The 144,179-nt window shown below is 39.5% G+C and overlaps 3 protein-coding genes across 6 annotated transcripts; 2 read left to right on the forward strand and 1 right to left on the reverse strand.

The window, feature by feature from the left end:
* The first annotated feature begins 8,627 nt into the window (after positions 1 to 8,627).
* RPS14 (ribosomal protein S14) lies at positions 8,628 to 15,107 on the forward strand. Of its 2 annotated transcripts, none has more exons than XM_070937220.1 (5): positions 8,628 to 8,713; positions 10,703 to 10,853; positions 11,304 to 11,465; positions 13,851 to 13,927; positions 14,998 to 15,107. In XM_070937220.1, the coding sequence occupies exons 2-5, from the start codon at positions 10,705 to 10,707 to the stop codon at positions 15,063 to 15,065; spliced, it is 456 nt and encodes a 151-aa protein (XP_070793321.1). In that variant the 5' UTR covers positions 8,628 to 8,713; positions 10,703 to 10,704; the 3' UTR covers positions 15,066 to 15,107. The 2 variants fall into 2 exon arrangements, with proteins under 2 accessions (XP_070793321.1, XP_070793322.1); XM_070937221.1 differs by lacking the exon at positions 8,628 to 8,713 and adding an exon at positions 8,770 to 8,840.
* Positions 15,108 to 20,479: 5,372 nt separating this feature from the next.
* Positions 20,480 to 40,065, forward strand: CD74 (CD74 molecule). The gene is made up of 10 exons (XM_070933872.1): positions 20,480 to 20,629; positions 24,426 to 24,601; positions 25,354 to 25,421; positions 25,879 to 25,941; positions 27,878 to 27,973; positions 28,634 to 28,703; positions 33,300 to 33,488; positions 37,166 to 37,228; positions 37,318 to 37,377; positions 38,827 to 40,065. The coding sequence occupies exons 1-9, from the start codon at positions 20,574 to 20,576 to the stop codon at positions 37,362 to 37,364; spliced, it is 828 nt and encodes a 275-aa protein (XP_070789973.1). The 5' UTR covers positions 20,480 to 20,573; the 3' UTR covers positions 37,365 to 37,377; positions 38,827 to 40,065.
* A 3,201-nt stretch (positions 40,066 to 43,266) lies between these two features.
* TCOF1 (treacle ribosome biogenesis factor 1) lies at positions 43,267 to 98,875 on the reverse strand. Of its 3 annotated transcripts, XR_011599998.1 has the most exons (20): positions 98,619 to 98,875; positions 92,957 to 93,012; positions 91,980 to 92,113; positions 88,011 to 88,129; positions 85,837 to 85,894; positions 84,439 to 84,521; positions 82,663 to 82,881; positions 81,749 to 81,955; positions 81,023 to 81,229; positions 78,706 to 78,886; positions 74,787 to 74,935; positions 68,885 to 69,103; positions 68,111 to 68,414; positions 66,695 to 66,777; positions 56,570 to 56,759; positions 55,167 to 55,625; positions 48,529 to 48,599; positions 47,160 to 47,226; positions 45,557 to 45,587; positions 43,267 to 43,795 (listed from the first exon to the last, which is right to left on the reverse strand). XR_011599998.1 is itself a non-coding variant. In XM_070937223.1 (19 exons), the coding sequence occupies exons 1-18, from the start codon at positions 98,727 to 98,729 to the stop codon at positions 45,561 to 45,563; spliced, it is 2,877 nt and encodes a 958-aa protein (XP_070793324.1). In that variant the 5' UTR covers positions 98,730 to 98,875; the 3' UTR covers positions 43,267 to 43,795; positions 45,557 to 45,560. The 3 variants fall into 3 exon arrangements, 2 of the variants coding, with proteins under 2 accessions (XP_070793324.1, XP_070793325.1); XM_070937223.1 differs by lacking the exon at positions 47,160 to 47,226; XM_070937224.1 differs by lacking the exons at positions 43,267 to 43,795; positions 45,557 to 45,587 and having other exon boundaries at positions 47,160 to 47,221.
* Between the last annotated feature and the right edge of the window lie 45,304 nt (positions 98,876 to 144,179).

The raw sequence follows: 144,179 nt of genomic DNA on the forward strand, positions 1-144,179 counted from the left end.
TAGTAAGATACTGATCCAAAGCATTAATACCTGTATTTGCCCAAGCCTCAAACAAAAGTTACCTAAAATTTTCAAATTGAGATTATCCCAAAGTGTAAGTTTATCAAGTAAATAAGAAATAACATTATTTCCACCCAACTGAGGACCCAGTTTGTGGGAGCAATAAGCTGACTTTGTATAAATATACAAAAGTATGAAGGCTATTGCTTAATGCATTGTAAGCCGCCCTGAATCTCTGGAGAAGGGCGGCATATAAATCAAATTAAAAAAAACAAAACAAAACCTCATTTCATATATACCTTGCAGGAAATGCAATTAAAATGTTGCTGAAAATAAGTCGAATCCCTTCCATTGTATAAAAGGGATGAAAAATAGCATTTTAATTGTATTCCATAAGGAAACTGAAGTCCAAATGTACACCCAATGATAGATGGGAAAGATGCTAGTCATCACTGATCAATGACTTCCTCAGCACCATTTTCTTTAGAAACCACTTAATACTAATTACCATCAATTCTCAACACCAATCATGAGATTCATCCAAACTCAATTTTTTTTCAAACACTGAATCTAGATCCAATTTTTCTTTAACCAAAGACCTCTCAGGACAATAAGAGGTTCTTAAGTTGTCTTGGATAAAATCTGCAAATATAGAATTGACTGCATTGGAAGTACAGAGATTTTTGTAGTGGTATCCTCAGGAAGACATAAAATAATAGTCCCCATTCTGTCAAATCTGTGCTATTCACTGCAGTAATTGTTACGTCTCTACAAGAAAGATGTGGATTAAAATCACCACCAATTAATTCCTTAAGTGAAAACATTTCAGGGTATTATTACATACATTAAAATCCCTAAGTACAACTTCATTTTTTTTTTGACAACCAATATTTTACTTCATGGTAGATTATAGTTGTGTTATGGGATTGTCTTCTAGGGGTGTCATTTGATATTAATTGCATGACAATCTTAACTTTCTTTTTACGACAAATTGCTTTAATTCAAAGATGTGCACCAGTGGGGAAGATTAACTGTAAAGACTGCTGCCTAAGAGATTTCTAAGTGTTATTAGCTCAGTCTGTTTTGCTGGCATCTCATTTTAAAATATGTTATTATTTCAGACCATGTTAGCTGAAATGTTTTGTTTGCTACAAAGCTAGCAATATTACAAAGGAAATGAAAGAGATCACATGCCAATTTGCTGTGCCAATGACTGGGTTGGGCTTGACTGGAGAAGGATCTATTGACAGGATGGGGTGGGGATGGGAGAGATATTCAGGTAGGCCTTGATTAGTGTGGTTAATGAATCCCATTAAAGTGTTGCATTATTTGAATGTTCACTATTCAAAGTGATATTTCTATGGAAAAGATTATTGGTTCTAGCTCGGCAATAGACAATGAAAAATTGCAAGTATTTTTTATGTGTATTAATGAAATACTAAGGTAAACATTATAGAGAATATTGCTTATATATTTAAATTTATAGTGAACAAAATCACAGAGTAATTACAGAAAGTAATATAAAAAGAAAAAAATCTATAATTGAGGCATTCCCACATCTTGTCATTTTTTAGTGTTGCTATGACCATATTTATGTTGTTCAATTACATCAAATTTTTGCTCTAATGCAATAAGAAGCCTCTCCTTTTTTCTTAAACTTATACTGTTTTCTCCTGACGGAATCTTCCTTTTCTCCTATTTTGTGGACACAAATATTATCAGTGTCTAAAGCCCCAACTATAACGGTGCATGCTATAGCCTGAATTACTCACAAGCTATGCATCACATTAAATGCAACCTGATATCAATTTATAATTTGCACTAAATTAAATATTGCCCTATTTAAATTCATCATGACCTACCTAAATCACTTTCTTTTGTAGAGGATACTGTATATACACTGCTCAAAAAAATAAAGGGAACACAAGCAGAAGACATCCGAGATCTGAATGAATGAAATAGCCTTATTAAATACTTTGTTTATTACATACAGTAGTTTTGTGTTCCCTTTAGAATAACGTATTTAATAAGGCTATTTCATTCATTCAGAACTCGGATGTCTTCTGCTTGTGTTCCCTTTATTTTTTTGAGCAGTATATTTATCTTAGGCCTGTACAAAGATTAGGGATACCTAAGAATTGTGTGAACTTGCTTACCTAAGTGTGAGCTGCTCATTGAGTTAAAAGAGTTAGGCAGGAATTGAAAAGACTGCTTTCTTTTCTTTTAACCATTAAACCCAAATAGAAATTCTGTTGAACTTTGCAAACATACTATATGTGATATCTACTTGTTGCCTATACTGCTTCTGCCAGGACAAGTTTAACATGGTTAACATGCAGTTACAAAAATGAAAAACAAGCTGCAATGTGACCTAATTTGAAATTAGGGGTAGTTGGTGCTCTTTGAGCTTGCTACTTTTCTTACAGATGTTTCATTACCCAAATTAGGTAAGAACATGAGTGCTACATTACCAGTATGTTATTTAGTTTGTGTAATGAAATATCTGCAAGAAAACAAGCAAGCTCAGAGAACACCAACGACCCCTTTTTTCAACGCTGAGCTACAAATATTCTCCTTTATTGACTAATTTGAAATGAAGCATCCCAAATTCTGCGAACACTTAATCCTAGCACTGAGACATTACTCAGTTATGGTTTCTCAGCGTTTCTGTTGTGAACAGCTTAACCTATAAACATTTAGCAATCACAATTGGGACTAGCAATTTGGTCTTTAAGCAAAGCAGTCATAAGTGAAACTACAACTGAGCTTACAATCTTACTTCAGTTTTCCTTTATTTTACAGGTTGTAAATGAGAGGATGGGTTGTAAGGTTATTTTTTCATCACCACTGTAACTGTGAATGGATGCTAAATGAGGCAGTCACTACATGAGGATTAACTTCCCAGCTGGATGCCCATTAGATTTAATAATTAAACAACTATATATGTTCTTTTGTACTGTGAAATAAGTTTTTTTTAAACATAGCAAGAAAGCAGCAATTATAACAAGCCATGATGATGTAAAATGACAAAATACATATCCTAGGATTATTATGTAAATTACATGATTGTATCATAATGTCTGGCATTGACTGTACAAGTCAGTTCATATGAAGCATAACATTCCCCATTGGGTGTGTTTACCATTTTAAAATACAAATGACTGCATAAGGGCTATATCATTTATTCAATGATAATAAATATCATTTATTCAATTCTGTTATGTCTAATATCCAAACTAGCTTTGAACCTCCTGAGGAATCAGGATCCAGCACTGAGGATCATTGCAGTGCACTAATTTTTAATATGAGAGCAACATTTAGAATTAACCCTATACCAAGTAAAACAGTGTCTTCAAACTTCTTAAATAAATAGCAAAAATTAACCTTTTAAAATTTTAAAAATTAAATTAATTAATTACTAAGTCTGCATTACTATTAATCTTCTCATCATTCCTATCACCCATCTCCTCCCACTTATGACTGTGTGACTGTAACCTTGTTGCTGGTATCCTTACGATTTATATTGATATTGTTTCCTGATTGCTTATTTTTTCCCTATGACTATCATTAAGTGTTGTACTTTATGATTCTTGACGAATGTATCTTTTCTTTTATGTACACCAAGAGCGTATGCACCAAGACAAATTCCTTGTGTGGCCAACCACACTTGGCCAATAAAGAATTCTATTCTATTCTAACCAAGTTCAACAAAAGCAAACCTGTGACTCTCTGTGGCTGACGGCTGACAGAGCACACTGACACACAAACCCTTTTCCTTTCAGCATTTTTGATCACTCGTGAGTTTTCAGCAGGCTTCTAGAATGACAGAAAAAAATCAGTTGTATAAAATGTGACTACTTAATCATCAATGAAACAGGATGAAAAAATAATACTCCTAGCAACAAACCTCCAATGCAATTAGATGAGTTAGAGCTTTTTATATCTCTTTGGTACCATCTCAATGTTCTCTGGACTTTTGTAGTGCAGATATGATAGCCCTATAAAGAGGCCCTGTTCAGCTTCATGAAGCTATTATTATTATTATTATTTTTATATGATTTCACTCTATCCTATGTAAATCCATCCAGGCCTGTGAAACAAGAATAAAAATAAATCTTTTTTTTTTTAAAGAAAGCCCAGACTGACCAGTTATAGTTGAAAAACCCTTTTGAAATATTTGTCTCTTATAACTAAGGCATGGAAATAAAGATTTGTTCTAGATGACTGAGAGACAGCAGAACCATCCTCTTGTAAACTCATTAAGTGCACTACCTTGAAAAATAAATGAGACGTAAAATGTTCTCTGAATACTTGACATGGAAAAGGATACTAAAAGGAATGCCCAGGACTGCATAGTTCTGCTACAACATGTTTACTTCTTGGCCAAAACCCCAGATTGTTCTGTTTCTTACATTTGGGGCCATTCAGTGAACTATGTGGTATGCACTTTTAAGGGGGGGTAGAAATGATTGATTAATTATTCTGCCTGTCATGACAGTGCTATAGACATACTTAATAAGATTTCCATTGACTTCTCCTGAGATACAATTTAAGACTTTTATTTTCAATAATTTTTTTTAGCCTGCTCATATAGCCAATCTCTATGTGTGATGGAAGAAAAGAGCAAAAACAGCATCATTCATGCTCCAGTCTACAGAATTGAAGTGCATTCAAAAGTCAAATTCAGCTTTCAAATGCCCATTTCATAAAGAATAGTTTTTGAAATTTTATGAATACTTTTGAAATTTTATTAAACTATGCAATTTATCTAGAAAAGCTAAATGTCAATTCATATATTGGACACATTTCTTTATGTGCACTATTTAATCCTGATGCCCTCACAGTCTCTCATATACCAGAGGCATTAAAGTGTTGAAATAAATAGAGGCATTGAAATAAATAAATCTTTCATTTATTTATCTATTTATTTCATCCATGTCACTTCAATTGTACCAGTACAACTCTAATCAGCCTACAGCAGGGGTATCAAACTCAATTTCATTGACGGCCGCATCAGGGTTGTGTTTGACCTTGGAGGCCGGGGCGGGCATGGCCAGCTTGACATCACTCGTGTCAGGTGGCCCCAACACTCTGCCAATGAAAAGGGGCTTCTGAACTTTGTTTTCGGCTGTGACGGCCTCCTGCAACCCTCTGCCAGTAAAAACGGAGTTTGGGAGGGCCACATGCGCCCTTCCTGAGCTCCGTTTTTGCTGGCAGAGGCACCACAGGCCGGTCCTTCACTGTTTCCAGGGTGGCCCCATGGGCCAGATCTAAGCACCCTACAGGCTGGATCTAGCCCCCGGGCCTTGAGTTTGACAACCCTGACCTACAGCATAATATATATTTTTAAAAGTCCAAATGTATTAGACATGTGTATGTTAAATATATATACTATCAATATAGATTTAACTACAATGGTAGCATCATAAAACCATAAAATAACACAAATTGCTGGGTTCATCTGAATCTGAGCATGTCTCACTTAAATACCCAAATGCTCATCTAAAAAGCCATACTTTAAGATTTTCTGAGTATAAGAGATGATATGGGGGTAGAGTATTCAACAGGAGAAAGGAAGTAGGGTATTCAACAGGAGAAAGAATATTAACACACCTCGGAGCTGGCAGAGACTTTCCGTAAACACTCTGCCCAGGCACACTGAGCAGGCAGTCACGAAACCGTGGTCCTAAGTCACATGACATTTTAGAGGTCCTCACCAGGACTTTGAATTACACTTGGAGACAAACTCCCTGCAATCTGCTTTTTTTTTTTTTTGCACGTGTTTTCCGCCGTGCCCTCAAGACCCTGATGTTCCAACAGGCGGGGCTAAACATACGAACATGTGAATAATTTTTTAAATGTTATCTAATTCTGGGTTTTATTTAATTGACCAAACTAAGTAATAATTTTAATTAGCAATTTTATGATGTTTGTGTGTCTATATTTTTCTTGACTATACACCGCCTTGAGTCCTACAGGAGAAAGGCGGTATAGAAATATAATAAATAAATAAATAAATACATAAATAAATAAATAAATAAATAAATAAATAAATAAATAAATAAATAAATAAATGTTGTTAGCCTGATTAATATGCAGCCTAATGCATTGTGTACCAACTCTAGTTTCCAGGAGGCCTTTGCAGGTGGCCCATCTAGAATGCATTACAGTATTGAAACTCATTTGGTGATAAGAAAGTATAGCCAGTGCCTTCTGCTTCAACAATAGCAATAGCACTTAGATTTATATACCGCTTCATAGTGCTTTACAGACCTCTCTAATTGGTTTACAGAGTCAGCATCTTGGCCCCAACAATCTGGGTCCTCATTTTACCCACCTCAAAAGGATGGAAGGCTGGAGTGAGCAGTGAGTTAGCCCTTCAGTTCTGCATTCTAATCACTGTGCCACCAAGAATGGTTGCACCTGACACATTGCAGAAAAGACAAAGGCCGCCTAGTCTCAATTTCCACTTGCTGTTCCAGTAATCCAGGATTACCTCGGTTCCTGGGGAAGCACATCCCTAGCTATAGGCAAAGTTGAGGCAGTACCTTGCTAGAACCAAGTTTTAACCTATTTCTCCCCTATAGCCCAGAATATTGTGTTGTGACCTCCACTATATCTCCCAAACAACCTGTCAAAATGATGTATAATGTATTCATATTTAGTCCCAAACTGGATAAATGCCTCCAACAGATTCAAGTACCTGTAGTCCTCAATTTACAACCATTCAGTGACCATTCAAAGTTACAACAGCACTAAAAAAGGTTACTTATGACTGTTTTTCACACTAATGATGATGCAGCATCCCCATAGTCATATGACCCAAATTCAGATGCTTGGCAACTGGTCCATACTTATGATTGCAGTGCTCCAGTCATGTGATCACCTTTTGCGATCTTCTGACAAGCAAAGTCAGTGGGGAGGACAGATTCACTTAATAAATGTGTTACTAACTTAACAACTACAGTGATTCATTTAACAAATGAGACAAGAAAGGTCGCAAAATAGGGTAAAATTCCCTTAACAACTGTCTAACTAACTAAAACAATTCTGAGTACTTAAGTTGCAGAATGATCCGTTTTAAAAAAAGTAAAACATTCACCACATAGTTGTCTTGAATGCAGATTATGATCTTAATCCAGTTATCAGTGAATAGTAACAGACATTTATTATATTTGAAGTGAAGAGTAACAATAGGTCAAATGAGAAACAAAGATTCTTTCCTTTATCTGTCACCATTTTATCCTGGTGGTCAAAAACAATGCAAAGATGTGATGCAGTCTCCAACTACTGTATGTATTTGTGTAGGAGAGGGAGAGGATTTTGCAGAACTCTGAAATGTTTTAGCCATGTGAACATGGCTTTGTTCTGCTTAAAAAGTTAGTTTAAAACATATTTTTGTCAAATTTATGTCTACATTTAGTGATTTTCCTGTTTCCTGTTGTTATATTGTATGTTTCTCTTCCAATTCTTTTCTAAATATTTTTCTAATCTCATCCAAAATTTTGCTTTCTCATAACTGATGTTCAATTTTAAAATATAACTATCCCTAGATATTCATATCAGAGTATTAATGTCCAGTGCAAAGCCATAATGTAGTAATAGCAATAGCACTTAGATTAATAATCTTACTTTCTACTAATAATGATGATGATGATGATAATAATAATGTTAGACCACCAAATCCAGGTTGCAAAAACCCGTTTCTTTGCTGACATACAGTATTTATTCATATTTTTGCTACTTGTAAAGGTTATCTCAAATGATGAAATTTTATCAGAATCCTTAAAAAGCGGTTCTACAACCATAACGTAAAAAGTTATGGTTGTAAAACCATAACTACATTTTACAATCTTTATGACTGACACCACAAAAATGTTAACACGTTAAAGCGACTGAACATTTTTTAATGTTTCTTTGTAACGTTTCTTGGTGTAAACGTCAAATTTATGAATTTCATGTGCCAGGCCAGTGTTTTTCAACTTTCAAGGTGTATGGACTTCAACTCCCAGAATTCCCCAGCCATCAAGCTGCTAGGGGGAACTCTGGGTGTTGAAGTGCACACATCTTAAAAGTTGTCAAAGTTGAGAAACATTGAGCTAGGGCTAGGCAGAGAACCGAAGGCATTTAATTCGCCTGGTATCTTCTGAACTGTCAGGGTAAATCGCCAGAAGAGATGCTTCTTTTAAAATGAGGGTCAGTCACTCCAAATAGACCTCTTAACTTTATATACCCCACATCAATTCGTGGTGACAGAATTCTCCCACGTTGTCTCATGGAGCGCCTGCTTGACGGATGCAGGGCAGAGAAGCCTGTACAGCAAAGGGCCGTTTCTATTGGTTCATCCCATCCTCGCGTGCGGGCGCAACCCGATTATTCAAATCCTCTCTCTTTTGGACCGGCTGACGTCACAAGTCTCCCGCCCAACGTCTGGCGGGAAAAGCTTCCGCCCGGTCAACGGAATGCAAGTTTTATTTTCCTCTTCAGCAAGGAAGAAATTTTTAGACTCCGGTCGCCGTTTCCGCACAACAAACGCTCCCCTAGCCGCGTGCTCATTTACTCCCACGAAGCCGCGTCTCTCTTCATGGGAGTGACCTTCCCTCAGCCGGTAGCGCCTCTCGGGTAGTATTTCCGGGTGGTAGAGCGTGACCTCTGCCCTCGTGACGTTGCCCTCTCCTTTCCGGTGCTGGCTGCCGCCTGCAGAGACGCTCGAGTAAGTGGCTGGTGCGGCCCTTTTTCTATCCAGTTCCATCCTCGCGGATCCGGCCCTCTCCGCTCCCCTCGGTGCTGTCAGTCGGCTACTCACCCCTAACTGCGTGGGGAAGGCAACGGAGGGCGAGGTTGGGGGCCTTTGTTTCTGCACAGGGATCCGTTGTTTTAAGGAGGCCCGGGCGATGGGTGGTTGGGGTGGTTGGACAGGCCTCTTGAAACCCCATATCACCCGGTCTCTGGGATAGGTGGTGTTTTTTGTTTTTTTTTTTAAAGGTTTGGGCCTCATCAGCAAGCTTTCCCCCAACTTCGCGAATGTTCTCTCTAAGCGGTGTATCTTTTCCCTCGGGAGACAAACCGTCTTTACTTTCATCATCCATAAAAGAGCTGAGGCTGAAAAGTGTGGCCAAAACCATCTATTTAAACATGTTTATGTGGCTGTTTTTTTATGCGCTAGCTGTTCTCCCTCCTTTTGAGGGTAGAGGAGTTTTGAGCAGGGAAGATGGTTGTATTGACTAAAACTCCAGGAATATTACGTCCAGTAACTGGATGTAATATCTCTAAGCCTGTACCACGTGGGTTTAATACTGGAACTGTGTTTTGCTTTGCAAAAAGGTGTGGAATTCAAGTCTGCCTGGTAGGCTATTTCATTTAAGTTCACCCTGATTTATTTAAAAATGCCATGTACCTTAACTACATTTGTAATGCATTTGAAGCAAAAGTGGCAATATAAGTCTTTTTGAAAGCAATGAGATTTAAGTAAATCTTAATTATAGCAGTATATTATAACTATATTGTATAGTTATTGTAAAGGTAATGGTCCAAGTCGCATCTTAAATTTTTGATCTTGTTTGATATGGAAAGTTCTCATCCAAATTCGTGTTTATCAGAAAATTAGGAAAATTACCAGAAATCCTATGAACAGGGAACATAATTTACAAAACAGTAAATATTGAAATTGCTAGATTTTCCATGAGATTGCTGTCTGGGTATCCATACACTCCTGCATATCTATACATGTTTGCATATATAATTTCTTCTTCTTTACTTTAATTATTCAGTGGGTAATTAGATGGAGCAACCATTGGTGTTGTAAGTTCTCCCTAATCACAATGGAGCTCTTTTGTTCTTCAGTATTTTTTTTCACTGAACACTATTTGACTATTGTCCTCATGTGAGAACATAGCTTCCAAAATTAGTAAACCTTTAATTTTCAGTTGCATAATTAATACAAAGGTAGCATAATTCATAAGTAAAATACTAAATATTGAACTGATGGTACAGAAATGCCCAGATCATTGTTCTAACTTTGTAGGTATATAACTTGTAGGTAACAACAGGAGGGAAGTGGGGAACGTTAACATTTAAATACTCATACGTTGAAGAAGCTATAATTGAATGATGTGATAACCTGAAAGTCTCCCATCATCTGTTGCTTCCTTTTTAAAGCCACCAACAAGTTGCTTGAAGTGTGACATAAAAGAGCCAACTATATATATTTCTTCTGAAATGGATGTCTCTTATTGTGGGGATAAATAAGTTGTGGATTGCTTATGTGTTGAGGATAACATTTTGGGACCTCTTTTGGATAATTTGCATGTATTTAAGGGGAAAGTGGATCCCTTAAGCACAAACTTAAGTATTTAAACTTCATATCAGTGGTGGACCATTTTCCCAAAAGGTTTAATGATGTTGCCTTGCCCATGCTGATACCACAGTACTCATGCCCCATGCAGTTCTTGGGACAGAAAACATATTCCCAGTTCAGGAAAGAGTGTCTGCTACTTTCCTGGAGATCAGAGTGGGAAATAATCCCCACTGTAGCTATGTATAAGGCTCTGATTAGAAGTTGTGAATCAGCTTTATTATATATGATTGGGGAAGGGGGTTCTTGCCTCAACTTGGTATTTAGATTTTTATAGTTTGTCTACTTCAAAAGAAAGTAATAATAATCTATTTCTGTCTATTCCATAATTTGTTGTTTTTTATACAGAAATGGCTCCCCGTAAGGGTAAGGAAAAGAAGGAAGAGCAGGTTATAAGTTTGGGACCACAGGTTGCTGAAGGAGAAAATGTGTTTGGAGTTTGCCACATCTTTGCTTCCTTCAATGATACATTTGTCCATGTAACTGACCTGTCTGGCAAGTGAGTATCTCTACTTGTGAAAGGATGATAATATTTACAAGATTGTAATAGATGATCTTGGCAATAGATGTCAAGACTTATTTATGTCAAAAGGCCTATAATATTCACCCAGCCTGAACTTAAAGGAAACACTGTCTACTTGGGCATTTACATACTTAGCATTGTAACTTTCGTGGAGCAGAGTATTATGTTTTATTACCATAGCTGAACCCCAGGTGAAGTATCTACTCTTGGAACCTTTTTGTATAGAAACACTATTGTTTCTGTTAAGAGATGTAATGGTATTACAATCAAGCAGAAACTTTAACCCTAACTCTGGGAATTGTTTTATTCATACTGTATTTTAAAGACAAATTTGCAAAGAAATTATGTTTAACTATATGCTTTTTGTCTCTGGTGAAGGAAAGGCTGGGATTAAGTTCATCTATAAGGCATTTCTTATTTTCTCAGGGAAACTATCTGCCGAGTAACTGGTGGCATGAAAGTGAAGGCCGACAGGGATGAGTCTTCTCCTTATGCTGCTATGCTGGCTGCTCAAGATGTAGCACAAAGATGCAAGGAACTGGGAATCACTGCCCTTCATATCAAACTGCGGGCTACGGGTGGAAATAGGTAAGGGGGGAGCCAGTGCTTCATTTATCTCTCTCTCGTGCAAATATTTTCACATGTACTACTATCTAAAGATAGTTTTCTATTTAAGATACATTAATAATTTAGTTTATTCAGCATGAAATGGAGCTTAGTTATGTAGCATGGGGCTGTCTGTTCTGCAATATTGGGACTGTTGACTGAGTCAACAGCGGGTCATGAGGAGCTGCTGCAGGACAGAAATGGAAAGTATTATTCTGTGGAATCATTTGGAGATGTAGCTGTAGCTGTTGGAAGAATGTTCTATTAATCTGAATGCAAATATTTATCTAATATAGTGGATATTTATGGATATTTGGCTGATTTGATGTTATGGTATTGTTTATACTCTATTCTTGTTTGTTTGTTTTTTTTTAAACGAGTTTTACTAGTTTTACTGCAGTGGAATAGGGTTTTCTGTAGTTTTGAGTTTACTATTTTGGCTTGAGCCATGCCATTCTTGGCTCCTTTGGGCAGCCAGGCATCATGTGAGCAGCTGGTTCAATGTTTCTGTGAGGAAAATAGCGTAGTCTTCAACCTTCTCTTTTTAGGGAAAGTTGAAAAGGTGGTAGGAATATCCTAGAGGAAATGGATTATCTAGATCCTTTTCAGTCAGGATTCAACCTTGCCTATGAGACAGTAATGGTGTTGGTTGTTCTGATGGATTGCCTTTTTTGGAATCTTGGGGAAGGGACTGGTCCTATTAGATCTCTCAGACAAACTTGGCCATGGTACCCTTCTTGGAAATGCAAGGATTGGGACATTACCGGTAATTCTGCTTCTACCGGAATGAGTAATTAGAGTTGATGCTTGTGGGTGACAAGTGCTCAAGCCCTTGGGAATTCAGCATTTTATCCCATGTTTATTGGAACCATTAGTAGAGATCATCCACAAATGAATGGTGAGACATCATCATTGGGTATACATTGCTACCTTGATCCAGGCTAGAAATACTGAGTTAGTTCAAGATCTAGTATACAGATGCCAATAAATATCTGGACATCCCAATTACAGTTATCCAAGTGGTTGCTGTGAGTGAAAACACACTTCTCCAAAGGAGGTGTGACTTGTCCATTTAGATTCTCACTCCTGCTCAAGCAACAGATAGAAAATGTGGTCAATGGGATGGATTTGCTCAGCTTCAGTTCTGCTCAGTTCAGCCAGTTACAGCCTTACTTGCAGTAGGATGCTCTGACATTTGTGCTTTGATCAACACAAGGCTGAATTACTGCAGTTTACTCCTTGGGGGGCTTCTTTTGAAGACAATCTAGGAACTGCAGCTGCTACAAAATTGACGCCTATTGTAGGACACCAGTGCCAATGTAGAATAATACTTCAAGGTTATTGAACTGATAGCGAGTAGGCTTCTTGGCCCAATTCAAAGTTGTCATTACTTTAGACAGTGTAGCATTGAGAAAAAGGTAGTATCTTACAAAAATTGAATATGTCCAGTCCATTTCAGTCCACTCATCAAAAGAAGGTCTGTTAAGTGTCCCCACTCTGATGCACACAGAAAGGAATATAGGCCTTTTCTGTAGCATCCACTTTATATTATTTTCTTCTCTCAAGAAATATGGTTAGCCTTAATTTCTTCGCTTTTCAGAAGCAAATGAAAACGGTTCTGTCTCTTTGGTCCAAGCTAATTGTGAGCACTTCTCTGATAGGAATATAATTGCAATAGGTTTTTGTTGTTGTTATGTACAGATAGGCCTTGTTTAGTGACTGCCTCATTTAGCAGCCATTTGCAGTTACAGTGGTAATGAAAAAGTAACCTTATAACCTGTCCTCCCATTTACGATCTTCACATGTCTGTTAGCAAAGGAAAACTGAAACAAGATAAACGGTTTCACTTGGCAACTGTTTTCAAGTTGCTGATCCCAGTTGTGATCACTAAATGAGGACTGCCTATAACTTCTCTTGCCATGTCACCCAATTGAGATTGGAGTGGATTAGAAATTCTAATAATTAGAACTGGTTTGGCAAAAACAAGCAAAAGAGGGCAGGCATTTTACTAAACTGAATACAAAAGGCACTTGCATTTAAAGACATTCTAAATACGTGTTCTGAATAACTTTTCAGTTATTTCTTTCTTTTGATTTTATTTTAGCTTTACAATTTATAGCAGCTCTTTTGGCAAAAAAGAGCCATGCTATATCAAACCAACCATCTATCTAGCGTGGCACTCTGCTACTAAGAGTAATTAACTAGAAAGCTTGAAGTCATGCTGTTTATTTATATCCTCACTGTTATAAACCAACAAAAAAAAATTGCTACACTGATGCTGCCCAATACTATTCCATGCCTCCAAATGAAATAAATCCTAAATACAAGTTTCAGTTTTTATTAATGTATGTTTTACTTTCTTTGCAGAACAAAAACTCCTGGACCTGGAGCTCAGTCAGCTCTCCGGGCTTTGGCTCGGTCTGGCATGAAGATTGGGCGCATTGGTAGGTTTTCTGTTGAAGGACATTTTCAACTATGTGCCTCCTGCAATCATTTTCATAGGGAATATAGCTGTTTCTTTATCCTATTACTTTATTTCAACAAACCATTTATTTTGCATTAGATGGTTTGAAAAAGTTCTTGCTAGATAAAATTATTTGATCTATACTGAAACGAGACATTAGAAAAAGATGATCCGGGTAATTAGGGCCTTCAGTTAGAGAGAATTGAGTTACAGTTGAGTTGCAGCTGGTTCTTTCAGAGAACAGCATTACAAATTGTCCCAGCATAGTACAGCCACAGTATCAAGGCCAAAACGTGTTTGGTTTAAGCACAAGCCAAAACGTGGCATTTTGGGAGGTGGGATTGGGGAGAGGAGAGGTGATGGGGAAAAGCTAAAAATATGTTGGAATGGGGGAAAGAAAAATACATTGGAAGATTGGGGGTGGGAGTTAGACAAAGAGGATATGTTGCACTTGAAGCAAGAATTCTGGTGGCAGCAAAGGGGAGAAACCCATAAGAAGACTCTGGAAAATTCAGGGGATTACTGGAAGTGCTGGTTGGATATACTGTTCTAGAAACAAGGACTTCATATGCTGGGAAGACTTGAGAGAGTAGTTTGGAACTGAAGCCATGCAGAACAGAGAAAAAGAATAACTCTAAACTTTGTTTCAGCCCAAACCTGGAACAATCAAAATATTCCAAGCTTCAGTTCTCTCAATCTGCAACTCACTCAAAAAAGTTCAACAGAAGCGTTGAAACAGAATGTGTCTCCTTCACATTAAAAATAAAATAAATGCTTTCTTTTGTGCATAGACATAGCTTTTCCTAGTAGCTGTTTCTTAAAGCCTGTGCAGACTTGCCTTTTCTTGGACTTTCACATCCTGAAATTTCAGAAACTTAAATTGGGAAGTATAATATGTCTCGCGAAACTTTGTGATCTTAGTGTTGCGTTCTGAATGCTTCCCTCTTCTCTTTTAAAGTATTATTTTCCATGTTACTCTGATTTTTTTGAGGACTTGTATAAACAAAGAGTGAAAATAATAACCAAAAGTAAAAAATTTTCTCTCCACAGAGGATGTTACCCCCATTCCTTCAGACAGCACTCGCAGAAAGGGCGGTCGCCGTGGTCGTCGTCTGTAAAATAGGGGCTGTTGTATTTCATCATTAAAGCTTTCCAATATATCTCTCTTCTCATTTGTTTTTCTCTTCTATAAATTTAGTCACCACTGCTGTTCTGCGAAGTGTATCTTTGACTTGCCTTTTAAGTCTTTTCTCAATAATTATTGACATGAAAAACATCCTCCCTGTCTGGACAGGGTTTTTTTCTTTCTTTTGCCTCCTAATAACTCCCACAGGCACTTTAGTGTTTTCCTTTTCACTTAAAAGTTGTTTTACTATGAAGCTGCTTAGTGCAAAATTAAACCCTAAAGCAATAAAGCAGCATTGCGAAGGAAGACTCAGTTAAGTAGAGTTTGGAGGTAATGCATAATCTTGGTAGTTAAAAGTAGAGGCAGAGAATGGCTACATTCTTTGTATAGATTGAGCTCTTTGTTTTCTTGGATGACTGATTCCCCAAATGAGCTCAGCCTCCAATCTGAAAGACTGCTATACAAAATTGGCCAGTGTGCATTGAATTTCTAAAGTTCTCTCAGAAAAGGCATTTTGGAAAGCAGCAGATAGCCTCAAATCTTTTGATCCTCATTCCTGACAAAATTTTAATTTTGGTGGGAAAACAGCATATATATGATTGGGCAACAATATTCAAAGACCACCCAGAAATATCCTTGACTCTATGCAATGGAATTGACTGACATGTAAGAAGGCATGGTGTTAACAGAAATAGTCTTGGTTTAAATTTGGAGGGAAAAACCAACCATAGAATTTCTGTGCAAGAAGCATTTGCCCATCTTGGTGGTCCATGTTGTGACCCAATTCTATAATTACAGTACCCTGTATAAATAAACATAGTTCGCTTGTTAATGCCAAACTCCTTAATTTAGGCTATTATATACTACCATTAAAAAAAATGTCGCTGTCCGTGAGAAACTTGTCTTTTTTCTTTTTTTAACCTGACCATCAGGCCTGGTGCTCTTGGATCATCTCTACAGCAGGATTATTGAATCGATACTAGATTTTTGTGTGACACTTCAGATATGTAAATTCTAAGATAGTTAAAGTTTATAGTATTGGGATATAAATTATAACCTAGTCCAACGGAGATAACCAGAATGGAAACTGACCTGAACTTTTATTTTCCAATATTTAGTCCATTGCTGATATTGGTAGGCAAATCTTTCCCAACTTTAGCTCTATTGAAGATAATAGCTCCAGTCTACATCTGGAATCAAGTTTTGAAAATGGCACAATTTTGAAGCTTTAAGTGTTGTGTTGCCTCTTGTTTTGGAGCCCACTGACATTAAGTATACTTAAAAGACAGCTTCCCCTTTTGAAAATAGTTTAGAGAAGCAATCTCATGATTTCTTCGTAGTCTCATTCTGTGAAAATGGCTTCTTGGAAAAAAATTTCCTCTTTTCTGTGCATGCTTGTTAATGTAGAAGTGACTCATTTGAAAACGAATCCATGAAATTGCTAGTAAAAACCAAAATATAAAGACAGGATGGCCAGGTAGATGGTAAGAAATCAGTCATTTCACAATGTAATGTTACTAAGCCAACATTCATTCACAACAGAATGCTATTATGTAAAGCTTTTGAGAATATAGCACATTGCAAAGTATGCTACCGTGGGTTTGTTCTAAAATGTTCTGTAGTTCCTCTATCAATGAATTCTCCTTTTAACATCTCCAAAACCAGTTGATCTGTTTCCTAACTGAAACAAAAAAAACACAATGTTTATTGAGAGGCTGAGTTTCACCTCAATAGGGGGTTGGTATTGGCTATTACCACTATTGCTAATAAAATTCTATTTTAATATTAACCTAATCATCAGAATGTAGTGAAAAGAAGGCTGTATTTCCTATCTCTTGGGGGTAGCAAGACATACCTCATGGTCCATACCAGTGGTGGGTTTCAAAATTTTTTACTACCGGTTCTGTGGGAGTGGCTTGGGTGTGGCAGGGGAAGGATACTGCAAAATCCCCATTTCTTCCCAATCAGCTGGGACTTGAGAGGCAGAGAATAGATGGGAGCGGGGCCAGTCAGAATTTTTACTACTGGTTCTCTGAACTATTCAAAATTTCCGCTGCCGGTTCTCCAAAACTGGTCAGAACCTGCTGAAACCCATCTCTGGTCCATACTCTCCAATATATTTCTCTTTAATAAGGTGTTTAATATTCTCTTTAATAAGACATTTTCCCCTTAATATAATCACTAGGTGGCAGTACTATCTAACCATGGCTCTCTGAAAAAAGCTGGGTTGGACCTAGTTGGTATTTGGCCAACTAGAGGCCATCAATGAATCCCAACCCTGTACAATAGACTGGGAAGAAGAAGACGATAAAACCACTTCTCTGTTGTTAATGAGAAAACTACATCCATATCAATCAAATCGTTTTATTAAGAGTCATAGCCCAACATAAGGCGCGTGGGATATAAACAATATATTTTTTAAAAAAGCTAAAAAGTATTAAATCAGTAGGAGCCAAGGTGGCCCTAACCAGCAGCTCCTGAAAAGACCTCCCAACCTCTCACTCCTCTGGCTCAATCCTTTGACCTAAAAATGCCACCCAGAGGCAAGAAGAGAACCAGAAGCAGCCTCAATAATGATACCAGGACCCATAAATCTAAACTATGAGTATTTTCTTGGAGCACCAGGAAATATATTTGATTTTGAGACGTGCCTTTTTAAGGTCTGAATGAAAAACACCCACATTTGTGAAGTTTTATCTTCTGAACTGTGAAAAGTTACTCTTAATAAGACCCATTTTGCTCAGAAGCAGCCCATCAGTTCAGGGGTTGCTCAGAAGCAGCCCCTAAAGAACCCCAGGTCTTCAAAACTGTTGAGCATTGGTGGAAAATCTGGCCACAAAGGACTGAGTAACTTGCTGTGATATATGATAGCCACAGAACGTGTGCACTAAACCATGGGAGCATGTACCCATCTCCTTTGCCCTGTCTTCACCAGAGATCAGCTGATTTTTCTGATACTTTTAGTATGGGAATATTCCTGGTCTGGTTTAATCTCTCAATCGAACTTGCTGATCAGGGAAATGATTACCTGATCAGGTATTAAAGAAAGCATATAAGTTAAACTATGCCTACTGGCTGGTTGGGAAAAATAGTCAAAGGACTATATTTATTTAAATCATGATTTGAATATTTGAACTGCTCCTGAGGATTAGGACTCCTCTCAAGTAGATCTTAGATTAAAAAGGGCTTCAAAGGAAAGAAGATGAGTGGAAAGCACAATTGATCAGCAATGTCTACTCATGATGCTGGATTTTATCTTGTGCTGTGATACTATAGATTAGGAAACTGTCCAGATTCTCAGATCATCTGTTGTATTTTAATCTGTTACAAATTCTAGCCTAAATTTAAATTTCTGCCTAACATAAGCCACTGGATAAAATGACTGCATTAAAACTGGGCCTCTGATCTAGCTCAAAAACTTATGTTAAAATGAACGAAATAACAGCCATATTGCTATTTGTTTTAGCACTGCTAAGGTGCCTATAAGAACTGTTGGGTACATAATTCCAATGTTTCTTACTCTCAAATTGAGAAATACTGCATTATCCCTATCCAGAAAACCGTTATGCAGAATGGAGGAGCTATCACCTAACATCCTACTTCCCATCTCTATTCCTCTGCCATTATGTATAAAAAAGGGTTATAACTGGAATAACCAAAAATGACTCCTTTTTGGATGTTTTTGCTAATTGATTAATGTATTGATTCAGTGTCTCTGAAATATTCTTTGGAGTGGACCTTTTCATAGATAATGTTATAGATCAGGAGTCCCCAACCTTTTGGACCTCAGGGACCACTAATTTCATAATTTTAAATCCCGTGGACCACTAATATGATCTGCCTAATGACCAGCTGGGTGGGCATGGCTAGGTGGTCATGTGACTGGGTGGGTGTGGCCAACTTGATGTCACTCTTGTTGAAGGGCGCCTTGCCAGCCTCTACTCGCCCCTTCCAGCCACTCCTCGCCTGCCCGCCCGGGCTCCTTATAGCCCCAACAGGAAGCAGTTGTTGGAGCTAAGCAGCCACCAAGAGAAAGAGAAAGAGTTGGCAAAACAGCTCAGTTCAAATTGGATCTGACCGAGAAGGAGGCTCAGCAGAAGCACCTCATGGAGGACTAGGAGCATAGGCTTTCCAAGCAGAGGGAAGACCTGCAGGAGTGCAAGGCCAGGTACCGGCACCTGGAGGCTCAGCTGGCTGAGATGGTCAGCCAGTTCCAGGCCATGATGCAGTCCCACTGGAAAAAGGCCCTCTGGCTCTTTGCCACCAGTGGCGCTTCCCTCCAGCCTTCACCCAAAGCCCTGCACCAGGAGGCTGAAGCAGACCCCAAGTTGGAATTTCTGCCCCCCCTTTGACCCACACAAAAAGTCTCCAAAGGGGGAGACTCTCTGCAGCAACACACGTATCTGTCCCAGGGGCCTTAATTTGAAGACCCCAATTTAGTGCAATATAAGAAATGCAAATAATTTTTCTACAGACCACCAAAATTTTCTCCGTACCACTGGTTAGTGACCACTGTTAATAGATAATGTAAATTCTTGCCTGTTAATGTCTGTTTTCCTGCTTTTTCCTGCCCTTTAATTGTTTGTACCAGTTAATGTTTTGATATTTCCTGATACTTAATAAATAATAAAATGATACAGGTACCAAGACAGATCTTGAACGGAGTGGTGTATTCTTGCTCTGATCTGAATATAAGAATTGACTAGGAATTTGTTGGGTGCAAACTAAACTGGAAATTGCCCTCAATCATTTCCCAGCAAGAACTAGTTGAGGATAAGACTTTCCAAAATTCAGAATTCTACATCCTGTTCTGGGGTTGAAGTTTCTGTGAGAATTTTACCTATGAAACATTTCTCATTGAGGGGTGGAATGAACTAGATGCTAGCTCTCTGTCAGTTGGCACTTATTAAAACACATGCAAAAGTACTCTCAGGAAGAGACACCATTTTGAGTATGGAGAGAGTCAAAATAATTGGAATAGGGAAGCAACATCAACGTGAACAAAAGCTGTGCGAATTGAACATGAACTACAATCTATTCCAACTATTATTTGACCTGAATTTAAAGGAATGTCTATGTATCTGTACGGAGTTCCTAACACCTCACAATCCTTTGTTCCCAGTAGCATTTTATTCTTTAGTGAAGTAGCTACCAAATCATTAACTATGATAAAGACTGGTTTGAGAAAGCTACTGCACGCTAACAGTTGGATGGAACAAGGAACAGCCACAGGTTACCTGCCAACAGATGATGTCATTTGAGTACCCAATGACATCTCTTAGAAATTAAATCTAGAATAAAAATGCCCAATTAGATTCCTTTATGATAATAATGTGGGCAGAATATTGAAGGGTATTTCCAGCTACCTAGGTCTTTCTACTTTCACTTCCCTCATTTGCCTTTCAAGAAACACTTGAAAAGCCCAGCAAACTTTTAAAAATCCCCATTTCCCAGCCATCAACCACATTGCCAGAACTCAGCTCCTGAGGCAGTAAAGACCATGGAGGACGACCATATTCTTCTCCCACCAACTGGTTCTACAAGACAACAAGCAAGGTATTTGTTGCTACCACTCATTTTATTTCCTTCGGCTGAGTTTTGAGTTTCCAGTATTGCACCCTCTATCATATTGAAAAATAGGGGACATTTGATGTAGCTGAGAAATGTGGTAATTGGAGGGGGGGTGTCTTTCTGCAAACCTCCCAATGTGTCTAGAAACATCTATGCGGATATAAGAAGGAATTAAGACAAGCATTTAAGTAGACCCTCAGTGCATTGGCCAAAGGCTAGTGGCAGTTTTCCATGCATGATGCCCTCCACCTGGGTTGGTTTACAATTTCCAGTATCCCATCCTATATGCTGGTGGTTGCGCTAAATGGGAGGTAGCCTGTTCCAACTGGAGGGAATCTGGTGGCAAAAGCCACAGGCTGGGTTATATGGATTTTCAAAACGGAAGAACAGAAAACATGGGAAGCACTGAAACTGTAGCATTATGAAAAGGTACATAGAAACAAGCCCATTTTGTGTCCATGGGGTTGTGTGAATAAACATGGGTGAGATTATATTGCTTAGATTATTCTTGTTTTTGTCTTCAGCTATGATTTATTGAATAACCTATAATTGGCTTTTATACTCCTGTCACGTCGTAAACTATGTTTTATAAATCACAATATAGTTCACGCTATATGCTAACCCAACCATATTTAGGCTTAGGATAATTCAATTCAATTCAGTTCTTAGCACAAGATTATAAACCTTGTTTAAGGGTAGTCATATTTCTAACCTTGAATCTTTTCATGCTGGGCTTGCTTCATTAGCACAATCACTTTAGGGCAATCTTTCAATCTCATCAAAAAGTTTAGACACTGCTTCGTGCTTAAGAAAACCAGTCAGGTTATAAGGAAGCCACAATATGTGTTATCAGTTTAACAATATATTAAGTTATGCGCTAAAACCAATTAAGTACTGGAGCTATTTTTAAATCACTGGCAAAGAATTATCCATTTTCTCCGGTATATCACCATTTTCAATTTTGTTTTACAATGGTACTTTGGAAATATAACTCAGTTCTCTCTCCCTCTCCTTTTCCTTCCTTTCTAAGCAGTAAAAAATGTTCACTTATTTTTTAAAGTGCAAAAGTACAAGAGAAGTAGTCAAGGGTTGATTTGTTATACTCTACGTTGTGCTAGCAAACATTTCTTCGTTTTCACTTTCAGCTTCTATTTTGCAAGCAACAAATCCATATTAATGAATTAGATAAAGGTCTCTTGGGAATTTCCCAGTTTTGTTTTTGGACAGGAAGTTATTTTGTGAGCTATAGAAGGGGTAAGATACAGGTTGGGGAAAATAGGGATTTTCTATAATTTGGTAGGGGACTTTTTTTTAATTGGCCATGTATGGTTTTCTTTTAAATTTGAAGCCTATTCCACTCTATCCATTTTGGTCTGTGTTATATATATATATATATATATATAAAGCACACTTTTATCTTGCACTGTTTGTTTAGGAGGGTGGTGGTAGAGTATATACTTAATTGCCTCTATGCTATGCTAGGTTTGGCAACTTCCAAAGGTGGGGGGAGGGAGGGATTTCCATGAGGGAAATTAATCCTTTGGTATAAGGGGAAAAAAATACAGGTAGTCCTTGACTTACAACCACAATTGAGCCCAAAATTTCTGTTGTTAAGTGAGCCATTTGTTAAATGAATTTTCCCCATTTTACGACCTTTGTTGCTACAATTGTTAAGTGAATCCCTGCTGTTGTTAAATTAGTTAAATTGCTTGTCACAAGGTCGCAAAAGAGGATCACCTGATAGAACAAAACAGAACAAAACTTTATTGTCACTTTAAATGTAAATTGAGGACGCAGTTTGTGGGGGCAATAAGCTGACTTTGTATAAATATACAAAAGTATGAAGGCTATTGCTTAACGCATTGTAAGCCGCCCTGAGTCTCCGGAGAAGGACGGCATATAAATCAAATTAAAAAAAAAAAAGTACACTAATCAGTATACATTAAATTGAAATTTTGTTGCATTCAGCTCTCAAAAGATAACCATTATACATATACACACACATATATGAGACAGAGAAACATCACAGTCTAGTTCGAATGTGTACATATACATGGCAGGGAAAAAAGGAATCCTGTGAATTTATAAAATGGATGGCATAAGGAACAAAGCTGTTATAGAATCTATAGAAGTAGTCCTGCTAGAAATACTTCGGAACCTCTTCCCAAAGGGGAACAACAGAAACAGACCATGAAGTGGGTGTGTGGGGTCTCTAACAATGCTTTACCCTCTAAGCACATAGTGCTTATAAGCAGTATCCAGAATAACAGGAAGCGAGCTTCCTATACTGTCCTTAACACTCTCTAATATGGACTTTCTATCTGAGGCACTGCAGCCACCAAACCAAACAGTGATGCAGTTTGTTAAAACACTCTCAATCGTGCCTCTGTAAAAAGTGGCCAGGACAGAAGAAGAAAGATGTTTTTTCCTCATCCAAAGCAGGAAATGCAAACACTGGTTTGCACGCTTCACTAAGGATGATGTATGAAGAGATCAAGTCAGATTGTTAGTTAACTCCACCCTCTGATACATAATACTATTGACCACCTCCACAGCTGCAGCCTTGATACAGAGTGGAGTAATAACTATGCCAGCTCTTTCTAAAAATCAACAATGATCACCTTGTTTTATTAACATTCAAAATCAAATTATTTTTATTATACCAATCCACCAGAGCCTTCACCTCCTCCCTATAAGAATCTACATTGTCATTCCTGGATAAGACCCACCACTGCCGTGTCATCCACATATTCAGTGGTGGGTTTCAAACATTTTTACTACCGGTTCTGTGGGCGTGGCTTGGTGGGTGTGGCATGGCATGGCTTGGTGGGCGTGGCTTAGTGGGCATGGCAGGGGAAGGATACTATAAAATCTCCATTCCCACCCCACTCCAGAGGAAGGATACTGTAAAATCTCCATTCCGTCCCCAATCCAGGGGAAGGTTACTGCAAAATCCCCATTTCCTCCCAATCAGCTGGGACTTGGGAGGCAGAGAATAGATGGGGGCAGGGCCAGTCAGAATTTTTACTACCGGTTCTCCAAACTACTCAAAATTTCCGCTACCAGTTCTCCAGAACTAGTTAGAACCTGCTGAAACCCACCTCTGCGCATATTTCACAATATGATTCCTAGCAGATTTTGCACAGCAGTTGTGGATCATCAAGGTGAACGGTAGCGGATTCAAGACACAGCCCTGTGGGGAACCCGTACTCGAGATGGGGTTGGAGACTTTTCTTCCAAATCGCACAAACTGGGGCCTAATCAATAGGGAAATCAAATATCCTATGCTTGTCACAAGGTCGCAAAAGGGGATCACATGATCCCAGGACACTGCAACCATCATAAATATGAGTCAGCTGTCAAGCTCCTGAATTTTGATCACTTGACCATAGGGATACTGCAATGGTGGTAAGCGTGAAAAACGGTCATCAGTCACTTTTTGTAACTTTGACCGGTCACTAAATGAACTGCTGTAAGTCAAGGACTACCTGTAATGACTTCATTTGCTCTTACTACATAGTTCTTTTTAATTTTAACAAAGTCGCAAGGGGGTGGATCACAGAGTCTTCTTGCTATCTCAACTAACTCGGTAATTACTGCAACAAGCAGAGGTCTGCATTATAAATAGAAGAACTGTCTAAGCAACGTGTATCTCTAGCAGAATCCTGCAGATGTGCATTCATCATGCAGATGTTTTGGTGCAGGACCTCAGGTTAGAGAGGGAAGGACAGACATTAGGATGGCTGGGTGAGTACTGACACAAACCTCTTATATTTGGCAGAAATTCTTGCAGCAAGGGGACTGCCTACACTGTCTTTTCTCTCCTGGGGGTCTTGCTCCTCGCTGGCCAGGCTGTGACTGTCTACTTTGTGTATCAGCATGACAACCAGATCACCAAACTGACCAAGAACACCCAGCAACTGAAACTGGACTCCCTGACCGGCAGCATCTCTAAAAGTTAGTCAGCTACCCACCCCCTTCCTTTCACTTTCAGCTGCAGAGCGCAAAGATGATGGATGGCCCTTAGACAAGGTTTACTTGTGACATTTTGTTTGCAGTTGCACAGGCTCATCGTGATCTCTTTATTTAATCCTGCTTGGAAATTACTTTTTGAAAGTAATTTGTGGTTGAGTATGAAGGACAGAGGGACATGGTGGCTCAGTGGCTAAGAAGCTGAGCCTGTCGATTAAAAGGTCAGCAGTTCAGCGCCACGTAACGGAGTGAGCTCCCGTTACTTGTCCCAGCTTCTGCCAACCTAGCAGTTCGAAAGCACGTAAAAATTGCAAGTAAAAAAAATAGGGACCGCCTTTGGTGGGAAGGTAACAGTGTTCCGTGAGCCTTTGGTGTTTAGTCATGCCAGCCACATGACCACGGAGATGTCTTCAGACAGCGCTGGCTCTTCTGCTTTGAAACGGAGATGAGCACCGGCCCCTAGAGTCGGGAACGACTAGCACATATGTGCGAGGGGAACCTTTACCTTTACCTATGAAGGACAAGGTTTCTGACTAAAAGAAAGCTAGCCAAAATTTCTATTGGGCACCCTCACACATGCACAAAGGTAAACATGCCCTTGTCTTGCTTCAGAGATTTGTCTGGATTATAACCAAATGTCCCTGGTTTGACACAACTATAAGGGTAGAAAGCACTTGTGAATGCTCTTATGTTTATCCCTTTCTGTATGTATTTTACAACTCTCTTTCTTCCCACAGATGTCCAAAGATCAGGCCCAAAGATGGCAATAGCTAATGTGATGCCTTTGGCCCTGAGCGAACCAAAGGTAAATAGGACAGATGGTGAAGGCCCCTGCTCCCTTCCATGACTTATTGTTGTCTATCTATGTTGGATTCCCAATAGTTCCTCTTGAACGATTTCAGTGGGCAGTTCTGCAACTTCTGAAAAACTGGCTAGTTTTAAAAGTTCACCTTTCACAGCACTGCAACGAAGGTTAATGTAGCACTCTCAAGGCAACACATTTATTTTTGCACAAACTTTCACGTATCATGGTTACACACAATTTAGAATTGTTTAGAAGTTTACCCACAAGTATATTTAGAATTGATACACACAAAGTGAGGTGACCATTATGTTTAAATTATCTCAGTCCCTCCCTCCTTCCCTTATGACCACAAGAATAGGCAACCCTTCCTGCCACTGCCTTCTATAATTCCAGAGACATGGGAACTCCTTCTAATGTTCTCCTTTCCTGGTATAAATCCCTATTTTCTTTTCTACAGTTTCTGCAGATGGAAAACAAACTGACTAATAGCACCGAGGATCAAGTCAAACGCCTGCTCTTGGTAAGCGGTCTCGCCTTGTTACTTTTGTGTTTGTGACAAAGCATTGTGTCCCGATTGTGGATGCTCCAGCAAATCTGCATTCAGTGTGATGCTCTCTCTTAAGGCTGTGGCTCCTCCTTGAGCCTACCTTCCATCCAACATTAGGCAGGGGAGAATTTGCCGTTCTACCTTGTTATCAGTTCTGAGTCTTCACTACTTTTATAAATCTCATTAATCTACTTTGCTTTTCAAGCAGCGAAGTTGACCGATGAATATTTTTTCCGGACATGAGAATCAGCAACGATCCTTGACTGCAGATACATACAATCTGTGGAAGAACTGAAACTCAAAGAAAAATGGGAGCGGGAAGGGCCTTCTTTAGTGAATTTTACAGAACCTAGCAGTAGTTTCTGCCAAGATTTAAGGAAGCTGCCGATGAAAGCACAGCATATCAAGCTGGAACTTTTGGTACACCAGTTTGCACTGGATAAGTTGATTAGCAGTTTTTTTTTTCTTTCTTCAAGCAACAAAGCACAAACTGTAATTCTGTGCCGGTTTTTCACAGTCAGGCGTGTAACTGCTTTGGACCCTGGCCAGAGAGTTCCTCTTGCTAAGCGCTCTCACTTTAACTGTGCAAAGAGAGCTGTCTTTTTTATTTCAAATTCCTTTTTTGCTTGATCTGTGTGCTTTAGCACCACTCCCCAGCCTAGGTATTCACATGTATTCAATGTCAATTGTGCTAGATGAGTGAAATTGATATTTTCAAAACCTCTTTGGCCTATATCTGCTTTTCTCGTGATGAGAATTACATTCAGATTTGGAATCCCAGTGAGACAGATTGTCAACGCTATTAAGTAGACCAGACTAGGAAATAAACTCTCCAGTAGCTTTAGCCTTCCTTTAGCTAGGAAGGTTAAATGTACTCTGAGGTTGGATGTAATAACAGTCTTTTGCCACACTCTCATTGTGCTATACCTTCTCTCTCTTCCTATAAATCAATGAATCAGGGAGGTATCTGCCTAAGCCACTTCTTAATGTCATCTGTTCCTGGACTTAAAAAAATGTTTCAGATTCTTTGGTCTAGGTAGCAGCTGCATGCAGAGGTGGGTTTCAGCAGGTTCTGACCAGTTCAGGAGAACCGGTAGCAGAAATTTTGAGTAGTTCAGAGAACCGGTAAATACCACCTCTGACTGGCTGCGTCCCTATCTATTCTCTGCCTCCTGAGTCCCAGCTGATCGGGGGGAAATGGGAATTTTGCAGTAACCTTCCCCTGGAATGGGGAGGGAATGGAGATTTTACAGGATCCTTCCCCTGCCACTCCTACCAAACCATGCCATGCCATGTCATGCCCATCAAGCCACTCCCACAGAACCGGTAGTAAAAAAATTTGAAACCCACCACTGGCTGCCTGTCTCCATCAAGGTCCACTTCCTTGAATTTAGAGAATTTAGGAAGGGAATTGGAGGGAGGAAAACTATGGTTTAGGGATGTCGGCATCTCCTTTTCTATTTTAAAATACCATTCAGAAGAATGAAGTGGTGGTCCAGTTCAAACGTACAGAACTGTCTCGCAGTCCTGTCTAGATGATCTTACATATTAGGGACTTTCTTAAACTGCTGAAACCAAGTTGCTCATAATGTGTAAGCTAAGCCTAGTCTTCAACCTGGTTCATACAACATAAAAAGTCATCACACATGTTGCTTCATTTGGGTTAAACATTGTGGCATGAAACTGACACCAGTTGTTTCAATATGCCATAGTTAAACAAATTGTAGTTTGGCATAACATGTGGATTCGTGCATAATCCTAAACCACGTATTAAACATAGCTGCAAAGGCTTAGCCACATCATAAGCCGAAATGAAATGAAAAGAACAATCAGCATATGAACCTGACCCTGATGCTCTTGAACAACAGCCCTTCTCTTATCTGTACTGTAAATATGTCTCTTTCTTTAGCGAGAAAACCCAACCAGAACTTTTCCTCAATTAAAAAGCAACTTCCTGGAAAATATGGGACACCTGAAGATCCGCATGGCTTACAATGACTGGAAGGTAAATCTCTGTCATTCCTAGAGTCTTGTTCCTCCTCCTTGGATGCCCTTGATTTTCTTTCCTGAACCCTCATCTCTCTTCTGTGATTCTCTCATTTTCTTACCAAGATCCTGGACTGCCTTATTCTGATTTCCACTATCTATAGGAGAGTCAGGTATAGTCCTACCAGAAATCCTCTGCTTTTCTACCTTCCTCTCTACTTACATAAGAAACATCTGCATCTTCCTATGGAGCAGAGGTGATATTCAGCAGGTTCTGACCAGTTCTGGAGAACCGGTAGCGGAAATTTTGAGTAGTTTGGAGAACCGGCAGATACCACCTCTGACTGGCCCCGCCCCCATCTAATCTCTGCCTCCTGAGTCCCAGCTGATCGGGAGGAAATGGGGATTTTGCAGTAACCTTCTCCAGGAGTGGGGAGGGAATGGAGATTTTACAGTATCCTTCCCCTGCCATGCCCACCAAGCCATGCCATGCCCACCAAGCCACGCACACTAGAACTGGTAGTAAAAAAAATTGAATCCCACCACTGCTATGGATCTTCAACAGCCTTCTTTAGGAGATACGGATTATTCTCCAAGAGGTTACCAAGGAAGGGCAAAACAATAGTGGTCTTAATTTAATATAATTAACCTTCAGTAACGATATCTGGTCTGTTTGCAGGAGTTTGAAACCTGGATGCACAAGTGGCTGATCTTCCAAATGGCCCAAAAACAGAATACCGAAGAAAAAGGTATGTAATGCTAGACTTGTAGGAAACAAACAACTTGTAAGCATGAAATTCTTGGAAGCAAAGGATGAATCCATTCAACTCAGAGCAGATCAAAGTGCCATGTCCTACTTGTGCCTACCGTCCTAAAGAGGTGTAGGAAATGAGTAGGAACAGCAACAATATTCTAGAATATTCCAAGTGTCGTGATGTTATCAAGCTTTGTGAGGAAAGTTAAATACTGAGGCATATGCAGAAGGATCAGGGTAGAATAGGGTTTGTCTCCCCCAGTCCCATTTTATGTAGCTTTGCTTATTTCACAGTTTAGCATCAGTACTGTACAGTACAGGTAGTCCTTGACTTACAACCATTCATTTAGTGACCATTTGAAGTTATAATAGCACTGAGGAAAGTGACTTATGACCGGTTTTCACCGTTACAACCGTTGCAACATCCTCATGGTCACGTGATCAAAATTTGGGCCCTTGGCAACTAGCCTGTGTTTATGACAATTGCACTGTCCTGGGGTCATGTGATCCCCATTTGTAACCTTCTCAGCTGGCTTCTAACAAGCAAAGTCAATGGGAAAAGCCAGACTTGCTTAACAACCACATGGTTCACTTAATAACTGAAGTGATTCACTTAACTGTGGCAAAAAGGTTCTAAAACGAGGCACAGCTCACTTAACAACTGCCTTGCTTAGCAACAGAAATTATGGGCTCAGCTGTGGTTGTAAGTTGAGGACTACCCATACATAGCATTATAGTAATGAAGAAAGCCAATTGCAGGAAGATGCCTTTGGTTGAAGTGCATCCAATCAGCAATAGCAATAGCACTTAGACTTATATATCGCTTTACAGTGCTTTACAGCCTTCTCTAAGCGGTTTATAAAGTCAGCATATTTCCCCCAACAATCTGGGTCCTCATTTTACCCACCTTGGAAGGATGGAAGGCTGAGTCAACCTTGAGCCTGGTGAGATTTGAACTGCCAAATTGCAGGCAGCCGGCAGCGAGCAGAAGTAGCTTGCAGTACTGCACTCTAACCGCTGCACCACCGTGGTTTAGCAATATTGAATGATGAGGTCAAAGAAATGTACAGCGTGGGCACATCAGGGCACATTGTAATGTACACATATGTATGATCAGGGTTCATAAGGGAAGAACGGGGGGGCATGCGATGGCTCACTGATTAAAGACGCTGAGCTTATCAGCTGGAAAGCTGACAGCTCGGATTTGAGATCTGAAGACACACAACAGCACAACAGGGTGAGCTCCCCTTACTTGCCCCAGCTCCTGCCCACCTAGCAGTTTGAAAGCATGTAAATACAGGTAGGTAAATAGGTAAATAGGTATCACTTTACTTTGGTAGGAAGGAGGGGTGAAATGTAAAATGTGTTACTACCGGTTGTGGCTTGATGGTGGTGGGGTAATGTGACTGGGTGGGCGTGGCCAACTTTTTAAAAAAAAAAACCTTTTCAAAGCATTTTTTCTAATGCTTTGAAAAGCCTCTGGCGATCAGCAATTCAGCTGGGATTGTCAGAGAGGTTTTTTTAAAAAATGCCTCTCTGCTGATCAGGCAACTCAGCTGGGATCGTCAGAGACTTTTCAAAGCATTTTTTTTACCACCTCTTCGGCCAAGAGGTTGCAGAAAAAAATGCTTTGAAAAGCCTTTGAGGATCCAAGCTGAACCGCACGATCATCAGAGGCTTTTTTTTTTTTACTTTTAAAAGCATTTTTTCATTGGAAGAGATTGTAGAAAAAATGCTTTTAAAAGTAAACAAAAAAAGCCTCTGATGATCATGCGACTCAGCTGAGCATGGTGGGGTGGGGGGGGGGTGCAGGGATTTTTGCTACCGGTTCTCCGAACCACCCACCGCCATCGCTACCGGATCGGGCGATCCAGCCCGAACCGGGAGCATTTCACCCCTGGTAGGAAGGTAAGCGTGTTTCATGCACCTCAGCATATAGTTGTGCTGGCCACATGACCACAGAAATGCCTTCAGACAATGCTGGCTTTCTTGTCTAAATAACAGAGATGAGCACTGCTTCCTAGAGTCGGACACTACCAAACAGGGGAGGCCTTTACCTTTAGGGAAAGAATTCAGCAGTTACTGCTTTTTTTTTTTTTGGACTGGAGAGAAGCCCCATGTTCTATGAAAAAATTCAAAGGCGCCATCTTGTAAATGAAAATCTCTTGTTCTGTTGCAAAGGGAATTTTGCCATTTCCACGAATTTCTTCTTGAGTTGCAGCTCTCCATCCTACACGGTCCTCCCATCTTCCAAACATTCAAAGTTACAACAGCACTGAAAAAAGTGACTGATGACTAATTTTCACACTTATGACCGTTGCAGCATCCACATGGTCCTGTGATCAGAATTGACTCATATTTGTGATGCTTGCAGTGTCCTGGGGTCATGTGATCTCCTTTTGCGGCCTTCTGACAAGCTAGATTCACTTAGCAACAGTTTGACTAATTTAACTATTATAGTGATTCACTTGACAACTGTGGCAAGAAAGGTTGTAAAATGGGGCAAACTCACTTAAGAACATACATTTTGGCCTCAGTTGTGGTATTAAGTCAAGGACTACCTGTTAACTTGTTGAGTCTGGTTGGTTGATGAACTTTTCATGCTGTAGAGCCCAGAACTTATATGGAAAGAGAAGAGAAAGCACTAGAAGTCACAAAGCAGAAAAATGTTCTCTCTCTCTCTCTCTCTCTCTCTCTCCCTCCCTCCCTCCCTTCTCTCTCCCCATCCCTCTCTCTCACACACGTCTGGCAATAAGTGATTCATTTAATACTTCAATTACAAGTTAGACGTTGCATCTGTGAGGAAGGAAGACCCAAGATGCAAATTAAGAGCCTCTTCAATATAATTTAAAACCCATGGGAACATCTTAGGCATTTCAGCAACTCCCTCCACAAATGATTCAATAATGCTTCAGTAGGTTATGTAACAAACTTGAGCACCAATCTTGTATTTAAGAAGAATTCTTCCTTCTGTGATTTCTGCAGTTTTTGAAATCAAACCCAGTGGCTGAGAGTTTCATATCAATTAGCCACCCAGCAGTCATCAGCCACTGCCCCCATTAGCAGAATTTATATTAATACTACCTCCATTAAACTACTCATTAGCGTTTGCTCTCATTAGGCTAAATGGTTTCCTTGGGAGCCATCCCAATGAAATAGCTGTCCTAATTAAAGTGGCATATTGTTACAAAAAGCATTATTTCCTTACCCTTCCCTTTCCTTTGGTATAGCTTAGCAATGGAACAACCTGTTTTGATGATTAAGGAGTAGCCAACACAGTCAGCCAAGCCATATGTTAAAACTTTGCTTGGAGCTTCCAGGCTGCTTATGTGTGGTGCGATGGTTATACAGTAGACTTGGTTGCTCCCCTTCCCTTCTAATGTGAATTGTGTATGCAAAAGCCCCACCATCCTGGGAAAAGCTCTACTGAATGCTGCTCCCTGAGAGACTGGCTTTCTGGAGTGTAGTTGTGCCACATTCCGAGAAACACTTCATTTCTGACTTATGCTCCATATATAAATTTGTCATATTTAATTACATCAGCATTGGAGAATTGCATCTCTTCATACATAGTTGAAGTACAACTCCCACCACTCCTCATATTTTTTTTTAAATTATATCCCAAGTTAAAATATAAACTCCAAAAGAAAAAAAAAAGGACAAGGCAAAATGATGAACAAGACAAAAATGGACATAAAACAACAATGAAAAAACATGCACACATACAGTCTCCGCTAGCTGAATACTGATAAATATATTTCAACAATAATAGTTCCCCCCTTGCAAAACAGGTCCACAGTTTATAAGAACAGTTAACAGGTAAACCCAACAGCAAAGCTAAACTTTAAAGCCCTCTGTTAACAATTGATTATTGTAATTAACTCACAGAAAGTCCACAATGACTTCTATTCTATCATACACCACTGTAGTCATTAACTCTGATTTGTCCAGGATCAAATATCCTAGATCAGGGGTGTCAAACTCGTGTTGTCACGGTGTTGTCACGTGATGCATCCTGAGTTTTCCCTCCTTCTCTAAACCGGCATGGGCGTGGCCAGCATGTGACGCATCTGGCCCATGGCCCGCGAGTTTGACAGCCCTGTCCTAGATATTTGACAACTCAAACCATTCCTGGCCATTTATTTATAAAAAGAGAGTGGATAGCCATTTGTCTGAAATAGTATAAATTTCCTGCTTGAGTAGAGGGTTGGACTAGAACAGTGTTTCTCAACCTTGGTAGCTTGAAGATGGGGGGACTTCAACTCCCAGATTCCCTGCTCGCTGGGGGATTCTGGGAGTTGAAGTCCACCCATCTTCAAGCTTCCAAGGTTGAGAAACACTGGACTAGAAGATCTCAAAGATCCCTTCCAACTCTGTTGTTTTGTTATTGTCCTTGCTGGGTGAGGCTGAGGGGAGTTGGCACCAAAGCCTGCACTAAAGGCCATACATTCTGTATTATCATATGTGCTCTTCTGAAGACAAGGGATGTGATTATTGTGCTTTACAAGTGCTTTAAAAGGACAGCGAGAGTACTGGCAATCAGCTCTAAATATTAAAATTTCCTTGGTTCTCCCTTTTTTTTTTTTTAAAGGGAAAACCAAGTGCCAGAAGGAAGAGTGTGTTAAAGGTGTCCATCCAGGAAGATTCTGTGCCCATTGTGATGAAAAGGGGAACTATCTGCCTTTGCAGTGCAGTTCCAGCAGCGGCTATTGCTGGTGTGTCTACAAAAATGGCACAATAATTGAGGGCTCTAAAATCTTTGGACGTCCAGACTGTGCTGGTAAAGAGCTTCTTTCTGCTATCAAGTAGGAGAGTTACTAATGTGATGGTTATGGTTATGAATATTAAATTCGTTTGCCGCCCATCTTGCAGTCTGAAGCGACTCTGAGTTGCTTACAGTGTGATACAAATATCCAGACAATTAGAAATATAAAAGCATATAAAAATTAAACTAAAAATCCATAGGTTTGGAGTGGAGAAGTAGGAGAACCTTCTCTGTTAATGCACCACCAACCACCTCCAGCCAACAGCTTTTCCTTCAGGACCCCATAGCCAGGTTTTGAGGTATTTTTTGAAGGCTAAAAAAAAGAGAAGGCAGATCTTACCTCCTGTGCAAGATATTCCAAAGAACAGGGCCATGGCAGAAAAGGCCCTTCTCCTGGATCTTACCAGTCAAATTCCTTGGCTGATGGGATCTGCAGTAGGCCCCTTTGCAGCACGAATGGGAGAAGCCAATCCCACTGGGAAAAGGTGGTTGCACAGATATCCTGGATTCATGCTTTAGAGCAGGGGTGTCAAACTCACATTGTCATGGTGGCGTCATGCGATGTATCAGGATTTTTTCCCCCTTCGCTAAACTGGGCATGGGTGTGGCCAGCACGTGACGCATCCAGCCTGCAGGCTGGGAGTTTGACAGCCCTGCTTTAGAGACCTTTAAAGGTAATAACCAACACCTTGAATTGCACCTGGAAGCAGATTAGCCTCTAGCAACTGAGGCAGGGAGGTTGCTACACACCAAGGAGGCTGGTACAGCGGCAGTACTCCCATTTGATCCTGTGAGCCTTGTCTCAGAAACAGAGTCTCCCATCTGGAAACATGAGGAGCATGGACCCTGAAGGCCAAAAGAGATTCTCGAATGACAACTGCTACTCCCCCTATCCAGAGTTGGGTTTCAGCAGGTTCTGACCAGTTCTGGAGAACCGGTAGTGGAAATTTTGAATAGTTTGGAGAACCGGTAGTAAAAATTTGGACTGGCTCCTCCCCCATCTATTCTCTACTTCCCAAGTCCCAGCTGATTGGGAGGAAATGGAGATTTTACAGTAACCTTCCCCCGCCACGCCCACCAAGCCATGCCACACCCACAGTAAAAAAATTTGAAACCCACCACTGCCCCTGTCCTGTGGCCTTGGTTATTGCCAAACTCTAACCCCCCAGGGTACATTACTGAGAAGGTCTGGGAGTGAGTTCAGAGGGCTGGAACATGCCACTGGTCTTAAGCATAGGCATCTTCCACTGGCTTCCATCTATATGCCCCATGCCCATCATCACTTGAATGAATCGCCCCATTCATTTTTAAAGCTTTTGTGCATAAATTTTCTTGATACACAATGCAATGATCTTTCATCAAATGTGAGTTGCTGGCAGCAATTGCATTGTCTTCCATTAGTTTTATAAATGCTTTTTTTTAACCAACCATAGCTAGGCCACCATCAGTAGCTACACCAGATTTGTTACCAATTTTTTTTTTTAAATCACTTTAATATAATTTCTATTGCTTCAGGTAAATCAAGTTTGGTTGTGTCTTTTAATGGTACTAAAACCATTTTTAGTGAGATATTTGTTATCAATACCCCTAATAAAAATGGGAAATAGAGTCACATTTGTAGCATTACTACTTCATCTATTTCTAAAGCATAAAATTTGAAATTACTAATTTTACTCTCCAAATCTCTTTCAATAGAGAAAGATAGAATTTTCTATTTTTTTGCAATTTGCCTGGCTATAGTCCAGTGAGACAAACTGATTTTATAAAAATCCATTAAAAAAATTAGGATAAATTATTTCTGCCATACTTTCCATAAATTGCTTAATAAACTCACCGCTAGTAAATGGTTTTGATTTTTCTGCAATCAGATTTTCTACCACATAACTTTCACAATAGTCGTAAATTTGTTTAAAAAATGGTTACTTTTTTCAGTTCTGCTATTTTGTTTTTACAAAACATCCCTTGATATGCATCGAATTTGACAGCATGTTTTACATATGTCTTTCCAAATTGTAATCTTTAAAACTGACACAATTCCCTTCAAATTAGGCATAGTGCCTTATTATTCGTTTTGACAAAAAAGTATTCAACTCTCCATTTTTTGTTGAAAATTCTTTCTTAATCCACAATTTTTCTTTTTTAAGGTTTTGGGGTTTTTTGACAGGATGTTGAAGTTGTGCTTTCATAAAAAAAAAATAAGCAACCATTTATTTTTCTAGTATTAGTGATGGTGCATATATAATTATATCAATATCATGAGCAAAGAACTATTTAATTAATTTTTGCACCACTCTCCCGCAGTTGCTAAAAAACTATTTTAACTTATTGTTTTACAAACTAATGCAGTAAACCCAAGTGCAGTAATTAAATCAGAAAACTTACATGTCTGCTTCCCAACAAAAAAACTTAATTTTTTTTTGCTGGATTAATAAACGTCTGTCTTCACACGCACACACACATTATATTATCACACACATATAATTCGTTACCACTGCATTTTACTTGCCAAGCTGCAGAAGCACATCTAATGTCTGACACATGTGGATTTCTATTTGACTATGTGTGGTAGGCACGGGAGGTGAAGTTAACACAGCTCTACACAACATTTGATTATTGCCTACGTAGTACATACTTGAGTACTGTGCAATTGAGTCATGAAAAATATAGCTAAAAATCACGTTAAAAGTTTACATCTTCGGGCCGCATTACTAGCTGTTCAGGGTTGTATGTGGGCTGCAGGTTGGACACACACCTGATCTAGACCATGATAGCAGTGTTCCAATACTTGAGGGGCTGTCACAGAAAGGAGTCCAACAACCTATTTTCCAAAGCACCTGGAGGCCAGACAAGGAATAATGGATGGAAGCTGATTAAGGAGAGCTTCAACCAAGAAATAAGGAGAAATTTTCTGACAGTGAGAACAATCAACCAGTGGAACAGCTTGCTTTCGGAAGTTGTGGGAGCTTCATCATTAGAAGCTTTTAAGAAGAGATCTGTTAGAAATGGAATAGGGTCTCCTGCTTGGGCAGGGGATTGGACTAGATGACCTACAAGGTCCCATCCAACTCTGTTATTTTGTTAGACCAAAGGGAGGGGTTGTTGGTTAATAGACAAGCTAAACTAGGAATATAGGTACATCCTGATCAGGGAAAAGCTAGTCTTCGTGTACTAATAGAAGATGTGGGGGGGAGGTTGCTTCTAGAAGATCAGGGGGCTTTTTGTAAAGCCAAGACAGCTTCATCCCAGGTTTAAACAATGTGTCAGTTGTACAGTTCCTGGAAAAGGAATAGCTGAAGATTCTGAAATACACACAATAAAGGAATGTTGGTAAAGATGAGAACATTTGCAGAGATAGAGATTTGATTAGGGAAAAGACAGCTACATTTGTCAGTGACTAGACATCCTTCATTGATTTTTTTTTTTTTTTGCTGAAAATGGAAAAAATGTAATTTGGAATTTATGGGATTAGAAAAAATAGAATATGGAAAGAAGGAAGCGATGATAGAACTATAGAAATGGAGGACAACATATAAATGCATTTATAACAGCTGTAAAGATCAGAAGCCACTTCTTCATATCTTTTTGCCTTTTCTGTCTATTTTCTTGTATTCCTTCTTTTCTTTTTCTTCTTTAAGTTTGTATTTTTTTTACTTTGTAAAACATTTAATATATATATATATATATATTTATAGGAATAGCTGAAGCACCAGTCCACCCCACTCAGCGCCTCCCTGAAACAAAACCCCCCCAAGGAGGTAATATTTGTTGCACTAATACATTCTTTAAAAATTTAAGAAATAGACGTTTTCAGCTCTTTAATTGTGCCAATGTTTTGTTTTCGCAGGCATGTTCGATCCTGAGAATGTAACCTATTCTGGAGACCAAAACTGATGGATCTCTTCAGGTGACTTGAGGAGAACCTTGTTCAATCTGCGCAGAGGGCTCTCTAGGGCAGGGGTCTCCAACTTTGGCATCTTTGCTGGCTGAGGAACTTTGGGAGTTGAAGTCCACAAGTCTTAAAGTTGCCAAGGTTGGAGACCTCGCTGAGGAATTTTGGGAGTTGAAGTCCACAAGTCTTAAAGATGCCAAGATGTCTACAAGTCTTAAAGATGTTGGAGACCCCTGTTCCAGGGCAGTATCCTGCTTCCCAAAATGCTTAGCTACAGATAGCCATGGCAGCCTCCCCCAACTTAATACTCTTTAGATGGCTGGATGTTCTGTTTGCACGCTCTTTGGCTTGTTGACTAGGAACTGTGTTGAAATCCCAGCTATATGGAGATACCAGGTTAAGTAGGGCTGGCTTAGGGGGACTATAAAGGACATAAACTCCATAGCTCCTTATCCATACTCATTTCCCAGTTAATGCTGCCCACCTCTGATTCAGAAATGGTGTAGAGATATCATGGCTAGTAGTAGCAAGTTGCGTCTTACATTAGCTAAAAATATCTACCATGCAATAAAGAACTGCAGTTCAAATGTTATTCTGAAGGAAAGGGAAAAAAAATCTTGGTTAGGTCCAGTTGGCCTAATACACTGCTGAATGTGTAGGTTTCAAGATTCCATGCTTATAATGTTTTAGATGCATGTCCAACTAGATTGCAGAACATACAAATGTCTTTACGCTTCATAATGCTGGAACAACAAAAAAAGTTTTTTAGCTATATGCATGTGTGAAGAACCTATGGATATACAAGTTAAACAAGCAGCTTCCTTGAATCGGTATGACCAAATTTATTGAACTGGCACCTTAAATATTTAGAGCTTTGCATTAAATAAATGTCATTTAGAATAACTTGCAGGGGAAAAGGTCTGAACAAAAGGAGCTTGTGGCAGTACATGGGTAAGTTGAATAATGCTAGTTACATTGGCATCCTTCAGTCTCAAGAGACTATGGTATCGTGCTCTGGAAAGAGGTCCTAAAACAGCATCTGGTGTGACTAAAAAGGCCAATTTGAGAGTGGCAATCCCTTCCACACTGAAGGCAGATTCTGTCCCCTGCCCAGCCCCCAGATTTCGCTGGTTCCGGGACTGCCTCTCTGCCTCAGCCTGTCGAACAAGTGTCTCTTTGAATTGGAGAAGGCCATGCTGCATCTTTAGCCTCCAAGTTGAACGATCAGAGGTCAAGGTTTCCCAGTCGTTAATGTCTGTTCCCAAGGCCTTTAGATCCCTGTACAATGCTACAGTAATCCATAGGATATGATTAAAACATATACGATTGGTTTGGTATCTTGAAAATATGTGGACTTTCCCACTTTAGAGAGACCAAGCTAGACTCAGACCTCTAAATAATAGTTTTGTTTCTGTAACTAGTGTGGTTACCATTCATCTTTCTTTTTTCTTTTTTTCTCCTTAGAAAATATGAAACAAGGAGGCCAGCACATTGGCCTAAGAAAGTCAAATTGTCTTCATCTTGTTTCACTTTTGCTCTGCTTGGATGCTGATTTCAAGAATTACTGTAACAGCAACCTGCTTCTAAATTTATCAGTTTAAGAATTATCTTAAATGGAAAGGAGGAAAGGCTGGAAAGTAGCTTAATTATTACTGTCAACAATGCTCAGTGCAGAATTATTCTTTTAGAAAAGTGACCTTTGCTTATCCAGGACTTTAACAAATAAGCAAGAAATTTAGATATTTCCCTGTGCAATGTTCATGCCCCCTCCCCCCCTGATTTTGATGTTTAATCAGTTAAGATCATTCAGTGCAAATATTTCAACATCAATCCTGTTCCATATGTCCATTTGCCATCAAACAGGAATTTAAAACATGACAAAGATGCAATTTCTCCACAATGTTTTCTTTGCAAGGTTTATTTCCCTCAGATTGCCTCTCCTGATTTTACAAAGCCCACCTATTCATATCATTATTTACTTCATTGTTTTCTTAACCTTGGCAGCTTCAAGATGGATGGACTTCAACTCCTAGAATTTGAAGTCCACCCATCTTGAAGCTAACAAAGATGAGATACACCGATTTACTATATTTTATGTGAATGATTAGAACAAAATCTCTAAAACAACTTTCCTGAAGTGGCGCTCTCCAGATGTATTATTAAAGGTCAGAAATCTAGGCCAGCATGATCTTTGATCTTACTCTCTAAGACAGTTTAACCATGGCAATCTAAGATGTTTGGGCTTCAACTGAGCCAAGAATTGCTAAGGTTGAGAAACCTGTTCTAGGGATTCTGGAACTTGCAGCCATCTGGCAGACACCAGGATGGGGCATACTATTTTACAGGGAAGGAGACATCCTTACTTCCAGAAAGGTCAACTTTTCTAACTGGATGGCATAGGTAGCATGTTTTTTCTTTCCAAGAAAAGCTTAGTAGAGTATTAGACTTTGGCCTGCTGATATGTATGCATGCTTTCTTTAGTAGTATCCTTAACATAATCTTTAGAATAGTTATTGAGCAAGTTACGATAAGCAAAGAAGTCTTTAAAACATACTTCTAATTGATGATAGGCTCTCAAGTTTATATACCAATCCTAGTCTATGGTCTGTTAATGATGCACACTGAATATATAATCACTGATAACAAACTAAGATGATTTTAATTATAAGCTTTTGCAAAATAAAAAAGTAATCAGCTAATGAAGCACTCTTCTGCTGAAGTGGATGATTGACCCTTTCACATTCTAGCAACGCACAGGCTGCCAGAATATCCTCTCCTTTGAAAAAACTGCAGTTGCGGAAAGAAGATGCTGCAGTATTTTGTTCAGTAATTGCTAATGATGTTATTATTCCTGACATGCTTTCATTTGACTGTGCATACAATCAGAAGGCAAGCGTGATGGGGATGCTGCCTTTCTTTTTGGCCACTGCAGACTTCAGGGAAGGGGGATCTACATAAAGAACAGCTTTCACGGAACGCCCCATGCATGACCTTCAGAAGCAAGCTGCAACCATTTTAATGGGCTTCCTTCCATAGTAACAGTGCGAAGGATTGAGGCCATGGTTGAATTCTGCTTGGAATCAGCAAAGCTTGTCAGTCACCTGCGCTTTGCTGACATCCACACTAGGTTGGCCGCCACAAGGTGTGATGTATAGAGATGGGTTTAATAAACGTTGATCAGATCCAATGGATGCAAAGTGCCACTGCATAATTATACAGGTGCGGATGGAGTAGTTAAGGGATCAAAACATAACAGTTGGCTTACATAAAAATACTTATATGAAGAACCCCTTTCCAAACACCTCCATTTCCCCTTTTGTATGATTGTTTGCATATTTTGTAATAACATACAGTACTGTCTCTGGTAGCCTAATACATTAAACCAGTGGTCCCCAACCTTTCCAGCTCTGCAGACTAGCAATGGCAGAGGGGGTGGTGGTGGGGGGAGAAGAGGGGATGATTTTGCACACTCGCTTGCTGCTTGCAGGGTCCCGATCCCCAGCGAGCCATGACGTAGTATCTGTTTGTGGACTGGGAGCTTGGGACTCCTGCATTAAACCATAAACCAAACATCTGCCATTTTTGCCCATGTAACTAGTTTGTGATTCAGGGCATTGTATGAACAAGGAACACTACTGAAAAAAATCGTACACGTGGGTTAAGCCAATACAACCACTTTTTTTGCTGACTGCCGATTGCCTGCAGTTTGGCAGTTCAATTTTTTTTTTTTTGCTTTAATTTATATGCGGCCCTTCTCCGGAGACACAGGGCGGCTTACAATGCGTTAAGCAATAGCCTTCATACTTTTGTATATTTATACAAAGTCAGCTTGTTGCCCCCACAATCTGGGTCCTCATTTCACCTACCTTTGAAAGGATGGAAGGCTGAGTCAACCTTGAGCCTGGTGAGATTTGAACTTGCAGTAATTGCAAGCAGCAGATGTTAATCTGTTAACAGTGCTTTAGTCCACTGTGCTACAGGCTCTTTGTAGTCACCAGCTCAAGGTTGACTCAGCCTTCCATCCATCCAAGCTGGGTAAAATGAGGACCCAGATTGTTGGGGGCAATATGTCAACTCTGTAAAACTGCTTAGAGAGGGCTATAAAAGCACTGTGAAGCAGTATATAAGTCTCAGTGCTATTGCTATAACTAGTTGTGAGGGCTAGCGGATCTCTTGGAGGAGTGAAGCAAATGGGAAGTAGCCAACTTGTCAGAATAACACTGAAATAATGTAACTTGTAGCATAAAGTAACTTTCCATGCTTCACTTCAAGAATTGTTTGAATAAACTTCTAACCATGGAGTCAGAGGATTCCAAGTACAGGAGAAACTCCTGTCTTGCATACCCAACAAATATTGTTTGAAAAATTGAGCATATTTTATGCAAGTTTTCCGCTATTAATATTTACCAAGTTCTTAACAAAAGTGATGCCCCCCAAGTCATCTTCTGGATATGCCAAAGAAGTATTGGAAACTACGTAGTGCAGATCTATCAACTGCTTTCCTAGAATTAGGAAGCATCTCCAAAGCTTTTCGTGATTTATTACATTTATATGCCACCCTTCTTACCGTTTGAGGCAACTCTGGATGGCTTATCCTGTGGACTTAAGTAGATATTAAACAGCATAGGGGAATTTGAAATTCCATGCAATATCATGGGTTTTTTACCAAGGTGCCAAACTTCAGCACCATAGAATGGAGGATATAACCCAACAGAAAGGATTAGAATCATTGCAGAAGTCCCCCATCGCATGATTGGTGACAATGGAAGCCATCGAGTCCCAAAGGAACAAAAAATTATCCCCCTTTCCATTCTCTATTTAGTTTCTGGAACAGGTGACAAATCAAGACATTTCAATCCTACTTTACAATTTATTTTTTTTTAAAAAAGTTGAGATGAGTTCTACATGCATCTTTCATTGTCATCACTTTCTAAAATCACAATGTGCAAAAACTGTGTATCTGAGATTGTCTTATGATTCTCCCGCTCTTCCGGGAAAGGTTTTTTCCTTTCCTAGAGTGACATAAGTAGTTTTAGATAGAAGCATTAATTTATTGTTTTTCTCTAAGGTTCCACTCCTTCAGGACAATATAATCAGGCCGTGAGACATGCATAGTGGAAGCAGGTAGAATGCTTCTTCTTTACATCCTTTGTAGTTTGGATTAAAGGAATCCCAAAATAATAACAACCGTTTTCAAGGTCAGTTAATAATAACTTGCCCCAACATCGCAAAGTTCTGTGTTGTCGTGATGAAGGTAATGGGGCAGGAACAACCTTAATGTTTCAATGACTTTCTTGATTAGGCTGCAAAGGGGTAACTTCCTTTAATCAAGTTGGAATTTCCTACCAGAATTCCTACAATGTTGTCAAGTCTCGCTTCTAATACAAGACAGGATTGAATAAAAGAAGAGTTGGGTATGAAAAAAAACCACACAAGAAGACTTTATTTTATTGACATTGCAGAATCTAGTTGCTTCTTATGCAGAATGTAGATGCTCTTCACAACCTGGCTATTTTTGAATAGATACCCCTTGACTTCCTCTATTCCACGCTTCAGACATTTTTGAGACACTTGTAGAGAGTATGAAATTGGAAATCTATATAGGGATAGAGTGGGAGAGGCACTCTGGAGGTGATGGGATGACTAAGGACCTTTTCCATATCTAGGACTAATACAAAAACAACTCTTAGTCCCGCTAAGCATTAAAAAGTTAGAGGAATACAGTGAGATTCCATAAATTTTCCATGAAAATCTGAGGCCTGGGAACCTGACTGTCTCAAAATTAAAAAGTCAAACATAAATGCATGAGCATATTCAGTATGAGATCAGAACTTTGCCAAATTATCAGCAATATTCAGGTGTGGTGGAGAAATTGTGCACTTGTTTTTACACACACAAATCAGCTTTTCCCAGTCAAAATCTTTTTTATTAATAAAAAGAGGAAGGATGAGACAGAAAGACAATCCAGAGACAACACAATTTTGTACCTGTTGGACATAAAGAGAGACCAAGGTTGTTCCTTCTTGAAAATGAAAATAAAAAGTTGATTAAAGAAAAATAGCAGGAGGGAAGGGATGAGGTGTTCCTTTAAAAATAGAATTCTTAAGTGTCGAGGAAAGGGAAGAAAGCAAAGAGAAACAGCATTTTAAAAATTCTTCAGTAAATAAAGCCAACTTTTTGTCTCTGCACATGCCTCTTCTGAGATATCTCTTCAGACAGATCGTTTCACTTAATGATACAAGTTGTATCCTTCTATCAAGCCCGTATCCAGGTCACTTGAAGCACACAGTTTCTTAGCTTTAAAAGTCATCAGTAAAAATAGTTATAAATTAAATTCAATCTCTGACATTTGGTTTTGTTGTTTAAAAAATATAAATGAATAATTCCTTTCTAATTAATGTACTTCCATTCTTCAGGTTGAATTACAAAGCCACTGCAGAGAGGAGGAAAAAAAAAAAAGACAAAATTAGGAAAAGCACTGTGGTGGGGAGGTAAGAGAAAATAAGTGGTATTCCTGAAATTCTTTAAAACCCTTAATTGCTCTACTTTAGATTCTGGCAATCATTTTGTCCTGAAATGAAAGTTTCTTCTCAAAAGGAAGGTAGTTAAAAAAAGTGTTTCAAACAGATTTGGATATTCAGCAAATCCAGGGCAGACAGGCAGAATATTAGCTGAGTACATCCATGAACACCAACTAGCAGTCAGAAGACACAATGAAAACTTCTTAATATCACAAAACATGGACAGACTCAACCATAGTTTCAACTGGGAGACTGTGAGCATCCTAGGCCTAGTCAAGTTGAAAAATGCTAGAGAATTATTGGAAGCCTGGCACTCAGACAAATCAACCATGAACTGTCACATGGAAATAAATCTTATTTACACACCATTCAAAGGAGACAATAAAAAACCCTAAGAAAAATATAAGAACGCATATACACTCCACAGCAGCCAATGACCAGATAAGCAGGGATTAAACACTGGGTAAACAATCAAGCAGGAAACAATACCCTTAATCAAGGAACTATCAAGGAGAAAACCACACCCCCCACTAAAACTGGCAGAATAAGGTACTGTATATTAATAAGGAGCAAACTCCACATTCACTGGCACTGATGTAATCTACTTGGATACTGAAATGTTTGCAAGCAAACAACCAAGCCCAAAGAGTAGCAAGGACTCCACAATTCAACCCTGAGCCACAGTTACTCTCTATTATTGTAATTACCATGGGATTTCCATGATTTCTCATCAAAATATTAACCTAGCCCAATCTTGCTTAATTTTGAAGGTATACCTCCAGGAGATGGACCACAATCCCTTTGTTTCTCTCCCAGAACCCCCCTTGATTCGTCTCCACAAATTTTAGTTATGTAGTTCCTTGATACTTATAGGTGGGAAACAACAGAAAACTTTCTATTTTAGGACATGTGTATGTCCTAAATAGGTTGATTCATTTCAAACATATTTGCAACAAAATAAAAATCCTGACCCCATCTTACTTTTTATCTTTGCTCCTTTCACTGAGTCCATAGCCCTTCCACCATATATTAAATGCATTCCCACATCTCACAAGGACTAAAGGTCATATGATCAGTGTTCCAATATCTAAGGGGCTGCCACAAAGAAGAGTGGGTCAGCCTATTTTCCAAAGACCTGAAGGCAGGACAAGAAGCAATGGATGGAAACTAATCAAGGAGAGAAGCAAACTAGAACTAAGGAGAAATTTCCTGACAGTTTGAACGACTTGCCTCCTGAAGTTGTGGGTGCTCCAGCACTGGAGGTTTTTTAAAAAGAAATTGGACAACCATTTGTCTATAGGGTTACAGGTATAGGGTTTCTTGTTTGAGCAGGGAGTTGGACTAGAAGACTTCCAAGATTCCTTCCAACTCCTTTATTCTGTTATCTGACTTTATTACAACTTGAAAAATTATTCTGCAAGAGTTTTATTTCTATTTGTTCTCGTCTAAGCACTGAAAATCATTGTTAAATTCTAGAAGAAAAAAAAGTTCTTTCCCATTCACCCACTTTGAACTCAGTTTCACCTAATTGCCTTTCTATGTCTAATAATCTCCTGACATACCTACAGATCCTCTTGTTCCAACTGAGCACAGGAAAGGATCAAGGATGATGGCAATAGATTAAGGAGTGCTCATCTAACATATAATTTTCAGGGACGGCACAGCATACTTACATGTTCATGCCTCTTGAGGGTTATCCGTTTTCTGAAAGAATCACAAAGTAAATGACTTCAATTTGTTCTTTTCACACATAACACAGAGATAATAACGTGCTAAGAAATGCAGACTGTGTTGCGGTAAAAAACACCCAGAGACTCCTCAATTCTTCAATGGAAAAGAGCTGTTTCAAAAGCACAGTTTGGCTTTCATTTGTGTTGAAGAAGGATACATTTCTGGGGTAAGATTAGACTATATTTTGAGTAAATATGTTCTGAGGATTCTGGAAGATAGGTAAAAGCTAAGCAAAGCAAGCTGAACAAGAGTAATTTGCCCTATTATTATTATTTTTTTTGCTTTAATTTATATGCCGCCCTTCTCCAGAGACTCAGGGCAGCTTACAATGCGTTAAGCAATAGCCTTCATACTTTTGTATATTTTATACAAAGTCAGCTTATTGCCCCCACAAACTGGGTCCTCATTTTACCTACCTTAGAAAGGATGGAAGGCTGAGTCAACCTTCAGCCTGTTGAGATTTGAACTTGCAGTAACTGCAAGCAGCAGATGTTAATAACAGTGCTTTAGTCCACTGTACTATAGGCCAGTGATGGCTAACCTTTTTGCCATCGCATGCCAGAATTGGGGGGAGTGTGGGGGGTCGTGGGTGCGTGTGCCCACATCCATAATTCAATGCGCCCCACCCTCCTGCGCATGCGCAGATGACCCCCCCACTTCCCCCTGTTTTTGGCACATAATGGCACGGTGGGCCCGGTAGGCCTGTTTTTCCCCCCTCCCCAGGCTCCAGAGGCTTTCTAGGAGCCTGGGGAGGGCAAAAACGGCCTTCCCCATCCCCCCCGGAGGCTGGAAACAGCCAGTTTCCTGACTTCAGGTGGAACCGGAAGGCCTGAAAATCAGTTGGCTGCTGCACGCATGCGCGCTGGAGCTGAGCTAGGGCAACACTTGCGTGCCCACCAATATGGCTCCACGTGCCACCTGTGGCACCCGTGCCATAGGTTTGCCATCACGGCTATAGGCTCTTGCATGAATAGACATGCACGGATGTCTATTCAACATGTATTCAAAAGAACAGATGGAATATTTCATACTAAAGAATCCTTGGCCTCTAAAATAACAAAAACAACAAAATCTGTCACCTCCTTTCTGATTTGGTTTAATCCCTTCTAATACTTAACTCTAGAAGAAGCAAGCCTTTTAGGTTATATTAAAAGAATTATTTATGATCTTGTCTGTATTTCTAAATGAGGGATGTTTTTCAGTACCCTACCTCTGATATACTACCCAATCTACTACTTAGGCTAAAGCACCTCTTCCCTCAAAAGAATCTCCTAGAAACACTGCTTTTGTGCAGAACTGCATAAGAAAATTATTCTTCCATTTAATAATTTTCTTTTTCCATCACATTAGTAACGATCAACCTAGGGAATTTACTGGGGGCCATGTGTGGCCTCAAATTGTACACCTGTGCTCTGAAAACAGTTTTGGAGCATAAAAAAAAAATAATGTCATGAGTCTAAGGGTAGCTGTATATACTCACTGAACTAAATATATGCCTGAGTCATATAAATACAGAACAATTGCTCAAAGTCATTCAATATGTACCTGTTCAGGACTGTAACAAAACCAATTAATGGTGGGGTGATTTGCCCTCTGCACACTCAATCCTATACTGGTTGATAAGAAGAGTTTAATTTGTACCAGATACATATATCATACAAAACAGTTCAAAAAAAGTCCCAAAGATGCTTTTTCAAGAGGGAACTGGACTTTCTGGTTTTTCTTTGAAAACATTTCTCAGGAAACCATGTGCAGACCTGTACATTGGGGAAACGAAACAACCACTTCATAAACGCATGGCACAACATAGAAGAACAAACCCATCAGGACAAGATTCAGCAATCCATCTGCATTTAAGACACTTTTATAGACAGCAAAGTTTGCATTTTGGACAGAGGACCACTGGTTTGAAAGATGGCCTCAAAGAGGCCATCTATGCAGTGGTGAAATTCAAATTTTTTTTACTACCAATTATGTGGGCATGGCTTGGTGGGTGTGGCAGGGGAAGGGTACTGAAAAATCTCCATTTCCACCCCACTCCAGGGGAAGAACACTGCAAAATCCCCTTTCCTATCCCACTCCTGAGGGAAGGATATTGTAAAATCTCCATTCCCACCCCACTCTGGGGCCAGCCAGAGGTGGTATTTGCCGGTTCTCCGAACTACTCAAAATTTCCGCTACTGGTTCCCCAGAACCTGTCAGAACCTGCTGGATTTCACCCCTTCATCTATGTCAAAACTGAACATCTCTCTCTCATCAGAGGGGGAGGGATACGACATCATCTGTCTCAGTGGTGAAATCCAATTTTTTTTACTACCAGTTCTGTGGATGTGGCTTGGTGGGCGTGGCAAGGGAATGATAAAATCTCCATTCCCACCCCACTCCAGGGGAAGGATACTGCAAAATCCCCATTCCCTCCCCACTCTTGGGGGAATGATATTGCAAAATCTCCATTCCATCCCACTCTGGGGCCAGCCAGAGATGATATTTGCCGGTTCTCTGAACTGCACAAAATTTCCACTACCGGTTCTCCAGAACCTGTCAAAACCTGCTGGATTTCACCCCTGATCTGTCTCTAGTCTACAACACAGTCCCTTCAACAGTTCCAAGAAGGCTCCACACCCATTTTATACCATTCAGGTGATCCTGAGGATATAGATAAACCTCCAAGTGGCCTCAATGACTCTCTATAAGAATGCAAATGACCAGCTGTCTGCAAGGAATATACCATAAATCCTTCTATTCCCCACCATCCAGTCAGAGCTGAAGAAGCTTTTTGGATGAGAAACAGAAATGTCTTCAAAGAAAATCCAGAAAACCCAGTTGCCTCTTGAAAAAGCACCTTTCGGACAACTATGACCTGGATGACTGAGAATCTTCATAGACAGTTCAAAATAAGAATATTCTTTCCTACCTTCTTTTTCTTTTTTTTCTTCTGTGACCCATCTGCATCAAGTTTCTCCACATTTTTGTTCTTCTTTTTCTCTGTAAGACATTTAAGAGTACAGGGTAAACAATTCAGATTGCATCTTAAAAAAAAAAAAATTCTGAGGCCACATAAAAGCACATTCCCAGCTTTGAATGATTTTAAGTGCAGGACCATTGGTACCAAATTCCCCAAGATACTTTATTTCTTGGATTCCAACGCCATTTAAGGAAATGATTACTACAACATGTCAAGAACCTGCATATTGTGAATGAGTGCCAAAGCTGTGCTAGGAAAATCTAGTGCTAAATCAGTTGTTTTTCTACAAACATCCAGATTTGCACCAGAATCCCCTATTTATTGCAACTGGATTTTTTTTTGGGGGGGGGGGGGGGAGCTAAAATTAAATGCAAAGATATCTTGATTTGAACAAACCCGCATTTAGCAGATTTCAAGAGCAATGGATCAATTTACCATCCAAAGATCCTTCCCCTGCCCCAATAAGGGATAAATGCATTGCAAATGAATATTCCAGATGAGGCAGTTAAATTAATTTTCCTTCATTTAATCATTACAGAGCAATTTATAACATTTGCCTATAAACTGCCTCAGTAATGTACTTCAAAACCCTCGCCTCAAATGGACCATTAAAATGAAGTTTCTCTGTGTTGTTGCTAATTTAATCCAGGCATGAGGCCTCAGGTATTTATTTTCTCACTAACTAGGATAGCAAGAGGTGGTAGAATAAGGAAGTCCTCTGAAGGCAAGAAAATTAAGACAGGATTAGGCAATTGAAATCAGCCCACAAAGAACTTTTAATGTAGGTAGTCCTCAACTTACAACAGTTCGCTTAATGACTGTTCGAAGTTATGACACTGAAAAAAAGTGACCAATTTTCATACTTATGCTGTGTTGCAGCATCCTCCTGGTCACGTGATTTTACATTTGGATGCTTGACAAATGATTCACATTTATAACGGGTGAAGTGTCCCGGGGTCATCTGATCACCTTTTGCGACCTTCTGACAAGCAAAGCCAATGGGGAAGCCAGGTTCACTTAACAACCATGTTACTAATTTAACAACTGCAGTGATTCACTTAACAACTGTGGCAAGACAAGTCGTAAAATGAGGCAAATCTCTCTCAACAAATTTCTCACTGAACAACATACATTTTGGGCTCCATTGTGGTCGTAAGTTGAGGACTACCTGGAGTTGCTTGCTGGCAGGGACAAGCACTGGGCAGTTTATTTTTATGCTCGTCACCCCGTTTCATTTCACACTGCAAACTTTCAATTCAGGCATATTTGGAATGTTAACAGCATGCCTGGGATAATGTCACAAGAATAGCTGCTCTGGGGAATCAGGGTTATAAAATAGCCATTTACTAGGAGGCTAATTGGTGTTAATGCTCCTTATCATTCCCTTTTGTCACTATGATGCCATTATCACCACCATCCAACACACCTTCTCTTTTTTCCCTGAACAGATGGGCACATTTGTAAATTTATCTGCAGCCATGTGCTGTTATTTTCTATGAATTCCTAGGAGGATAATTCCCAAGTCTTTCTTGGGCATAAAGATAACTCTTAAACTTGGCTTGTACCATGTTAGTGTTCAAGCTTCACATACATGGCACCACACAGAAAATCCCAATAATAATCTACACCATCATTTGTTCAACTTTGAACTTGGCTAACAGAGTCGTTAAAACCCATACATAACACCATGCTAAAGCGTATCCAGAGTGACACCAAATCTGCTTCACTATCTGGACCCATAAACAAGACTAATGCAGAGCATACAACAGCTGACCATTTCCAGCTCCCTGGCTCTTCTTCCTAGGAGAGAAGATTGCTCCATCTATGGAAATAAGATGGTATTCCTCTGAAAATTTAATGTTTTCAGTATTTATAATCTGATTTAACAATGTATTTGTAGTTGAGTTCATTATGTATTATACACTCATTCTGGAGTGGCTTCAAATAGAAGAGATGGTATGATTTCCTGAAACCCTGAATAAAAATCCTAATTCACCTAAACTGTGATCCTCTGAATATGTTGAACCTAGCTCCCTAAAGTCCTTTGCCAGCGTGGTCAAAGGCAGGTTGCTATGATTGCCATAAAATGTACTCCTTTCTCCTCTCTGAGTGATAGTGAGAGTTTTTATAAATCATGTTACAGACAATGAAAGATGAAAGCTTCCAAAAGCAAGATAGAATTATAGAGACAGTGCTAGGGGAGTAAAAACAAGGGACTCTGAAGAGCAAAAGAACATTATTAACTCATGATTAGGTTCCCACTTCTACACTTTTACTGTTACGATCAGTGAATTTTTCTGGAGAATTCACTGATAGAAGAAAGGAAGACTGTTGATTTAGACTAGAGTCTCCTTGAAAAACATAGTAATGTTAGTTTGGACAAAGAATCTCGTATCAGCTATTAAGTGTGGCGATAACAATGTCATGTGTTGGCAAATGTTTTTCTGTGTCAGGACCTGGATGATCTGCCATCATTAGCTGAAGCTGAAATTCATAAATCAAAGCAATGATCTCAAAGGTACAAACTTACAAGGAAGTTTACAACAAAATGGATGAAGGAGGGCAAATTCAATATTTTGGAATGGTCAAGGCAAACTCCAGCTCTAAACCCCATGGAAATGTTGTGTAGGATTATGGAAAGAGCAATATGCTATGGATGAATAGGCCAGAATTCTTACACAACGTTAAAGACACACTGCCAACTACAAAAAGAGTAAAATAGTTACTGAATCTAAGGTATTTGTATCAATTATTTGTATGTTCGGCTATTTTGTTTCTGAAGTATAGTGAATGAAATCTGTCATTTACGTCAAACGTCATCACTATTTCTGCACTTGGTCTTTTTATATGTTTATGCCAATATAAGTACAATCTACCTGTTTATTCAGATTCACATGAGACCCTGGCAAAAATAGGATAAAAACCAGGAAATCTAAAAGAGGACAAATACGTACACAGAACAGAATATCCGGGTGGTTACATGACAAATAATTTCCACCCCATTTTTTTTACGTGTACTTTTCTATAGCATGACTGCCTATTCTTGTATATATTAGTCAAGTGAAGCAGAGTATGGAAATTAATGGGGTTTTTCCCCCTCAGTAAAGAGGATAACTTATATCAAGATCAGTAAAATTTCAAGATCACTAAAATCCGAGTCTCCATACAAGAGCCTCTTTCCTTCTTGTTCTCCCTTTCCTAGAGCAAGCCTGCGACCATTTCTGTTTGAGAATCCGGCAGGCAACTCAAATGCCTCAGCAGGAACTACTGAATTGGCTGGAGCTGCTCTTTGAATAGCAAGATTAATAGTGTCCCAGCAACTTCCTCTCAGTGTTTACAGCGGCTCTCTAAATGCAGCCTTCTTAAGATCGACTCATTTGCACTAATATTCATGATTTATTCAGGTACTGCTGAATATGACCACTCAGCAGTCTTTGTAGCTGAAGCACCCTTTTCAGCTCTATCTGTGAAAACTGTGAGCATATGCCTGAGCTAGGAAAGTTGCTTCCATTTCAGTTTTAAAGCCATGAGGCAAAGGAAGCCATTTCCTAAAACATATCCGAGCTAGGCTCTTCAGCCTCCTCCATCTGTTCCCACCAGAAAATCAGAAAGGAATCATGGGTAATCATGTATCAAAACAGGTTAAATACAGGAGTGTTGTATTTTGCACCCAGGCCAGCATGTGCTTTTCTTCTACAGTACAGCAAAGGGCTACTGTACCTCCACTTCGGAAGGTAGAAGTGTTTTACCAAAAGCACTGCTCCAGCTGGGAACACTGAGGGACATTTTATTTCAGGGGTGGTGAACAACTCCAAAACCAAAGGACTGTTAGTTTTGGATGGTGCCAGAGGAAAACTGATCTGGTGGGCTAATTCACATGGGGATAAAATAAAGGAACTGGTTAAACTTGTTTTTAACTTTGGTTCTGTGTTGATTTAAATTCTTGTTCTACTAAAAAAACAACCCCCAAAATAGGAGAGCCAATTTGGTGTAGTGGTAAGGCACCAGGCTAGAAACCAGGCAAATTCTAACTCTGTTTTAGTCACAAAGCCAATTGGGTGACCTGGGGCCAGTCACTTTCTCTCAGCCCTAGGAAGCTGACAATGGTAATCCACTTCTGGGAAACCTTGGCAAGAACACTGTAGGGACTAGGCCAGGGGTGTCAAACTCGATTTCATTGAGGGCTGCACCAGGGTTGTGTTTGATCTCAGGGGGCCGGGTTATGGTCGGAGGGGTGGCCAGCTCGACGTCACTTGTCGAGGCTCTGTTTTCGACCGCGATGGCCTCCTGCAGCCCTCTGCCAGCAAAAACGGAGCACATGGTCTCCCTGGGCCTCCGTTTTCACTGGCAGAGGGCTGCAGGAGGCCACTGTGGCCATTAACAGAAGCTGGTGGGCCTTGTACAACCTCCCTGAGCTCCATTTTCGCTGCAGAGGCACTGCAGGCCTGTCCTTCGCTGTTTCCACGGAGGCCTCGCGGGCCAGATCTAAGCACCCTGTGGCTGTATCCTGCCCCAGGGCCTTGAGTTTGACACCCCTGGACTAGGCCAACTAGTGAATTGACTTGAAGACACCTGCTCACAAAAGTGCCTATGATAAAAATAAGGGACATTACAGAGCAAACACAAAGTTGGTAAATCTAACATCACATTTTAAGGAAAACTATTAAGTTGGTGCATCCAAATGTTCTGGACCAACCCTGGACAGACGAACAATAAAGGAAGGTGACCCCAAGGATCACAGTGGGATCAGATAATTGGGAATCAGTTCAGGTGATCACTTGAATATGAGCCAGCAGTGTGCAGCAGCAGCCAAAAAAGTTAATACAATCCTGGGTTGTATAAACAGAGGCACAGAATCAACATCATGTGAAGTATTAGTGCCGCTGTACAAAACCCTAGTAAGACCACACCTGGAATACTGCAACCAATTTTGGTCACCATTCAGAAAAAAGATGTTGAGACTTTGGAAAAAGTTCAAAGAGCAATTAAGATGATCAAAGACCTGGAGACTAAACCATATGAAGAATGGCTGCAGGTTTTGGGTCTGTCTAAAGAAAAGAATTAGGGGTGACATGAGAGCAGTATTCCAGTATTTGAGGGGCTGCCACAAAGAAGAGGGGGTCAAATTATTCTCCAAAGCACCAGAGGGCAGGACAAGAAACAATGGTTGGAAACTAATCAAAGAGAGAAGCAATCTGAAATTAAGGAGAAACTTCCTAATAGTGAGGACAATTAACCAGTAGAACAGCTTGCTGTCAGAAATCATGGGTGCTCCATCACTGGAGGTTTTTAAGAAGAGACTAGACAGTTGCTTGTCTGAAATGATATAGATTCTCCTGCTTGAGCTGAGGGCTGGACTAGAAGACCTCCAAGGTCCCTTCCAGCTCCTGTTCTGTTCTGTTCTGTTCTGTTCTGTTCTGTTCGATTCTGGGGGCTCAAAAAGGACTGGGAGCATCATAGAAAAGGGGAAGTAGTTAAAGCAGAACAAGCCCATACAACGAGGAAGGAAGAAGCTGAAAAAAAAAAACAGGAAGCAGAAGAATGTTAAAGAACAGACCTAAATATATCTTCTGAAAAGCCTTCTTGCCTACCCTTTTCACTTAATTGCTTTTCTTTAGACTGGAATCAAGAGGTATGTTGGGATAGTTTCTTTACACAGGTATAAGGAAAGGGGGGGACATCAGAGTGCTAAGGTTGCATATACTGGATAAACCTTTCCCCACGTATTATTCCCTTTACCAACACAAATGAATTGGTAAAGAATTGGTAACAACTGCTTATTGGTAAGCAATACCTCTTTACCACATGGGGGCAGCAGAATGCATTAGATCCGTGATGGCGAACCTATGGCACACGTGCCACAGGTGGCACGCGGAGCCATATTAGTGGGCATGCCAGCTCAGCTTTGGGACGCTTGCGCGTGCCAGCCACCTGATTTTCAGGCCTTCTGGGCCCACCAGAAGTAGGGAAGCAGGCTGTTTCCTGCCTCTGGAGGGCCTGGGGGCGGGGTGGGGAAGGCCCGTTTTTCTTTCTTACCTGGCTCCAGATCCTCTCTGTGTATCTGGGAAGGGCGAAAACAGCCTTTCCCACTCCCTTGGAGGCCCTACGGAGGCTGAAAGGGCACATTTCCCGACTCCCGGTGGGACAGGAAGTAACGTTTTTTCCTGTCCCCAGCCTCCAGAGACTCCTAGAGACTCCTAGAGAGGTTCTGGAGGCTGGGGACAGCAAAAAATGTCACTTCCTGTCCCACCGAGAGTCGGGAAATGGGCCCTTTCAGCCTCTGTAGGGCCTCCAAGGGAGTGGGAAAGGCTGTTTTCGTCCTTCCCAGATACACAGAGAGGATCTGGAACCAGGTAAGAAAGAAAAACGGGCCTACCAGGCCATCATGTGCCAGGAGCGGGGGAGGGGGTTGCGCACGCACACGTGGGCACGTGCGCGCGCGACCTCCCCGACCCCCGGCACGCGATGGCAAAAAGGTTAGCCATCACTGCATTAGATAATGAAAAGAAAAAAAAAAAAAAAAAAGGACCAGGAACATTAGCACCCAGCTTTGATATGCCCACATGGAACAGGGATGGAGTTCTTACTTTTATCAGACTTCTTTTCTTTGCTGTCTTTTTTCTTTGTTGATTTGATGCTGTCTGAAGCCTTGGATTTCTTTTTCTTCTTTTTTAGCTTTAACTCTTCCGCGCTCTGCATTTTACGCTTCTTGCCCTTTGAAGGGCCAGTGTCCCCATCTGCCAATTTCCGTTTCTTGGATGGTTTTTCTTTCTTTCCATTTTTCAATGTCTTGGCCTTTGCATTTTCTGGGGTTTCTTGTTCTGTGTCCTGCTGTTTGTTCCCAAGGAAAGCTTTGAACGATGGGGTAAGTGATTCTGGCAACTTTGCTGCAGATGTCTCTTGGGCTTGGCCATTGCTCTGAGCCTTTGCTGCAGCTTTCTTTGCTGGGGTCGGCTTGGAGCTGGTGCTCTGCAGCCCTTGTTTCCTTGCCCCCTTTCCCTTAGCAGCTGCTGCTTCCTTTCCAGAAGAAGGCAATGAGATGATCTCTGTAGAAACAAATTTTTACTATTTAGCAACTATTAAGAACCTGATCCCTATAAAGTACTGCTAATTTGTGGGTAAATCATTCCAACTCAGCATCAAAACATGTGATGTAATATGAATAAATGATACTTAAAGAAATGGCATAAGCTATAAAAGTTTTTTGCTTCTCTGTGCTTTGCTGCTTTCCTTTTCGTCAGACATGAATGAAATATACCTGGTGATATGGTCAGCGGAATCAAAATCCTCATTTTAGATACTAGGGTTGTGATGAACCATTTAAAGCTTTTTGTTGAGGCTGGAGTAGCAGGGAAATCTTGAACAACTGTTGGCCATGGTGAGTTGTCTATGGTGAATTTTTATTTATTATTTATTTATTAATTATATTTATATACCGCCCTTCTCCCGAAGGACTCAGGGCGGTGAACAGCCAAGATCAAATACATAAATATAAAAGTTAAAAACAATTTAAAACCAGATTAAATACTTTGGCCCAGAATTAAAAACATCCCATTAAAATCCAATTTAAAAATTTAGCAAGCCCGGCTTGCTGGAATAACAAAGTCTTCAGGGCACGGTGGAAGGTGCGCAAGTCTGGGATCCTCCGTACCTCCGGGGGCAGCTCGTTCCAGAGGGCAGGGGCCCCCACTGAGAAGGCTTTACCCCGGGGGGTTGCCAGTCGACATTGTCTGACCGACAGCACCCCGAGGAGCCCCGCCCTGTGGGAGTGTACTGGCTGGTGGGAGGCTGTCGGTAGCAGAAGGGGGTCCCAGGTCCTGAGCCATGGAGCGCTTTAAAGATGTTAATCAGCACCTTGAATCGCACCGGGAAGACCACTGGAAGCCAATGCAGCTCGCGCAGGAGAGGTGTTACATGGGAATTGTCATAGACCCCCTAAAAAGTGCTTTCCTTTTAGTCTTCTGTACCAACAAGTTCCTTTAAAGCTAACCTGTTTTCGATGTTTCCTCAGCGTCGCTATCGCTTGAAGAGCTATCAGCTGATGAGGTGCTGTCAGCAGGAGCTGGCTTCCCAGATGACTTTGCTTGAGCAGTGACAGAACCCTGTTTGGAGAGCAGAGGACTTGCTGCCACAGTGGATGCCTGGATCTTGTGAGGACCTGGTAGCCCCGTTAAAAGAGACTAGGAGTGAAGAAAAGAGAAAGAGAGAGAAATAATGTTTGAACATGTGATTAATAGCAAGGGCAGTCAACAGAGTGATATATCCCAATCTCTTCAATTAGCAAAATTTATCAGTATCTGTTTAGTTCAATACTTTTCACAACTTAGCCCTACATGGTTTAGGCCCGGGGTACTTGCAGGATCATCTCCTGCCATCCTCCCATTGTCCTGTGGGCTCCCACAGAGCGGGCCTCCTCAGGGTGCCGTCAGCCAGACAATGTCAGCTGGCGGCCCCCAGGGGAGGAGCGTTCTCTGCAGTGCTGTGGAGTCGGAGTCGGAGTCGGAGTCGAGGAGTCGGAGGAAATTTTGGGTACCTGGAGTCGGAGTCGGAGTCGGCAAACAATGCACCGACTCCGACTCCTACTAAATTTAGATTGGAATTTTAAAAAAAGCAAGTTTAAATGTCCCAATTCACAAAAAGTTATAATTAATGACTTCTCTACTGTAAGAATAAAGACCAATGCATGCAGTGCCTCACGTAACCGCAAAATGAACACGTTAAGTGACCGTGAAGAAGCATGCTTTTCATGTGCTTCACTATAAGGCACGCAACGCACAATTAGGAGTGGCAATACTTATACTTTCCATAGTGTTGTGTTCTGCTGTTACAGGGAACGCAGCGCCCATGGGTAACCTAGCCTCTCACTGATAAGGGATTAAGTAAATATGTTTTTTGCAGGACTAGAGACACTTGCATAAGTGAAGGGAATGGAGGGTCAATAGTTCAAGACTGAAGCTGTAAACCATTGGAAAAACTGCTGTCATTCAGCTAAGGCTATAAAAACTTGTAACTCTGATTGTTAGCTTAAACTTTAAACATGACTAAACACTGTTTAAATTTATGAACCGGCCAAATACTCTGTTCAAAGAAAATACATTGTATGTTTGTATGTGTGTTTCTAATTATTATTTATTCATATTTGTTCTCTTTTATTCTTTAAAGTTTAACAATTCATTCTTTATCTTAATATCTTTATATTTGTTTGGGGTTGGCTTTCTTCCCTTTCATCTTTTTTATTGTACAGCAATCTTTCTCCTCAAACCTACCACCTCTCTCTTTTCTTTCCTTCTTACTTTCTCTTCCTCACCCTCTTCTTCTCCTCCCTACTTCCTCTTCCTTTCTCCTTCTCCTCCTCTCTTCCTCCCTCTCTTACCCTCACTCCTACTCTAATTTCCCTTCCCTTCCTTCATCCCTCTCTATTGCTGTATCCTTTTATGTATATGGACTACTCAGAGGGCTGAAAAAGTTATTTCTGACTGGTCCTCTCCCTTTTGACCAGTCCTCGAACTTACGACTGTCCTCACATTTTACGTTTTTGCCCTATCTTGTCACCATGGTGAAGAGAAGCAGTTGTGAAATGAGTGACATGGTTGTTAAAAATGCTGCACGGGCATAAATGTGAGGATGGTCATAAGTGTGAGGACCAGTCAAAAGTGCGAGGACCTGTCAGAAATGACTTTTTTCAGCCCTCTATACACATAGCCATGGCCACCCGGTCACATGACCAGCTAGCCACACCCACCCAGTCACATAACCTCCAAGCCATGCCCACAAAATAAGCCACGCCCACAGAACCGGTAGTAAAAAAATTTAGAACCCACCCCTGGTTGGGGGTCACCACAACATGAGGAACTGTATTAAAGGGTCGCGGCATTAGGAAGGTTGAGAACCACTGGCTTAGAAGAACTTGGTGGAACAGCTTCTTGGATTCAACTGTAAGTGTTTATATTGTATAGGACAAATCATGTCTAGGTTTAGTGCTGGGATATATAGCTTATTTGTTTGTATAAAGCCATGTACGTACAACTTACAAGACTGTGTATGTTGATATTAAAAATCTAATTATATGCCAGTTAGTATAACATATTTTATATTTTAGGGAAAGAGGCATCCTAAACAATGGCAAAAAGACTGCTAACAACACAACAAAGTCTACTGTTTATGAGCACTTTGCATTATCAAGTGATGGAAAACATTACGTGTGCCAATGTATTAGAAAAGATGATGATGGTGAAAAACAATGTGATGCAAAAATTAGCAGTTTCAGTGGGCCTGATAAAAATGCACCTACAAGAGCATCAAATTTGAAAAGACACTTACAGCGTTTTCATCCCAAAGTGTTAGAAGCCGTGAATGAGAAAGATAGCAATGAAAACATTGCATCTACTTCTGTGACAAAAAACGTTCAGAAATCTACTGGAGAACAATCACAAATAAGAAAATTCTTTATATCTGACAAAGTTACCATAAGGATGACACCAGAAAAATTCAAACACCACATTATTGAAATGGTAGTAAAGAATAGTGTACCACTATCCTTCTTTTCACAGACAGCCTTTTTAGGCCTAAATGGAGAAATGGCAAAAAAACTTGGTGTTTCTCTGGAAAGAGAAAGTATAAGGAAACTTATAATTGAGGAGGCCAAATGTAAAAAGGAAGAACTACAGAAAGTTATGAAAGGACGTTTTGTCTTCCTTAAAATGGATGCATGCACACGTCACAGAGTCAATTATTTCGCTATTAATGTTAGATTTGTGGATGAAAATAACAAAACAATAACACGGACCCTCGGAGTAAAGGACACTCAGGCACATCACACCAGTGATTACCTTCAGAAGTTAGTGGAGGGTGTTCTAGAAGATTTTGAAATTAAAAAGGAACAGATTTTATGTGTTGTGACAGATAACGCTTCTAACATGTTGAGCACAATTGAGAAGATGAAGGCAGATGAAGAAGGTATCAAACAGATATTAGACTTAGAGGAAGACAGCTCTGCAAGTATTAGAGAAAGTTTAGAAACTGAAGAGAATGCTGACATTTTTTTAGACAACTTTGTTGAAGAAGCATTGAAGCTTGCTACTATTCATCATATGCGATGTGCTGTTCATACACTGCAACTTGCCATAAGAGATGGATTAAAAGATCGCCATGCAGCTACATTAATTGGCAAATTACGGCAAGTAACTGTTGCAGCCAGGGCCCCAAAAACAGATGCAATTTTGAAAAGACGTGCAGGAAAAGGAGCCATTTTGGATCAAACAACTCGCTGGGGAAGCACTTATTTAATGGTGAAGCGTTTGCTTGAACTTAAAGACTTCATAGAAGAAATGGACAATGAAAATCTTGCATTAACTGCAAGCCAGTGGACACAAACAAAAGAGCTGGAGAACCTTCTTTCTCACCCCTTCACTGTCACCAAGAGGTTGCAATGTGATGATCTAACCCCGGGTAAATTCCTCTTGGAATGGAAGAGCCTGTTATATCGCCTGAACAAAAATGGAGGGTTAATAGCTGAGGGCATTGCATCTTCAATGATGAAAAGAGAGAGTCTTTTGCTGGAAAATGAAATCTTGTTAGCGGCTATTTATGTCGACCCAATGAGCCGACTTTTATTGAACAGTAAACAGATGGCTACTGGGAAAAAGGCCCTCTATGATGTAGCAGTTCGCATGAAGGGATTACGACCTGAAATACCTCCACAGGAGGATGGAGTTCTTTTAAGCAATAGTGGTAACTCAGAATCATCTTCTTCAAACGAAGAATTAGACTTTGATTCCTTCTTAGACAAAATGGAAGTTGCTAAAGGAAAGCGACGTCGCATAAGCGTTACAGAACCAGTAAATGTCCAAATAAAAAAATTCCAACAGGAGTTTTATAAAGCACTAAAAGAAGTTGAAAAGTATGATCGCTCATCAAAACTTACTGTTGAAGAAGCCATCCTTGTTTATCCAGAGATCGTTAGTGATGTGGCCAGAATAGTTACTGCAATGCCACCCACCCAAGTCAGTGTCGAAAGATTATTTTCAGCCCTAAAAATAATAAAGTCTGACTTAAGAGCCTCTATGAAAGAGGATCTGGCAGAGGCAATTCTCTTCCTTAGAACTCTACATTGAATTGATTTGCATTTGCTAAGCCTATAACTACATTTCAAGATTAATATAAACCATTTCTAGGTTTTACAGATTTTGTTTTTGGTTCATATAGATAAGCTTTGTTTTTGTTCTAAAACAACCAAATAATGTGGTTTGTATTTTTGAACTGGTAAAGTTCCTGTTCCTGATGTTTATGCCTGCTGCTACTATCCAGCAACTTGATTAATTAAATTAATAAAAAAAAATTAATAAAACTTTGTTGTTTTCATTGTGTTTGTCTTTTGCTTAAACTGTTCAATACAGTAGACTGTTGGCTTCCCAGCCAGTAGTCCTGTGGTAATGACATGTATGTTGCCTTTCTTTCCTTCAAGGAATGTATAAAATACATTCGCATATTAATACAGAGGAGTCGGAGTCGGGGAGTCGGAGTCGGAGTCGGAAGTACAAAAAACTGAGGAGTCGGAGTCGGAGTCGGAACATTTATCTCCCGACTCCACAGCTCTGGTTCTCTGTGGGAGTGCCGACCCTCTGGAACGGGTTGCCCACCGAGCTTAGGACAGCCCCTGACCTCCTCTCTTTCCGCCGCGAACTGAAGACGTGGCTGACCCGTTGGGGGATTTTTACATTGGAATAATTTTAAGTAATTTTTAATTGGATTTTAATTTTTATGTAATTTTCAAATTTGTTGAATGTCTCTTTGTAAGCCGCCCTGAGTCCTTCATAGCAGTGCTGACACATGAGAGAAATGGCATGAAACAAAATCTACCAGAGCTTTTTTTTTATTGCCTTCCAAGTCTGATGTCCATTATTCTGACTGGACATTTTGGAAAGAGTTCCACTCTTGATACTGGATAGGGAAGGCTGTTTTAGATGTATTATTTATTAAACAAATTTATCTAGCTCCTCAACTCACACATAGGTGAGTCTTGGAGGCTTACATTTAAAAACGTAAAAGATCTATCATGTAATAAAACCATTTAAAAATCCTACCCCATCCCCATTGTATGGTAGCAACAATACAATAAGGTTAGCTACTCGATCAGTTCCATTTCCATTTGTAGCCCCGGTTCCACTGACATAGCCACTTTTAGGGCCTTTCGGAAAAGAAACAGGGTGGGGGTTAATATTGTTCCCAAAAGAAGGCGGCACCTGTCAGACCTGCCCCAGTCTGATCTCTTAGGAAAGAAAGAACCTCAACTCCATTTGGTTGAAGTGATAGATTCTTTTACTAAAAGATGTTGGTTGCAGTAAAGTCAGAACTAAAATTCCTGTGCTCAAAAGATATAGAAAGTTTCCCCCCATGACCAGTATGTCTTCAGACAATAAGAGTCTGCCTAGGTCAGCAGGCCCCAATCTTTGAGACTTGGCAGTCTGGCTGGGGAGGGGGGGGAGGGGAACTGGCCTGCCGCTCGCGTAGCCTGGTTTTGAATAGGTCACGGTGCAATATGGGCCATGGCCTGGTGTTTGGAGACCCCTGGCCTAGGTGTTTTGAGAACGCCGAGATGTTTAGCGTAATTCACATTCTTCCTCAGGGTGCACAGCCTTGTGTGGTGGCACAAACTCTCTCCCAGCTCTCTTGCTCTTCATCAAGCTGTCATACCTGAGAAGGCTCTTTTTTGTGGTCTCATTAGATGACAAACCCTAATTCTGTGATGGCAAACCTATGGCATGTGTAGGCATTGCCCAGCAGCGGGAACAGAGAGGGAGAAGGGGGCGGCGTTCCTGCGTGCTGCCATTTCTGTGTGCTAATGTTGCTGTTCTCTTCTTCGCACAGGATCGCCCAGCAGCGGGAATGGAAAGACAGAAGGGGCAGCGGCTGCCGCTAGCATTGAAGGGAGAGTGCCCACACAGAAACGGGAGCATGCAGGAACGCCGTCCCCTTCTCCCTCTCTGTTTCCGCTGCTGGGCGATCCCGTGTGAAGAAGGGGGCTAGCAGAGAGGGGAGAGTGCGAGGTTGCTGCTTCTGAGACGAGGGGACCCAGGAAACATCTGGGTCCGGCTCACTTGGCTTCTCTTCCTCTTGCAGCCAGCTTTCCCAGTCTAGCTTGATGCAGCCTTCCTTCCCAGGCCCCCGTCCATCCCCCCCTGTCCCCCCCAACAGCCAGACAAAGCTAGGCAAAAAGCCAACCCTCACTGATGCCCAGTTTCACCGACAGCAGGCTTGGAAAGTACAATGTGAGTTGCGTTGCCGCCTGCGTCAAGCTAAACTGGGAAGGGAGAACGTGAACGAGCACCGAGGAGCCCATGGAGGGGGGAAGCCAGCAAAGGGGCGAGCGAGGGGCGTCCGCAGCATGCCAGGCTTGGCAGACTTTTTAAGCCTGCCTAAAGCAGGGAGGGAGAAAGAGATCCGATTTAACCTCTCTCTCTCTCTCTCTCTGTGTGTGTGTGTGTGTGTGTGTGTGAGAGAGAGAGAGAGAGATCGAATCCAATCTCAGAGTTATATCAGGCTGGCGGCAGTGCGGCAGTGCTCTCTCGCTCTCTCTCTCACACACACATGCACACACAAAAACAGGTTGGATCTTTCTTTCCTCCTGCCCCCCTCCCACCAGAGACCCCTGGATTCCCTTCCCAACCCTGCCTGTCTCATACAGGCACCACCCACGAGTGACGTAGAGTTGGCCATGTCCACTCAGTCACATGACACCCCCCCCAGACACTCCCATCCAGTCATTAAGAAGAACAGGTTGTTAAATTATTTGAATCCCACCACTGGTAGTAGAACCTTATTATTCAGGTTAAATTGCCGTGTTGGCACTTTGCGATAAATAAGTGGATTTTGGTTTGCAGTTTGGGCACTTCGTCCCTAAAAGGTTCACCATTACTGCCCTAATTGATGGAACCTGTAACATGTCCTGTCTTCCTGTCCTAGTGGGCAGTCAGTAGTTGCAATAGAGGGGAGTCTAAATTTAGTCAGTTTTCATTCCCATAGGACTCAAGTTCCCCTGTATCATTTCTAAGTGTGCCTCCCCCAATAAGTTACTTGGATACATGTGTTTAGGGGGCGACATTCTGGCTACAAATTGAAGGGACAGGGCTGTCAAACTTAAGTTCTTGACAAAAAAGAAAAAAAAGACACACAACACAAGGCTCAAGCTGCGCACATACGGCCATGCAAATCCAAATTCCTTCAAAACTTTTGCTTTCTTTCTCTAACGAGCTTGTGTAATGTGTAGGCTAAGCCATGAAAAAATGTGTAGGCTGTCAGCACAGTTGTTGAAAAAAGGCAAACGGAGTGGGGAGCTGTTAAATGCTTCAATTTTCTAGAAAAGGAGGGGAAGTATTTATATGTTGTATGGATTTATAACCTGCAGGATAAATTTGTTTCTCTGTTCATTCCCTTTTAAATATGCATACGGGAGGTTGTTGGCGATTACTACAGTCCCATGCTTGCATGCAAGTCTAATGTGTCACAGATCTAGTTGGTACCACACATTGCTCATAAACATAATTTTTATAGCTACGGCATGGCTTAAATTGCAACTGAAAACTGCTGCTGCATGCATAGTACAGCTCCTCCTGTAGTTATTTAATGCTCTGTATTTTTCATTTTCATTAAATCAATCCTGATTGGTACACGTTCAGAAAGCATGCAGCCAACATGTTAACTATGAAGGTTCTGATTTTATAATCCTTTGTTCAGAGGCATATTGTAGGTTCATGGATGGTGCAGACAAGGCACAATTGTTGACTCCCAAGCAGGGGTGAAATGCTCCCGGTTCAGACCGGATCACCCGATCCGGTAGCGATGGAGGCGGGTGGTTCTGAGAACTGGTAGCAAAAATCCCTGCCACTCCCCCATGCCCAGCTGAGCCGCACAATCATCAGAGGCTTTTTTTTTTTTACTTTTAAAAGCATTTTTTGTACAACCTCTTTGGCCAAAAAATGCTTTAAAAAAAAAAAAAGCCTCTGATGATCGCGTGGCTCAGTTGGGATCCTCAAAGGCTTTTAAAAGACAAAAAAACCCCCTTTTTTTCTTTTAAATGCCTCTGACGATCCCAGCTGAGTTGCCTGATCAGCAGAGGCTTTTTAAGCCTCTGGGATCGTCAGAGCCTTCTGAAAGCATTTTTTTATGCCGAAGAGGTTGTAGAAAAAATGGTTTTAAAAGTAAAAAAAAAAAAAAAAAAAAAGGCCACGCCCACCGTCACATTATCCCACCACCACCACCAAGCCACACCCACAGAACCAGTAGTAACAAATTTTAGATTTCACCACTGCTCCCAAGTGATTTTATGGTGACCGCCTTCTGCCGCATAGCTCCCAGCGACCGGTAAGATCCCACAGAGTTGGTCTCCTCCGGGTCCCATCAGCTAAACAATGTTGGCTGGTGGGCCCACGGGGGAGGGCCTTCTCTGTGGCTGCCCCAGCTCTCTGGAACCAGTTACCTCCTGAGTTCCGGACCATCCCCACCCTATTGGCCTTCCGAAAAGCGGTGAAGACCTGGCTTTTCTGGCAAGCCTGGGGCCGTTGATCTCGCTCTTGTGATCTGGCGAGATCCGGCTATGAATGGTGTGAATGAGTTTTTAATGTTTTTAATTTTTCAATGTCTTTTTATAATGATTTTTCAAATGTATTGTGAGCCGCCCTGAGTCTTCGGAGAGGAGCGGCATATAAATTTAATTAATTAAATTAAATTAAATTAATTAAAAGACCACCTATCCCTTTTTTATTTACAATACGTTTCTTTATCTTTCATCTTACCATTCTAAGATCTTTCTTAAACTCTATTCTATTGTCTTTAATTAGCTCTGTTTTAATTTCTGTTTTTGTCACCTTTACCAGGTAGACTCTATAGTAACAGAATCTTTAAAGTCTGAATGTGTTTCTCCCTCCATCCCCATGTGAACCAGGGAGAAGCCTGCCTAAGATGCTTTCCCAAGTTATTTTCAGGCCACTTTTATCTGACTGTTGTCTTAGCAACAGGTCTTCCTCCTGTCCTTCATGGCCTTTCCCCCGTCTTCTACCATTTCTGTCCTATTTTCTACTATTGTTATTATTAAACTATTCTCCTTTAGTTAAGTTCTGATTACCTCCATTCTTATCCCCCATCTGTAGATCCTAAATATACTTCCCTTACACTATTTTCTTTCATTTAGACTTTTTTCTGTGCATCCTATTCTAGTCTGTCAGTTCTGTCTTAGTACTATTGATATCAGTCCCATCAACCAGCTCTCCATGGATGAGGTCTCTACTGGTTGGGGCACTGCTATTAGTGTTTCCTACCCTGTTTCCCCCAAAATAAGACATCCCCTAATAATAAGCTCAATCGAGCTTTTGAGTGCATGGCAATAAGGCCAAGCACTTATTTCAGGATTCAAAAAAATATAAGACAGGGTCTTATTTTTTGGGAAACACGGTATTATTAGCACAGGGACAATGTTTTCTAGGCCTTGTGAGGCTTCAATTTCAGCCTACTTAAACCACGACTTGATATCTCTGTGTCTCTCAGCTCTTTCCTTTCCTGCCAGGAATCTACCTCAACTCCCTTCTGGCTGCTCTGGCATTCTTCCTTGAAAGTTGCCCTTTCCTTGATCTTTTTTCACTCTAGGACAGTCCCTGCTCTTGGCTTTGCCGTCACACTTGGCCCTCCATCCATATGTGACCAGTTGCTGCTTTCCCCAGCATCCCCAGTAAGTGCAGTTCTTCAACTTGGTTAAGCTACTTGCCATGTCCCAGTCCTGATCTGATTGCCAGGCCTTTCAGGACTGCTTTCTTCCAGGACTGATGTCTGGCTACTTGTTCATATCTGAGGCCTTTCCCAACAACAATACTAGTACAAAATCCTGACTTTCTCCTCTGGGCCAGGCTATTCATCTGAATCTCAAGCCCACTCATTGTCCATGTTTGGATTCACCGGCACAACAGATCTTCCAGACAACTCTTTCCTAATGACTATTTCCTCCATCTTCAGGTACCTAGTTTGCTTGCTTTCTCCTTCCCCTCCCTCTCCCTCTCCCTCTCTGTAAGATAAGTCAAAATATCCAATGATGCCAAGTGAACTTGTACCTGAGACCATGAAAAAATACCTGAGAAGCTTCTTGTTCTTCATCACTGGACTCCTCAGATGAGCTCTCTGACTCTTTTTTTGGCTCTTGTTTCTGCTGGGTGGCTGCAAAAAGCAAACAGTGACTTCAGAGTCCTCGAAAAATTAAAAGCTGCTGTGACATAAAGAGTGTGGGAACTGGGAAGATCAAGTCAAATTAAGGTTTATGTTCGTTGTCCAGTTACATAATGTGACTCTTAACATATTTAGCTTTGCTTATTATAAAGGCTTCATGAAAGTTCACGAGATGGGAATTGCAGAGGTAAATTTATCTTATGCAATGAAAGAGGTCCTTGCAGCAGTTCTATTCCTATTTCAATCACACTATCATGTCTTTCACGAGAACAATTAGTAACAAATGTCAACAATGGAGAACTGAAATGTTAGTTTGAACCAGACTTGTTGATACTGGTGATTTAAATGTTTGGATATATGAACTGTTGTGGGACTCTATCTGAGGAATTGGTGGGCTTCTTCTGGGTGAGGAATGGCGAGCTAAGACATCTGTGAATGAGCTGAGATGACAACCGCAGCTAAGACCCAAGGATCAATGAGGAGACCGGTCTCATGGAACTTCTCTGGATAAGGAGAGGATAAGAAGATCGCCCACTTGTGCTCCAGATGACTGCTCTTTACAAGAAAACCAAGACAGTGATTTCCCCTAAGTTTGAGGACTGGGAGACAAAGGGAACCATCCTGCTCTCAACTGCAGAGCCTTTTAAAGCGCACTGACCAAGGTTAAAATAAGACATGCTTGTATAAATCTGGGATCCTTTTATGGGCTTTTTGATGACACTATGACTGAAATGTTAACGATTTATGTATTTAAGGGATGGGTTATGGGAAGAAGAGATATTTGCATATATTATGGGGGATAATGAATTATTAAGTTTCTACTCATGATGAAGATCAGAAGCTACCTTTTTATATTCTTTTTTCCCAATTTCCTTTCTTTTTTCTGCACACCTTTTATTATTATTTTTCTTTCACTTCTTTCCACGTTTAACTTGCATTTTCTTTTACTATTGTTATAAAAAAAGAATGATAAACTGTTATGCCCAACTGTTTGCACCAAAAATATTCCAAGACTGGGGGAGGCTGAAGTGGTGGAACACTTCAAGGAAAAGAAAGAAGAATTTCAGGAGCTCAGCCTTTTAAAAAATAAATTAAAAAAAAAAAACTAAAAGCAAGTGCAGAGGTGTGATTTTGACATAAACATGTCTCAAGTGGGCAACATTTTTTTATTTTAGGAGCAAGCTGCATTGTGTGGGTAATGCCATCTTATGTGCATAACAAGCTGTGCTTCCAAATATCTACTCTTCACTGGGCTTCCAAATTTCAAGTGTTTGTGAAGAGCTCCTCCTGCCACCCACCCCTGGTGGAATCGGGCTTCTCTTACCAGGCTGGGTCTGATGCTTGGCTGTTGTCGAAGCTTCTGCTTCTTCCTCACTGCTGTCTGAGGAACTGTCCGAGGAGCTCTCCTTATGTATAGTGATTCCAGAGGACTTAGCAGTCAGAGCCTGTCCCTGGCTCTGTTTAACCTTTGGGGAGGGAATCTGTTCTTCCTTCCCTGTTGCTTTTGTGGCAGATCTCCGGGGTTTGTTGGAAGCAGCACCGGATGTATTTAAGTTGGTCTGTACATCCTTTCCTGAAGGAATGGCTACTTTGCCAGCCACCAGCTTAAAAAAAGGGTGAATAGGAGGCTGGGGGGGGGGGGAGAACATAACCGGAAATGCAGTTTAAAACGTGTATTTTCTCAGAAACAACAAGACATTTGTGTCTGAAACAAAACCAATACTGAATTGCCATCAATCATAAGACTATGCAAATCTGCTCAGGATGCTCCAGTTTCTATTGCTGACTGTTTCACAGAAGTTCAATACATACACAAAATACCCTTGAAGATAACATTGTTTTATCTTTAAAGCAATTAGCCATTCCAAAATTTACATAAATAATTTCTACGTTATCTGCACTGCAAAAAAAAAAAACCAAGAACCACTAGTTTGCCAACTCCACCAATGTCAAGATGTTGATACCTCCCCTGGTTCCAATAAGAGAACCTGTAAGATTAGCCTGACCTGCGTGGCTTCACTTATAGTATCTTATCTACCTTGAGAACAACCTTCTTGAAGAGTGGCTTCTTGTATGGAAGAATGACCTCTCCTTTTACCTGCTTTGCTGGCTTCTCAGCTTCTTTGCTATCTGAAGAATCAGAGCTGCTGCTTTCTGAGCTCTCAGAAGCTTTTGGAACAGGGACAGTTCCTGCTTTTGTTGAGGCTGTCCCCCCTTTCCCTGCTGGCTGAGGTTTGCTTGATGTGAGCCCTGCATTCTTGGCTGTCACGCTTTTCACAGGACTGGTAGCAGGTTGACGTGTTACCTGAGCTGGTTTCTATGGAAATAAAATATTGCAGAATTAGACTGTGGCGAAGATAAGAGTAATTCCCGATTCAAAGGAATGAAATCAGTAATTCAGTTGCCTGAACATGGAGAATAGCCACCTTAGAATTGGCAACGAAGATACTGAAGTGGTGGACAGCTTCCATCTTTTAGGATCAAGCCAATAAAGGACCAAGCAGTCAAGATAAGCAACAGAATAGCACTTGATATAACAACCATGAAAGTCTTGGAAAAGATATTGAAATATTGTGCGTAACAATCTCTACAAAGATTAGAATCACACAAATCTTAGTATTCCTGAGGTACTCTATGGAAAAATATGCAGGATTTTGAAAAGTAAGAACTTTTCCAAAATAGGAAGAAAACTGGTGCTTTTGAAGGTTTTTTTTTTTTGTTAGAGAAGACTCCTGAGAATACTGCAGACAGCCAAAAAAGACAAACAAATGGATCATCGAACAAATCAACTCAGAGTTCTCCCTTGAGCACAAGTGACCAGGCTCAAATTATCCTACTTTGGGTACATTATGTGAAGACCCAGCTCTTAGGAGCAGGATCTAATGCTGGGAAAGGAGTAAAGAAAGAAAAGATGACCTGCAACAATGCGAATGGATTCAAGTAACAGTGGCAATGGGCATATTATTAAAAGACCTGAAAGAACAGGTTAGGAACAGACTGTCATGGACAAGATCTTTGTGGCTGCTAAGAGATGATACTGATTTGATGACACATCATCAATCAGTTGCCTAACCACTATCACTAGTTGTTTCCAATTATTTTCTAGAGGCCTGGTAAGTGTAGGAATTAGATTGTAGCAGCATTCAACACACAAGCTGCTCCTATCTCGTGGTAGCTCTATAGAAGCAGAAAATGGCCTAAAACATGGACGGGCAGGAATTTGAGCAGGCTGTTGTGGCCCCGCCCTCTGAGCCTGTCCCATCGGAGGAAGAAAGCTCCGAGCATGAGGAAGAGGAGTCAGCCAGGCCTCCCTCTCCAGGCCTCTCCCCTCTGGCACTGTCTCAGGTGCCGGCCGACGGAGAGGAGATTAGCAGGGAGACAGGTGTCTCGGATGAGAGTGAAGGAGAGACATCATTCCTGGACGCACGCCTCCGAAGGCGTGATAAATGATTGCAGCAGCTCAGGAGGCGTGCTAGGGATTAGAACTGAGTCACTGGACCACACCCCAGAGACTATATAATAGAGGGTGGTGGCCAGTGATCCCTGTGACGAACAAAAATAAACCTTGGATAGTCACTAAAGCCTCGTCCGAAACTGCTGAGAGGAATATTTATTTCTGTTGGACTCTTGTACGCTGAGTATATTATCTTTCTGTTTTCTGTGGCAAATAAAGCACTTGGCAGACGGTGTGTATATCGCTGCCAAGTTGGAGATAAAGACCTGGGTGTGTTCCAAGTGCTTCCTTAACCTCGGCTGGCTGTGTTTGTGTGTGTGTGTGGACGGGGAAAGATCACAGGCATTCCTTCACTTGTCCCGATGTCAATGCATTTAAGGGTCTGCTTCAAAACAAGGGAATCTTATAAAAGCTGTAATCTGCTTCTACATTAGCTTCTAAGATGGTGTTCAATCTGCAAATGTCAACCTTCATTTTCCTTTCCGTAAAAAATACCCCGTGTGCCTACACATTTGTAGTTGCTTGGTTTCCAAGATGCCAACAGACTTTGTTTATATGTTTGCATGCAACTTCCATTACAGGAGGCCCCACAACCGCTAAGCAGCTCGCCATCTTGTTTCAGCCACAATCTTCCTTTTATTAAAAGGAAAGGCGTGTGGGGAAAAATGTAAGTTTGCTACTTCATCTGTCTTGCTCTACCCTATAATTTTCTCCCTAATTCACCTAAAAGAACTGCAAAAAAGGTATGGGTGTGTGGTGTGTGGTTGTTATAAATATTTAGGATGTTGATTAGGACTTAATGTCAGCAATCTCAGGGCTATTTTTAAAATGTGCAAAAAAAAAAAAAAAGCTATGTTCCCTTCAGCACAAACAACATTGGTGTTAGAAAGGGGCTTTCTGAATTTTGTCCCTCTTATCAGGTGGAGAGATACCAGGAGAGATGGGGTAGGAATGGGGATTTCAGTTCAAAATATGGGAACCTTTGTGAGGGAAGAGTCTTTGTTTTGCAATCAGGACAAGCTTATTTGAGGGCCTTGTAGTGATTTTATTGTCTTCCTGGACCTGGACCCGGAATCCAATCTACTATACAGTGTGTTAAGAGGGATTCATCTGGGGGAAACGCACGGCATTCAGTTCATAATGTGATTGTATTTGTCAATAGATACAGATCATGTGTTGTCAACAGAGCTATAGGCTGATTCTCTTCGGTCCTTTAGCTACAGGCTACTACTCTTAAGAGTATTACATTGTTATTTTATTTACTTCTTTTGCTGTTTGGGTTTGGGCTGCTATATTGGAACTGTACTGAAAACAAATTATAGCGCTCTACAGAAAAATCTGGCTGTCACTTTTTTTTCCTTTTTTAAAAAAACTCAGATTCTAGCCTCTTAAGGTGATGAAAATAAGTGGAACAAAATGAAGTACTTAGGGAAATTTCAGGATTCATCCGGAAGAAACTGCAAAGCTGAATTTTTAAAAGACTAACATTTTTTAAAAATAGATTTTTTCCCAATACAATTTTTTCCCAATACAATACAAATAATAATAATAATAATGAAATGAAAAAAAACCCCATAAAATTATGCTTTCTATTGATTGCCAATTCTTTCCTTGTCTTCTCTGACCCTTTTTAATCCGTCAATGGATAAATCATCAATTCAGTCTTTTCTTCTTTCAACAAAAAGAAGCTTCCAGTCTGAGGAACAACATTTCCCAAGAGCTACAAAACAAGAGTGCTCTGCAGAATTTCTCGTTTCCATCATTAAAAAAAAGGAGCAGAAATTACAAATATTAAGCAAGTGTGCACAGATGGGCTTCCATCTACTATATACATGGCAGATTTAGAGGTTTTCTTTTTGGTTTAGAGCACTTCTAATTGTATACAAATGCTTCCAGCTGTCCATATCCCCTTTGCTGAGACTTTTCAAATCTTCCGAGTGTCAGAATTACAAAAGTAAATTCAAGGAATGGAATAGATTTTGCGTGACATATTTCAGATCCATGTCCCTTTCAAAAATCCAAAGCCAAAAACCTAATAAATGTCAGTTTTTGCCCTTGAGTACTTTTGACACAGTAAGTCATCTTACTGGGTCAAAACAGAGAAAGAAGAGATTCTTAGACTACAAACTATAGCCTCTTCCTGAACTCCATGCCATTGAGTTCTGTCAACTACCCACTTTGTATTTTTAAGGTATTCACAATCAGTAGCAATTAATCACCAACTGCATTTGCTTTCCCCAGATGGCACACTCATTAAACTCAATGGGGCTTAATTCAAAGTAAAAGCACATTAGACTGTTTTTACAGCCTAATGTTATACTTCTACCTACAATTCTGTCTCTTTTTTTTAATTGTCACACAAAATAGTCTTTCAAATTTACTTCTCCTGATCAATTCTAAACACTAGACTTTTTTGTGTGCGCTCCCATGTACCCTTCATATTCATCACCTGAGGCAACAACATATAAATGTATATATCCAACATATTTTTTAAAAAATAGACATGCTTTCTAAGTAACAAAGCACTGTTCTCTCTCTCTCTCATTCATTCATTCTCAAAGCCAGATCAGATAGCATATTAATCTCCCCCCTCAATCAACCATCAAGAACTCTCTAGGCAATTTTCCTGCAATGATTTTATTCTGGCCTTCTCACCCCATTTCTAATTTTGAGAACAACTGCAGCAATTGGCAGTTCTACTCAAGAACTCGTATTAGGGAGCCAATTCTGACACTTAGAACCTGAGTCACCAGGCTCTGGAAATAGGGCAAGAGAAAAAGAAAATATAACTGGACAGGAATCCACTCTACCCTTCTGCAGACATTACTTGGACAGCCAAGGTATCACTTCTAGACTGGAATTCTAAACTTGCTGCTACTTCTGTTGTCAGCACCACTTTACCCACAGTGCACCCCCTTGGCCCAGAAATTGAGGAAACAGCAGTTCAATTTTACAATAACCCCAAATTCCTGGTGGGGAATTTGGAGAATTGAAATTTACACTTCTTAAAGTTTCTGAGGTTGAGAAATACTAGTATAGAGAACTGTAATAGGGAATCAGGTAACAGGAAATGTTTCATGACCTTACTCTTTCACTCCAGTTACCATTCCATTTTCTCAGGCAAGAGTCTTGGGACTGGGGAATGGATGGGTGGCAGTTTGTTGCCAGAAGATTTTCTCCTGCCTCCTGCTCTGAAATTTGTGGTATCTGTATTAACTGCTATGCATTAAAGGGATGGAATTAAGCTAAGAAACCATGGCTGAAGGATTCTTGTATCCCACAGGCCACATTTTCATCAGTAGCACCACAGATGAGATTTTTTTCAAAATCAACCAATGATGCTGCCAACCTCCCTCCTCCTTTTTCTTCCAGTGGAAGGAAGTAAAGAAATTCCAAAAGAATTTCTTATACAAGAAAAACTTCAGTAAAGATGAGCTCTGGAATGGAAAGTACTTGAAAAATAGATTCCATTCAGTTCATATAGCAGTTGGATATGATTTGAATTATTAACACCATTTGTTAAAAGGGAATTTGCAGGTTTTAACTAACTGCTTCTGTGAACACTTGTGACACAAAGAATTATGAGATTAGAACAATATAAGAAAACAAAGCATATAGGAAATATTTTTACTACCTACAAAGAAAATGGGAAAGGAAGCAATTATTGAAACAATTACAGAGGCTTCCTCCTTATATGAAAGATTCAATGGACAAAAATGTTCTAGTATTCAGACTGGCAACAGAGATGAAAAAAAGGAGACACTTAGCTGTGGCGTTAACGGGGGGGGGGGGGGGAATCCCTGAATCCAAAATACTATTAATCTCATTAAATATAAATTGAGTCAATTTACTTAAAAAAAGAACAGTTTTTAACAAGCTCAAGTATATAACTTATATTTTTGATAGCAAAGAAAAAAATAATCCAAGAACATGCAGCATCAAGAAGCACAAGCAAACAAAAACTGAGAAATTTACTGTATATATTAGCAACAGAAATCTAATCAAATTTAAATAGGAATGACTTCCTTACATATAACATATTACATAGCAAGGCAAGCTAAGACAGTGTAAAGAAAAGAGAAAAACTGATTTTAAAAAAATGGAAAAAAAATGACTCAGGTATAAGGAACTGTAAAAGTTTAAAGCAAAGCAAAGTATTTAAATATTACTTTGTAGATGGGGAAAAAAAATGAAAAGGCAACTGTGGTACTGGGTTATAATTGTGGTATTAATTGTGGTATTTTTAATCACACCATATCTTCTTACATCACATATTTAATTGCCCACTTTTGTACAATGATGATGCAATAATAAAATTAACCAAATACTCTTATCTGTATCTTAATTCATTCACAGCTTTGTTCCTGAGATAGAAGCCCCCTTTCAAGCCCCTTGTTCTCCTTCTTACTGATAAAACAAACGATTACAAACAATGCCAGAACATTCACAGCTTAAAAAAACCAAAAAACCCCCCATTGGGTTTTGTAAAAAAAATAATAATGGTAGGGCACAGTCTTTCCCCTTCCACAGATTTCTCTATGGTTACCTGAGTGGCCACTTTATCTTCCTCAGAGTCAGAATCATCACTTGAATCTTCACTACTATCTTCGCTCTGCTGGGCTTTCTGATGTGGTCCCTTTGGAGGCTGGGGCTTCACTGTACATACACTCTGAGCTGCAGGAGTTGCTTTGGGGGCTGAAAGCAATCAAGAGACAGAAAAGTGATAACTCGGCCAGTTCTAAAAGGTTGCACCATTAGAACACGCAGCCTCACTTCCTTCTTTCTCTTTGCTGACTTTCGCCAAGAGCCCCAAAGATGCATCGATTCTCAGTAGTTTTCTTAAATGTTTGATAAGGCAGCTCAAGCAATATGATTTCAAGACGATACACATTCTGATAACTGTATTTTGTTGGTATGTTATGAACTGCCTTTTTGAAATACATTTTTATATCACACGCAGGTTAGAAATATGTTTAAATATGTACAGGTGGTCCTCGGCTTACAACCACAAATTTGTGTTGCTAAATAAAACATTTGTTAAGTGAATTTTGCCCTATTTTATGATCTTTTTTGCCACAGTTGTTAAGTGAATCACAGCCGTTGCTAAGTAAGTAACAGATTTGTTAAGTGAAGTTGACTTTGTCTGTCAGAAGGTTACAAAAGGTGTTCACATATGATCCTGGGATACTGCAATGGACCCAGTTGCCATGCTTCCGAATTTTGATCATGTGACTATGGGGATGCTACAATGGTTGTAAGTGTGAAAAACGATCGTTAAGCCATAAGTCACTTTTCTCAGTGCTTTTGTAACTTCGAATTGTCACTAAATGAACAGTTTGTAAGTCGAAGACTACCTGTATCAGAAAAAAGGTTAGTGGAATGGAGAGGGAAGACACAATGTTGAACGTTTGCCTTAGGCACAAAAGCCAAACACGTCTTAGGAACAGCCACTGTGTTCTTCAAAAAATTATTTTGTGAAACTATCCACAATTTCCTGATACTGAAAAAAAACAAAATCAGTCATGCTGATTTTTTCCCCCCAAGGCAGCTTTGGGACAAAAAGGTTAGGAGAACTATGCGCAATTTCAATTTACAGCATTGAAATTTAATAAATCTCATTAGCAGTTACCTGGTTATGACAGACACAGTATTTTCCTCACTGTGAAGTCAGTCACCGTAACAGCGGGGCTGACTATGGATACTGCAATTTTTTTCAATAAACAAATTGAGGTGGTCCTAGACTTACAACCATTCGTTTAGTGACCGTTCAGATGGCACTGAAACAAGGACTTCATATTTACGACGGTTGCAGCCTCTCCATGGTTACATGGTCAAAATTTCAGTGCTTGGCAACTGGCATTTACTTATGAAAGGTCCCAGGGTCATATGATCACTCCTTTTAACTTTCCCAGCGGGCTTCCAACTAGCACTTAATGAGGGAAGCCAAATTTGCTTAACATTCTGATTCACTTAACAACAACGATTCATTTAACAACTGCAGCAAAAAGGTTGTAAAAAATGGGATACATTTTACAACTGTCTTGCTCAGCAACGGAAATTTTGAGCTCAGTTTTGGGCTGTAAGTCAGGACTAACTGTACATAGCTTTTATTACAATAATAATAAAATCTAACTGCAGAAAGATGCCTTTAATTTAAAATTTCAAAATACACACCACTAAAAACTGCTACAGTTCTAAAGCTGTGTGCCAAACCTACTTTAACTATACCAAGGAACTGGTGAAGAGATGACAGACTTTAAATTCCAAGACAATCAGATTTGTTTAAAAATATATTCTAAAGGTGTTTTGAATTCCTCAGTCAATTGTTTTAAAGCACCACATGACATCATCTCTCATAGTTATTAACAACTCAACACTCGTTACTGCTGTAACAGATTTTTCTCAGATTTCGGCAAGAAGAAATTTATGAGATCTGTCAACTGCTGTAGCACTGATAGAAACACAACTTGCTAATCTCTGTATTTCTATAGGCCAGTGATGGCTAACCTTTTTGCTGTTGTGTGCCAAAAGCGGGGATCGCACGGGGGGCTCGTGCACTTACGTGCCCACAACCATAATTCAATGCGCCCCCCCGCATATGCCCCCCCGCGCTTCCCCTGCTTTTGGCACGTGATGGCACTGTAGGCCCTTATCTCACCCTCCCCAGGCTCCAGAGGCTTTCTAGGAGCTTGGGGAGGGCAAAAACGGCCTTCCCCAATCCCCCTGGAGGCCGGAAATGGCCTGTTTCCTGACTTCCGGTGGGCCCAGAAGGCTCGAAAACTAGCTGGCCAGCACGCTCATGCACGCTGGAGCTCAGCTAGGGCAATCCTCGCGTGCCCACTAATATGGCTCCGCATGCCACAGGTGGCACATGTGCCATAGGTTCGCCATCATGGCTATAGGCAAAACCACACAAGAAACTATTTCTGAGATACATTTGAGAAAGATACATTTGAAAGAACATCAAGAATGTGATGTTTGTAAAATAGGGCACAGGTTTAAAAGAAGAATTTTCATAAAGTAACAATGAGAACAGTTAAAAATTGAAAATATTTCTGAAGTTTATATTAACAAAGGGAAGTTTTGTACAAAATCTATGTACAAAATGGTGAAGAAAGTTGCAAATAAAAGTAGAAACTTATCTTTAATGCAGCTGAAAGAAAATCTGTACCCTTTCACTCTAACAGATGAAAATACTGCCTACAGATGACGGAGGAAAATAAGCCAAAAAACATAAGACACTTAGCAGATTCTTATTTATACTACTGTTCAATTAACAAGATCCTCCATGCTCCAATATCTGACACCATTAATCACAAAACAGCTATGCTTGGCCTTGTTAGGGCTTCTTCATAAGAAAACGAACCATTAAAATTAATCATATTAAGATAAATCAACTGCTTTCAATTGTGAATAATCCAGAATCATGAATCTGTTTATTACTGGTTTTCTTCCATCTTTAGAAAAACTCATCATTCAGAAATGAATCTGGGATTGCCAATACCACAAAGGACAAGAACATCCAATTTCCTTCAAGGGAGCATCAGTTAATTGGTGAGACATGCTGACACTATAGGCCAGTGATGGCTAACCTTTTTGCCATCGCGTGCCAGGAGAGGGGGGGGGGGGGCGGGGGCGGGTCACGCGCGCACGTGCCCACGCGCATGCGTGTGCAACCCCCTCCCCCCCGCTCCTGGCACATGATGGCCTGGTAGGTCCATTTTTCTTTCTTACCTGGTTCCAGATCCTGTGTATCTGGGAAGGGCGAAAACAGCCTTTCCCACTCCCTTGGAGGCCCTACGGAGGCTGAAAGGGCCCATTTCCCAACTCTCGGTGGGACAGGAAGTGACATTTTTTCCTGTCCCCAGCCTCCAGAACCTCTCTAGGAGTCTCTAGGAGCCTCTCTAGGAGTCTCTGGAGGCTGGGGACAGGAAAAAACATCACTTCCTGTCCCACCGAAATGGGCCCTTTCAGCCTCCGTAGGGCCTCCAATTGGGAAAGGCTGTTTTCGCCCTTCCCAGATACACAGAGAGGATCTGGAGCCAGGTAAGAAAGAAAAACGGGCCTTCCCCACCTCGCCCCCAGGCCCTCCAGAGGCAGGAAACAGCCTGTTTCCCTACTTCTGGTGGGCCCAGAAGGCCCGAAAATCAGCTGGCCGGCACGCGCAAGCGCCCCAGAGCTGAGCTGGCATGCCCACTAATATGGCTTCGCATGCCACCTGTGGCACGCGTGCCATAGGTTCGCCATCACGGCTATAGGCTAAAGGAAAAATTGAAGATGTTAACACATCTCTCGTGTCAGTTTTGAAATAACTGGCATCAGTGCTGGCACTTCAGAATGCAGTTTGTGCATCGCCTTGTTATTAGTGTCCTTTCCCTGTCAAGCTGCTAAGCAAAGAAATTAGTAGAGCCGCTGAAAATAAAAGGTTTTTTCCCTGAGCATCAATAGGGCTGGAGCCTTCTTACTAAATGGAGCTGGCAATTTGGATGGTGTAAGGTCAGTTTCATCCTCACTGTCAGACGAGGTGCTGCTTTCATTCTGGGCTTCTTTCTTCTTCAAAACACCTGGTGCAGCTTTGGGTAGGATCCCAGGCTGATTGGCCTGATTTTGACTGGTCCTCACCGAAGGACGTGGAGTTGATAAACCCTGCACCACAAAGGAAAAAAACAGGCAGACATACAGATAAAATGGACTGATTTCTCATATACCTTTCCTTCCTTCTTCAATTTCTAACAGAACCAAAATGATATATTCCCACCATTAAAAACAGCAATGATCACAACTGGGATTGCCGTGGCTAAGTATGATGCTTTGCTTAACAACCGCTTCATTTAGTGATAGAAATTCTGGTCCCAATTAGAGTAGTAACCCGAGGATTACCTGTATAGCCTGAAACAGATACAAAAACTTAATCTGCCTGCCAAGCTTCTTAAATATCTTTGAATATCAGATTTTTTTGTGTGTAACATTTTATTTACAATAAAATACATTTCATGGTATTTTATGAATGTCTTTTAGCTTTGTATAGTTTTTATTTTGTTAAGATTGTAAGATGCCCAGAGTTACTTTGTGGCAGTATGGGCAGCCAATAAATTTCATAAACAAACAAATGATTAACATTTAAATTGGTTAATTTGTCAGATCAACTGCTTCTTAAATGACACACAACAAATACCTGATTTGAAATCCTTTGGTCTTGCTAGTAACTAAAGATGGACCATGCCCATGGTATAAACATTACAACCCCATGGAGATGCATTTGCAATTGAGTTTATTTTGGAAAGAAGGGGGATAAAGCACTACTTTTACAAAAGACAACCAGCCATTCAATTGCCCTAGAAGGAAGCCACGCAGCGGTGAGTGATACAAGCTACAGTTGCCTGAATTACACCAGACTTCAAAGCCCCCCAAAGGAAGCTAAATCAAAGCTGTCTTTTCAAGAAACTCAGCATCTGGTCTGCTGCATTTTTAAGAATTCTAGGGAGAATAACAAAAAATGAGGCAAGAAAAGAAATCATTTTCTGAGCAGCTTTTATCTGTTAAACAGGGCAATGCCAAGGCTGCTAGGTCTCTAACAGCAGTTCTTTCTTTCTTATTCCTCTGTGTGACAACAATGAATATTGTAAGACGGTGTAAAATGTGGTGCAAAACACACCTGACAATCGCTGGCGAGAAAACGCATGTTCTCTAAAAAGGGGAAAGGAGTTATGTAATTGGATCTTTTTCTTTCTTTCCTCCCCCTTTGTAAGTCTTCAATTCCAGTAATTTGGATGTTTGTGTTATTACTAGTCAGTTGATATGCACAATTTTGTCATTTTTGGCCTATTTTTTTCCAAATTAATGTAATTATCCTAACAATGTTAACTGAATGGATAAGTTGGATGACGTTCTGCTTTTACACAAATCTTTCATTCATAATACATATTTTCTCCTGGCCCGTCAAAAGCATTTGAAGACCTGGCTCTGCCGACTCCCATGGCGCTCACAGTGGAGCAACCAAAGGAGACGTATGCGAAACATTCGGAAAGGAACATATCTATTCACCTTGTACTGAGAAGTGTTCAAAAGCAGTGCTATGGAGAATGACAGACTTATCTCAATGGAGGGAAAAATCAGGAAGCTGCAGCAAGAGGCAGAGACCAAATTTTACAGATGGAAGATGGGGCAGATAATAGGTGTACCATACACTAGGCTTCCGAAATGCCAATGGAGACAGCTAGAACTATATTGCTTTAAGATGTGGGGTACACACATTGGCAAAGAAAAGGACCTTTGAACGCGAAATTATTCTGTCTGATCATCTAGAGCAGAGGTGAGGAACGATGGAACCTTTATAACTTGTGGACTTCAGCTCCCAGAATTCCACGTCATTAAAGGGCCATCATTCCTCATCTCTGCTCTAGAGGAAGCCTGCTTAAGATCACTGACATGAGAGCTAAAAGGCCATGGACCAGAAGGCTGTCATTTTTTGTGATACTTTATGGAATATGCACTCCAAAAGTTGTCTTCACCCCTTTTTATATTTTTAGGAAATCATTCAAAACCTGATGATTCTGATGTCTAGTTGTGGAAAGAGGGGATGACCATTTTATCTGAATTACCGGTATGACATTTTTGTTAGTATATTTTAGCAGGTTAATATTCATGGGTTTTTTTTTTACACCATCCAAAGAAGCTACCCTGGCAGGCTGTAAATATCTTATTAAAAATAAGCAAATCATCTTACAAATGGCTGGCTCACGCAAAAACCAAAACCACCGTTCCTAGAGGAAAAACACCAACCTTCTGACTTATGGGAACCGGCGAAATCTCACTTTCACTTTCAGATGATGAGTTGCTGCTGTCTGAGCTCTGGGCTTCTTTTGAAGGAGGCGGTGGCTTTGATAAGATGGTTGCGGGAGACTTCTGGGTGGATTTTGATGGAACAGAAGCAGAAACTGCCTTCTTTAATGGGCTTGATGCTGCATTTTTCCCTGGTGCTTTGGAGGCCTGAGGATTTTTTTTGGAGATAATTTTAACTATGGTTAGATATTAGAAAAATGATATAAATCACGAGTTCATGAACTTGAGTAAGACATTCTGGTGTAATAAATGAAAACGAATGCTTGGGAAATAGGTTAAATTGTTCTGAAACTACATCAATTTCTTTTCCCTGAACTTTATTTATAAGTACAGAATGTTATGACGAGTTAAATAAAGAAAAATATAACTATTGTGTGTGTATATATCCACAGAATTTTCCAAATGCTTCAAGCAGTTCCAGGGTAAGAATAGAATTATACTATATATACTGTACATGCATAGTAAAACCTACCAAACAGAACTGGTATTTAAAAGTGGTCCTGGACTACCTGTTTAGCATTCATATTGTTTTATTTTGTTACACTATCCAGAAATACTACCTTGGAGGGCTGTAAATGTCTTATTAAAAAATAAGCAAATCAACTTACAAATGGTTGGCTCATGCAAAAACAAAGATCACCATTCCTACTTTTGAAGAACACCAACCTTCTGACTTATGGGAACCGGCGGAGTCTCGTCGTCACTTTCAGATGATGAGTCGCTGCTGTCTGAACTCTGGGCTTCTTTTGAAGGAGGCGGTGGCTTTGATAAGATGGTTGCGGGAGACTTCTGGGTGGATTTTGATGGAACAGAAGCAGAAACTGCCTTCTTTAATGGGCTTGATGCTGCATTTTTCCCTGGTGCTTTGGCGGCCTGAGGATTTTTTTGACATAATTTTAACTATTGTTAAGAGATTAGAGAAATGGTATAAAGTCAGAGTTCCTGACCAAGACATCCTGGTGTAATAGATCTTGAGAAGGCTTGGGAAGCAGGTTAAATTATTCTGAAGCTGTGTCAACTTCTTTTCCCTGAACTTTATTTTTAAATACAGAGCAATATAATTTTTTTAAAAAAAAATATAATTTGTTTGTGTGTATATTTTGTGTGTATATACCTATAGAATACACATGCTGTATGAGCAGGGTAAAAGATAATCTGGTAAATTTGCAGCCTGAAAACAGCCATAAGGGTGAAATCTTTGTTCAGCAGCAAGTGAAAACAATTATCTTTGTGGGCATTGTCTGTAATCTTAAAGTCTGGTGAAATTTACAGAAGATTATGTTAACTAAACACTTGGTTACTTTATATTCCAATTTCAATCTATCATACCAAAGTGAGAACCTAGTTGTCACTATGACATTCTTATCTCTCTAAATTATAAATCAGCTCTCACAGCTCTTTAGATTCCACAGGAATAGTTGGCAATGAAATAGTATCTGCCTAATAATTCCTATACAGTGGATTTCCAGACACTTCATTGGACTGACCAGTTTCAAGCGGTTTTCCTTTCCTACATTTTGTACCCATTGGCTTCAGATGTTGGAATCAGTGTCTTGGCCAACTTTACCAATGCATCTCACCTGTGATACTGAAGCAGGTGCTTTAGTCTCACTATCCGATGAGTCAGTAGTTTCTGAAGTGTCTGTTGATTCTGGGCTTCTGTTTGCATTTCCAGATTTTGCACTGGCTTGCTTTGCTGCGATTACCTTTACTGTATTTCTTGCATAAGAGCCAGGAGTGACTGGTGACTTGTTCAGCAGTGGACTATTGATCGGGGAATTTTGCACAGCTGCTTTAATCTAGAAGGAAAGATAAAAAATGTTCCTTGTATTGCGGGATGAGGTAAACAGCATAGGTATTGGCTACTAAAGATGCATACCCTATCTCAGGGCTGTCAAACTCCCGGCCCATGGGCTGGATGTGTCACACACTGGCCACGCCCATGCCCGCTTTAGTGAAGAGGAAAAAAATCCCGATATGTCATGTTATGCCACTGTGACGACGTGAGTTTGACACCCCTGCTCTAGCTAATGCATTGGAATAGTCAAGTTGGGACAAGAGGAGGATAAAACCCAGTTAATACTGGAAGCATATTTGATCCATTGAGTAACGTTATTCTATCAAGTCTAGTCTATTGCTCTAAATTGAAGGAGTTAAAAGTAGAGGACAATATATCCACTCATATTCCAGTGTTATTCTTTGGTATTGACAAAACTCAGGAAAGTTGGTTATGTAGGTTTAGGACAAAGGAAGCAAAAGGTTGGTGTTGTTTTCTCGTGCATTTTCTGGAACCCCTTTAGGCAGGAGAAGTTTTCTTTCTTTCCCACTAGGAGAAGGAAATGAATAAGAGGGTCAGCTTAGGGAGAGAACCTCTTGAGAAAAGCAATTTGGAATCTGAAGGGGGGAAAAAAGAAAATGTAAAAATAATTATGATTGGGGCAGAAGGTAGAAAAGGAAAACCATGGCTCACATGTCAAAGTCAAGAGAGATAAATCAACCCAATTTCATCCTTGGTCAAACAAAACTACACCACAGAGGAATTTCTCTTCAAAGTGAGATGCTAAATTCGACTATAATAATCAATTCTAGTCTGCCTGCTCTCCCATTATTGGAATAGGAATTGCATTCTGCTCACAATTTCAATTTCATATTCTCATACCCATCCTGGTGTCCACTTTCCCTCTCTACAGAAGTAGAATAGCTTAGAATGTATTCCCTTCCCCATTCTTGGAACGAAGTCCTTGTGTGCCAATTCAGACTTCAGCACTGGAGACAATGTTGTTGTTGATTCAAAAATGCACATGGCAGAATCCATGCATAAGAATTTTCTGATAGCCTTAAAAAGCTAGTTCTGGCACAAGAGCAAAGGTTGGAAAGTTCCATCTCAACATCTCAAGTTTTCTTAAGACAAAAACGTAGTCAAGTGGCAAGAGATTCAAATAATGGGGATAGGTTCATTTAATTTAGAACCTCGTTAAACTTGAGTGCATATTTTAATTAGCTCTACAGTGTTTACTGGTCATTAGAGGACCAATCTATTCCCCCATCTCTATTCGTTGGATTTGTAATGTCTTCTTTGAGCATCTTCTGAAGACAAAAATGCTCACTAAACAAATGAGCAGTGTCTGGAGGTTGATACTATGGAGTTGATGTATGAATCCTTTGGAAATTTTCCTCAATATATCCTTTGGAAATGGCCAAATGGGGAGAAGCAAAGGGTATTCTTTCTCAAAGGCACTTTCCCTGCTCTGCAAAGGCAGAGTGAGTGAATTATTTAGTTAGTGAATTATTATTGCAGGCACAGACAAAAAGGACACACCCTTCCACTAATTTAGAAAACTGTTAACTAGAGTTACTTGGACTGTTGGTGCTTTTGTCCCGTCCTCAGAGTCAGAATCATCACTCGACTCCTTGCTTGTGCTCGTCGCCTTCTTTAAAGCTAAAATACAGAAAAGAGGATTTGATGCCAAAGGAGATCACTTTTAAAAAATGTTTAGCATTTATAGTTACCAATACTAAATGATAGTATCCCAGTATAGTGTAGTGTAGTGTAGTGTAGTGTAGTGTAGTGTAGTGTAGTGTAGTGTAGTGTAGTGTAGTGTAGTGTAGTGTAGTATAGATATCCCTTTATCCTATAGTAATCTTTGTTGCTCCACATATCAAATTTTAAAATATTAGTACAAATTTTGAAGCGGGGTCAATCCATTCCTACCATCACCAAACACAGTAACCAGAAGTAGATTCAGCATCTAAGGTTCTTGCATTGTAAGAGGTATGTTCTGTTACCTCTGTGAAAGATGCTGATGCAAAAAAAAAAAAAGATGTTTCTGTGACACTGCAAAGATACCCTTCAATCCTTATCTACATATTCAGAACTCAATGATCACATGTTAGATGTCACACAATTACATACATACTCCATCATGACAAGCTTCTTTTTGGCTCAAAAAGTTGTTTTGAGTCCCAAATTTGTAGAAAAACTCTAAAACCTGTTTTTCTTGAAGTGCAGTATTTATAGATAGCATTTGGATTGGCATCAAAAGAAACTTATTTTTGCCAGCTCAGTATAGAGATGTTATACTGCATAAACACCCATCCTATAGGTCATTTAAGGCAGACTCCCTTTCTGGAATTTCCAAAAATTCCAGTAAGCCCATCAAGACTTTCTGAAGGATTGTTTGGGCAAAGGTATCTTAAGATGCTTTCGTAACTGGCAATAGGAATGTTCTCCTTGACAGTGAATTTAGAACTTTTTTTCGGCTTTGAGTAAGAACTTTGAGATTACCTAAGTGAGGGAGAGACACAAAACTACTGTAGCAGATCTTTTGAATTAAGCCTTGGTGGCACAGTGGACTAAAGTGCTGTTAAGTAGCACCAGCTGCCTGCAATTACTGCAAGTTCAAATCCCACCAGGTTCAAGGTTGACTCAGCCTTCCATCCTTTTGAGGTAGGTAAAATGAGGACCCGGATTGTGGGGGCAATAAGCTGACTTTGTATAAAAAAAAAGAACACCGCTTAGGGGGGACGGAAGGCCTACTAAGCAGGTATATACAAAAGTATGAAGGCTATTGCTTAACGCATTGTAAGCTGCCCTGAGTCTCCGGAGAAGGGCGGCATATAAATCGAACCAATAAATAAATAAATAAATAAAATCTTCACTGTTATCGGTAAGATAATAAAGATGAGGCCCTTTCTGCAAATTTAGAGCGCTATCTATGCAACACTGCAATGAGAATCTTAAGCCATATACTTACTTGGTTTGGAAGGTGGGGCTCTTAATATGGTCAATGTTGCTTCCTCAAGGATAGAGCCCTACAAGAAAAGTTGGTTAAAAGAGAAAGACATTCCATGTTATTGTCAAAGCATTTTTATAGATACTTCAGCATATCCTACATTCAAAGCAACTTTCTGACTCAAGGTTTCCCAGAGATTTCATAACAACAATTGCCTGCTTAATATGTACTCTGGGGTGACCTCACGCTCTTCACTTCCAGTTCTAAATTGATGAACACATCTGTTCTTCTCCCATTCAGGAGCGATCACCTCAACAGGGCGTGGCAGTCAAGAGCTGGAGGAGAGACTTTGTCACCAGCAGATTTAGTGGCTTGTGTAATGAATCCTTTCCCATCAATAGTGATAGAGATCTTCTGTATGCTAAAATGAGGTTGACCCTATCCCAAAGGTGCTTTGGGAATGGAAGGATTTATATTTCTCTGAGAAAAAAAAGTGCAGACTACAGGAACCAGGACCATTACTCGGGTGACTCTTAGGGCACAGATAAACCTCCAAGTGCTTCAATGGCCCTCTAAAAGGATGCAAATTACCAGCTGTCTGCAAGGAATATAAATCCTTCCATTCCTCACTATCCTGTCACAGCTGAAGAATCTTCTTGGATGGGAAACGAAACTTCCTCAAAGAAAAAACAAGAAAGTCCAGTTGCCTCCTGAAAAAAGCACATTTGGACAACCATGACCTGGATGACTGAGAATCTCTACAGAGGCTGATTCTAGTACAAGGGTATAAAAGTAGGATCTGGCGAATACCAGCATTCCCTTTGTGGTCACCAGAGAAGGATGTTTCAGCCCCCCCACCTTTAAGTGGGGAGAGTTAAGGAACAAATTATATCTTAAACCTTTCAATGGCTGAAGACACCTTGCGAATGGTATACTTTAAAACTATGAACTTTTTCTCTCTGTGTATGTGTCTTTGGAATGTTCTGATACTTTATAGCACTGAATTAAAGACATCATTTTGAAGCAATATTGAAGACAACTTTTCCCAAGTAAACTTACATGTTTACTTTTTTCTCTTAGTTAACACTTTAAGATAAGCAATATATACTATATTTTTCAGAGTATAAAACGCACTCCCTCCCCCCAAAAAGTGGGTGGAAATATCTGTGTGTCTTATACAGCGAATGTTGTCGAAGCCTCAGCCACCTGTTGGCCCCACCCTTCGGCCATTTTTGGCCTCCACGCATCACATTTTCGGCCATTTCCCTGCTACCTGGAACCAGCCGAAAACGCAATGCACGGAAGCCAAAAACGGCAATGCGCTGTGGCGATTCCGGCAGCCTGGAACGGGTCTAAAACACAGAGTGCAGAGGCCAAAAACAAGATGCACGACAGCCAAATATGTGACACACAGAGGCAGCGATGGGCTGTGGCGATCCCTGCAGCCTGCAACAACTGATTGACGGTATTCCAGGAGGCTGATCCAACCGCCAATCAGCTGCTCGTGCTGAATCAGGCTGCGATAACGTGCTGAAGCTGACCAGGCTGTTTGCTGAAAGGACGCTAGCCAGATGAATACCGATGGATGCTGGTAGGTAGAGGCAGATTTTTTTTTCTTTTTTTCCTCCCCAAAAACTAATGTGCGTCTTATACTCCGGAGTGTCTTAAACTCCAAAAAAGATGTAGTTTGTTACCGAGGCATTTATCTGTAAAAAAACAATGGTGACAATACAACCTATGGACTCTGTTTTTGAAATGCAGGTAAGTTTCTAGTCAAGACAGTCACTTTTCTAAATTGCATCTGACTGCAGATTTTAAATATTTTCTAGGACATAATATTTAAAATAACGAGTAGTGTGGTGGCCTAGAGGTGGAGTTCTCACCTCACACTCAGGAGACTGTGAATTAGATCCTAGGTAGAGGCAGATATTTCTCTTTCTGGGCATATTGAGAATATATCTGCTGAACAAAACTCCGCATTGGTGACAGGAAGGGCATCCAGCCATTAAAACACTCTGCTAGCTCCATTCAGTTGCACAGACTCCACCCAGCAAGGGATTATGGGGTCATTAAATGAAGGTGATGATGATAATGTTTAAAATAACAGACACCTAGGTGCAGTCCTAATTGACCATCCTAGATACATTCCTGATATTTTCCAGCAGAATAGCAATGATCAAAGTCTTTTTACTTACAGTTTTTTTGGCAACTGCTTCCTCTTCCGAAGATGATTCTGAATCTGAATCTTCGCTGCTACTGTCTTCTTTAGTTACTGTCTTTGTTGGCTTGGTACCGTTATTCACACGCAGATTAGCTGGAACACCCATATAAAAGCACAACATATTGACAGACTGAATGCAATTTTTTTTCAACTTATATTACAACCAACTAGAATGGAAAAGATTCTAGAAAAGGAGATGCCAAACTGAATCACTGAAGAGGCTCTGCTCTCTACCTTTTCTATCAAAGGATAAATGACCACTGATAGATAGGAAATAAAATATGCTGATAAAAAAAGTTTCTTTTAAGCATCTGATTGAAATGATTTTGTCCATGCTAGTGCAAATGGACACAGTCTCAATAATCTCAATATAAGCCACTCTGTGCACAAGCTATGTTAAATAGCAATAATACGTGAAAGTCTACTGAGGTTGTCCTGATTTAAATCTTCTCAAAAGTTAATTATTTTCTACTCTTTTTTTTTCAACATAATTTTTTTTATTTTATAAACAAACAAACATACAATTCTTAATCAATCATTACAGTGTATCATCTGAGTACATCTTTTGTATCTTCTTGTTATTCCTCCAGTATTTATCATATCTTAATTTTATCATTTCATTTATTGTGACATTCCCCCCAAATTTCTTACTTTTCTATTAATACATTTATCTATCACACTCTTTAACTCCCCTTTTAAAAATTATTCATCAACCTTCCTTTTATAAATTCTGTTATCACATTTCACATTTGTTGCTAAGATCCTTTCAATACCTTCTTATCAATAAGACATTCTTCAAAATATAAATTTCAAAACTTTTTTTAAAAAAACTATCCATTAAATTTTAAGTTAACCATTTTAATACTTCAATAAGTTTTAGAAAGCTATCCAATTTTAATTAAGCCTTTTTACTTCAATGAAACAGTAAACTTTAGTTTCAAAACTTTTTTTTAAAGAAAAAACTATCCATTAACTTTTAAGTTAACCATTTTAATACTTCAATAAGTTTCAAAAAGCTATCCAGTTCTAATTAAGCCTTTTTACTTCAATAAAACAATAATTATTACTAAAATCCTCCTCAAAAGAAATTAATCTTCCATTCTTCCTTTCTTTCTATATTTTTTCCAGTCCTTCTTCTTCAGTAATACTTTCTTCTTCAGCATTGCTCCTCCCCCTACTTTTATTTTCGAAAATTTTGGAATTTTGATTTGAGGTTGATGTATCTTGAAAACTCGTTCTCTTCTTGGAATTATTTCCTCTGATTTGAAACCCCCATTTTGAGTCTTCCTGCTTATATAATCAATCAGTTCATTCCTCTGTCTGTAAGACCAAGAATTGTCACGATAAAATTTATCGGTTTGCAGTAAAGAGTCTACTTGTTGCTTTTCAATTAGTTGCGTGGAAGCCTCTGCCAAAGCCTCTATTTCCGCTGTGCCAACCTCCATCTCAATCCTGACAGCCGCTCTTCTATCCTCCAAAGTCACATTATTCTGGTTAATTTCATCATCTTTTCCAGCCAGCAAATCATTGTTATTCTCCAAGTAATATTTTGGAAAAGTTCTATCAATTGATTCCAAGAAAGCAGAAGTAAAAGAATTTAAAAGTTCTTGAAAAACCTTTACAGTCACAACTTGTGAGTTTGCTGACTCACCAGACAATGATCCTCCAGCCCTAATGTTAGCCATATTTCAATCTTCCCTTTATATTTATTCAGCTATCAGGTCAATAAGTCCAACTATTTTCCGCACAATTTAGAAATGTAAATTAGTTGAAGTCAATAACATAGTCTTTTCCATTCCGCTTCCACTTTAAATCTTTTTCTTAATGTGTAATCCAGTAGCTTTAACAATGTTACAGACGTTAAAAAGCACTTTCACTAGTAAGTTTCATTTTCACGCCCTCAGGCACCATTTTTTTCCCTTTTCAAACGGAGTTAAAGATCAGTACTTGCTTTTTTTGTTCTCCTGATTTGCTCTGCCAGCATCCAAAGTCCAAATTTCTTATAATCCTTAAAATTGCGTTGCTGGTGTGGTCGCGACGCCTCGATCTGCATAAAGCAGACTCATCCCGGATCCGGAGCAACTGAAGGGCTTTCAGGGAGCTCTCACCCTGCAAACCCCAGGCTTAAAAAGAAAAACCTGGGGGTCTAGGGGAGCTCTACCCAGACTCTTCTGCTCTTCTCTCCCCCTTTTCCCCTGGGGGAGAGTTTCGAGCCGCTAGACAGCTGATTTTCGCTGTTCTAGCGGCTAACGGAATCACGGGGCTGGAACTCCTGAAGGAGCGTCCATCGGCGTTCGCAGAGCCACAGGAAGACCTATTATTTTCTACTCTTGAATTCTCAGTTTTATTATTTCAGATATGGGAAGTTGTAAAGAAATACAACAGACTTTCAACCAAGTATTGCAAGAAAAGGATTAATTAGAACAGCTGATCTCCAAAATTAAAAATATATTTACAATTGCCAAATCAGTACTTTAACAATGGAAGCTTTTAAACAATGATTAAAAAGTGTTGTTCAAAGGTAAATTCTATAGATACGGTTTAAAATAGTAATAGTTGCAATTTGAATTTTAAATACCTAAAGTGTCAAATCACAATTCTAATTACTCTGGAATGCTTACACTATATAGAACTAAGGTGTCACAAAGTTGTGGTGAACTAGTATTCCAAATATTGTGAACTTGTAATGTTGCCAGAATAATATATAAATGCATAAATTAAAAAAACAAACAAACTAAAATTTCCCTCTTGTTCCCAATCTCATTTCCTTCTGTATTACATTAATACAGGTAGGGGCTTATTTCACACTTTTTAACCATTTTTGGAGTTTATAGCAAATGAGGTACAATGTTCTTAAACGATACTCTTGCCATTATTTATTTTATTTTTATTTATTTTACAGAATTTATATGCTGCCCTTCTCCCAAAGGACTCAAGGCGGCGAACACAGATTAAAAACATACAATAATAAAAACCCACTAAAACCAGATTAAAATAATAAATAATAAAAATCCAAGGATCAGAATCAGCCCATTTGTTGGAATAACCAAGTCTTCAGGCCTCGACGGAAGGAGCAGAGATCCGGGGCTGTCCGGAGCTCGGTGGGTAGTTCGTTCCAGAGGGTAGGGGCGCCCACAGAAAATGCCTTACCCCTGGGTGTCGCCAGATGGCATTGCCTGGTTGACGGTACCCTGAGGAGAGCAACCCTATGGGAGCGGACAGGACGGTGGGAAGCAGGCAGGAGATGGTCCTGCAAATACCCTAAGCCATGTAGGGCTTTATAGATCAATACCAGCACTTGAAGCGGATCCGGAGGACCACCAGTAGGCAGTGCAGCTCGCGCAGATGTTACACGGGAGTAACGAGGAGCTCCTGTAACAACCCACGTGGCTGCATTCTGGAGCAGCTGGAGCCTCCGGGTGCACCTCAAGGGCAGCCCCATGTAAAGGGAGTTGCAGTAATCCAAGCGGGAGGTAACCAGGGAATGAGTGACTGTGCAAAGGGCATCCTGGTCTAGAAAAGGGCACAACTAGCGCACCAGGCGCATCTGTGCGAAAGCCCCCCTGGTCATGGCTGTCAAATGGTCTTCTATGGACAGCCGGGAATCCAGGAGGACACCCAAGTTGTGGGCCCTTTCAATGGGGGCGAGTACCTCTCCCCCCATCAAAAGTGACGGGGCTTCTAGAACACGGGATGCCGGCATCCATAGCCACTCAGTCTTGGAAGGGTTGAGTCTGAGTCTGAATCTGTTCCTGCCCATCCAGGCCCGCACCGCCTCCAGGCATCGGGACATCACGGAAAGGGCATTAATGTCCTAGCCTTCCAACTTTCTTTGTTCTCCACTAAGAAATCATAAATCAGCGGGTCCCTTTTTATGGACCTATCTTCTCAAAGTCAATCATTTGAATACATTTCTGAATGGTTCATTTCCATTGGTTCTTACTTTTTATGGTTTGTGCTGCTTCCTCCTCCTCTTCTGAGCTCTCAGAGCTGCTCTTGGGGTCAGAAATTCTGAGCTTTACTGGAGTGCCTCTCTTGGTTTCTACGGTCTTTTGTTTTGGAATTTGTGAGAAAGTCCTATTAAAGAGATTTTATAAGGATGCTGAATTGGAGTTAATAAGGCCTGCTAAGATTCTCAAAATGTATTCAATTGTGTGCTCCTCTTCAGAAGCACTTTCTTTATTGTGGCAGAAATAAAAGCTGGCATTTCTTTACCTTACACACACACACACACAAAATCTTGATCTGATTTGATATAGTTTGATCATTTTCTCAAGAAAATATAAGGCCAGCAGACTTCAAATTTAATATTAAAAATATAATTAGAATTATACACATCCTATGCATGACCATGAAATTACAACGCAAAACTTAATTAAGTCCAGTAATAATCTAAGCTGCAAGAACATGGTCCTAGGATTTTCTTAAAGTATTTCTACACATCATGTAAACATTTAAGCCATATCACATACAAGAGAACAAACACAAAAAACAAAACAGTTTAACTAAATGTATCATAGTTTTATATTCATATTGCTATTGTAATTCAATGCACCAGGAGATTACTGGGCTTTGTACGAATTTATTGAGTAAAAAGGATTATTTGGGTACCAACAGTTCAAAAAAGCTGAAAACAGTGATATTCTGAAGTAAGAAAGCTAATTTAAGTATCTGTCTTAATACAGTTGCAACTATAAGCAGCTTTTTTGAATAAGTTATTGACAACAAACAAATTCTCTTCTTAGACTGTTGTTTGAAACTAGTTCAGAACCCAGTACTGGATCTGTGATACACTATTCACTAGATCAGGACTGTTAAATCAAGTGCAAAAACAATTAAATAACAATTAAGCTTATGGCTATAAGGTAGCAACAGGCAAACATCTCTAACCACTCTCCAATACTAAAGAGAAAAACTTACTTTTTCCACTGAGTGATGATCTCTTTCAGAGAAATATGAGATGATGGGAAAGACTTCTGTACAGGAAGAAAAAATATTGGACCAATACAATTAAATCATTTTATTATAGAATCTTTAGTACAAAAACACTGGATTAAAGTTACAATTCTAAACATGCATCTATTAAGGAGCACTTTAGTCCTTAAAACAGAGATTGATAATTAATTTTCCAAAAGGCCACATAGGAAACTGGAACTGTCATGGAGGACTGCCACTGCCCCTTTAATATTTAATAAGCTTTAATATTCAGGGTAGAACAACTTCATTTCCCACCTTTTACTTTTCAACAAAACAAAACGGTAAATGGTTGTTGGCTTCCTAATCTGTAGTTTGATGGGTCAAGTGAAAAGGCCAATCAATAGGAAGGAAACAGATTAAAAGGACAATTTTAATAGGGTATTTGCCACCAGAGACTTAACTAGAAAAAAATGAATGAAACAAGGTTACGTGTATGGCTCTTATAAAAGTCAACAACAATCTTTGTTTTCCTAAGAACAATTTGAGGAGTTTGAAGAGGAACAATTTCCTATTAAATTTGAGGAGTTCTTTATATCCTTCTAACATAGGGGTAGGCAATAGTTGTCTACGTGTTATGGATCACAACTCAAATAATCCCAGACCTATTTAAAAGTTGGAATACAATATTCCTGGAAAACCAAAACTTCTCCAATCTTGTGTCCTTCAGATATATGAATATGATTGTTAGTCATGTTCTTGGTATGGTAGAAGTTAAAATAATTCTACTCAAAATTGTGGAAAGCTAGTGAGAATTGCTTCAACTTCTTTTATTTTATTTTTTTTAAAAAATGAGTATATTGGTGTTAAAGAGCATTTTACTAATTCCAAGATATTTTACAAGTGTATTTCTTTCAGTGGTCCCCGAACTCTCAATTTTCTTAGTTGACACAAAATTAAAATAAGGGAAAAAAGGCCTTCATATCTTTAGAATATTGAAGACTCTAATACCACACTTACTGTAATGTCATTGCTAATTGATAGATCAAAATGACTAATAAATGTTAAATAGAGCAACAATAAATACAAATTAACAGCACTGATAAATTAATTAAAATAGTTGATGACTGTTAGCTAGAGCAATAATAAACACCCTTCTACAAATTCCTGATAACTGCTAATCACATCACTGCAAGAAATGGTAATATTTTTAGTATTCTTATTCTTCATCATATTATAATTAATACTTTTTTTTAGCAGTAGTTACAATTCTCTGCATGGTTATCGAATACAATTATTATTCAGGTACATATAGCTATCATTTTTAGCTATGTATAAATGAACTCTATATATCATTATACTTGTCCATATAAAATCTACATCTGTAGGCAATATGCTCATAAGTAACAAGTGTAAATCCATGGAGTGAAAGGGGCATACATTTATCTTTCTAGTGATTAATAGTTGTCAATAAAGACATGAAGAATCCATTTATGTTGCCTGGTTGCCAAATTCTAAATATTAGATATGTAGTTCAAAAAAAGAATACTAGCATGTGAAAAGTTTAGCTTTTGTTACACAGTCTTACTTACATAATTCAGTACTTTCTCCCCAAACCTAGTATATGTAGGACACGGCAAAAATATGTTTTATAGAAGCATTATCCTTACATTCTCCATCAGATTGCTGTCATAATATTTGGCAAAGGTTTGGCATCAAAAGATCTATAACTGCTTTAAACCGCTCTATAGGAGCTCATCTATTCCTGGAATTTTACATCTTGTCCAACTTTTTAAAAAGCACTTTCTATCTCTCTTTTTTTTCTTTGACAATGTATTTTTATCTGTGTTTGGTTTTCTCATTTTTGTCACTATTTTAAACATCAATAAAATAATTTAAAATGTAATAAATTGTCAAAGAATCCATAACTGAATCCAAGTTCATGTTGTCCCACTTAACTACAATCAGATCAAAAGTTCCTATTAAAAGAACTCCCAAGAGTATTGCAAAGATCTGAAAACTAGCTGCTAATTCTCAATTCCCTGGCCCTCTATTATAGCATCCTTACCGGAGCACATGAATTATGCTATGAGCAAATTGACAGCTATAAGGATATTTTTTTTTATTTGCCAGAGAACACCCACATCTGTGGAGGAGCTAAATGCTATTCTTGAAGAAACACATATCCAATGCAACTCTGAGTGGGCAATGCTAACATCAAGGGAGAAGATGTGGGACCCACTGATGAGTGGAATTCATTTCAACATGCAGATTTCTTCTCAGAGAGATTTCTTGCTGCTTAAGATCTGCTGTAACCATGGCTTCAATCTCAATGCTTTGCAAATCCTGTAAATTACAGCTTACTCAATAAAATACACAGTACTTAAGGAATCAACGACTTGCACAATGTGTGATGTCACTCACCATTTTTATTGATTTCTCTAAGTTTCATTTCACAAAGCAGGGCTGTGCACAATTCAAAAATGATCTCAAAGAATTGCTTCAGATATTACTCATTAAAGTAATGAGTAATTACTCCCAAACTGCACACATAGAAGCCTAAAAACATAGCTCACACAAAGCCTGATTTTTTTTCCAGTATGCACAAGTCCACTAGAAAGCGGCTTTAGCAAGCAGTTATGATTAACTACTGCAATGCTCTCTACATGGGGCTCCCCCTGAGGAGCACCCGGAGGCTCCAACTGGTGCAGAATGCAGCCGCGCGGGTACTTATGGGGGCAACATGGCGCTCCTATGTAACACCTCTCCTGCGTGAGCTGCATTGGCTTCCAGTGGTCTTCCGGGTGCGCTTCAAGGTACTGGTTCTCATCTTCAAAGCGCTCCATGGCTTAGGGCCCGGTTATTTACGAGACCACCTTCTGCCACCGAGAACCTCCCACCGGCCAATACCCTCCCACAGAGAGGGTCTCCTCAGGGTGCCGTCGGTCAGGCAATGTCGACTGGCGACCCCCCGGGGAAGAGCCTTCTCTGTGGGGGCACCCACCCTCTGGAATGAGCTACCCCCAGGGATACGACTGATCCCAGACCTCCGAACCTTTCGCCGGGCTCAGTTAATAGTTGGATAATCTTTAGCATGAATTACGGCCTTACAACATCTTCCCATGGAGTGAACCAAGTCTTTTAGTTCTGTAGCTGTTATAATGTGAAACCAAAATTGAATGATTGCTTCTATTAACTGGGTTTTATTGCCGGGTCACTTCTGACTAACAAGTTTCTTTAGTCGGCTCCATAGATTTTCAATTAGGTTAAGGTCTGGGCTATTGCCAGGCCATTCCAGCAGTGGAATATGATTATCTTTAAACTCCCCTCCAAAAAGTGGTGTTATTAGCCATCAAATCTCAAAAACACACTTTTCCCAAAAGGTTTCCACAATTTTGGCCACTACTGCAAAGATTCAAATGGTTTAGAAATCCAAAACTTGAGGAAACAAGTGTTTCCCGCTATGTTCTTACCCCAAAATCAAGATTTTTAAGTACGGCTCTTGTTCTTAGCATCCTGACACAAGAGGCTGCGTACTATGTGGGACCACAGGGGACCGTTGTAGTCCCTTGGCTATTTCCTTGGAGACCAGGTTGGCACTGATGCCACCTGCCGCAGCATCCATAGACTGACCCTGACTTTAATCTGCAAGTGTTTATTTGTCAGTGTTAATTTAAAAAAACACAAATCATAGCAAGTTATTTATTTTCCTTGATTTGCTTTCAGGGATGGTCATTTGCCACAGGACCCAAAAGCACGCAATAGATATTGTAAGTAAGTAAAATACATAATGGGAAGAACTTTCAGATTAGTTCTTATTCAAAAACCACATTTTCCCCACTTAATGCTGTATTCATTCATCTATAACTCATTAAGCAATGTCTGTAAAGCTGTGCCAGTAGCCTTACAGGAACAGAAAGTAGAGGCAGTTTAGATGAATCAATATTTCTATATTACACTAGCAACAACACTTAGACTTATATTCCGCTTCACAGTGCTTTACAGCCCTCTCTAAGCGGTTTACAGAGTCAGCATATTACACTAACTGATTGCCTTTTTGATACACAGTGAGTAGAATCTCAAGCATTCCAAGTACAATATAAAGAACCCAGTTAACAAATTTAAAGATATCAGCCCAAGTTGTAATAAGCAATGGCAATGCCTTATGAGTCTTTAGCTCTTCTAATATAGCTCTTTATCTTTCCATTTGAGCATCATTACAAATCTATGCTCAGTGGGAATATAAAAAGAACATAGCAGAGACATACGTAGCATTTATAGAAAAACATAGCATTAATTTTCATTAGTCAAGTAGTAACAATTAAAAGCAAAAATCTATGAATTATAATCCATACAGAGGTTGTGGTCTGTTCACACTGCATATTAACACTTCTATATTGCTCTCTCTGATGTGTTTCTTTAACTGATATCACTATTAAAATAGATGCCATCCTGTATATCTGGAAATTGAATATGGAAATCTGTGACAAGGTTGATTTCCAATCCATCCAAGAGGACATTCAGTTCAGCTCTCGAAATAAATTTCAGTCATACGTGATGGGAGAATAGCAGGATAGAGCACGCTTACCAACCAACTCTTATGGTTTAATTTGTCTTGCAAACAGACATAGGAATGCCTACAATGGGCAAAAAGTCTTAATTACTTAGCCTCTGATTGCAGTTGAGTGAATCTCAACTTATAAACAAAATACCCAAATTGATGGAGGACCCATGTGCTACTTAATTAGACAACAGTTGCCATCATGGCCTTCTTCCACAATGAAACCGAACTGAAAATAGGGGAAGAAAAGATTCTTCCAGCAAAGTGTTTATGATGAGTACTACAGTGCAGTTTTTTACTAAATGTTCATTTTACATAAGCTAGTATCACATCTCTAAGTGAGTTATGAACCTCAAGAAGGACAGTATTTGTAAGGTAGAATCAGGGCATCTGGCAATTCATATGCCTAGAAATACATCCCTCAAAGGCTGAAACAGGCAAAATTAGAGTAAGGTGCAAAGTTACCTTATACCTTTTAGATGATCATTTTACTTTGATTATTCCATATCACCGCACAATGACCATTGCTTATTTAGGTATGCTACACGGCCACAGGAATGCTTAAAAGACATTAAGTGTGCCTAAAATTTGTACCATGCATAAGTATTCAACCTCTTCAATATAATCCTTATCCGGAGAATGTACATAATCTGATCACTCCCCTAAGTGTCCAAAGAGAAAGGAGAGACTGTTTTTAATCACAAAAGTAAATTCTTCCAGACAGCTCTGTAAAAGCAGATGATTAGTGACGATTTCCAAGCCCAGATGGTGAAGCTACAGGAGCACCACAAAACCGTAGTTTTGCATGAATGAATACATACATACATACATACATATATCCTCTACTTAAGTCCCTTTAGAATTATGTGGCTTCCAAATTAAAAAAAAAAAGGAGGGGAGGGGGAAGCCACAATAAAACTAACCCAAGGACCAGGGCGCCCTGTTTCAAAGATCCAGAAGAAGCTATTTGCAAGGCTAAAGGAGAAACCTTGAGAAGGGAAGGAAGGGTTCAACTTGCAACCTGGCCCGCAGCTGCCTTTCTTTCTACAAAGCAGCAATGCTGCAGGTCCCCATGTTTCCAGCCACGTGGGCCAACGGCGCCTTTACCTGGCCGCTCTGCTCCAGCAACTCCTTGGCTGCGCTCTCATAACCCAGCTGGATCAACTGCTGGTGCATCAGAGCCAGCAGCTCTTTCTGCTCTCGCGCAGCTGTCGCCATGCTCTCGCCCCGCGCCCGCGCGCGCACGTGTGTGTGGTGGGGAGAGACGTGGGAGGCAACAAGCTCTACTATCCCACAGGCATGATTACGACCGCAGGCCCCGCGTGTAGAGCAGGCGGCGGACTAATCACATGCCCCAAGCTGCCTGTGCCTCTACCCTTTGCCCATGCACCAGCGCGTACGTCACTTCCTCTTCCCACCCCTACCGGTCCTCGGGCTTCTGGGAAATGTATTCTGAGCGCGAAAGGTTACTCGGTGTGTGTCCTTTTCGGCATGTTTTGTCATTATTATTATTATTATTTTTTTTGAGAACAAAACGGTGGTGAGCAATTGAAATAATAGCACCAGGATTCGAATTATTTGGGAAGGTGTAAAATACCTTGGTATTTGTTTTCTGGAGCAACAGGAAGAGAAACACTCCCATCTGAAATCTTAACTGGAATAAGTCTCTTGCTACTTTGCATTACAATATTAATGTTATATCTTTAAGGTGTCAATAGGTTTTTTTTCTATAACTTTTTATGGTTATACAAATTATTTTAAAATTTTTATTTATTAAATTTATATGCTGCCCATCTCACTATCCACATACAGCACTAACTGTTAGCAACATAGATTCAGATGAAAACACCTATACACTTTAGATAAATTCAAATCACCAGGATCGGATGGTTTACATCCAGAGTTCTGAAGGAGCTGGCAGAAGTGATCTTGGAATACTGACCAGAATCTTTCAGAGCTCTTGGAGCACAAGAGCCAGAGGATTGGAAAAGACCTGATATGGTTCCAATCAGGGGTGGGTTCTAAATTTTTTTACTACTGGTTCTGTGGGCGTGGCTTATTTTGTGGGTGTGGCTTGGAGGTCATGTGACTAGGTGGGCATGGCTAGCTGGTCAGAGTCATTTCTGGAAGGTCCTCACACTTACGACCAAGTACTCGCACTTACGACCCGACTCATTTGTTTGCTTTTAACACTGATCAGCTATAGGATGGCCCTTTGAAGCCCTGGCAAGAGTTTAAAAAGTTTTTTTCCCTCTAGCCATCAGCTGGGACTCAGGAGGCAGCAATAGATTGGGGGTGGGATCAAATAAAAGGTAAGAATAACGTGGGGTGGGTGGGAGAACCGGTTCGGTGACGTCATATCGTCACCGCTACCGGCTCGGCCGAACCGGACCGGACCGGGAGGAACCCACCACTGGTTCCAATCTTCAACAAGGGGAAAAAGGTGGATCCAGGAAACTAAAAAGCAATCAGCTTGGCATCAAAGCAACATCCAGGTAAAATCCTGGGAAAGATAATCAAGTAACACGTTTGTAAGCATCTAGAAATGAACAAGGCAATTACTAGAAGCCAGCATGGGTTTGTTAAAAGCAGATTATGCCATACAAAGCTTATTGCCTTTTTTGATAAAGAGACTAAATTAGTGGGTCAGGATAATGCTGTGGATGCATATACATGGACTTCAGTAATGAATTTGACAAAATAGACCATTCTTGGTAAAATAGAAAAATGTGGGATAGTGCCACCACTGGATGGATTCGCAGTTCGCATGTAGCCCTCAATGGAATTACATCTACATGGAGGGAAATATGCATTGGGCTACGTCAGGGTTCTGTTTTGGGGCCAGTAGTCTTTAACATCTTCATAAATAATCTTGATGAAGGGATATAAGGAGAGCTCATTAAATTTGCAGATAACACCAAGCTGGGGGAGAATTGCTAACACTTTGAAAGATAGACTCAAGATTCCAGATGTGAGCATGGGGCCCTTCGCAACAAGATGCAGTTCCTTGAGGAGAAAAGCAAGGCAGAAAACCAAAATACACAGTTTAGAATAGACAATACCAACAGTAGTAACTATGAGAGGAAGCTAGGTGTCCTAGTGGACCACCATTGAAGTATGAGCCAGCAGTGTGCTACATCTGTTTAAAAGGCTAATGCAGTCCTAGGATGCATCAATAGAAGGGTAGCATCAAGATGCAAGATGCACAAAGAGCATGGATAGAACAGGATTATTCCATTCTCTCTCTCCCTCCTACCCACCCTCCCTCGCTCCCTCCGTGTGTGTGTGTGTGTGTGTGTGTGTGTGTGTGTGTATGTGTTGCTTTGAAGTCAAGTCAGTATTGATTCTTGGCAATTGCCTGGATTACTCCATGCAGTTTTCTTGGAAAGTTTTCAGAAGTGGTTTTCCATTTTCCTAGGGCCAAGAGAAAAAAGTCTACCACAGGGTGACCCTTGCCTAAAGCAAGACTAGAACTCACAATCTCCCAATTTCTAGCCTGATGACTTAAAGCACTATACTAAACAGTCTCTCTCATTCATATTCCCCGGACCCTTCTAACCAGTAGGCATTTATAACCTCCGCCAATTACAAGAACAGCATTATGTGTGAGTATGAAAAGCTAACTCAGAAAAAAAGCAACAAAAGGACAGGCTTGCAAATGCTTGTTGCAAGTGATGGCTTCTGAGTTTGCCTCTGATCATCAAACTCTATATTATCTGTTCTGTAACAGATTTGAAACAAAATAATGCTTTGGGTTTTTTAACTTTAATTTTGAAAAGTACATTGGAATTGAATTGCCAAAATTGTAGAAGCTGTTCACCAAGAAGGCAAAATAGTTCTGTATGTATGAGGCAGTGGTGGGTTTCAAAATTTTTTACTACCAGTTCTGTGGTGTGGCTTGGTGGGCGTAGCATGGCTTGGTGGGCATAGCTTGGTGGGTGTGGCAGGGGAAGGATACTGTAAAATCTCCATTCCCTCCTCAATCCAGGGGAAGGTTATTGCAAAATCCCCATTTCCTCCCAATCAGCTGGGACTTGGGAGGCAGAGAATAGATGGGGGCGGGGCCAGTCAGGGGTGGTATTTACCGGTTCTCCAAACTACTCAAAATTTCCACTACTGGTTCTCCAGAACTGGTCAAAACCTGCTGAAACCCGCCACTGGTATGAGGTCATTTTAAATTTTTCCTGTTCTAAGAGAGGATTCACTTCACACAAGCATTAGATTATGCAAGATGTTTTTTTTTACTCCTCACCTGAAGAGCATATAGGTTTATACATAGATAAGCAACATCTCTTTCTAATTTTCAATCCTAATTACTATTGGTTATCAGGAAACCAGTCATTTACAAATAACCTCATTGGTTTCTCAAGAATCGCAGTGTACTGTAGACGGTCTGTTATTTGGAAATGTTCCTTAACCAAATATAGCTTGAATCCTTTATTTACATTGCCTGTAAATATTCAATATTTTATGTAAATATTGTTCTATGTTAATAGCACTTCCTCGTTTCAAAATAGTTGATTATATATGAACGCTTATACCAGACCATCTGACCATCTGGCTAAATAAAGTTAGTTTTACAGGTAGGTAGTTTATACATAGGTACACACTATAGAGCAATTAGATTGTGAAGGTGCTAAAGTTAGCACTTTAGAGGATAATTTTGACTGTGTTCAATCTTGGCAAAGAAAGATGCTACTATTTTAGACATCTAATAACACCCAGCGAAGACTTCTTTAAATACAGTGTGTGAGTGTGTGTATGTATATGTATACGTAGTATATGTATATGTATATATAGTACATGTATACATAGTATATGTATATGGGATGTACTGTATATGCATACACACACACACGCACACACAAGTTTACAATATTGAGATAGCTGACAAAGAATATGCACCAGTGGTGGGACTCATCTCCGGGGTGGGTGGGTGGGTGGGTGGATGAGTCTGCCTGTCAAGATGAGCTGGACCGGTTGCTTTTGTGGTATGTAGACAATAACTTGGTCCTTAAAACCAATAAGACGAAGGAGCTCATAGTGGACTATAGAAGGAATAGATCAGATATCCAGCCCTTGCTTATAAATGGAAACCGAGTGGAGCAAGTGGCCAGTTTTAAGTTTCTGGGTGTTATCATAAAAGAGGACCTGACCTGGGGCAATCACCTTGCAGCACTGGTCAAAAGGGTCCAGCAGAGATTATACTACCTGAGACTTCTCAGGAAACAACAACTGAATGAAAAACTGCTGGTGACCTTCTACCACTGCACCATAGAGAGTATTTTAACTTATTGCACCTGTATATGGTTTGCCAATTGCACAATGGCAGATAGGACAGAGGATTATTGGTTGCCTTCTCCCCTCTTTGGAAGAGCTTTATAGCTCCCGCTGCCTTAAAAAAGTTCAAAACATTCTTAAAGGTCCACCTCATCCTGGGCACCCTTTTTTTGAACTATTACCATCTGGGAGATGTACTGAATAATAAAAAGGACAAATAGGCTGAAAAACAGCTTCTATACCAGGGCAGTAACTACTGTATATTGAATTCTACTGCATAGTGCAATATTAATGCAATATCGGGTTTTCAATTCAATTGTATAGAAAGTGAAGGATGTGTGTTTGTGTTTTATTTTTATAGCTATAATGTACACTTAAGATGGCATTTAATTTCGTTGTATGAGGTGAATGACAATAAAGTAAACTAAACTAAATTAACTAAACATTGCGCATAGAGGAATCATAGTTCCATTTTACAAAAAAAAAAAAATGCTTTTCATGCACATGATTCATGAGAACACAATTTTCAGATCTTAGCACCATCACATAAAATACTCCAAACTCTTCTTTGTTTAAAAAAAAAGTATGCCTGAGGTGCTGTCAATCAATATAATGACTAGGCTGTAGGATCAAATGGTATGTGGATGAGAAGCAAAATGTCTTCAAAGAAAAACAAGAAAGTCCAGTTGCCTTTTGAAAAAGCACCTTTGAGACAACCATGACCTGGATGACTGAGAATCTCCATCGATGATCAAATGGTATGATTTAAGATACTTGCACATGAATATTTTGTTCCACTTTGAAAGTAACTCTAGAACTATCATGACCATAAGCTGAGCTGATATATTTTCAGTTCAGCTGCAGCTAAAACTACTGCAAAGCTTAGCAGCAAGACTTTACTATGCCCAGAAATGGAAAAATTCACAAATTTTCATGGAATGGGATTGCATAGATGGCAAAACAGCTCTGATTAAACAAAAGACTTTGTCTAGCTTTGTTTCTATGTTGAAACTATTTTTGGAGTTTTTGCTTGAAATTGAAATAAACATTTAACTTTGGGATGTGACAATTAAAATTGTCTATTATTATTTCATTTCTATTTATTTACTGTTTGCTAATGGTTAATTTCAGAGCAAAAGGCTGTCGTATTTTATATGTTTTCCCCCCAAAAAAGTTGGAAGTTATTCTTTTCTATGTTTTTCCTCCTTTTTTCATGTAAACCCAGTTTTGCTTCTTCCCTGACCTCTCTTTTTTTCCTTTCAACTCCTTCCCCCCCCATTTCCTTGTATTTTATCTTCTTTCAAACTTAAGGAAGTTTTGCAAAATAAGAAACTATTGCAAAGCTAGGAATTTTTTAGACATCCTCTTTCCAAGTTGGAAAAAACTCTTATATTCTTCCTGGCTCTTGAATTTTAGTCCAAATACAAAGCACCAGGCTCTAGCTCTTTATCTATAGAATATTTTGTACGTGAAATATTTTGTATCTTCCTAGAAAGGTTTTCCCTGTGGCTTTTATCCTCTAGTCATGACCAACTTTAGGTGGCGGTACTCATTTCTGTTTCTTAAGCCAAAGAGCCTGCGTTGCCTGAAAACATTTCCACAGCCAGCAAGACATCATGACGCAGTACAAAGCATATGATGAAACACAGAATGCTGTTACCTTCCCACATGGTACCTATTTAATATACTTGCATTTGCATGTGTTTGAATTGATAGGCTGGCAGGAGCTGGGACATGTGATGGGAGCTCACTCTATCTCACAGCACTCAGGTTTCAAACTACTGAGTTGTAGATCTTTAAGGTCTTTAATCTAAGATTCAGCATCCTAACCACCGCATTCCTAGAAGGAAATACATTATTTGTCCTGAAGGAAACAGGCTGAAAAGTAGAGTTTAAGAGTATTAATCAAGGGGAAGCTGAACAGAGATACAGAAAAGAACAAAGAGGAAGTCTCTTGTTTGCTTTCTCCCAACAACTTTGTGATCCAGAGAATATAAAGTGTCGAGAGTCAATACTTTTGGAGCTCCAGAAGCAAACAGCTTCTGAGGGTTGGGAAATAAAAACAGCTGTGAAATAGAAGTGCCCTTACTTTAAGGCAGCTGTGTGGACCTTCCAAACACCCATGTAACTGACTTCTCATGAACTGTTTTGTGATTTGAGATTTTATAAATTCCTGTGAACAAAGTGGGGAAAGAAAATTGGTACTCTATCAATTCTCTACTACCTAGTCAATCACCTGTATCTTAAAAAGTATAGAGAAAACAAATAAAAGGAAAACAAATTGCCATATTCATACTTTGGGTCATAAGTAACTTAAGATCCAAACCTCCTACTGAATGCAGACCATGTTTCTAATTCTCAGCACAAATGGTCAGGGCAATAGATTATTAGGGCAGGAAATGACCTTCAGTTTTACATTTATTGGACTTTAAATATCAAGACGTGCATTACAGTACAATACTGTTTTGCAACTTTAAGAATGTAGATCAACACTAGTTTAGATTAGCAAAACTCCAAGTGGAATTTGCCTTTATCATTTGTTATTAATTGTTCCCATTTCTCTTTCTCAGAGGATGTGAAGCAATTTAAACTTTATAGGCAAAGACCAAGATTTTTTCCTAAAATGCCGTAAGTAGAACACACCTAGAGCAGTGTTTCACAGACTTAGTCACTTTAAGATGTGTGGACTTCAATTCCCAGAAATCCTCAGTCAGCATTCTAGGGAGAATTCTGGGAGTTAAAGTCCACACATTTTAAAATGGCTAAAGTTGAGAAACACTGATCTAAAGTTATAGATTCTTTCAGATGTGACTTTATCAATGCAAGGCTAAATCCTAACCTTAAAATTACATAGGTGCTGTTCAAACATTACAGTTAGCCAGATTTATAAACTATGGTTTATTAAATCATGATAGCCTGGATCATATGTAACACTAACCCATAATGTCACACATTTTATACATTGTGTTAAACCATAATTGTGGTTAATATATGTTTACGTGTTTACATAGTATTTTACATCATTCTGTACACCATGGATGGTTTACAATGTTAGCATCTTGCTCCCAGCACTCTGGGTCCTCATTTTATTGATCTTGGAAGGATGGAAGACTGAGTCAACCTTGAGCTAGCCAGGATCGAACTTAGGACAGTCTGCAATACTGCATTCTAACCACTGCACCACCTGGGCTCAAAATATATTACAAAATATAGAGAACATAATATTTTGATGGCAAAATATGAGATGTATCTAGGCATATGTGCCTGTTTCCATGATCCAGGTTACAAACTTTAGATGACCACAAGATGGTAGTAAAAGCACCAATTTCTACTCTTAGCTGCCATCTAGCTCCCAGTCATCTATATTTTTGTAGTCCTGATCGGGCAGACATAGGTTTTCTCTTTTTCTCTGTCATACATTTTATCCTCAAAAACAATAAAGTATAATATATATTATAAAAGGAAGAAAATAATACCTGCCTGGGTGTCTTGGAGCAGCTCTCTCAAACCTCATCCCTTAGATATGCTGATTGGGAGGACCAGGTTTTGGGGGGGGGGGTGATTGGGGGAACAAAGATCAGTATGGATCTGAAGAGTAAGAACTGAACAGTTCCTTCCTCTGATTGCTACTTACTGAGATTTTAATCGCTGCTTCCTGTTTCATTTGCCCATCTTTTCGTAAGAATATGGAGAGACAGCAAAATCCTGTATGGAGCCAACACAAGCGTTTCATTATTTTCTGACAGTGGCAGCTTTTGTATTATTTCTGGACTTAGGGGCAACTTGTTTACCAGGCTTGTTTCCAGTATACGATGGTGACTTGGTGTTTTATTATTAACAAAGTCAGATCTGCTTTGTGTGTAGAATATTACTGTATTGTAATATTTGCAAATTGTCACTAGATGGTACTATAATGTTGTTTCCATAACTAAAGCATGAAACAAAAAAGAGCCTCCTTAGAAAACAGCCCATTCTTTGTTTAGTCTCTATGATGGGAATTGCTTAAAGAACGGTATATATCCTGAGTGCTTTCCTTAGTACAGTATGCCTACATTTTGCTAGTTCCAATAATAGCATAATGGAAAATGGGAGACAGGCAGTGGATAGAAAATTATCAGTTCATTTGGTCTGTGCTACCATTATGAATGCAGAATCACTAAAACGCTTGAGTTTTACAAGAACTGTTCCCTTTCTTTCTCCATTATAACTTTATATAACATTTTCACTTCATTTTTACATGAGCTATTGTTTGTTTAATCTGCAGTAGACAGATGTGATTAATATTGATTGTGGTTTGTTGTAAAACTCATAATGTATTTTTTTTTTAAATCGCTGCAATTTAGAGCTTGGAGGGGGCAGTGCTAAACTAATCTCAAGCAAATACTGAAGCATTCTATGTCTTTTTGTGAGCGCATTAAAAGAAATTGAGGAGTTGAAGATACATAGGTTTGCTGCATCTCATTTTTCAGAACATATACCATCTTCATGAAAATCGTTAAGTGAAAAACGTCTTTTTTTTTTTTTTTGCTAAAGCTTGTATTACAGAAATGGCAGTCTGCAAATCTGTTTCATTTCAAAGCCAGTTGAGCCCAGAAGGTTTACAGCTTCATGAATGAATAGCCATCAGCACATTTTGCAGGGGGTGGGGGTGGGGCGGAGACATTACAGTTATGGAACCCACTTAAATGGACGAATCTGAGAATTTTCTTGACCTATAGTTAGAGGCACAGAAGGCATTTGAGTGCTTTCATAAACATGGCAAATAATAAATAGAACTATTCAGTTAAGCAAACATTTGCATCATTATAAATAGGAAAGAAAGCTGCCATGACGAAACTCTGGCACAGAAGGAACACCATCGGGCAATTATCAAAAGGTGAGAGTTTAAATTCATGTCGTTTCAACCGGAGGCAGACTATTTGTTCACTGTATTTTTAGGAGCGTGCAATGTCCCTGTACAGGGGTTTCAAGATCTCAGATTGTTAGATAAGTGATTCAGTGCCAGGGGTGAAATAGCAGGAAATGGATCAGGTGAGCTGGTGGATAGAGATGTGTGGGAATGCAGTGGCCATAGTACATGAATAGACCAGTTTAACTGGTTGGACACTTGTATGGAGCTTAGCATCGAAATAATCAAACTATGAAAAGCGGGTTCATATGGATACTCTCTGAAGGGCCCTATTCATTCTCTCTTTGTTTATAACATAGGATGTGCCTGCAAAAGCAAAGATATCTCTTTGTATAAACATTCTTGAGGAACAAAGCAGACACATCTCTTATCTCTTTGTAAACACATTCCTCTAGAATCAGATAAGGGAGATGGGCCTCTCGCCTGGTAGTATCTGATACCAAGCAGCCAGAGTTAGGTTTTGCTTTGTATCTTTACCATTGTTTCCCTATCTCTTGTGTGTAATATGAGATGTGTGGCCATAATAACGCCTTCTGATGACGCTGTATTAGGGTAACTAATAAAAGAGATTGTAGCCTTTTGTTTGCTGCTCTCTCATCCCGAGAAAACACTTGTCCTGTGTTTTTTCTAATCTGGACCATACATGAGGAGCCCGCCAGGATGAATTCAACATCTGGTGACCCCGACGTGATTCATGGATCGAGCACGTCTCTTGGCACCCTCATACTCATTCGGCTGGAAGAGCCTCTGCAAACCAGGGCCGGTCGTCTGCGAACGAAGCACCCTCCCATAAATCGTGAGTATGGGGGCAGAATTCTCTAGTTCTCCCAGGTTACGTACCTCCACAAACTTAGAGAATTGGCCAAGTCCTCAATTATTGTTTTTAAAAAAAGATAACGGGAAAGTCCTGCCCATGAAAAGAATTTGATTTACCTTCTAAAAAACTTTTGGCAATAAAAGGGCTCTTTAAAAGTGAATCTGTGGAAGCAGATGGGAACATGCCTCCACAAACCTCCCCAGCCCTAAAAAATTTTTTGCACTCTGGAGATTAGTTATAGAGTGTTTTATGATACATTAAAAAATAAATAAATAAAAGCCTTCAGGACACTGTTAATAGTTCCTTTTCAGACTTTGTTGAGAGATTGCTCTCACGTTAAATCACCCACGCAGACGCACGGCATGAAATTAAACATCAGCTCATTCTGAAGGAGTCAGTTACACCCCCACTAAGCAGAATTTAAAGAAACAGTTAGACAAAAAAAGGGGGATGGATAGAATAAATTGCTGAAATGCTTTCAGTGTGTCTGCCGGCTGCAATTTTGCAAGCTTCTTCTGAATGTGCTTAACAAGCCTTCAGAAAAATGCTTGTTTCTGGCAAGCGTCAACAAGCCTTCTCTAACATAAAGAAAGAAAGCTAAAAAACAACACCACTTAAAAGCTATTGTTGGGCTGGGAAAAAATCTTAATTTGGCAGATATGATTAAAGTGTGTCAGGATCATCGTATAGATGACGTCTTAATTGAAGCACAAAAAATACAACCTAATTGGCTTTTTGAATATACAAAATGATTTATGTGTAAATGAATTGCACATTGCCCCAGAAAAAATACAGCTGTACGCTTCTTATCTGTATAGGGCATAAACTATGTGCAATCTCTTTCTGCTCCGGCTTTTAAAGTTACCCAAAGTAAAATTTGCAACAATTACTGGGTACTATTAATTGGGACTGCTCATATTTCTCTTTACCCATGCATTTACTTAGCCCATTATTTGAGTTATTGACTAAAAGAAAAAAGCCAGGAGATTTAATTCTGTTTTAGAACAGCAAAAGGTACATTGCTTTATTTGTCTCATTACCATCTAAAAATGTTTTACCCTTTATTTAAGCTATTGCTGAAATTATAACCTTGGGACGTAATCCAGACTGTCGAAGAAATGGAACTGATCTAATAAATATTATTCTTTCTATCTCAAAATCTGACTTTTACTTTTGTCTTCGGAATGATTCATCTTTTCAGTGTGCTCTAACTGACTATGTAAGCTGTATTTCATATCATTTGCCTAAAGATCCTAGGTTTACTTGCTTAATGATTTTCTCCAGAGGAGCCACTGCTTACAAGGACATCTGGAAAGAATCTTACACTAATTGTCTGCGACTATCTTAGCTTTCACACTTTTTCTCAACAAGCTTTTAATTTGATCTCTGACTCTCAGTATGTTTCTCAGGCTGAAAAAATAAATAAATAAATAAATAAATTGTTTATTGTTCTTCCCACCCGGGGTTTAGCAGGAAATAAAATTAGAGCCTGTCTAAATGGGAAGACTCAGATAATTTGAACTAATCAATTTGAAGTGATTTCTGTTTAAAAATATTTTGTTGATGTGCATCTATAATGATAGTGTGTGGAATTGATATGCTTGGCTGGCCAGCAAAAATTGACTGGGTTTGAACTTGAAACTGTGGAAAACCGGGCAATGGTTATGGGCCCATGTCACCTTTTGTGATTATGACTGTTGCCTGAATTTTTTCACTGTTTTGGGAATAAACTAGTTCATTGAAATAATTTGAATGACTGATTCGCATGAAGGATGTATTATACAAAAGGTCTGATTGCAGTACAGATGTGAATGGGTGTGTATTGGATTGCATGAAATGTAATTTTATGTATAAGCATTTTTTCCCTTTCTCTGCCTTCCAAGGAGAAGGGAGGCTTGGTCTGTTTTAAAAAAGTTTTCCTTTCCCTCACCCCCTCCCTTTTTTCCCTGGGAGATGAGAGGCACGAAAGAGGGGGGGGGGCTACTTTGTACTTTTAACCATTTTTTTTCTCTCAAAGAACGAGCCAGAGAAAGGCGGGGGTGAAGGGTGATATCTGATACCTGCCTTTGCAAAGCACTGTCTTGGCTCAGAATGAAATACCTTCTTTTTCCTTCTGGAAATTTTTGACGTTTTAAATACTTTCATACCCAATTCTATTTCAGAGTATTGACTCAAAATACTCCTTAATGTTTTTATGTCTACGTGCATTTTGCATACTTAACAAATGGCATGTTTGTTCTTTGTTTGTCTGTTGTTTGTTTATTTGTTTTTTTTTTGTTTGTCAGCAGCAAAAACTGCTGCCAATTTTAGGAATTATCACAGAGATGAGTTAGAAATTACAATATGTAGACAGAGAGATAAAATACTTAGGACATTTAATTAATGAAAGAAGTAACACCTGAAGAGTTGAGGAAATTTTTAGGATTGACTGGATATTGTAGGCTGTGAATAGATAATTGTGCTATTTTGAATAAAGACTGGTATGCAAAGAACCCAGTGTTACAGGGAATGTAAGAGAGAGTTAGTGAAGGAAAGCAGAAAGTTGACTTTTGGAAGTATGCTCGTCTACAAGGAGATTTAGAAGGACGATCAGATATTGGTGTTAAGAAGGAATTGAATTGTTTAAGAGAAAGTTGGTTTGCACAGACAGGCTGGCTTGGAAGTCAGAATGGCAGTGGGAGAAGGACTTGAATGTTTAGTGTTATAAGGAGATTTGTTTATTGGAAGGTTATAGATATTGTGGATAGCGGAGACAGAGATTGGAAGAGGGAAATGACAAAGCTGCAACTGCGCTCATGGTTATATCTTCCATCACACCATGGGACAGTCATGCCTATTTTCATCAAAATAAAAAGCATTAGCGAAACAATTTGGTCTCATGGCAGCTGAAGTGACTGCCATCATACAACAATGTCCTACCTGTAGTCAACAAGCTCATTCTATCCCTATGGGTGTAACCCTAGAGGACTAAAAGCTTGTGAAATTTGGCAAATGGATGTAACTCAGTACCCATCCTTTGCCCCATGGAAATATTTGCATGTTTCCATGGATATTTATTCAGGACTTATTATTGGCATTCCCAAAAAAGGGAGGAAGCAACCAAACATGTAATAAATCATTGTATTCAGACTTCTGCATCGATGGGACGCCCAATTGAACTTAAAACTGACAATGGACCTGTGTACACCAGTACTGCCTTTGCAGACTTTTGTAACAAGTGGTCCATCACACATAAATTTGGCTTATAAAATTGAAAGAGGAAAAATGCCTCGGCCTCCCAGCCATGCAAAACAAACTCAATCTTTGTTTATATACTTTGAACTTTCTTAACCTGACTGGACAGCCTCCCACATCGGCAGCGACCCGTCATTTTTCTGCTTATCCATTAGCTACCCTAAAACCGAAGGTCTATTTCCACCAACTACCTGATCCTGCATAGAGAGGACCTGCTGACCTTATTACCTGGGGCCGTGGATACGCTGCTGTCCAGCATAACGATCGCATCATTTGGATCCCCAAAAGACACGTAAGACCATTTCATTTACAACAAAAAGAAGGAGAAACCCCTGGTGCTGAGATTTAAGAGAAAAAACATCTTGCTGAGTCCTCCCGGCAACAGACTCTTAACGCAAGGTGGTGACCATCAGCTTTGCAGAACTACACCGGAAGTTGGTCCCCTGAGCACAGCGAATATTCATCAGGAGGAAACTACCTTCACATTGTACATATACATTTTAACACTTTCTTACACATACTAATGTTAGTAGAATTGTTTTTCTAATTTTGCTAGTAATTTTGTTTCACACGTATAAGTGACTATGATTTGTTTATGGCCTTGGACATTGTTAGCTTTGGGACTCTCAAGTGACCATGTAAGAACGCTCCTGCCACAAACGCATTGTCTATGCACAAGGTCCTTACTTTCTACCTAAGTCTACTCCAACACCTAAGGTTCCCATATTGACATTTCCAGCTGAGGGGGGAGTGGATAAGGACAATGGGCCTCTGTAACAATTGCATAGAGGAGATTATATATCATGGATTCTGGAATTAAGTCATGATCTTGCATCTATTGCCCCTACATCTCATGATCCTTCATGTCAGCAGCCTCTACATTCAATCATGATGGGACAGTAATAAAAGACATTCAAATAGCTGCTAATCGGACAAACTCCACTACTCCTATTTCCTAAACCACACCCATCACTGACACTGGATGGCTCATTAAAAACTCAAATATCCAGAGGCATCTTGCCCAATCTTGGGTGGCAATGAACTATTGGGATCTTCATTTATTAAATAACTGGACAGTATATATGTTCAATGAGACTATCAAGGTGCTGAAGCTGATGAATAAAGAACTGGCTGAAATCAGAGAGGTAGTCCTACAAAACCGATATGCCTTAGCTAAAGGAGGCGATTGTGCCCTTATACATTCACGTTGTTGTACCTATGTATCTGATTATCAGTATAAGATCACTCACACCATAGAACATATGGAAAACTTGATCAAAAAACAATCCCTTATCATCCAATGGATCTGGCGCCATTGACACCTGGACTGCTCTTTGGTCATGGCTCCTGGATGATTCTTGGTTGAAATCAATTATGCCAAATATTGTATCTATAATTGTACTGCTTGTTTTGCTTTGTTGCTGCATCCTATGTCTCCCCTCCCTTCTGCAAATGTGCAAAGGTTTTATTCCCTCCAATAGGAAGGACGTCCTGAAAAGTGAAACCAAAGCCCTTCTGGAACTGGAGGAACAAATCAGGTGTGGTCAGAGGAGGTGCTCGGGACTTGCAAGATAGGGCTTCCAAGATAACTCAGAGGTTACAAACTCCTGACATGTGGTTTTCTTGGGTGTCTGGATTCGGATGGATTTACAATTTGTGTGAGTGATTTGTGGAAATGTACAACTCAGAAACTTGATGGCCTACCTCGCTTGACATCTCCTGGCCACTTTTCCACTAACTTTGTTCACCGTAATAAAAGGATGGGTGAGCTAAAAACATTTGCAGAAACCAGATGGCTGAAGAACATATTGTCTACTGTACTCATGATCATTGCTTTGCTTATTTCTGTATGTTGTAGTATTCAATGTATTCCTGATTTGTTTACTATGATGATAGACATGTTTCCCAGGCATAAAGAGAACATCATAATAACAACACAGCTGAACCCTGTTGCAAAAAACAAAAACAGAGGAAATGTGGGAATGCAGTGGCCATAGTACATGAATAGACCAGTTTAACTGGTTGGACACTTGTATGGAGCTTAGCATCGAAATAATCAAACTATGAAAAGCGGGTTCATATGGATACTCTCTGAAGGGCCCTATTCATTCTCTCTTTGTTTATAACATAGGATGTGCCTGCAAAAGCAAAGATATCTCTTTGTATAAACATTCTTGAGGAACAAAGCAGACACATCTCTTATCTCTTTGTAAACACATTCCTCTAGAATCAGATAAGGGAGATGGGCCTCTCGCCTGGTAGTATCTGATACCAAGCAGCCAGAGTTAGGTTTTGCTTTGTATCTTTACCATTGTTTCCCTATCTCTTGTGTGTAATATGAGATGTGTGGCCATAATAACGCCTTCTGATGACGCTGTATTAGGGTAACTAATAAAAGAGATTGTAGCCTTTTGTTTGCTGCTCTCTCATCCCGAGAAAACACTTGTCCTGTGTTTTTTCTAATCTGGACCATACATGAGGAGCCCGCCAGGATGAATTCAACAAGATGCAATGACCAAGAGATCAATCTGTAGACTAGTCATTATCCCCAATCTCTGGGAAAAGGTTTTTCTTTGCTTTTGGCTTGGTCCTTTGTAAATATTCATTCCTACTTGCTGGATTTCATTCTTCCAAGGTTTAACGCAGTGTTGCATTCATCAGAGCAAGCTTTTGGTTAGAATCTTATCAGGAGGCTGGAGAACTGTTATAATTTGTTTCATGTTGATGTATGGAAATGAGCAAGTTTTAGTGTTAGTCTGCAAGAACCCAAAGGTCTTGAGAATTCTTACTCTGTGAGTCTAAGAGACATAAGGCAAAATCCCTGTAACCTAGTCAGAACAGAAACTGAATATTAATTTCTGCCACTTTTCTACACATTCATGAACATTTTACAGCTTAAGCAGTGTTTCATAACTATGGATTTTTCATTATGGTGGAAAATTCCAAACAATTTTTGATGTAGAGAAACAAGCAGTTGAAACTCCTCAGTTCTTGGATATAGTGTTCTCAGGCTACCATATCTAGGCCACAACAAATCCTGACAACCTTAGATGGTGGCAAATAGAAAACTATCTTTTTTTTTCAGTCATGAAGTGATCACCTGGATTTCTGCTTCCCAGACCCGGCAGGCATATAATCCACTCCTACAACAGGGAGTGTCCTTTTATTCCTAATTATGATAGGTCTCCACATTGGCAAATTGAGATATTTCCACACCAGGACTTAAAAGAGTTCTCAAGCTTCTAACTGCCAAGCAATTGTCTTCCCCTATGTACACCCATCTATCCACTGTGATTTCATCCAGATGTTTATCTCACTCACTAACTTGAATTCTGACTATTCAACTTAGTTCTCCATTGGGCATTGAGTGAAACTGCATTTAATTCTCATAATAGGTTCTTTAATAATCAGCTTAATCCCAGTCAGCCTTTCTTAGCCTAAGAAATGGAATGTTGTTGTTCAGTTGCTAAATCGTGTCCGACTCTTCGCAACCCCATGGACCATAGAAGGCTAGGCTCCCCTGTCCCGAAAAGAAGGATTAGAGTTGACATGATAATAGTGTTCTAATATCTAAGGGGCTGCCACAAAGAAGAGAGGGTCAGTCTATTCTCCAGAGCACCTGAAGGTAGGACAAGAAGCAATGGATGGAAACTAATTGAGGAGAGAAGCAGACTTGAACTAAGGAGAAATTTCCTGACAGTTTGAACAATTAATCAGTGGAATGACTTACCTCCAGAAGTTGTGGGTGCTTTAACAATGGAGGTTTTTAAGAAGAGATTGGAGAACCTTTTGTCTGAAATGGTACAGGGTTTCCTGCATGAGCAGGGGGTTGGACTAAAAGACCTCCAAGGTCCTTTCCAACTCTGTTATTCTATTATTCCTCTGTTGTCTCTCATATTCATGTAAGTTTTCCAGAATAAGAAGAGGAATTGGGTCATTGGGAAGAGGAAAATGGGATTTTAATCCATTTCTCCAGCCTAACTGTTCTGACTAACAACTGCCATTCGGTTACTATTAGGAAGTGCCAAAGGAAGCCTTCTTTCAGATTTAATAATCTAGCACTGGTAGTGATAAGGGATTTGGGTTAGAACCATGGTACAGAAGAAGAAAAAATATTTCCTTCCATCCCTGTTTGTGTACTCTTTATCTAATAGAGTCTAGAGGCGATAATTCTTTTTTGCAAGAAGATATATGAAATATCAAGTTATATTTTTAATTTTCAGTATCTTGACCTTGTTTTAGGCAGAAGGTTATTTTGAATTAGGGTCCAAGATTCCCTGTAACTTTATAACAGAATTGCCCAGCCCTGAATGTGGCTTCAAGGGGACCTTCAAAAATTGTAGCTTCCATGAATCGAAAATTTTAAGATAACAGAGGAGGAATATTATTAAATTGAAATCAAAGTGCCATTTATCATTACTCATTGCATATTTTTCTGAATGCAAACCTAGAATATATTTAAAAGAAAGCGAAATCCTTAGCCTGAAAAAGGGTTGTACACCTACACTGTCAACATAGGTTAGAATCATAAAGCTGTTCTTTGATACTTTGAGTAATTGGATATGCTGCCCCAAGAAGGAACAAGCATTATTTTTTTAAAAAATAGCTTCACTGAAAAAAATAAACATCCTCATTCAATCAAATGTGAGAAAAGTCACTGAGAGAGCTAGAGTGAAATTATAATCCCTTGGTATACATAGAATATTCACAATTAAATCCAGTGACAAGGACTTTTGTGAAATCTGTATCTAGGATACATGTACTGTCATGAAGCTTTTAAAAATATATATTTTTGTTAATGATATCCTGAAGTTGAAAGGAAAATTCTATTCCAATACAAAAAAAAAAAAGAAGCCCTTCTATCATCAAAACTCAAGCAGGACTCAAAGGTAAACCAGTTACCAGTTATTTTAATTTTTTTATCTAAGTCAAAAAGGAAGGATAGGATATGAATCATTTTTGTGGTGGTGCATTTACATGTATGTATACAAAAGGTAAAGATTTACCCCCATCCAGTTGTTTCTGACTATAAAGCATGGTGCTCATCTCCGTTTCTTAGCCAAGGGAGCCAGCATTGTCCAAAGATACTTCCATGGTCATGTGGCCAGCAGGACTATATGCTGAGGTGAATGGGACCCTGTTATCCTCCCACATTTTGCATACTTTCAAACTGCTAGGTGGGAGAACCTAACAAGTAATGGGAGCTCATCCTGTCGTGCAGCACTCGGGTCTCGAACCTGGGCTTCCAGCTGACAAGCCCAGCATCTTTAACCACTGAGACATTGCACCCCCTCTATGTATACAGACATAGCTTTTTTTACCTAAGTATTGTGAATTTGGATTGATTAGAAGAGACTAAATCTTGAGATGCAGGCATAATCTTTCCAGAAGTTTAGCTCATCACAACCTGCAGTCATGAAATTTGATTACCTCAATAAAGCCTTTTGTTTAAGCTAATCATTGATCGATCCTGTCTTCCACTGATATAATAATGTTCATCATCACATTTGTATCTACACAGATCTCATTTTTCCTGCTTTTGTGAACCTAGGAAGGAGAAGGAAAAGTAGCTTCCCCTTTTCCTCAAATGACCTCATTTAAAATGTTTTCCCACAATCTGAACAGTCATCCTGAAATGAGAAGTTGCCTTTGTTTTATTTTAATTACTACGTTCCGAAGATGTAGGGAGAGGATGCTTACTGTTCGGCTGAGAATCTCCTCCCCATTTTTTTCCATTAACACAACTGCTGGCAGAGCATTCCCCAGGTTAACTATTCTCAAAAACAAATAACAGGATTTTTTTTTTAAAAAATCATGCACGTCTATACTTCAAAGTCTTTTCCCTATTAAAAACATACCTGTTCTTCTACTACTGGTCTGTAGGTGCTGATGTCCAGCTACCCTGTTTCCCCCAAAATAAGACATCCCCTGATAATAAGCCCAATCAGGCTTTTGAGCGCATGGTAATAAGGCCATTATTTCAGGGTTCAAAAAAATATAAGACAGGGTCTTATTTTCAGGGAAACACGGTAGCAGCTGAGTAATATGGGAAACATCAAAGGATGAAACAGATATCTGGGAAGTATAGCATTCTCTGAGAAGGGAAAGCTGCTTGAGGAAATCTCCACAGCAAAGCTCACATCAAGAACAAGTGAAAAAGAGTCTGACATAACAATACTGTTGTACAGCCAAATTTTCTTTGATTGGTCAGTTTAGGAGAGAACAATGTGGGCAGCATCAGAACTGGATTTCAGCCCTGTCTACCGCCCGGAACTTAGTTTCATTCCTTTCCATAAGAAGAAACAGGTATATAATGGACCAAGACAAAGGAAGGGGGCTTTGGAGGAATTAAAATACAACAGTGTAGACTACTGTAGTTGGGGTAATGTTAAGATCCATTAGGAAGTAGCAAGAGGGTGACTCATTTTCCACAAAGAATTAGAATTAAAAAATTTTATTGGCCAAGTGTGATTGGACACACAAGGAATTTATCTTGGTGCATATGCTCTCAGTGTACATAAAAGAAAATATATGGTCATACAGTTATAAGCGGAAGGAGTTGGGTGGTGGGAACAATGAGAAGATTAATAGTAGTGCAGACTTAGTAAACAGTTTGACAGTGTTGAGGGAATTATTTGTTTAGCAGAGTGATGGCATTCGGGAAAAAACTGTTCTTGTGTCTAGTTGTTCTGGTGTGCAGTGCTCTATAACATGGTTTTGAGGGTAGAAGTTGAAACAATTTATGTCCAGGATGTGAGGGGTCTGTACATATTTTCACAGCCCTCTTTTTGACTCGTGCAGTATACAGGTCCTCAATGGAAAGCAGGTTGGTAGCAATTGTTTTTTTTTTCTGCAGTTCTAATTATCCTCTGAAGTCTGTATCTGTCTTGTTGGTTTGCAGAGCCAAACCAGACAGTTATAGAGATGCAGATGACAGATTCAGTAATTCCTCTGTAGAAGAAAAGATGTAGAGCTTTAAAATGAAAGCAGAAGAGTAGCATTTGGGGAAACACAAGTGGTGGAAGCAAGGAGCAATAGTAACACATTATGTAAAAGTAGTGAAACACTAGAACAGAAGAGTGAAAGATAGGGAGCAGAAAATAAAAGGAGACACCTTGCTTTTTTCTATTATGATTTGATACATTTTAAGGTAGATCTATTTGCATTCTTTTACCAGATGTTTGTCAGACTGGTGTGCTTGATATAAAACAGAAAGCACTGTTGTTGCTCAGGAGATTGGAGTCCTTTGTGCTCTTAATAGAAGCTATATGTATTTAGATAACATGTCTAGGTATGGGTTGCTAAGGCTGGGCTTCTGAGAACAGCTGGTGAGTGTTTGATCCATAAGCCAGCAGTGCTGCTTTTCTAGGTCAAGCCAAAGGCATCATTTTTACTAAAGTATCATTGGGGAGGTCTCCCCCATTCTTTTGCTTGTAAATGTCCAAGAGACAGAAGAAAATGTCATTTTAAAATGTCCATGCACCACAATGAAAAACATAAAAGTAAACTGAATCAGTGTGTTTGCTTAATGCGTGAAGGTCGATATTTTCCTTTTAGTTTATTTGGACATTAATTTCTTACATGGAACTTTGCAGTAACGATTCAGATACCAATTGGCAAATGTAACTCATTTGCATTCTCTGGGAACGAAAAATAATGGAATTCTTTCTGAGTTAGTGATTTGAATACTGTTGGATTTTTGTTAACCACAAATGTAACAAAGACCCATTCCATCACTTTCATTTAGATTTCCCACCACAGGTTCAATATGACTGATTTCTAGATAAGCATTGTAGTTGAGGGTTTTGTGTGTGTGTGTGTGTGTGTGTGTGTGTGTGTGTGTGTGTGTGTGTATATGGCAAATTTCACAACATTAAACCAAATAGAAAAATAATTAGAGTTCATCCCCTCACGTGGATTTCCCAATAATATTTCCAGATAGAATAGTTGAGTTTTTGCTTGCCACTTCTGCAGGTAGCAGAACATCAACCTCACTACTAAGCAGGTTGGATGGTTTCTGAATTGCCTGGAAAAAGACAAGCAAAATATTCATTTAGCAATGCATTATGGAAACACCTATGAAAGGTATTACTTGATTTCTCCACTTGAATACTCTCTATAAGTAGAACAATAAGCATACATATTGGGAATTGTGAGAGTTGAAGTCCACACATTAGAAAGTCAAGTTGTATAGTAATTTATTATTATTATTTGATGAGAATTATGAGAACATAATAGAAGAGAAGTAAACATATATACAGTCCACATAATTATAAGTAAAACGTCTATGGTGGTATGGCAGTGGCCTCATAACTGGCTATCCAATTCAGCTATCCAGGCAATCGCCTCTGGAGTTGCTTCATGCAGTTCTTCTAGGGAAACAGAGAATGTATGTCATGGGCAATCTTGCACAATATGTTTAATAGTTGCATATCAGCATCACAATTTCAACAAGGGAAATCTTTCCATCTCCACTGATACAAGGCAGAGGCACTTCTAAAACCAGGTGGTTTGGTAAAAGAATCATTAATGGTCAGGACACAAGAAGGTACCTTGGACCATTCCTCTTCTCAGGGTTAAACTGGGTAGATGTTAAGTGAAGAGCTTTTTTCTAAGCTGGCCTATGGGATTTAAAACTTGTGATGGGCTGTGCATTGTCCTGGTGAATAGGGAGGGTCTTGTTCAGCATCCTTGACCGTAGTCGAACAAGCGCTTGTTGTCTTCTAATGTTGGGAAGTATATTACTAAGTTTTGGTAACCAGTGAACAGGAGTGGGATGCAACATGCCGAAGATAGTACGCATTGTCTGGTGGAGTTGGACATTAACCATTTGGGTCTGGGTGCTGTTAAGCCACACACTGGCACAATATTCAGCTGTGGAATAAACCAAAGCCAGGGCTGTTGTTCGTAGGGTGCATCAGGACTCCCAGATGTTCCAGCCAATCTGTACAGTAAATTGTTGTGGTTTTTCAATTTGCAACTGTTTTTTCCAGGTGTTGCTGGAAGGTTAGTGATCTGTCCACTGTTACCTCCAGATACTTCAGAGAGTTATTACATTGTAAAATACAGTTCCGGAACTTCAGTGAAGGCTGGTAATTTGCATACCTATTGCTGATGCAGAATGTGGCTACTTCTGTTTTTGTTAGTCTTGGTTGGAGGCACCATTTTTTTGAAGTAGTTGTCCAGCTTCTGGAGATCCTGAGAGATGATGTCATCTGCATCACTGAAGTTAGTTCTTTGGACTGTGAGATTGACATCATGGGCATAAATAAAATTCCAAGAAACATTTTCAACAGATCATAGATGTAAAAATTAAAAAGAGCAGCGGATGGAACTGATCCTTGTGGTAGCCTTTTGATATCTGCTTCTATTGAATTCTGTGAAAACTTGACATAACCTGATATTCAACACGTTGTCGATCAAGGTGACGGTGTTATGACAAGATATAACCTTGATTAGTTTAAGAAGTCTTTCTTTCCAGACAGTACCATAGGTCACCAAGAAAAATAGCAACATTTTTCATTTTCCTTTGGAATCCATTCTCCAGGTAGGAAGTTAATACAAGGACTTGATCACTACAGCCAGATCTGAAGTAAAATCCAGCTTGTTCTACTTGGATTACAGATTCTACTGCTAGGGCTATCCTGTTTAACACAAGTCTTTCTAGAAGTTTGTAGATGACACAGAGAAAAGTAACTGACCTGTAATTTCCGGGAATCCTTCCCTGGTTTCAAAATTGCAATACTTTTGTCTATGAATTAATGAATTAATAGAATTAATTGAATTAATTGAAAGGAGATATCACTACCTAGGTGATGTTGCCATCCCCTTGCCATCCCATTCTGTGTTCCTAAGTGAGTTCTCCACCAACTCATTGGATAGGCTGACAATCCCGTGATAAATTCAATGAGAAGAATACTTGGTTATAGGAGAGAATGCCATTTAAGATACTATCCAAATTTGCAGTGTTAAATCATATATTAGAACTTTATGTTCTTTAGAACTTTATACTTCTTCTGCTATTCTGTTGTCTGTCTGTAAATTGTTCAAGGAAAAAATGAATCCCATAATTGTCCACACTATTCTCAAACTGCTAAATATTTACAAACTAATTTATTTATTTATTTATTGAATTTGTATACCGCCCTACTCCCGAAGGACTCAGGGCGGTGAACAGCCAAATAAAATACTTATAGTACAAATGTTAAAAAACCATTAAAATACAATTAAATAATTGGCCCGGAAAACAAAATTTAAAACACCCCTAATTCATAAGACAAATTTAAAATTTAAAAATTTTAAAAATTATTTAAAAAGTTTAAAAGAGAGGTTAGGCCAGTCCGGCTGCTGAAAAAGAAATATTTTGATGGCACGGCGGAAAGTGCGCAGGTCCGGGATCCTCCGTATCTCCGGGGGGAGCTTGTTCCAGATGGCGGGTGCCCCCACAGAGAAGGCTCTCCCCCTGGGGGCCGCCAGTCGACATTGTTTGGCCGATGGCACCCTGAGGAGCCCCTTTCTATGGGAGCGTACTGGTCGGTGAGAGGCTACTGGTAGCAGAAGGCGGTCTTATAGATACCCCGGTCCTAAGCCATGGAGCGCTCTAAAGGTGGTAACCAAAACCTTGAAGCGCACCCGGAAGACCACCGGGAGCCAGTGCAGCTCGTGCAGGAGGGGGGTCACATGGGAGCGCCCCGTCGCTCCCATAACCACCCACGCGGCCACATTCTGGACCAGCTGGAGCCTCCTAATTTGGCTGTATTTCTCAGGAACTTCCTTTAGGATTATATCTAGATCAATATAAAAGTTCCTCTCCTTTATACAGAGTTGTTAATATTTTCTGGGTTGAAGTAAGATTAGATATGTGGAGCCCTAGGTAGTTGGGTAATGAAATATCTGCAAAAAAAACAACAACAACCAACCAAGTTCAGAAAGCACCAAGGACCCCACAATTCAACTAGGAGCTACAAATATTCTCTTCTGTTGGAGATATATAAACCAATTTTCCCATATTCAGTGGGAATTAGAAAACGCATCTCTTGTTACTTATTTTGACTTCAGTAGTTTGGGTGTTCTCCTTGCTCTTCTTATTAAATTGATGTTTTTTTCATTTTCTCTTGCATTACCATTAAAGTCATGGGTGACTACTTTTATGTGTTCATATATAGTTATTTGTTTTATCAACAAGAATAAAATGCTAAACAGACAAACATATACATCCAACACTAACAACAAAAAAGGGAAAAAATGAAGTGCAAAAAAGGAAAAGAATGACCCAAATATCGAAATAAATCTAACATTAAACATAAAGACTCCACCCCAGCTGGATTCTGAGAAAAAGAAATAAACAAAAAAAACCTGATAAATTCTCCTCCCCTTATATAACAGGTCTACAACTTTTCAGTGGGTGGATATTTTTATATATTTATACCTACCTATATATCTCTTATGCAAAGTAATCTACAAGGTGAAATTAAATTTGTATGGTCCCATAAAATTCTGATAAAATTACCAGTGGGTTCCAACTTTTTTTTAATATGACAGATCAGTAAAATATAGATCATTAAATATTTCAAAAGCAAACATGTTCATTTGCTGTAATTTAATTTTACTTATGTTGAAAGTCAGTCTTTGTTTCTATTTTAGCTGAACTCACCTTTCATTCTGTTCCCATCCTCCCCTTGGAAATGTGGCACCCATCATCTCAAACAAAGACTAAGTGCAGCCCATTACCCCAAAATGCTTATCCTGCTATATAGCATCTTTTATGACTTGTTCATTTTTCTAAATTAAAGATGTGCTGGGCCTCATTACCATTTAAATGAAGAAACACATTGCTCGGTGGACTCATAATTGCAACCAGCTTGCCATTGCATTAGAAGCACCATCATGGATAAAGATGCTATAAAGATGCTATAAAGTATGACTAAAACTTTATGTGAACTGATACTATTTGAGCAGATAAAAACCTAACTCTAGGGCTTCCAAATGATAAAACATTTTATTAAATTAAATAGCTGAAAAATAGCTTTGACTCAACTATGCTCAGATCATGAGTATGTCCTACTAGGGGACAGAAATAACTATCTCAGGAAGTTCATCAAATTTATTTCGATTAATAACAAATATGATTTTGGGTGACGTACAATAAAACCAATGATTGAGACAGTCTTAAAAAACTGTTAAAAACAATTAAACATAAATACAGTATAAACAAGATAAAAATCTCACACAATGAAGCCAAATTCATTCTCTGGGAAGACAGGGCTATGTATGCTGGTCAATTAGATTCCCACGCCCTCTAAACTGGCTGTTATCCTGATGCTTGATGGAGAAGACCAGCTCATTACTAGCATGTCAGATTTATCCAGCAGTTACTGTCTTTTGCAGATCTTGTTTGTCTTCTTGGGCAGCTAAATTTCCTAGCATGTCCTAAAGCAGATCAACAGTATTATAAATATGCTGAATTAAAAGCCAATCACTTTGCATGTCTTGTGACATACACACACAAACATGTACATATATACATGCACTTCATCACTCACTTTGGCATTTTAGAATTAGTTCCAACTGGTATTTAATTTAAACATAGGCTGCTTCTCCGCTACTTTTATTGTCGGTTTACCACTAATTGTCCTTTTTAAAAGTGTTTTTATGAAAGCTTTACCTTGAGGCTAATTTTTAAAGTTGTTCCTCATTATAAAGTTTGGCAGTGATACTCAATCTTGTCGGCCAACATCAATACTTACAACACAGTTATGATTTTATACAGATTTCTGCTGTTTTTCACCATTATGAAGTTAAAAGTTTTGACATGAAAAAAACTGTGGTTATATTATGGAAATGCATTTTTGTATGGTTTCTTTCTTAAATTACATTATGTCTATTGCTTTAGAAAGGAAAAGGGAGGAGGGATAGAAAAAAAAGTGTTGCAAAGTAAACGTTTAAGGGAGGTTTAGAATAGTTAACAAGCTGTAATAGTTAACAAACTGTTAACACAACAGTTTGACTTCTGGGAACTGTAGTATTTTGGGAACATTGCAACTTACAATGGCCAAGTTTTAGAAACCTGTACAGGTGTTTTGATAAAATGGTGAGCTTGCTCTTTCTACCACTATTTCCACTTTTGGCCTTACGTTATACAGGTAGTCCTCGACTTACAGCAACAATTGAGCCCATAATTGATGTTGCTAAGTGAAACATTTATTAAGTGAGTTTTGCCCCATTTTATGACCTTTCTTGCCCCAGTTGTTAAATGAATTATTGAAGTTGTTAAGTGAGCGACACGGTTGTTAAGTAAATCTGGTTTCCCCATTGACTTTGCTCATCGGAAGGTCACAAAATGACACTGCAACTGTCATAAATATGAATCAGTTGCCAAGGAGATTAATTTTGATCACGTGACCATGGGGATTCTGCAATGGTCGTAAGTGTGAAAAATGGTCAGAAGTCACTTTTTTCACTGCCGCTGTAACTTAGAATGGTCACCAAATGAACTGTTGTAAGTCGAGGATTACTTGTACTCTTTTATTTTGTTTCATTATTTCCTATAGAATAGTTAACTAAGAATGACACCAATGAGCAGGGCCGGATTTTCCTATAGGCTAACTAGGCTTCAGCCTAGGGCCTCAAGATCAAGAGGGGCCTACATTCAAATTGTTAGCAAAATTAAAATTACACTTTCATTATAGGTGAAAGGGCCTCATAAGTGGAATAGCCTAGGGCCTCTTTTCATCTAAATCCGGCCCTGCCAATGAGAAAAGTTGACAAATCTTTATACTGCTAAAACTCATTCATGTCTGCTTGTAGCCTTCAGTTTGGTGAAAAGGTTCATCATAGGGCAACCATTTTATGAATCAACAGGATTCAAATGGATTTTTGATACAGAATGCATCAAAAATCTGGGACCCATGGCTCCCATGAGAATGAAATTTGGGGAAATTGTAGCCACTTCAGCCGTGTAACACTACCACAATCATGTGATATTCGTTTTCAGTATACAACTTCTTACAAGGCAATGGGGAAGCCAACAAAGAAGATCATAACTTGCTCAGTATCACCCATCCACACAACCTCCACAGTCCCTTTGTGCTCGCACCCTAACAGCCACTTGTGCACTTTTCAATCTGTACTGCATCCTGGGTGTCCTCTGCAACCTGTGTGGCACCTCTCACACACCCCTGTGCACCCTCCCCAACATACACCGCATGCATGTGCACCCTCCCTAACCTGCATTATGCCCATTATTTTTTATTAGGTCAAAAGGAAAATCGGCAAGAAAGCTAAACTGGATTTGAGAAGAAGGAAGAGGGAGGGAGAGAAGAGAGGGGAGGGGGAAGAGAGGAAGGAAAGAAGGAAGAGTAAGGGGAGGAGGGAGGGAGGAAAAGGGAGGAAGAGAGGAAGGAAAAAGGGAAAGAAGAAAGAGGAGGGGAGGGAGGGAAGAAAGGGGAGGGAGAGAGGAAGGAAAGAAGGAAAGAAGGGAGAGTGAGGGAAGGAGGGTGGGAGGAAAGGGGAGAAGAGAGGAAGGAAAAAGGGAAAGAAGGAAGAGAAGGGAGAGAAGGGAGAGAGGGAAGAAAGGGGAGGGGGAGAGAAAGGAAAGAAGGAAGAGGAAGGGAGGGAGGGAGGGAAGAAAGGGGAGGGGGAGAGAAAGGAAAGAAGGAAGGAAGGAAGGAAGGAGGAAGGAGAGAGGGAGGGAGGGAGGAAAGAAGGAAATTCTTTGTAAGTTACAGCACTTAATAAATTAATCCTCAACACATGAAAGGTGATGGATGCTTGTCTTCACGATCATCTTCTTGTGTCCTTGAAACCCTACATCTGAACACTTGATTAGGGCTAGTAAAGAAATGAAAATGCACTAAAGAATTAGCTGTCACCTATTGGAAGAATAAATGGGAATTATGTTTATGAGTGGAAAGGGGAAATTGGGATTGTGTTTGTGTGTGTGTGGAGGGAGGTAAGTTGTGGCCATTTATGTTTGATTCTTAGTACTCCAAAAACATTGACATGATTGGCTAGACTCAAGATTAAGTCCTTTTTCATACTTGATGAGTAAACATATATCTTTCAAATGACAAGATATTCCAGAGAACGATATATATTTATTGCTTTACTTTTTAGACAGGAGCAAAAAAGCAACAACTTTTACTGACAATAAATGAAATCTAAGAAGCAGACACAGAGTTTTAAATGCAAGACCTGTATGACTTCTCATTTCACTGCTTAAACTCTTTTTATTTTTATTTTTTTTTGCAGTGATGCTAGTTCATATGAAAGTAGATCATTGCTGGCAGCCTATAAAGCTCAGTGCAATCTAAAGATGGATGCCTAGGGAGTGGGTAGCCTGATAGGATGCCAGATCCATTGTTCCACTTTCATGCCATCTTTCTTTCAAAGAATTCAAGGCAGCATAATACGGTTACCAAATAATTTCTCACTCAGGCACTGATCCGATCCAGACCTGCACTTTAAGCAAGTTTGTTTAAAATGTCAGTTTATGTAAGAACTATGGAAAAACTTACATCATCACAGAGGGAAAAAACATTTGGTTCTTTGTGGGAGCTGGAATACAAACATGTATAAAGTTTGTTAAACTAGATGGCATTTCATGTGAATGTGTGGCCTTGGTTTATTTTCGAGAGCTTCTTGTACATTTTTTTTTTAAAAAATCCTTTTTATTTAACCATGACACTGCAACTTAAATTCCTGAGAAATGCCTTGTAGTTTCATTCTACTGTGTGGGTGGATTTCTTAATGGTAAATTATTATTGCTTTAAAATATCTTGGTGTTGTGGAGGACACTTTCAATTCATGGGTTTTGTTAGGTTAGACTGCAAACTTTTCTTTAGTTTCTACTGAAGGACTGTAACCATACTGGCAGAAATATTGGTAGGTGTCTTTTTTTATAATAATTGCATATATTATTAAAAAAACCCTCAGTTTGTAATTAAATTTCTTCTCCTAAATTCCATTATATATACTGTAAAATATATTGTTTTCTTCTGCATTGCACTGTTCTTTTTTTTCTCACGCACCGTATATTCTGTAAACATTGCTAATTTTGTAATATTTTGTGGAATATGTGGCCTTTATTTTTATGAAAAATTGCTGAGGGCTTTTTGTAAAAAACAAAAATAAAATTTGATGCCATTAAGGTGGACTGCTCATGCTGTCCATCATTCAAAAGAAATATTGTCCCACTGCTGCAGTGAAGATTTTGAAAAAGGCTGCTAGATATTTAGCATGTCTGTTTAGTATAATAATATCCTCCTTTTTTTTAGCAGTAACAGTAATATGTAGATTTAAGACTACCTACTAAGATAGGTAGTTCAGCTATGTAAAAATAACAACATGCCCCTTTTGAATTCTCTGAAGTTTTGCAGAAGGACATGTCACGTTTTTAATGTATTTACTTCTGCTAACTGTCTGTCTGTCTGTCTGTCTGTCTGTCTGTCTGTCTGTCCATCTTGCACAATGTAATCCTGGGCAGCTATCAACCATCAAACCATTTTGAATATGTGACAAAGCTAAAAACCAGGACCACTCCCAAAATTAAATTGTTTAGAGGAATGTTGATTGGAGCATTAATACATATGGACTTTTGTGTGCAGATGCTGCTGCATAGTTAACTAAGCACTGAAATAATTTCCGGTGAATGTTAAGAGTATATAGTATAATACAAGGTATGTGGATCTGAACTTTAATGTATTAGAAACCAGAATAGTTGTGTTAGCCTATTATTTTTCTCTTATAACTTTGACTCCCTGCGTTGACTCCACCTACCAGGTAATATCTCCCTTCACTATATATCTCCTGAAGCACATATGTTTGATTAGATCACTTTCTGTCTCCCTTTGTATATGCTTGATGTACAAACTTTTGCTCTGGTGTGTTTGCTCAGCCTAAAATAGGTTAACTTTATTTGAGTAGAAATCCAGTTTCTTCCAATTCTGAAGGTATCTTGTTTTTTTGCATATCCAACTTGGTGAATGAAGTGGCTATACAAAGTAAGAAGAAGGGAGATGGGCTTTAGAAATATGAAATATAAATAAATAATCAGAAGAATAAGAATCAGTTATGGCAGCTGTCAACCCCTGATATGGCACCCCCGCCAAATGCCATCTCAGGGTTGCCATACCTGGGGGAGGGACTCCTAGCATAGGAGGTGAGTAGTAGGGAGAACTCATGAAGCCCATCAGACTGATGGATGAGGCTGCAAGCAGCAAGCAAGGGCGAGCCGATGAACAGCTGACTGCAAACCAACTGATGATCAGCTGATCGGGGCTGCCAGCAGCCTGATAAGCAGCTAATTGGATCTGATGGATGGTCAGCTGCTCCAATGGCTGAAGGGCACAGCTCCAAACTTCAAAGGGCACTGGAAGGTGGAGGCTCCCAGCACTAACTTTATTCCGTTCTTCATTTTGACCGAACTCACTGTGTGCTGAGATTCTGGCTTAATAAGCCATTGGGAACCCAGAGCGAGTGGCGTCCTGATTTTGGTTTGGATCCAGAGCTCAAACCTTTGAGAGCAGCACTATGGAGTGAGATTAAAAAAAAAAAACAGACAAGAAATAAGTATCAAGGTTTCAACTAACGAACCCAAGCAAATTAGAACTCTGAGGACACTGTCTTCCTCAAAGAACTTCTTTATTGGGTACATCATTTCGGCACACTTAGGGTAAAACCAACTGTGAATAATTCCTGCAGTTTCAGCATAATTAAAATAGGAAAACCCCTCCCCCCGTGTCACTGATTGTATTGGGCAATTAGGTTAATTGGCTGGCTCCTCGTGTACTCCTTCCCACCTTCATCTGTCACCTGGGGAGATGACCTTGGCTTCCAGGAGAAAGCTCTGTCTTGTGTCTCCTCTGTCCCTCTCTTCTTGCACTGTGTGGCAATGATGAACAAGACAATGGCTTCTGCCAGGTTTGGTTTGACGTTGACAATAAGTTCAACAAAGGTAAATGAAACAGAAAATATGCATTAAAACACAAGAGAATCTTTTTTTAAAAAATAAGGATTTAGTACAAGAGATATTAATAACCCTGAAAATGCCATTGGATAGTTGCAGGATTATTCTATGTTTCAACTTGAATGTCAAATTTGCATCTATACTAAAGAAGAGATAAAATACACATGTTTAATTGGAAATCCAACATATGGAAGATATTTTTGTTCCATGTTCTTTTGCAAACTGATATGGCTGGTTGCGTTAAGAGTTCATTTATTCTACTGCATGCAGAAACAGAAAATTGTACTATAGCTGTATTTTATGTCCTCCATAGGGCAAATCTGCATAGACTATAATGTATGCTGATGCTGAATGTAGCAGCCATCAATTACTCGATATACTCCGGCTTTGCTACCTGTCTGCAACTGCAAATTAAAGGACTGCTAATTATATGAGACACCACCATAAATGATTGCTGGATTATTTTCTTCTTGATGGTTAACTAATTAATTCAGGCCTTGCTTATTACCTCTGTCATATATCTCAGTAGGTAGATTCATTTTCTTAAAATCTGCTATTGAAGGATTTAATTTGCATTTAATTTTAATTCCTTCATGTTAAAGTATTTTTTCAATGTCTGTATTTTTTTTATTTTAAAAAAATCTACAGGGAGAGTAATGTTTCCTTTACACAGATACAGAATTAATTCTGTACCTAAGGGCTTACCCCCTTTTAAGGGGAATGATCCCTTTTTGAACCTGCTAAAATGATCATAAATAATGGAGAATGTCTTGACTCTGTAAAATTCTATTTATTGTGATTTAACATAAAAGTATGTCTTCTAGCAACATTTCAATTTTAGAAAGAAAGAAAGAAAGAAAGAAAGAAAGAGAAAGAAAGAAAGGAAAGAAAGAAAGAAAGAAAGAAAGAAAGAAAGAAAGAAAGAAAGAAAGAAAGAGGAAGGAAGGAAGGAATCAAGCAAGCAAGCAAGACTAGTATAGAAAAATGGTGGATATTCTACCATGCAAATTCACAGCTATAGAGGCAAAACTAACAAGAATGACTTCAAGTAGCTCAGTGGGCTCTGTTTTCCATTGAAAGCATTAGTGGTCACTCACCTCTGTGGGGAAAAAAAGCTTGCTGCCTGCTCACACACACAACCCCGTCACACAGCGCTAGCATCAATTGGATGCTAATCATATTAGGAAATAATTCAATGTATTTAGAAAAATTTAGAGTTATTGAGATGGGCAGTTATAGAAATTGAATAAATAGAAAAGTACATGTTCAGAGAAGAACATGCTGTAGAAAGTTAGCACCCACCCCTCTCCTAGAAGAATGAAATACTGTAGGAAATATTAAAAAGACAGAATATTATATTTCCCTCGATGAGAAAAGGAGAAACATGTTTTTAAAGACCCAGCAGATGAACAGTAACAGAGTTGGAATGTCATTGTTCTGTCCCCGTCTCACACACGCACACAAACAGATAGTCAAGGGTTAAATAAAACTGGCAGACAACAAATTCTTTCGATAAGAGGATTGGCAGCAACCCAGTAGCTGCTTGCCAAGAACTTTACTCAGAGGGAAGGGTTGTTCCTCCGACAGATAAACCCAAACAAGATACACACAGTTCAAGAATTGTCAAGTCCAGTCCGTATTAAATCCAAGGCAGATAACGTTGTTTCAAAGATACAATGTGACTCGCTAGTAGTTTGTTTTGTCCATCACAGAGTCTGAATGGCCACCTCACCCCCTTTTATCCCCTGTGGGGTGTGGTCCAGTGACTCAGCCTAATCTCTGGCACGCCTCCTCTTCTGCTGCGCGCTCCTGTCTCTCTGACGCTGGCGTGGATCCAGCCAAGACTTATCTCCGTCACTGTCCGACTGCGAGGAGATACCTGGCTCCTGGCCAATCTCTTCTCGTTCAGGAGACACCTGAGGCATTGCCAGAGAGGAGGGTCCTGGAGAGGGAGGCCTGGCCAACTCCTCTTCTTCATGTTTGTAGCCTTCTCCCTCCGATAAGACAGGCTCAGGTAATGGAGCCACAACAATCATCTAGTCCAACCCCCTGCTCACGCAGGAGACCTATACTAGGGATTCGAACTGCCAAACTGTTGACCTTTCTGATCGACAAGCGCAGTGTTTTAGCCACTGAGCCACCTAGTCAGGCTAGTCAGATATGTGGTGCACATTAAGACTGGGCCAGCCTACCTGCAAGACAAAAGTCTTGTTGTCCTCCATCTCCAGGGTGATAGGATTAAGACATGACCCCTCAGGACATAATAGGATTAGCCCTCTACCCATCTAACAGCAGGGCTCACTGCATTGGGAAATCACCTGGGGACATTACATCAGCCCAAGGTTCCACCAGACTTGATTCAGACAAATGTGACTCCACATGGGAGTCTGACTACAACTATTAGAATACATTTCTTGCACAGGAACAGGAAGCTCAAGGGCAAGGCCCAAGAGAGGGTATAAATACCTTTCTCTCTCAACTCCATGTGATCAGTTACCCAGAATCACACATGCTTGGTGGTTCTGCTTCACCATTAAACCATCTTTCCAATTAGCCTCCATGTTTCTAGTCTCTGTCTTCCCATTTGGAACTGAACCCAGATGGACATTTCTTCCAACAATGCTTAAGAGTAGATTGTCTGATAACAATGATAAACAACACAATTTAAACAATGCTAGGTGAAAATAAAGTATAATTTCACATGTGGTGCATACGTGACTTTTTGAGACAGCTCAGCAGAGCCCAGTTGTTTTCCCATTATCTCTTCTCCTCATCACTAATTTTGTTCTTTTTTCACCTATTGAATTCATGGTATTATTAAAACGTTCCCATTTAGATCTAACTGAATGCAATTACTCATCCATTCTATCAGAATTCTTTGAAGTGATTTCTAATTTGGTTCATTCAAATACTGAGTCTGTGTTTCTGTTGCAGACAAATGGTTTTTTTTCTTGTAGATCTCTGGCCTCATCTTAGAATCATATTGTTGAAAGACATCAATTAGGACATCAATTTCAATCCTCTGCTTAATGCAGGGATCTGGCTGAAATAAACCCTGACGGATAGCTTTCTCGTTACTGCTTGAAGACACCCTGTGAAGAGAGCTCATTATCTAGCTTTTAGCATTTGAACTTCCCTTCCTAACATTCAGTGAGATTCTGCCTTTCTCTAAACAGAGATTTATTATAAACTACCTTGCCTATAGGATGATAGAGACCACCTCTTTATCTTCTTCAATTTATTATTCTTTCAGGTATTTGAAGAGTTCTGTCATATCCCCTCTAGGTTTTTCTTGTCAACACTAAACAGCCCCAATTTTTTCTACTAATGAGCTCTCCTTGAGTGTGGTGTGAATCTACTTTATTGTCATGTCGTCCAGTCTACATTTAATTACCCTGTTGCATTACATGATTTGCTAAAATCAGGGTATTTTTTGTAGTACTTCCACAATCAATTACTCTAAGAAACTTAATAAAAAAAATTGAGGTAAGTTGACTTTGGCAGGCCTTGCTCCTGACAAATCCATGCTGCAGACACATTGTTTTGAAGATGCTTATATTCAGATCAAGCTGTTTATGCAAAGATCTGCAAAATCTTTCCAATTATCTGTATCAGATGGACTAGTCTGTTATTCCTCCTTTTTTTGGAGCCAGAAGATTTGTCTTTCTTCAGCTGCTGGTATTTCATCTATTCTTCAAGTTTTCTCTAACATCACATCACCAAATTCCCTCATTCCGTCTTTAGAATAAAAAGATTGAAATAGTTAAAAATAATTATATAACTGCCACAATATTTTAACAATAATTGCCATCATTGTTTAATTCACCAAGGCAAGTGTTCTTTCTTCAACAACAACAAAAATGTGTACTGACTTAAATACTCTTACATAACTTCTCTTAAATAAATGTGAGCTTATTTTAGATCAACCTTAGGATACTTGCTAGATCTAATGTGAGTCTCCGTAGTTACTCAAAAGTAAACTCAATTGAGTTTAGTCTGGTTTACAGTAATGTAAGTTGCAGCTTTAATATGTAGCATAGTAAGAATTACTACAAGACAGCTGTTTTATTCCAGATGATAACAATATTATGCATAGATATAATTTGATTCCTGTTTGGCAATTATCTAATTTTTCACACTTGCAAACTATAATTCTCAAAGCTACAATGTGCATTATAATCATCTTCAGCACCAAATTAGGCTTTGCAGGCGGTTGCTTTTTCTGGTTTATTTACATATGTTCTTAAATATATTCTAATGGGTACCTGAAATTTTCTTAACAATGTTTTAATAACTCTATTTATTGTGTTTATATGTGAGAATTGAGCTGTCCTGTATGAAAAATCATAGAGAAAGAATGCAAAATATGTGAATAATTTGTTTCAAAGCATTTAAATGCAAATATTCAATTTAGTATTAATTCAATTCACTCTTAATTCAGTTTTAATTGCAAATGTTCAATCAGTTATATTTTGACTAAATGACATCTTATGCTACTTTTTTAAAAAATTGAGCTTTATTTAATGCAAAGTTCAAGGACATGTCTCTTTTTCTTCTATGAATAGAGAAGCAGTTGGAGAGGAAAAAAATTAGCAATGCCTTCCCCATTAGCATTTGGATTAAATTTATAATCTACTAGTATGAGGTTTCAATTTCTTTTAAGGTTGCTAATCTCCCATCTTTCACATTCCATTTTGGCTGACATGCAAATCTATACCTGGCATCTATTATTTTAAACAGCGGTTGGAGTGGGTCTGTCACATGCTGAAATGCTCAGTAAAAAACAAACAAACCCAAATATCATATAGGTAGAAAACTATTTTGTGCAGAAGCATTTTTCTACCTGGAGAAATTGTGCATCTTGAGTACCTTTCGGTTATGACATTCTTCTTAGATAATCTGATTTTCTTCACACATGATGTTATTGTGGAAAGCCCTCCCCCTGTCCTAGAAGAATGAAATATTTTGGGAAATATTAAAAAGGCAGAATATTATATTTCCCTAAAGGAGAAATGGAGAAACATGCTCTTAAAGACAGAAAGCAGCCCCCAAATCTTTCTTAATAGCCCACAGCAGATGCCAGCACTTAAGAGATAAAGAGCTTATTGAAAGAGGAAGACAAGTATCTAGATAGCTCTATTCATAACCAAAGCAAATACTGCAGAAATCCATTAAAGACAGGCTATTTCAAAACTCCTTGGCAGAATGGTAGGATTAGAAAGCAGCCTCTCACCCAAGATCCAACACAGGACAAAAGCCATTAGCCACAATAGGAATTGCCTTACACCCATTCAGAACACAAGCCCCGTCAATCCACCCCCCACAGAACAGTCCAAACTTCAAAGTCACAGAAACCTATAAAGATCCATCCACTCATTCAATCATTTTGTCAGCTGCCCAGAATCACCTGTGGTTGGTGGTTCTGCTTCACCAATAAACCCTTCTTTCCAATCAGCCTCCATGTTTACAGTGTCTTTCTCCCAGCTTGGAACTTCCAACATTATCAAAAAGGCAGAGAATTAAAATTCTAAAACGTGGCACTTTTAGAACTTTATCAGATAATGTTTTTAATGTTTTTAAAATGTTTTTATAATGTTTTTAAATAACTTTTCCTATGTTCATTGATCGCATTATTTTTGCTGTAAGCCGCCCAGAGTCCCTTGGGAGTTGGGCGGCATAGAAATGCAATAAATTAAATTAAATTAAATTAAATTAAATTAAATTAAATTAAATTAAATTAAATTAAATTAAATTAAATTTAATTCAGAACGCATACATTTCTGAACACAATCTTTTCAAATGAAGAGATTCCCTGGATTATTTCAATGATGATGGGACAGCACTGCCTTCCTCCCCTCTCTGTTGAGATCCGTTGAGCCTTTCCCCCAGTGGCAGAAGGGCAGAGCTGCCAATAAAGCTGCACCCTTGAAACAGGTATGAGAGGAGAATAAAGGAGATGTGCCAAAAAAGAGAGAGGTGTTTTTCCTTTAAAAGGAGTGGATGATTCAGAAAAAGAAGTATAGAGGTGTGTATACCCCCAATCCTTTTAGAGGGTGACATATATACACATACATAAGGTAAAGGTAAAGGGTCCCCTTGCATATTCGTGCTAGTCATTCCCAACTCTAGTGGGAGGTGTTCATCTCCATTTCTAAGCTGAAGAGCCAGCGCTGTCTGATGATGATTCAGTGGCCGGCATGACTAAACATGGAACGCTGTTACCTTCCCACCAAAGATGGTCCCTATTTTCAACTGCTAGGTTGGCAGAAGCTGGGGCAAGTAATGGGAGCTCACTCCATTACGCACGCTAGGGATTCGAACCACCAAACTGCCGACTTTTCTGATCGACAAGCTTAGTGTCTTAGACATTGAGCCACCACGTCCCCCCTACGCATACATACACACACCTGAAAGGGCTGGGAGATATCATTATGAAAAAAACCCGATATAAATCTGAAATGTGAAATTTACCAATCTGTATGTGAATGCTTTTTCTAGTGTCTTATATTCTACTCTATTTACATATACATTCACACACACACACACACACACACACACACACACACACACACACACACACACATATATATATATATATATATATATATATATATATATATATATATATATATATATATATATAATACCTGTCAAGACTCCAGTGTTTTTGTGGCTCTCTTGAGTCTGGGTCAGTCTAATTGGATACAGTTCAAAAAAAGAACCTGTGACATCTCAGAATGCCACAGATATAGGCTTCAACACTGTCTTCCTCCCTCCCCCCCACCGCCTTCCCAGATTCTAAATAAGTCTCTTATAATTTCATCCATCACTTAGATGGGAGGAAAAAAAGTAAATAAATGGAACCATTGCCAAAAACAATTTTTACTTGCAGCATCTAATTCAGCCTCTGATTGAAGACTGGACTTGGTTTTTTAAACAAGGTCCCTTGGAAAAAATATTAAAGCCTATGAGCCATTTGAAAAATGATACTGCTGTATATGTTTGAGCATATGTCAGTGATCAGATGCAAGTGTTGGCAAACCAAGATGAATTTTGTGTTCATGGTGTGAATTCCTACAGAATGCTGACGGGTGGGAGCTTGTAGAAAGAATGTTGTATCTGGGTGGGATTAGTGAGTTTGTGCAGGCATATAAAAGTACTGGAGATGATTTGTCTGCTGGAATCTTTTTTAACTTAGAGCATGTTTAAAATATGCACAGGAATATTTGGAATAATATGCACATTTTTTTTTAATCAGCTAGAACCGTGATTTCCCGTGATTTGCTGAATAGGGTGCTTTTGCTAACTTGGAACTCAAAGGCAATATTAATATTTTCTGTGCATAAGATGAAATTGGATCCTGCACCTTGTTACTGCCTGTAAGAGAGCAGATTGCTTTCATGAATAAAAATACACACATACTGTAAATGTTGGAGATCTTTCATACTTCTCTTTAATGATTAAATGATATTTATCTTTAAATTGAAGCAAAGTTAATGATGCTGCTAATATTTCAATTTCATTATGAATTGGGAAATGAGCCCTGGAAATTTCTCTTGGCTAAGCCAAAGAGTGGTATATGTGTGCATACTGGTAGTAATGCATATGAGATACATAGACTGATGGCCAAATCTCAGATGGATCAACTTCCCATTACAAAAATAGTCCCTAGAAATTATTCTGTACATGGAAAATATATTTGAGAAATTGTCTTTGGCAAGCCAGATTGATTACTTAGAAAACTTCCTATGTTTTACTTTCCACTTTCTACGTCTTCTCTTTCTGTCTCTCTGTCTCTCTCTCTGTCTCTCTCTCTGTCTCTCTCCCTCCCTCCCCCTCCCCTATCTCTCTCAAATTTATCTGCAACCCATACCATGATCCAAGTGTCTCTGAGTGGAAATTAGGGGCTAATATTAGGGGGTTTGGTATTTTTTAGGGGCATCAATATATTTTTATGGGCAAGAGTATGTTCTGCTGCTCCTCGCAAAGCAGCAGGTATCTGCTTGAAGTTATGGTGTCAGGCTAGTGTCTTAAACTCTTCCTCTCAGAAATCCTTTTGCACCACACAACACAGCTGTGCTTCTTGCCTTGAGGTAGTAATTTACTGCAATTCTTGCTCCCACTGCTGGTCTTTCAAAGGATGCCTTCACCTTCCCCACTAACCACATCAAATGTGAGAGACAGGGATCCAATAGCTCATTTGGAAGTAAAAAGCAAAAAAAAAAAAAAAAAAAATGACCCAGGGGGAAGATATTTTATAGGTCATATTTTTTGACTCTGTAAGCATTAATATGTATGATTTTGGAAATCTGCCCCTCTCCTCCTTCTTGGTTAGGGAGATAAATCACTCCTTCAGGAGATAAATATAATCCAAGTTTATTAAAAGAAAGAAGAGGAAAAAGAAGATAAAGCATTCTTAGCTTTAAGTAGTTCTGTGTAAAATGTAAAACAAAGGAGATAAGAATATTGAATTGTCCCAAACATATTGGGTGCTTGTATAGAGATAGCAGTCACCAGAGGTAATAAAATATTTTTTTTTAAAAAAACATAGAAAACTCAATTAAATTTAGTGCAACTCTTAGATTTCCTTGTTCCTTCAATCCTTGGATCTGATCCTTGGAACAGATATTACCTTTGTGTCAATTTTTTAAAGTTTCTTCTTGTGAATTCCAAGTTAGAAGTTGGAAGAGTCTTTTAGGTTTTTCTTTCTCTCCCTTACCTCAGCAATCAGCTTCTTCCTCCTTAAGTTATTTTTATTTTGCAACAACCTCCCTAGCAAAAAAGGATATATTGAGGAACTCTGGGCTTTGCGTACAGTATGCAAGCACTAAAGATCACACTTGAAAGAAGATGTCAAATGGAGACATGAGCCAGCAGCTTACCATCTGATGTGAGGGGGCCGGCAGGCAGGCTATGAGAATGAGAGGGGTGGGGGAATATTTATCTGCCCATTCACTATAGATACATTGTCTAATGATATATTTAAGTAGATAAGAAACATTTTCATGTCTTAGTATCCAGTCCCCACCAAATTTCTACAAACTGTTTAACAGGAATATATTTTAGGGCCATTTTTACAGCATCAGATCATTGCAATTTATACGTAGAGGACAACCTGTATTCCTTTTCCAAGAGACTGGCATTTTCATCTAGGGCCAAAGCCCAGTTCTTTTTTTCCTTGTGGGCTTTCCCAGTGGTGAAATCCAATTTTTTTTACTACCGGTTCTGTGGGTGTGGCTTGGTGGGTGTGGCAGGGGAAGGATACTGCAAAATCCCCATTCCCTCCCCACTCCTGGGGGAAAGATATTGCAAAATCTCCATTCCCACCCCACTCTGGGGCCAGCCAGAGGTGGCATTTCCGGTTCTCCGAACTACTCAAAATTTCCGCTGCCGGTTCTCCAGAACCTGTCAGAACTTGCTGGATTTCACCCCTGGGCTTTCCCCTCTTCATAATATTTATCAAGAAGTTGCTATAGTAGGTTTGTTAATCTCCTTTGCTAGGCTTCAAAGCATTGCGGATAGACGTTGACAATAGCACCTACCTATTTCTTTAGATCTATAAAGAAATGTTAAAAAGGATTGCATATTTGTCCCCATGAATCTAAGTTTTCAAGTGTTTTTCTCATTGTTTCAAAATGTCTGAGATCTGGTATCTGTACAGCTAATAGCAATAAATCATAGCTTATTTGGCTGCCATTGTGTAAGAATATAAGTACAAGAAAGAATATAGCATTGAACCATAGTTTATCACAAATTAGCTACAGGTAATAGATTCAGCCTATAGGTTTCTGTTCCTAGGAATCAGATTTCCTAACTACCACCACCACCAGCAGCAACAACATAGTATATGGTATTACATGAACTGTATTAGAAACAGGGTTTGTAAAAATAATGAACAGGGTTTGTCCTTGGATTACATTTTCTGACTCCTTTGGGTGCAGAAAGCCAGGAGAACTTACTTAGGTAACATATGAAGTTTTAATTTCATATTCATTTAAATGCTCCTAGTTGTGTGAAGAATTGGAAAAGAATCAAGCTACAAATGAATCATGTGTACATTTATGATGATCATTTATGGTAAACCAGGATCGCCTGGAATTCTCTCTTCCAAACATTTGAGAATATACACAGTGCCGAATGGATTCATGGTTTAGGATGGTTTTAACTTGAATGTTTAACCACACATGACTATTATGTGGTAACTATAAAAGTCCTTGATTTGTGGATGCCAGGAGCAACACTGAAAGCTCCTTTATTACAACTCAGTACCTCCCAAGTTGAAAACTGGGATTCTGCCAGTTTATTAGTTAATGTTTTATCTATTGGCTAAAAAAAGTATCTCAAATAATACAATTGCCTCATTATCTTTATTTAACATCTACTGAAGGTTTTCCAATGTGAATCTTAAATCCGCGCCTCACAGAAAAAATAAAAAGAAGTAAATCTCGCATTTTGACATCAATTTACGAGAAGGCTGAATCTTTAAATTTAAAACAGAATATTATAAATCTGTTTGTTAGACTTTACTTTGAAATGTTTTTCCCCCTGTTTTTCAAAGGAGTACAGCCTTTTTTGTTTTATAAACGAAAAAGATTTCAATTTTTACTGGAAGCGTTTATTGCTTCGAGAGTATTTATGCAAAGAAATACAAGGACCAGATTTTCCTCGGTGCCTTTGTTGAAACCTAAGCAATAAAGTTTCTCAGCATGAAATTTTTACAAGCATATTTTTTCATAGCAAAAAAAAAAAAAGGATTTGAGTACATGGAGAGAGGTAGAATGTTATGCACAGTATCAGCACATTGAAAAGGTCAAAGTAAATGATTATAGGCAGATTCACAATCATGACATCAGGAATTTGAAAGAGGTCATCAGATTAGCCCTGATATTATGAAACATGTGGTTTAGTTTGCTGTCCTAACATTTGCCAAGAAAGAATCTAATGTTCCAGAACAGCTGAGATTCTAATCCAAGTTCTTAAAAGCTAAAAAGTCTTTTTTATTCCTGTCAAAACTAAGGACGGATTCTTCTTCTTTTGCTTATAACTTTAGACAAACCTTTTAATCTTGCTGTCTTACTTGTTTCCTGGTGCTGACCTTACTAAAAAATCCAGTAACGTTGCCATATGGCACTAAATGTGGTTAGTCATGAAGTCGTGTCCGACCCATCGCGACCCTATGGACAACGTTCCTCCAGGCCTTCTTCTCCTCTACTATCCCCTGGAGCAAGAGTGAAATGCTACCGGTTCGCTCTGGTTTGCTCCGGTTCGCATGAACCGGTAGTAAAAAAATGCTACCAGTTCAAGCGAACCGGTAGTTTAAAAAAGCTACCAGTTCCTCTGAATCGGTATTTCCGACGATTGGCTGTGCAGCTGGGTTTAGCTTTGCTAGAAAGCAGGAATTCCTGCACACACCAAAAGGAGGCTTGAGAAGGTAAGTAGAACAGCGGGGGGAGGGGTATCAGCTATGTAGCACAATTTAGCTCTACTAGAAAACAGGAAATCCTGCTTTCTAGCAAAGCTAAAGCGTATGCCATAGCTGATCCCCCTCCCCGCTTCTACTTACCTTCCCAAGCCTCATTTTGGCATGTACTGCACATGCGTGTGCACACACAGAGGGCGCGTTTGCCCATGTGCGGCCAGTGCAGTGCCCATGTGCGCCCAGTGAACTGGTAGCAAACCGGTTCAGATTTCACCACTGCCCTAGAGTCCATTTTCTCATGCTGACTGCTTCAGTGACTCCATCTACCTCATTCTCTGTCGTCCCCTTCTTCTTTTGCCCTCAATCATTCCCAGCATTATTCCTAAATATATCCACACAATTGGGTGAGAATCAGTGGGATAGTTTTCTACTGTTCTGTGGTGGGTCAAATGGAGAACTTTTGAAAGGAGGCCTAAAATAAATACTGAACAATTTCATTTTAAAGGCAAGACATGCTTTTTTTTAAAAAAAACCAATTAGTGACTTTCTAATGCTTTGTGCTATGTGTGCAGGTGATCTCTCCCTCTCTGTATAAACTGAATTTGTTTATTGGGCTCAGCCATGGGTCTCTATATAAACCTGGGCACTTTATAGTTCCTGGGCCACATCTGGCCATTTGGCTATCCTTGCCCAGCCCATGTGAGGTCAATCAAAACTAAAAAATATAAACAAGTGTATGCAATACAACTGTGTAGCTTTTATTTTGAAAGCAACTGCTTTTTACATGTGTGCATGTGGATCCTATTGGACTCTACAACAGTCTCAGTTTCTCATATGGCCCCTTGGGAAAATTAATTGCCCACCCCTGGTATAAACTATAGTTGCCAGAGTTATTATAACATGCTATGCCAAAAAACCCCATATTATTGCTTAGTGTCTGTGAATCACACCATTAAATTCCATTAAAATTATGTTCAGCTAATAACATAATATCAGCCAAATTAATATATTTTGATAGGTCATACAAATGTACTCATATGGGAATGTCTCATTTTGGACAGAGTGTAATAATTGGATTGTTTTGCATGTTACTCCAACAGGAAGATACCTGTGAAATGGAGACTGGGTGGACATGTATTTGTGGAAGGAGTGGACCAATCAAAAGACTGTGCTAAGAGCTGTAAACAACTAAACTGAAAACATTCGGACAGTGTACAAAGCAATGATTTGATTAATCAATCCACAGCTGGATGGGCTTCTATTACATATATACTAAGTGAGAAATCCTGGTCATCAGATCACAATAGTGGGGATCACCTTAGCAAATACTGTACAAACAAAACAAATTACATTTAATCCGATATGGCAGCCGCAGACCAGTGACATGTTCCAAAGCATTTATCCACTTAAAAAGTGCAAACTACTGTTTTCCTAATGCTGGAGCCTGAAAAGAAATATGTAGATACTTTGGAAATAAAGATAAGCCTAGCAAGGGCATTTCCAGAGCAGCTTTCTTCTTTTTCCCTTTGGCAGATGCTGACAACACATGCATAAAGAATGCCGACTAAAATCAGATGAATGAGCAGCAATGAATAGACCCTTCAGTATGCAGACATAGAAGTAAATAAAAAGAATTTATGGTTCTGCCTTCGTGTGTCCTTTAACCACAAAGCCTGGAAGCTCAGATTTTTTTTTAAAAAAAAGAACTTTGAATTAGAATTATGAGCACTATCTCCAACTCATACTGGGGATTGGATTTCAAGGCCTATAACTCTTGCACTATATCTGGAGGAATGCTTAGCAGCTTCCTCAGAGCCTCTTGCAGTTACTGTCAAGAGTCAAATGTTAAAAATGGCACAAGGCAGTGTATTTGCAACACACTTGATGCTGAACCTTTCCCCCCTCTTATCCCTAAGCATATGGCAGCCCAGAGCATAACATTGCATCATTCTATTTTTGTTCTCTTTCTCTTTAACCGTAATGATCCTTAATTTAAAAGCAAGAGAAACAACAATGCTAAATTCAGATCTTTTTGTGAATAGCTTTAAAAAGATATCCACAAGTGAAAAACAGGAGGGAGGGGAAGAATGAACATTCTGCTGCTTTTCTGTAGAGCCCCAATTTAGATATACCTGGATTGTTCTGTTAGTGTTCAGTCTCAGAGTAATGTCATTTTAATTTGATCCTAGAGGCTATTTCCATGAAATACAAAGTCAATAGATTTAATGGTATGATAAATTAAATTGGGATGGCTAGGAATTTAAGCATGAAATTCATGCTTAAATTCATATTTCTGAGATTGGATAGTTTCATCCAGTCATTTCAGTTCACAGTTTCTAGAAGTTTCACTTGATGCTGGCTACCATCTTTGAACACCATGCTGGCTGCTCATAGCAGACAAATAACTGGACCAACTATGCATTCTGATTGTTCCTGTTCCTGCTGCAGAAATGCTTTGAGAAAATAAATTTCTAAACAGTTTTAGGCCACTTCCACATTCTCCAGTCTTTCAAACTCAATTTGAAGCTGCCTCGCAATTTTGCCTTCACTACCACCTGCCTTGAAATGCTGCTATGAGGGACAACTATTGAGCTCTAAGAAGCCATGATTTCTCTGAGGCACTGGAAAAAAAATCTCTGTGAAATAGGAGGTAAGGTGAAAGATTTCCCCCAGTGGGAAAAAAGCCTGCCCATAAGTTCTGTAGAACTGCCATAACACTAATATAAAGTCCAACTTTGCTGCAACTTCAAATACCCAATAGCCAACCCAGAAATAAATTAGCTCAGTCATTTAACACAGTCAATGTCAAGAGATCAAACAGTTTTGGAGCTGATTTAGAATTGCTCCAAAGACCTAACATAGACATGCTACCAGTTTTGATCAAGTATGCCTACAGTTTCTGATTTTATCATTTTCTTAAGTAAATGTCCAGAAGCACATGTTATTTTTCCCCAACTCTTGTGCGCTCTAAAAGAGTAGTGGGAAACTGCATCAGACCCAAGAACCAGATTCATTCTCCTCACATCTTCTGCAGACTACATGAT

The sequence above is a fragment of the Pituophis catenifer genome, unplaced genomic scaffold (genome assembly GCF_029215685.1).
Source record: "Pituophis catenifer annectens isolate HBS135680 unplaced genomic scaffold, rPitCat1.0.hap2 SCAF_2, whole genome shotgun sequence".
Classification (NCBI taxonomy): Eukaryota; Metazoa; Chordata; class Lepidosauria; order Squamata; family Colubridae; genus Pituophis; species Pituophis catenifer.

Bases quoted from the DNA above. Each gene is read 5' to 3' on its own strand.
- RPS14 (XM_070937220.1), top strand. From the start codon at position 10,705: ATGGCTCCCCGTAAGGGTAAGGAAAAGAAGGAAGAGCAGGTTATAAGT. The intron at 11,466-13,850 runs GTAAGGGGGGAG...CTTTCTTTGCAG, and splicing joins CGGGCTACGGGTGGAAATAG to AACAAAAACTCCTGGACCTG. The intron at 13,928-14,997 runs GTAGGTTTTCTG...TTCTCTCCACAG, and splicing joins CATGAAGATTGGGCGCATTG to AGGATGTTACCCCCATTCCT.
- CD74 (XM_070933872.1), top strand. From the start codon at position 20,574: ATGGAGGACGACCATATTCTTCTCCCACCAACTGGTTCTACAAGACAA. The intron at 33,489-37,165 runs GTAAAGAGCTTC...ATATATTTATAG, and splicing joins TGGACGTCCAGACTGTGCTG to GAATAGCTGAAGCACCAGTC. The intron at 37,229-37,317 runs GTAATATTTGTT...TTGTTTTCGCAG, and splicing joins AACAAAACCCCCCCAAGGAG to GCATGTTCGATCCTGAGAAT.
- TCOF1 (XM_070937223.1), bottom strand. From the start codon at position 98,729: ATGGCGACAGCTGCGCGAGAGCAGAAAGAGCTGCTGGCTCTGATGCAC. The intron at 93,013-98,618 runs GTAAAGGCGCCG...CTTCCTGTACAG, and splicing joins TGCTGGAGCAGAGCGGCCAG to AAGTCTTTCCCATCATCTCA. The intron at 45,588-48,528 runs GTAGGAAAGAAT...TGATTCTTTCAG, and splicing joins AGAAAAAAAAGAAAAAGAAG to AAAACGGATAACCCTCAAGA.